The 124,946-nt window shown below is 40.6% G+C and overlaps 3 protein-coding genes across 3 annotated transcripts; 1 reads left to right on the top strand and 2 right to left on the bottom strand.

The window, feature by feature from the left end:
- Window positions 1-24,708: 24,708 nt before the first annotated feature.
- LOC125904009 (uncharacterized) lies at window positions 24,709-28,133 on the bottom strand. Its single transcript, XM_049601270.1, has 5 exons — window positions 27,990-28,133; window positions 27,633-27,863; window positions 27,171-27,314; window positions 26,833-27,059; window positions 24,709-26,688 (listed from the first exon to the last, which is right to left on the bottom strand). Exons 4-5 carry the CDS (start codon window positions 27,011-27,013, stop codon window positions 26,024-26,026), a joined length of 846 nt encoding a protein of 281 aa, XP_049457227.1. The 5' UTR covers window positions 27,014-27,059; window positions 27,171-27,314; window positions 27,633-27,863; window positions 27,990-28,133; the 3' UTR covers window positions 24,709-26,023.
- Window positions 28,134-64,409: 36,276 nt separating this feature from the next.
- Window positions 64,410-118,813, bottom strand: fbxo28 (F-box protein 28). The gene is made up of 5 exons (XM_049601240.1): window positions 118,588-118,813; window positions 112,687-112,796; window positions 107,765-107,903; window positions 92,938-93,133; window positions 64,410-65,691 (listed from the first exon to the last, which is right to left on the bottom strand). Exons 1-5 carry the CDS (start codon window positions 118,774-118,776, stop codon window positions 65,180-65,182), a joined length of 1,146 nt encoding a protein of 381 aa, XP_049457197.1. The 5' UTR covers window positions 118,777-118,813; the 3' UTR covers window positions 64,410-65,179.
- On the top strand, window positions 96,596-107,736 carry LOC125903964 (uncharacterized). Its single transcript, XM_049601195.1, has 2 exons — window positions 96,596-102,655; window positions 102,874-107,736. The coding sequence occupies exons 1-2, from the start codon at window positions 102,092-102,094 to the stop codon at window positions 104,341-104,343; spliced, it is 2,034 nt and encodes a 677-aa protein (XP_049457152.1). The 5' UTR covers window positions 96,596-102,091; the 3' UTR covers window positions 104,344-107,736.
- Window positions 118,814-124,946: the final 6,133 nt, after the last annotated feature.

Consider the following 124,946-nt stretch of genomic DNA (forward strand, 5'->3'; position numbering starts at 1 on the left):
TCGGCGTCTGACTTCCGGCAGACAGCGATACAGCCTCTGGGGGCAGACCATAGACATAAGCCGTTTCTCAATACTCAAGTTCGGCAGTACGGACTTGTGGACTTGGCAAGTTCAGACTTGGCAAGTCCACGTGAGAGTCCGGACTTCCCAAGAACAGGAGAACGGGAGGACGGGAGTATAGTCATTTCTGCTTTTAGAACAGCAGCGAACTTGATGATGTCACCACCTCTGTTGTACTGTGTTGTATACATGCATTTAGAATAAAACAATATAAACACAGCCCAGCCCTCCGTCTTTTCATAGACATTGTAAGAAATTAATATGTATATGTTTTTAACGTTTCAACATATATAACTGACACACAAAAACATATAAATAGCCAAAATAGTTTCATAAAATGTCTTTTAAAACCTTTTCCCTGCAGCTGGCTTCTGATTATAATCAAAAGTCAAGTGCGAGGGGAAAAAGTTTGTGGAGAGTTGGTGGTTATTGTGATCGTGAGCATTGGCGAGATGGAAATCAAAAATCAATAACGGATCGGAAAAGGCGTCTTGGTGCAGTTATTGCAGCAGGACTGCTGTACCTGCAGGCTGAGGAGGAGGCTGTCCAGCTGAGGAGGCAGATGTTTGATGATTTAAATGTTGTCATGGTAGAACTAATTTTAACACCTTTCACTGGTGTACTAGTCTAATCTATAACAACACACAGCAACTTGTAAATATGAAACAACAACATAGGCTATAAAACAAACTATCTGAAAAGTAACTATAGCTATCAAATAAATGTAGCTTAAGCAGAATGTATAGTATTTCCCTCTAAGTAAATGGAAATACCCAAAGTACATCAAATTTGTACTTAAGTACAGTAGCTACTTGAGTAAATATAGCCTACTTAGTTACTGTCCATCACTGCATTTGTCTCACCATTATGCTTTCTGTCTACATTTTTATGGAGACTTGACAGTTTACTTGGTACACCTAGAAAAAACAACAGCAGTTTAATATTGTATTAAGTCTGACATTTTATTGAAGTGTTGAGTTGTAGATTGTGGTGCTGTTGAACTGTACTGGATTATACTGACAGCAGTTTCTCATTTAATCTGTCCTCACCAATATAAATGGGATCAAACAGGTCAGATGTTCAGAGGAAAATTTTATTCAGCCACACTTCAGACATCAGGTATACAATTCATATCAGATAATCAATATTTAAAATGCTGTTGAATAAATACTACAATAAATACAATTAATCTTTAAATACAATAAATAAATTACAATAAATTCTTAAAATCATTATTGAATGGTAAAAACACATATATATGTACATATACATGTACATATAATAGGCCTAAATAAGCAAAAATATGCAAAGAACAATAACATGTTACAACATTTAATAATATGAGAATATATCTTATACTGAGACTGAATATTGCCCATTAGACATACCCCAAACGAATTACATTTCATATTTAACCACTACAGAGATATCAGCCACAAATTTCAAAAGGACTCCCCGAGAGAGGCTGCTCTCTGGGCAGCCTGAGCGCTCATATAGCTACACGTTTATTATCTATGAGCGCTGACACCGCTGTCATCTAGCGGACCTCAGTCACATTCAACTGGGCTCTATATTAAAACATCGACCAAGGGTCTGACGTTTAAACTACGCATGAAAACACTATGTTCTGTGACAAAACAACAGTGACATATCGGTAATTATGGCTTACAATTGTGCGTCTTCCCTCACTTGTCATTTTCCGATGATTGTTGCGAAATGCATGCCGGGATACCTGGCTGTCTGAAGTCCACACAAGTCTGCTCCGATCAAGACTGTATCAAAGAGCATGGATTGTATGGCTGCAGCCTGGAGCCTCCCGTCTCAAAGCTCTCGTATCATGACCTGCCTGGTGATAAAGAAGCCACACCCCCCGAGCTTCTAAATTTCAGAATAAAAGCTCGTGCCTGACACTATAGTTGTTTTAAACATGATATTGTATTTTGTAAAGCTCGCGCCTGACACTATAGTTGTTTTAAACATAATGTTGCATTTTGTAATGTATTTTAGGAATCCTGGTAGATTTTCCTGGTAGAAAAGTTGTTTTAAACATATGACTGCAGCCTGGAACCTCTAGTCTCATGACCTCTCCTGTGTTAAACATATGACTGCAGCCTGGAACCTCTCGTCTCATGACCTCTCCTGTGTTAAACATATGACTGCAGCCTGGAGCCTCTCGTCTCATGACCTCTCCTGTGTTAAACATATGACTGCAGCCTGGAACCTCTCGTCTCATGACCTCTCCTATTGTATTTTAGGAATCCAGGTTGAAAAGTTGTTTTAAACATATGACTGCAGCCTGGAACCTCTCATCTCATGACCTCTTCTATTGTATTTTAGGAATCCTGGTTGAAAAGTTGTTTTATACATAGTATTGAATCCTCTTCGATGTACTGTTGCTTTGTGTTGCTTTTACATGTTGTCCTTTCTTAAAATCATTTTATTTTTATGTAAAGCACTTTGAGTTGCATTTTGTCTGAAATGTCCTATACAAATAAACTTGCCTCGCCTTGCCTCAGTGTTATTGTGTGTCTCAGCTTGCAGGCTCTGTAGATATCTGCCTGGCACTGCTGCTTGTCCTGTTTATGTGTTAGTTGACACACACATATGCACACATACATGCACGCACATTCACACTACAGGACACACACTTGTCATAACAATTTCCCTGTGATGTGTGAAAGGAATATATAATACATATATATAAAATATACAAATAAAATGAGTCTTTTAAAGAATGCAGCTTTTTTTATTTGTTTAGTCAAAACATCCAGACTGCAGCTGGCAGAACTGGCTGCAAAATCCAGGGTGGGGATCCTCAGAATAAATCCCCGGAGCTCTCCTAACTTCCCACGTCCAACATAACCTGTGGATATAGCAATAACAATAGCATATTCATGTGCATGGTGTTAAGATTTCTTTTTTTGTTGCAGACACAAAGTCATTTTACTTAGTAACACTTGAACATTTGAATTCTGTTAAAAGCACAGTGTGAATTCCTGGCATGCAGCTCTTAAATGTGCAGTTGCACTGTGCGCAGTTTTGTACAGAGTACATGGTGTAGAAGTAGTATCATCTTACGTTTCAAATGCAACGTTACAAACTATCCGGATGGTTAAAATTGTAAAGTTAAGAGTTTAACCGTTTTATTTTTTTAAATGGATAGTAAAAAAACTGGCTTCTTTGGGAATTTACCTGTAACGCCGCTGCCATCTTCTTCTTGTCCTCTCGGTTTGATTTATTGGCGGCAAGAGTGTCAAGAAATTGCAAATTTGCTTTTTTTTTTTTTTTTGTCATTTAGGTTTTTATTTGAATTTTGGTTTCAACAAACGTAAACAAAACAATCATGTAAAATACAATTAAACAAAACTATACATCTCAGCACATAAATATAACAAGACAGCACATCATCCATCCTACATCATCATACAAAATACTAAATCCCATAAATCCTCAGCCATGAAGGGTGTTGAATAAAATATACATTTGTCTTTCTCCCTTCACCTGTTATAGGTCCTTATTCCCATCTTTTATATGATTCAAAAACTTGGCCCAGACCTGGAAAAAATTTCCTTTGTTATCATTTAACTTAGCTATCATCAGTTCATAGGAGGCATTATCGGTCATCATCTTAACTCAGTCAGTAAGTGCTGGTTAAGTCTGACTCTTCAAGTGGCAAAGAATAATTCTAGCTGCAGTGATGAAACCGAATTCTACTTTTAATATTCCTGGTGGTAACTCTGATTGAACCCCTAGGAGACAAAGTCGGGGGGATTCCGGCAAGGATTTTTGAAGCCATTCACTCAATTTTACAATGACTTTTTTCCAAAAGGGAAAAACCAAAGGGCATTCCCACAGTGAGTGTAAGAAGGTACCTGCCTCTGCCGTACACTTCCAACATAAGTTGTTCTGTAACAAAGCGAATTTGCATTTTTGACCCTGTAGACTTGCTGTTGTACATGCCCATGTCCAGGGGCATCTCTAGGATTTTGACACATCCGGGGCTTAGCCCAGAACAGTTAAGCAGATGCGCGCGCAGATGCACGCGCCGAAATTTTTAGACACAGAAACATTCTCCGCATACCCTACAGGTACCTGCTCTTTCATTGTCCTCCCTTTGGTCTGCTGCAGGATCCCTGAACACATCCCTATCTGCTATCATACCTGAAAATTAAATGTAAACATAACATTTTATAGTTTATTTATGAATGTACGAATAGTCAATATTGGTATCCCATTGTAATTAATATAAATAATTATGGGCAAAGTTGCCACTAACTTATGGCATTTTCACATGCCCAAACACTGGACCAGTTACGCCACTCTAGTGTAGCATAAAAAAGACATATCTGAAATATTTTATTTTCCTGCATAATCGCCCAACTTTTCCTCTATTTTGTCCATCTGTCCAGCTTCATTTTAACCCAACCAGCGTTGGGGAACAACATGTTAACCTGTCCTAATGCTACCACCTAGTGGTGGAGAGACACCTTGAATAATCACACAGTGATTTTAAGAAACAAGCTAACTACCTCTTCCAACATCCCTTGTGCTTGTCTGTCTGATGGCAGCAGCAGTACCAGCAGAAGCAGCAGCAGCAGTGCCATCTGAGAAAAAGTGTGTTAAATTATTTTAAGAACACACAATTCACACTACACTTGCATTCAGAGACGAATGCTTGGTTAAGTACAGGGGTGCACTGCAAACCTGTCATATCACTGGTGAAAAAGGTGAAAACGATGCAATCCCATAACCACAGATCATCAAATGAATGACCCATTTTGAATTTAGTTTGCACCCATGTACTGACATTAGCTAGCTAGGTAACAACACATTGTTTTTCCATTTAACACATTAGCAGTTACAGTAAAAGAGGCAGGCTGTGCAGGATCCCTGTCTGCTAGCTAGCTGCTATCATGCATGAAAAAGAAAATAAACAAGGTGGTTCGACGTTATAGCCTAACATTAACTTTAGCTACTTTCCCCTCTAGAAGAAGCCCAAGCTTAATTATTTTTAGGTACACAATTCTCACACACCACCAGGGGCGTTTCTTGGGACTGAGAACATTGGGGGCTGAGCCCAGAACCTTATAGGGAAGTCTAGGGGATCCTACCCGGGAAAAAAGCTCTATGCTTTCTTGAGCCTTATTGCGTCTTGTCTACAGCCAAATACTGCCAACATGTACTTCAAAATGTGTCAAAATAAAATTATATTATATTGATAGAAACAGGATGATGCACTTATAGATAACACAGGAATTAAAGCCAAAAAAATAAATATTTTGTAAATATTTTGCCTGAAGCCAAGTCATATTCCCCCTCAATTTTTAAAAAATGTTAGAGGTTACATGATTTGCGATTTTTAGTTTGCTTTTATTTTTTAACACCAGACCATGTGAAAAAGTTGAGTGATGATGCCTACAGACTATATCAGGAGCCATATTTTCCCCAAAAAATGCACATTACATGAGTCAGTTTAATTTTTGGTATTTTATTTTTCCTTTCTTGCTAAAGTGGCACTTACTGGGCTCAATTATATTGTTTTAATTATGAAATACAAGAGATGGTAGTAAAGAGTTTAAATGTTGCAACAATATATGAGTAGCCTAATCAATAACAACATTGACAAATATCTACATGAATAACTGTATACATGCAGGCAAAATGAGATAGAGGTGCTCGGCAGCGCTCGGCAGCCCTTCGGAAGTCCTCGGGAGTTTTATTGTGAAAGCTCAGCTTTCACAATAAAAAGAAAAAGGCCTTCAACCCACACAGCAACGTTAGAAGGACATAACAACAGTTACGTAGTTGTGTGCGGTATCTTTGGTAACTTATGTGAGAAAAATATCACTGAATTTATGTGTGGGAAAAGTCGCCAGCCGTACCGAGCCTTCAGGGATCTTCAGCCCGCCTAAGAGCATCTATCACCGGAGAGGACTGTCCCGCGCCCGGCACGCCCCTAACACTACACGTTTCACATAATTTTGAAGGAATAAACAGAATTTAAATTATTCATTTACCTGTTTCTGGTAACGGCTCCCCGGAGACGTGAGCATCAGCCGAGTCAGCCTCCTTGTTTTTGAAAAAACGTCTTATATCCATGATCTTTCGTGTTGTTGCTAAAACGTCTCCCTCCAGCGCGCCAACGGTTTAGATACGGGAAGAGCCTGGTGACGCGAGGCTATCAGCCAATAAAACACGGATGCTTCACGCAACCCCTCTCTCTGATTAACCAGTCTCGACGTCATCCTGTGTTGCATTCACTGAAAATGGAAAACTACAACTTCTTTAGTGGCTCGTTAATGTACAGTTATCATTATTTCTTCTGAAGTTGAATTATCCGGGGCTTAAGAAAAAACGTTCGGGGCTAAAGCCCCGAGTGCCCAGGCCAGGCGACGCCACTGCACACCACAATTGCATTTACAGACAGATGCTAATAATAATAGATCGGTGTTTTCCCATGTAATATCAACTAGCTGCTAGCTAGCTTACGTTAGCTACTTCCCTCTAGTAGTTCCAGCTGCAACACTCTTTTCGAAATTATACATTTTTACATAATTTCTATTCCCATTACCTCTTTGATTGCTGACCACCTTTGGGGGAAAAAACATGGAAATCTTTTTTTGTGACATCCCAAAGACAGCTGAACAGCTTGCTGTGCTGTCAAGCCTGCCTGTTGTCAAGTGCGCCTGCTGCCTGACGCTGCTGTTTTGGGTGAATGACGTCACGTGCGACCTGGAGGTGTTAACCGCTTGTGTGCCAAAGCCAAAGTAGTGGCTTTTTTTAAAAAAAATAATAATTAATTGTTACTCAAACCTGTCCAAAAACACTGTTTTATCGAAGCATCAACATAAGATAACCGTAGTTTGAGGATGTGATCTTAAATTTTTTTTTTTTTTTTTTTTTTTTTAAATTAATATTCGGGGCTAATTAAAAAACATCCGGGGCTTTAGCCCATGTCATGACCCATGTCATGACACGAGAGATCATGAGACGAGAGCCATGAGACGAGAGGCTCCAGTCTGCAGCCATACCCGTCTCGGGCATCCCGAAGAACGGCTATCCACGGCCTCCAGCCCCGGTGCAGCCGCTCCGTTTTCCACTAACTGATTAAACCACGCTGTAATGCGGCTATGCATTCATGCAGCTTTGGACCTCCGTGTTCTTATATTTGAAGTCCGTCTCCTGTCCCCATATTTACCAGTGTACGAATCGGTGTGACCTTCTGTTGTTAAGAGTAGTTTTGAGAGTAGGTTTGAGTGTATTCCCTGGGGTGCAATTCCACAGGTGGCGCTGTCGGTTCATTTCAATCAATCAATCAATCAATCAATCAATCAATTTTATTTATACAGCCCAATATCACAAATCACAATTTGCCTCACAGGGCTTTACAGCATACGACATCCCTCTGTCCTTATGACCCTCGCAGCGGATAAGGAAAAACTCCCCAAAAAAACCCCTTTAACGGGGAAAAAAAACGGTAGAAACCTCAGGAAGAGCAACTGAGGAGGGATCCCTCTTCCAGGACGGACAGACGTGCAATAGATGTCGTACAGAACAGATCAGCATAATAAATTAACAGTAATCCGTATGACATAATGAGACAGAGAGAGAGAGAGATGCAGGTAATGACAGTAGCTTACAACAACGTAATAATATTATAGTTCTGGCTACTGTGGTACAATATGTTGAAAGTATGTATTAATATCTGGCAGTATCCATGTGTGACAATAGTCGTGTATAATAACAGTAGAAGTATTACTAATGACTAATGATGGCAGCAGCAGGAGGCATCTGGCAGGACCACGGCAGCAGCACAACCACACACGTCACGCTGTCCAGGCACCGCTGCGATATGAGTTAATCTGAGAGACAGTGGAGCACAAAGGCTCTGGAGAAGAAGCCGAGTTAGTGACATCCAGAATGGCCGAGTTAGCAAGATGCAGTAATAGAGTACCAGAGAGAGAGAGAGAAGAAGAAGAAGAGAAGGTGCCCAGTGTATTATAGGGGGGTCCTCCAGCAGACTAGGCCTAAGTCAGCCTAACTAGGGGCTGGTACAGGGCAAGCCTGAGCCAGCCCTAACTATAAGCTTTATCAAAGAGGAAAGTCTTAAGTCTAGTCTTAAATTATTACTCCGAGGTTTCTTACGGTAGTGCTAGAGGCCAGAGCAATGCCATCAAGAGAAACTCATCAGATAAAGAGTCTCTGAGTTGTTTGGGGCCAAGAACAATAACTTCAGTTTTGTCTGAATTTAACATCAGGAAATTGGTGCTCATCCAAGTTTTTATGTCCTTAAGGCAATTATGGAGTTTAGTTAATTGATTACTTTCTTCTGGCTTCATCGATAAATACAACTGAGTATCATTCGCATAACAATGGAAATTTATAGAGTGATTTCTAATGATGTTACCTAAAGGAAGCATATATAGAGTAAATAGGATGGGTCCGAGCACAGAATCTTGCGGAACTCCAAAACAAACTTTGGTATGTAAGGACGATTCATTATGAACGTGAACAAACTGAAAACGATCAGATAAATAAGATTTAAACCAGCTCAGTGCACAACCTTTTAGGCCAATTAAGTGATCCAGTCTCTGCAGTAGAATTTGATGGTCAATTGTGTCAAACACCGCACTAAGATCTAATAAAACAAGTACAGAGACAAGTCCTTTGTCCGAAGCAATCAGAAGGTCATTTGTAATTTTAACTAGTGCTGTCTCAGTGCTATGATGCACTCTAAATCCTGACTGAAATTCCTCAAATAAATTATTATCATGGAGAAAATCACACAGCTGGTCTGCGACTACTCTCTCAAGGATCTTTGACATAAATGGAAGATTAGATATTGGTCTATAGTTGGCTAACACCTCTGGATCCAGGGTGGGCTTTTTTAGGAGAGGTTTAATTACAGCTACCTTAAAAGACTGTGGTACATAGCCTGTTAATAAGGATATATTGATCATATCTAATATATGAGTGTTAACTAAAGGAAAGACCTCCTTAAGTAGCCTAGTTGGGATGGGGTCTAAGAGACATGTTGATGATTTGGATGAAGAAATCACCACAGTCAATTCTTGAAGAGAAATTGGGGAGAAGCGGTCTAAATATATATTAGGTTTTACAGCTGTGTTTGAGGTTAGATAGGTACTATCTGAGGACAGGAGGTCATGAATTTTGCCTCTAATAGTTAGAATTTTGTCATTAAAAAAGCTCATAAAATCATCAATAGAGCTTTGACTCTCAGTCAGCCTGGCTACAGTGCTGAAAAGAAACCTGGGGTTGTTCTTACTGTCTTCTATTAATGCTGAGTAATAGTTTGCTTTGGCATTGCGGAGGCCCCTCTTATAAGTTTTGAGACTGTCTGTCCAGATTAAACGAGATTCTTCCAGTTTGGTTAATCGCCAATTCCTTTCAAACTTTCGCGATATTTGTTTTAACTTACGGGTTTGAGAGTTATACCAAGGAGCGAATTTTCTTTGCTTTTAACTTCTTTTAAGAGGAGCTACAGAGTCAAGTGTTGTTCGTGAGCGAGCACGGCGCTATCGACAGACTGATCAAAGTCGGTACAGGAAACCTCTGTTACTGAGGGACTTGGTATTGAATTTAACGACGGAGTAATCTTTTCCTTATATTTTGTGTCAGCTCTATCTGTTAAACATCTAGTATAGTAACTGTTGGTGAGTGGCGTGTGATTGAGTAAAAGAAATCAAAAGTAATCAGATAATGATCCGATAGCGAGGGATTCTGTGGAAAGACTTTTAGGTTATCAATTTCAATTCCATACGTCAGAACTAGATCGAGGGTATGGTTAAAACAATGAGTGGGTTCATGTACACCCTGACTGAAGCCAATGGAGTCTAATAATGAGATAAACGCTGTAGCCAGGAGTTATTATCAACGCCGACATGAATGTTAAAATCGCCTACAATAATAACTTTATCTGATTTAAGAACTAAACTGGATAAAAACTCTGAGAATTCAGATACAAATTCAGAATACGGGCCAGGAGCACGGTACACTATAACAAATAAAAGTGGCTGCGAGATTTTCCAGGTCGGATGTAAAAGACTAAGAACAAGGCTTTCAAATGAATTATAATCTAGTTTAGGTTTAGGGCTGATTAACAGACTAGAGTTAAAAATGGCTGCAACTCCCCCTCCTCGGCCGCTGCCTCGAGGAATGTGGGTATTACTATGACTGGGAGGAGTGGATTCATTTAGACTGACATATTCATCTTGACACAGCCAGGTTTCAGTGAGACTGAGTAAATCAATATGATTATCTGATATTAATTCGTTTACTAACACTGCTATAGAGACCTGATATTTAACAGTCCGCATTTAATTCTCCTGTTTTGTCTTTCTGTCACAGAAGAGGTTTTAATTTTTATGAGGTTGTTATGCACAACTCCTCTTTGTTTAATTTTAGATTTAAATAATTTAGGTGGTTGGGGGACAGACACCGTTTGTATAAAACTATGAAAACTATGGCTGGGTAACTGAACTAGAAGCTCAGAGAAGCGTGTAGGACTGTGTGTCCGAGTCCTGGTCTCAACTCTGGGTTGTCAGGGATTTAAATTACTAATAAAGTTTGCCAGGTTTCTAGAAATGAGAGCAGCTCCATCCAAAGTGGGATGAATGCTGTCTCTCCTCATAAGACCAGGTTTTCCCCAGAAAGTTTGCCAATTATTAACAAAACCCACATCGTTTGCTGGACACCACCTGGACAGCCAGCGATTAAATGATGACATGCGGCTAAACATGTCATCACTGGTCAGATTTGGGAGGGGTCCAGAGAAAACTACGGAGTCCGACATTGTTTTTGCATATTCACACACCGAAGCAATATTAATTTTAGTGACCTCCGATTGGCGTAACCGGGTGTCATTGCCGCCGACGTGAATAACAATCTTACTGAATCTACATTTAGCTTTAGCCAGCAGTTTTAAATTTGATTTAATGTCGCCTGCTCTGGCCCTAGGGATACAGTTGACTATGGTCGCTGGTGTTGCTAACTTCACGTTCCTCAGAATAGAGCTGCCAATAACCAGAGTTTTATCCTCAGTGGGTGTGTCGCTGAGTGGGGAAAAGCGGTTGGAAACGTGAACAGGCAGGTGGTGAGCCGTGGGCTTCGGCTTGGAGCTGTGCTTCTGGCGAACTGTAACCCAACCTCCCGGCTGAACGGGAGTTACCGGAGGACAGTTAGCAGAGGCTAAGGCTATGCTATGTGGCTCCGCACCGGCTACAGGGGGCTGGCTAACTACCGCAGCTACTGAATGGTTTTCCATGGTGCGGAGCCGCGCTTCTAATTCACTAAGCCTCGCCTCCAACGCAGCAAATAAGCTACACTTATTACAATTACCACTGTCGCTAAAGGAGGCAGAGGCATAACTGAACATTTGGCACACCGAGCCAGAGAGAGCAGAAGGAGAAGCCATCGCTAACTGTAAAGCTAATGTAGCTACCAAGGCTGGTAACGTGCAAACAACAGCTAAGAGATTAGCGAGAAAGTCGTAGAAAGGAGGAGAGCTATAACGTTAAGTGCTTAAACAGAACCAGTGTGGGTTAAGACTTGAAGTAGACGTTAAAGCAACGTTAAAGCAACTGAAGTGAGAAAGCAGGCTAGTAGAATCCACCAGAGCAGTACAGAGACGCTGTCACAGAAACACCGGAAATGACACAACTCGCTTACCGCAATACGTCAGCACGTACAGTTAAACACTGATTAATTCCCTCTCCTCTCCATGTGACCACACATGCATAACGTTAATGTATGCAAATCCGCTCCCAAATAAAGCAGCGCATCTATGCCAGTGAATCGACCATGGTGGATGAATGATTCAGTTGAATTCGACTCCCAAGACAATCCTCACCCAGCTGTCAATTCGACTGAGACTGGCCAATAGGAACATGGCCCCACCCATGACATTATTTTCACAGCGAAAAGAAAATCCTGACAGGAGAGCAAAGACATAGGTTTTGAGAGAGAGAAGAAAAATGTTTTGAGAGAAACATTTTTTTTTGAGAGAGAAAATGTTTTCACACTCATTTTTTAAATCTCAAATTATTATTTTTATATTCTATGACAAAAATACTTTATCTCAAAACTTTTTTTAGTTTCAAATATTATTATTTTTTGCTATCAGTGTGTAAACTTTTTCTCTCAAATATTTTTTTTTTCTCTCATATCATTTATTTTCTCGCATGTAATAAAGACACAAATCTAACTCCACAGTAAAAAACCTTCCAAGGTTAAACCCTTGCTTAACCCGTTTTTTCCAACACTGGAAGGGTGATCTGCTCCTCTGTTTAAAAGGGACAAAGGCGAAGAGAATTGTTTGGGGGAGATGATTTTTTGTTTGGGAAGATAGAAGGAGAAGTAGGGCTTTCTTAATAAACTGTTTTTCAGTATACATTTGTGTGGAGACAGTGGCTGCGTCTGAAAGGTAGTATGGATTGTAGTAGACCAAATTAGTATGTAGTATGTCCGAAATCGTAGTAGGGAGGAGCAGTATGCTACCACCCCTACGAAACACGCCTACATTGTAGCAAAGTGCATGGATACCAAGAGGCGAAGCTCCGTTGAATCCGTTGAAAAGAAAACAGTGTAGTGCAATTAACTGCAACAACTATCAGTTGAACACCCCGCACCTGGCCTTCCACTGTTTCCCGAAACATTTGAAGTGTTTTAATATCAATTTAATATGCCAGTTTTGGAGGGAAGGTAACACACACACACACACACACACACACACACACACACACACACACACATATTTATATACAAATAAATAAATAAATAAAGCAGAACTGATTACTGCTTTAGCATTAAAATATATCATATTAAAATAGCCTATATATTATTATTATTATCATTATTATTATTATTATTACTGTCCCCTTACTGTACAATCTGTAAATAAATCTTTATTCCTGTGACATTGTCATTAATGTGTTTCTAGTTAAAATATTGATTTTTTTTTTTTTAATTTTTTGGTAGATTGGCTTATGGGGTGATTTTGAAGGAGTAATTAAGTTAATCTTCTCATAAGTGGATGTAATATGTAGAGATGCCATCTCATCCGTTTTTCTTCATTTTGTTTTTTTTAAAAGTCTATATTTTGCTTTACAAAAACGTGAAAAAGCAGCTGTGACCAAGCTATCACGAGGTGAGTAGCGTTGTAAGCGTAATTAATAGCGATATACTTCAGTTTGTCTGTGTGTTTTTGTGTGCAAGCGGGTCTGCTGCGGTCTGCTAACAGTCCACAATGGCGGCGGTAGGACGAAACCATGGGCTTCTTCGTCTTCTTCATTGTAGACGTTGCATGGCATGTTACCGCCCTCATCAGTCTCCTATTTAAATGCAATGTGGTCGCTGCCCGGCAAGATTCAAAACATCATGGCGGAGCAACGGCAACTGGAGGCTGGAGCAGTGCATCAATACAGATGTAACTACGCGCACACTTTGTTACATTACTTAGATATATACAGTACAGGCCAAAAGTTTGGACACACCTTCTCATTCAATGTGTTTTCTTTATTTTCATGACTATTTACATTGTAGATTCTCACTGAAGGCATCAAAACTATGAATGAACACATGTGGAGTTATGTACTTAACAAAAAAAGGTGAAATAACTGAAAACATGTTTTATATTCTAGTTTCTTCAAAATAGCCACCCTTTGCTCTGATTACTGCTTTGCACACTCTTGGCATTCTCTCCATGAGCTTCAAGAGGTAGTCACCCGAAATGGTTTTCCAACAGTCTTGAAGGAGTTCCCAGAGGTGTTTAGCACTTGTTGGCCCCTTTGCCTTCACTCTGCGGTCCAGCTCACCCCAAACCATCTCGATTGGGTTCAGGTCCGCAGCACTCCATCACTCTCTTTCTTGGTCAAATAGCCCTTACACAGCCTGGAGGTGTGTTTGGGGTCATTGTCCTGTTGAAAAATAAATGATCGTCCAACTAAACGCAAACTGGATGGGATGGCATGTCGCTGCAGGATGCTGTGGTAGCCATGCTGGTTCAGTGTGCCTTCAATTTTGAATAAATCCCCAACAGTGTCACCAGCAAAACACCCCCACACCATCACACCTCCTCCTCCATGCTTCACAGTGGGAACCAGGCATGTGGAATCCATCCGTTCACCTTTTCTGCGTCTCACAAAGACACGGCGGTTGGAACCAAAGATCTCAAATTTGGACTCATCAGACCGAAGCACAGATTTCCACTGGTCTAATGTCCATTCCTTGTGTTTCTTGGCGCAAACAAATCTCTTCTGCTTGTTGTCTCTCCTTAGCAGTGGTTTCCTAGCAGCTATTTGACCATGAAGGCCTGATTCGCGCAGTCTCCTCTTAACAGTTGTTCTAGAGATGGGTCTGCTGCTAGAACTCTGTGTGGCATTCATCTGGTCTCTGATCTGAGCTGCTGTAAACTTGCGATTTCTGAGGCTGGTGACTCGGATGAACTTATCCTCAGAAGCAGAGGTGACTCTTGGTCTTCCTTTCCTGGGTCGGTCCTCATGTGTGGCAGTTTCGTTGTAGCGCTTGATGGTTTTTGCGACTCCACTTGGGGACACATTTAAAGTTTTTGCAATTTTCCGGACTGACTGACCTTCATTTCTTAAAGTAATGATGGCCACTCCTTTTTCTTTAGTTAGCTGATTGGTTCTTGCCATAATATGAATTTTAACAGTTGTCCAATAGGGCTGTCGGCTGTGTATTAACCTGACTTCTGCACAACACAACTGATGGTCCCAACCCTATTGATAAAGCAAGAAATTCCACTAATTAACCCTGATAAGGCACACCTGTGAAGTGGAAACCATTTCAGGTGACTACCTCTTGAAGCTCATGGAGAGAATGCCAAGAGTGTGCAAAGCAGTAATCAGAGCAAAGGGTGGCTATTTTGAAAAACTAGAATATAAAACATGTTTTCAGTTATTTCACCTTTTTTTGTTAAGTACATAACTCCACATGTGTTCATTCATAGCTTTGATGCCTTCAGTGAGAATCTACAATGTAAATAGTCATGAAAATAAAGGAAACACACTGAATGAGAAGGTGTGTCCAAACTTTTGGCCTGTACTGTATATATATATATATATATATATATATATATATATACATGTATATACATGAACCGCGGAACGCATCTGAACAGAGGGGGTGGGGGGGCATATGCATTGAAACAGACAATATTACTGATTTATTAAATAACATTGCGGAGCACTTTTTTTATTCCGACGCCACAAAGTCACATCTACAGTGCACGCATGAACACGTACACATGCTTGCTCAGATTAACCCCTCTGATCCCACTCTAACATTAACACACAACAGGCCAAGCCTATTTACACATAAACGCACAGATGAAACTATAGCAAACAACAAAGTACATCAAGTCCACAACCACAACCAAAACTCATCTTGCTGCCTTGAATCTAAATCAACATCATATTCATTATCATCACAAGTCAGCACTCATATCAGACTGATGTGCAGAGCCGCACACACACACACACACACGCACACACACACACACAAACAACAAAACAAGCGCAGCTGCGCAGTTGCTGAAAAGTAACCAGAACGCTGAATTTCTGACTATTACCACCCGCAACCGCAATGTGTATGTCCACTCCCTCCCGCTCCAGCAAAACTCGCTCCTATGTCGTTGTTTTCATTTAGTTTTTAATGAAATAAAGGCTGTTTCATATTCTATTCTCCTCCTCTGTATTTATTTATTTTTCTACCTTTTTTAATCACGCAGTGATTGAGGTTAAAGCAAGCCCGGCGCCAGGATGAAGTTGGGGGGGCGGTTAAAAATTATGAGGGGGCAAATCTTTATTATGCAACATAGGTTCACACAGTGAGTAGTGGTCGCGCGTAATGACAGCTCGTCGCCGGTCAAACACAATAAACTGCACGTTTTCTTTCATGTTTGTCTCATGACAGATGGAGCTGACAGACAGACAGATGGTGGTGGAGCAAGTGGCAAATTGGTATGAAAGCTGGTTCAGGGCATATTCGTCCATTTATGAATAAATATGGAATGGAAATGCTCATGCATGTGCACCAAGTTCCTGTGTTGACATCCTGTCGCTAGGCTACATCTTCTTCTTCTTCTTCTTCTTCTTTTTCTTCTTCTTCTACTGTTTAATAGGGACCCGGCGGGACCCAATCCCAATGCAGCCCTCTGTAGGCCCGTTTCCACCGCAGGAACTTCAGGGTAATTTTACGGGGCCAGGGCCGTTGGTGCGTGTCTCCACCACAGGAACCACCCCCGAAGGACAGAGTTCCGGAACTTTTACAGGGGCTAAACAAGTCCCTGCCTCGGAGTAGGTACTCAGAACGGCCCCGAGAAACTCCTGGCTGGGGCTTGAGGATTACTTGGTACTGATTGGATATACTCAAGGCGGGATGTGACGTTTTGTAAATAACGACATGGTTATCGTAGGTTAGCTAGGCTAACCGTTAGCTGTTAGTGGTGTCTGTAATAACTCAATAAACGGTCTGTGAAAAAAATATTTTGGCCAGCGGATATCTTAGTTACAACATGATTGAGCTAGCAAAGCAGTTTTGTGTTGCTATGTGTGGTATTTATTCAGTTTTGGGAAATCACGATGTCTAGATACAACATGAAACTACTCCAGTTAGCTCAATCATGTTGTAACTAAGACATCCGCTGGAAAAAATATTTTTTCACAGACCGTGACGGGAGTTATTACAGACACGGCTAATGGCGTCCCTACGTCGCCCCGGTCAAAATGGTTGCGCAACGATTACGTCACATACAGAGCCCGGTAACTTTACAGGAACCTTCCTCCTACTCCGCTCTCTCAGTGGAGACACGGCGGTTGAGAGGATCGAGCGAGAGGTCGTTCCTGTAGTAGTTCCTGCCCCCCCAAACAGTACCAGGAACTTCTTCAGGAGCTTCTTCAGTGGAAACGGGCCTTATGTCAGAGTACAAAAGTTACCCGGGCCATGGGTACAACATGAATTCCAAGCAGAGCATGATCGCCCCTTTTCAGAAACTGAGCGGCAATGCAGTTTTCCAACATGATAATGACCCAAAACACACCTAGAAGATGACAACTGCCTTGCTGAGGAAGCTGAAGGTTCACATCCATCTGCTCCATGATGACATCATGGAGCAGATGGATGTGAAGACACCTTGCACTACCCCACCTTCAGCTTGAGGATGCCCCACAGGTGCACATGTGAGTTTAGGGCTGGATACATACTTGGCCAGTATGTAGTATGTTGGCCTTGCTGAAGAAGCTGAAGGTGAAGGTGATGGACTGACCAAGTATATATCCAGGCCTAAACTCACCTGTGCACCTGTGGGGCATCCTCAAGCTGAAGGTGGAGGAGCGCAAGGTGTCTTCACATCCATCTGCTCCATGATGTCATCATAGAGGAGTGGGAGAGGATTCCTGAAGCAACCTGTGAGCTCTGGTGAATTCCATGCCCAAAAGGTTTAAGGCAGTGCTAGATAATAATGGTTGGCACACAAAATATTGACACTTTAGGCACAATTTGGACATGTTCACTGTGGGGTGTACTCACTGATGTTGCCAGCTGTTTAGATGTTGATGGCTGTGTTTTGAGTAATTTTCAGAGGAAGATAAATCTATATAAAATATCTGTATTTTTGTGTACAAAAACCACAGTAATAATGGTGACATAAAACAAATAATAATTAAATAAGTAATGATAATACTAGTACTGTTAAAACAAATGATGATAAAGTTTGGCATAATGAAAGTACATCATGGCAGAGCAGTTTTATTGGATGTCATTGTACTGTGTGAGATGACAGGTGTTCAAAGTGACTCAGCCTGCACACATGACAGAATGTGCTGGTGGAAATGCTGTATCTAGATATTGATATTCAATGAACTAATCACTTGATGGACACATGATGTTAGCGTTGTGACACTTGTGAGAAGTGATGATGGTTATCATCACCATAACAGGTTGGATTATTTCAAAAACAATATAAAGGATCTTCAAAGTGCAAAGTTTAAGTTTTTGAATGTGGCATGTCATGTCATTGCTTACCTGTGGCAGTGAATTAATTATTATGTGCAAAAGGAGGCGTCTGCGAGCTGTGGCTCGCCTACCGCTGAAGGCTCTGGCTCCTGATCTACTTTTGGAGACTTTAGGGACCACGAGTAACCCTGCATTCTCAGAGCGCAGTGTTCTGGTGGCATAATATGGCACTATGAGCTCTCTAAGATATGACGGAGCCTGACCATTTAGAGCTTTATAAGTTAACAGTAGGATTATAAATTCAATTCTGGATTTTACAGGAAGCCAGTGCAGAGAAGCTAAACAGGAGAAATATGATCTCGTTTCTTAGTTCCTGTTAGTACACGTGCCGCTGCATTCTGAATTAGCTGGAGAGTTTTTAAAGACTTACTGGAGCTACCTGATAATAAGGAGTTACAGTAATCCAGCCTTGAGGTAACAAAAGTGTGGACCAATTTTTCTGCATCTTTTTGGGTCAGGATATGCCTAATTTTCGCAATATTATGCAGATGAAAAAATGCAGATGTTTATGTGTGATATGCGAGCTGTGCATGCACACACATATGTGTATATATTTATACGTGCAGGTTTGTAGGTGTGTGTATACAGTTTACATATACTTTTACTTATTTTTATTTTTTTTTTACCTCCCCCTTCCTTGAATACTTGGATATCTAAGTTCAATGTAAGATGTCTTTGGTATTCACTATCGATCACTGTTGATCAGTGAATATTGTTTGCCCTGGTTGGGGCTAGTAGAGTTTGTATAGGACGTTTTGCTCTGTTACACTAAGAGTGTGGGATGCGATCTCGATGGGACTAGTAGATCAGCATGGGTTGTTAAGGCTCTTTTTCTTTTTGTTGTTGTTTGTTTTTGTTTGGGGCAGCAGGCAGGGTCTCTCGCTTTACTTTCAGCACGGGGCGCTGCAATCTTGATAAGAAAGGACATGAATGGAATGCCCTTTCTTGATGGCATTCCATTCATGTCACTGTCGACCTTATCAGATCCAAGGGGCAGGTACGTGATAGCGACGGGTACTCTGTACGGTACACGGTTGGCACTGGCTAATGTATACGGACCAAATTGGGATGACCCCCTCTTTTTCTCTAACTTCTTAGCAGCCCTTCCAGACCCTAACAATTACCAACTGATTTTGGGGGGAGATTTTAATTGTGTTCTCCATCCTTTGTTAGATCGATCCAACCAGCCCAATAGTAAAATATCAAAAGTAGGTGCTGTCATTTGGACATTTATGGAATCATACGCCCTCTCTGACCCCTGGAGGAGAAATAATCCAACTGTGAAGCAATATTCGTTCTTCTAGCTGGTACATCATTCTTATTCAAGAATTGATTTATTTGTTATCAATAGCAGAATCCTTCCTATGGCTAAAGGGAGTCAGTACAATAGTATTGTCATCTCTGACCATAGCCCTGTACAGTTAGATATAGCTTTTCCTGAATGTCATAGACCTCGGCGCACCTGGTGATTTGACCCCGTTGTTGTCCAGGGATTCTCTCTGAACAAATTGATATATTTATGGAAGTTAACCATACTCCAACTATGCAACTAACCAATGTCTGGGAAGCTCTCAAAGCCTATTTGAGAGGTCAAATAATTTCATATGCAGCATATGAGAGAAAGAAATATAAACAAAGACTGATAGATTTATCTGATAAGATAGCGGAAATGGATCGTTTATATGCTCTTTCCCCAACCCCGGAGCTCTATAAAGAGAAGATACTATTGAAGACAGAATACGATAATCTCTCTATTAAACAGATGGAGCAATTATTTTTCAAATCTAAACAGACATTCTATGAACATGGGGAAAAAGCTGGAAAACTCTTACAGTAGCTCATCAGATTAGGCAATCCGCGGCTGTCAACACCATTTCTGAAATTTGTCCAGTGGCAGGAGTTAATTCTACTCATCCAATTGATATAAATGACCATTTCAAACAATTTTACACTCCTCTTTATAGTTCAGAACCGCCTAATGATTTGACATGCATTTCTGACTTCTTGGATGGCCTGACAATACCGGAAATCACAGCAGAGGATAGAGCGCAAATAGACAGAGAAATATCAACAGAATAGGTGGTACAAGCAATTAAATCCATGCAGAGCAATAAAGCACCGGCCCGGACGGTTTTTCAGTTGAACTATATAAAGAATTTGCAACCAAATTGGCACCAATACTTAAATTAGTATATCAAGACATTTTCGACAAAGGGGAATTACCTCAAACTATGACGCAAGCAATTATTTCAGTGTTACTTAATAAAGATAAAGACCTGTTCCTCTGTTGTGCGGCTCATATCGTCCAGTGAGCTTGCTCAATTGTGCCTATATAATTGTGCCCATTCTTACAAAAATTCTGGCTGCCCGTATTGAAACCGTAATATCAGGTGTTGTTAACCAGGACAAGACCGGGTGTATACCGGGCGGACAGTCTTTCTGCAATATGCGCCGCCTTCTCAATATATTATATGTGCCACACTCCACAGAACAGGCAGAGGTAGTGATCTCCTTAGATGCTGAGAAGGCGTTTGATCGTGTTAAATGGAGGTATCTATTTGTTGTTCTCGAAAGATTTCATTTCGGCCCATCATTCATATCTTGGATTAAGATATTATATCAATCACCAACAGCTGCAGTGCGTACAAATAATGTAACCTCTGACTATTTCCGCTTTATAGGGGCTGCAGACAGGGCTGTAGCCTCTCCCCATATCTGTTTGACTTGGTGATTGAGCCGCTCGCGATAGCCCTTAGAGCAGATGAGGGTGTCAGGGGTATCTGGGTCCGTGTACTTCATGGCCATTCGTTTTTCATTTCGAAATAACAAATTGAAACACGGAAAACCAACCATTATCCCTTTATTGTTTTGAAATGACCAAACGAAAAAGGAAAAAAAAAACAGTAAGTTGCATTCATGTGGTGTCAGAATAATCAGAAAAATTACTTTCCGACTGGGAAAATACACACAAACGCTCGGTCATGTCAGAAAAACAACTCGGAGATAATTTTGGAACAGGAGTTGCTGACTTGACTGAAATTGACATCACTTTCACAGAAAACTGGCAGACGAAAAGGAACGTTTGGTCCGTGGTAATAAAACTTTTTATTATTTCACGTATTGCGTATCATTTTCTGCAGACATGTAATGTGTAATGGGAACTGTTCATTGGTCCGACAGCCCATTGGTCCGACATCCTATTTTTCCAACCATATTAAACCCATTGTTCCGAAGTCCCATTGTTCCGAAATCATCATGATGCCCTGTGGTTCAGGTCTGGTTAGGTTTAGGCACAAAAACCACTTGGTTAGGGTTAGGAAAAGATCATAGTGTGGGTTAACATGAAAAAGAAAGTGGCAAACACATAAGCTGTGAGCCTGCTTCGCCTCAAGCCTTTCCCAGCTGACCCAGAGCCGGTTGCGGTGCACCATCAAGGCAGAAATACGCTTGCCGGGAGCCGTTCAGCACTGCCGAGAGCTCCCCACACAAGCCCGACCCCAGAGTTAATAACAGGAGGTTATGGTGTTTCATTCTCTTCTCTCTATGGCACTTGTATCTCGACCAGTAGCCTACTTTTGTTGCGTTTGCTGATCCTCTATGGTACACAAATACAGTAATAATCACATATCGGAACAACGGGACGTCGGACTAATGGGATGTCGGACCAATGACATGGACCCATGTGTAATGTGGTATGCCGTTAGTTGCTGTCCATGTAGAGTGACCTAGATTAGTTAGAAAAGTTATTTATTAGCATAACATGTCAGAAAAAGCAATATTCTAGTAGTTATAGGAAATGTACATGCTCTGTATGTACATTTCATAGACCACATGAATGCAACTTACTGGTCACAGAGAAAAAACAAAAAGAGAGGGTTTTTTTTAAATTCCCAAATTAAATCGGATAAGGGATAATGGATAACGGATAACGATTGGTTTTCCGTTTTTCTTTTCTTTATTATCAAATAAAAAACGGGAGACGGATCGATTTTTCCTTTTTAGTTTGGTCATTTCAAAACAAAAAACGGGTAATGGTTGGTTTTCAGTGTTTCAATTTGTTATTTCGAAACGAAAAACGAATGGCCGTGAAGTACACGGACCTATCTGCCGGGGGGACAAGTGTCATAAGGTATCACTATATGCCGACGAACTGTTAATATCTGATCCAATGGACTCAATACCAAAACTGCTACGTGTCCTTGATAATTTTGGTCATTTATCAGGCTATAAGATAAACTATTTGAAGAGCCTGCTGTTTCCATTTAACAAAACTGATGGCGACTATTCCAGCTTCCTATTCAAACTGGAAAGAAATGCTTTTACATATTTGGGAATTAAAGTTACAAACTCAATGGGAAGGCTGTACGAATACAATTTTAAGCCGTTATTAGAGCGAACAAGGCAAGATTTAAGTTAAATGGCTGCCACTGCCAATTTCATTGGTGGGCCGTATTAACACAGTCAAGATGACGGTCCTACCCAGGTTTCTCTACCTCTTTCAAATGATCCCCATATTTATACCAAAATCCACTTTTCAATAGCTAGGTAGAATAATTACATAATTTATTGGGAATAACTCGAACCCAAGAATTAAGAGAATCTATTTGGAGGTCCCCAAGGAGGCGGGGGCTCTGGGTTTGCTGAACTTTATGTTTTACTATTGGGCTGCAAATATCACAAAATTTTTGCACTGGATGTTTGCACATGAGAATAAGCAGGGCGAAGACTGGGTGCTGATGGAACTTCGGTCCAATCCGCTGCCAATGCTCACCTCTCTGCTATACAGTCGGAATATACAAATAGTGAACCCTGTCATTAAGGCCTCGCTTAAGATTTGGTTACAGTTTAGAAGACATTTTGGTTTCAATCAGGCAAACAAGTTCCTCCCAGTATCTCACAATCCTTTCTTCCCAGCATCCACTCTGGACAGAGCAGGCTAAAAAACAAAAAACAAAGTTATTACTCACCTATGAGGCCTAATTTTAATCTACAGATTATCCCAACAAAAAGATTGCTGACACAGTTCTCACACACTGCCAGTGGTCCAGACGATCTAAATCCAGTTAAATATTTAGTCCAAACACATTATTACATCCATAGATATCCACAAACTGCTGTTGCATCATGTCAAATGTTCATATTTCTTCACATATTATCCATTATTTCTTCTGTTTTGTATGTAAACAGGGGGCTTGGATGTCAAAATGGAGGCTGAACTTATTCCTGAACTTGAGCTTTTCATTGACATCTCACTTGAGCCAATAGCAGCTTCGAGTGCTGTTGCTATGGCCTCAATAGCCAACAAAGGCCTGTGTTGAAACGGTGTGGATTCCTCATACTTCTGGTTCATAGCCAATCAAAAGCCGTTTTTAGATAGGAATTGTGCCAATTTGCAGGAAAGCCCAATCAGTTTCAGCATTGGCAGTATAAAAACAAAATCGGGGAGTGCGGCAAAATGCCGCCTGCCTACTTTTGTTTATAGAGAATGCGCGTTTTTCTAGGCAATGGGGGGCGTGACCAAGTAACAAAACATGTGGCTCAGCATGTGATGTAAACAGTAACGTGGGAGGGAAGTCGCAGCTAGTTAGGCGGCGATAGTCAGGCGTCAATTCTCTCATAAATTGGCCCGTTCTTCACCATCCCCGTCATCTGATGGTTAACGGCCTCTTTCTTTGCGAGGGCAAGGAGGGCGCGCAATGCCTTGTCTCCCCAGTTGCTCATCATTACAGTGTCTTTCAGGTTTGTGTTTCCCTCTTGCTACTAGCTGCCCGCTAATTCCTGCAATCAGCTGTTTCCTGTTTATCCACCGCCAGTGGCTCGCACATGCGGCGTCATCAACAGTTCCTCCCACAAGTCATCAACAGCCCCTCCTGTTGCAGAAGGCTGCCTCGGTCTGTTTAAACTAAAAGGGTTCCGCCAATATGACTATCCTACGAGGCGGAAAATTGGGCGCCTCGGATCAACTCACCAATCCGCCTCTGTGTGTCTAAATGCCGGCAGCTTGCCGCCAAAATGGTCCAACATTCACGGAAAATCTGGCAGTGTAAAAGGTGCTATTAGCCAGGGACTGGCATGATGGTTTATGGTTCTTGTAGTCAATGACGAAGGAGGTTTAAACTCCTTCCTTGCTCCATAGATTGTTAAAAATGTGCATAAATGATAAACAAATGGCTCCTCTGTTATTCTTGGGAAAAAAACAGTTTTCTTATCAGTTTACTTGGGACAAGGACAGAAGAAATACCTGAACACTGATAGTCACAACCAGCTCCTCCAACAGCTGATGCCAGCAGCTGGGGAGTTCCCCTCATCTCAGCTCTGTCTGCCTCGTGTAGATAGTCAACTGTTTACAACACCTTTCCAATAACAACGTTAGAAGTGAATAATAAGTTAGTTTTGTGTTTACAGCTGGTTGTGCCGCCACAAAGTGTCCCAAACAATCAGGTTTAAAAATGAAGATCATGTTATTGAGGAGTAATACTTGGAAGACTGACATTCGGTAAAAACATTTCAAGCAGGAGAGACTCGTTTTTATGGTAAAAGAATTTTTATTAACATGTGAATAAGCATGTGGAAAGTCTGGCGATTAGACCCCGTAGAGATGGTTTTATTTAAGGAGGGTGATGAATCCATAGTCGAATAGGGAACCCCCCAGGGTCTAGACGCTGGTGGTGGTAGAAGTGGTGAAGATGAGATGAGAGGAAGATGAAAAAGTGCCAATGATGGATGAGAGAAGGAATGAGTCTTTGAGAGCTTGTCCTGGACTCTGGATACGATGGCTGGAGATGAACGGGGTGGAGGAGGGTGCAAAGATTCTGCCTAAAATGATGGCTGCATCAGCAGAAGAGAGAGCAGATTTAAAATTTTGCAGTGGCATCCTGATTGGCTGAGAGATTGTGGCAAAGTGTGATTGGATAACTAGAGGAGTGAACACCCATAGTCAGCTGATTAGAGGGAGTAGTGAGAGTGGAATGGAGAGAAATGTGAAAGGCTGAGCATAGAGAAGGTCTTCCTGATTGAACTTATGCTGAGCTTCAGTTCAATCAGGAGAGACTTGTTTTTTTGGTAAAAGAATATTTATTAACATGTGAACGTATGATTAAGAATGTAGAAAGATTAGACCCTGTAGAGATGGTTTGATTTAAGGAGGGTGATGAATCCATAGTCGAATAGGGAATCCCCCCAAAAAAAGACTAAGGAGGGAGAGGGACGACCGACCATTTGACATGAGGTGATCTTTACCTTACCAGCAGGCAACAGGCTTCTAATAAATAAGTAAAGAGAAAATTAAGGGGAGATGCATAGCTAGAGAAATGCACATAAAGCAAATGTGAAAGACTATGGAATGGATATGTGCATAGTTACGTATATGACAGAAATAAGCCATGAATGAGATAGTACAACTTTGGTGAGAAACGTGTGGTAGGAATATGTCTGGAATGACAGCTAGCAGGGTATCTGCAGGTTTCAGTAAGTTAAATTCAAGACTTTTTAAGACCTTTTTAATGCCACCTTGAATGGAATTTAAGACAGAAAAAAATATAAATATAAGCGATGGTTGGGGGATCCCGCTGTACTATAACCGAAGCATAGCATGTGTGTCACTCAATGAGATTCATTCAAGTTTACTTTTTGTCTGTTTATTGAGCATAAAATGATACTCAATACAAAGTGCTGTGCTGTGTTATTTGGTCGTAAACATCCAACAAAAAACCCCATCTACTGAACACACTTATGGCATGAGCCTCAGATCTGTGTCCTTAATCTCCAGTTCTGCCTCTATACACAAGGATAACCAATACAAAACAAAATATACATTTTGTCAAACAGAAGTGTGGGCTCTGGTTCAATAGCTTCAAGTGCAATTATTTAGTCGTAAACATCTAACAAAAAAACCCATCTACTGAACACACACTCATGACATGAGCCTCAGTTCTGTGGCCTTGATCTCCAGTTCTGCCTCTATTTTTTTCAGCTCACTCATTTTTTCTTTATATCTTTTTCTGAGGACGTTTGACTTTGTGATGAGCTGAGCCATCAAGGTGCCGGACTTCCCCTCAGCTTGCTCAGCAAACCTGTCTGCATCCTTCTCCAGTGAGTCAGATACCTCCAGGAGAGTTTGCGTCTTCTTTTTAAGCTCAGTGATGTGGTCTTCTGCAGCTCTTCTCTTCTGCCCTTGTGCAGCGCTTTGCCTCTTCCTCTTCTCCAGGTCAAGGTGTTCTCTGTATTTTGACCTTGCTGATCTCACCGAGGTCAGCATCTCCTTGGTGAGAGGGACATTGGCAATGCCCCCACAAACTGCAACATAGTCACAAACTAGTCTCTGGGCAATGACAGTGTCCTCCTGAAGGTTAACAGTCTCCACCTCCTTGTTAATGGAGAAGCCTCTCTCGACCGTAGCCTGCCCATGGGATAAGAGTAGAAGCTTTTGACAGAAACTCCAGAGCTCAGGGTAGGGTTGGCTCAGGAAGCCATGCAGAAACACATCAAGCCTGGTTTCTATGGGCCGAAAGGACAGGAAGTGCTCGCTTTTGGCCTCAACAGACAGGAAGTTCCCAAACTGTTGGATAATCACATCACCTGTAACAAAACAGATGAAAGGAAATATGTGAAATATTATTTAGATGATTAATCATGATATTAGCAGACAGACTTATGTCCAATTGTCCACTGGCTAATAATCAGTAACAACATTTCCATAACTATTCTATTAACTATTCATACCAGCAGAGACACCTCCGGACAACTGCTTGTCTTGCAGAAACTTGTGCACTACATTTCTCATTTTTCCCTGGCACCAATCTGGGTCGGTGTACATGACTGTGGGGTCCAGACATGCCATCTGTCTCACGATGGGGTACTTCAGGGGGCTCTTGTCCTGGACTTTCTTTAGGATATTTGACATACCCTTAACGCAGTCCTTCCTAAACGCTGTTCTTTCTCTGGAGGTACTGACAGATGGGCAATGTGTTGTAAATACAGCTGAATGGCCTAACAGTATTCTCTCCTGTCTGGATATGGACCATCATTTGATAGAAAGTTAAGTAATACATCTAAATTACCTTGAGGGCTGCCTCAGCACCCAAGCCTATGTCAGCTTCCTTCAGGTTGACCCAGCTCTTCTGATCAGTGACATCCAGCCTGACAAGCTGAAGTGGAGTGATGTTGTGGAGATGCTCCCTCTTGACAAAACGCCTAAGCACACTCTGAAAGAGTAACAGGAAAATGCATGATTATTGTAAAGCAAGTACCTTGATAACCACATTAACTATGAATTTCTATATAGTTATTTAAAATAATCTCTTATCACTATAAGCAATATATCAATAGTAGTATGATGAGTGACATTTACTTAGCCAAAACATAATCTTTCAGTAATTTTAAGTAGTGATTAGGGACGAGTTTGATGAATCAAGCCACTCAATAGCCTCTCCCATTTCTGCATGCTCACACACACATGCACGCACACATACAGTATGTTCTCAACTTGTTTTGCTTTTCTTGTTGATTGTTAATTTGATTACCTTGAACAATTCAGCCAAGTCTTTGCAAAGGAATCACATGACTGGTGCGTCAGTCTGGTACTTTGTCAGGAAGGGAGTGAAGGTCCTTGAGATAGCCATGAAGAAGTGTAGCTTGGGCAAGATGAGCGGATCTGCCCGGGCTGCTTCTATGATGTCAAAGGAGGCTGTTCCAGGGTTTGGAACCTTCTTCATCCTCACTGCACCCACATACTTCACCAGTGATGGCCACACCTTTAATATTTCATCATGTATGTATGTATTATTTTATCATGCATGTCTATTTTATCATACATTGTGCAGCACCTTGTTACTATGTTTTGAAAGATACTATATAAAAAAAAGCTGTATCATTATTACCTCCATAGCCCTCTCCACAACTGGCAAGTTCTCAATCCACCTATGGCCACAGAATGGCAATGGGAAGACCGAGGATTTGGTGACAGCAATGAAGACATCCCTCCTCGCTGGTGTATTGTGGAAAAGAAAGTGCATTGCCCTCAACACCTTGGTGGGAGAGAGGAGAATGATGAATTAGCCGTCATCTCTGATGGGAAATGACTTTCACCCATCCATGCACAACACTGGTGGGCTCTTAAAGTGACTAACTCCTTCACTAAAGGAGCAATATTGCAGGCCCTTTTCAGACTGGACAACCAGTACTGATCCCCAGTAGACCACACACAGTGACACGTACCAGAACTAAACTGACAGAACGACTGAACTTTAATGTACATAATGTGTAAATAGTATGAAACATCTGTAATCATTTGAATCAAATTCATGCTCTCTTTTTAAATCCTGTTAAATTTCCACTTTCCCTTGTGGGACTAATGAAAGATTACTTATCTTAGTTATAATTATCTTACCTTCTCCACTTGCCACATGGAGAATCCACATTTGAATGCAGCGTGCTCTTGCTGTAGAAGCTCAAAGAACTTCCAGTTTACATTTGGTCCATCCATGGAGATGGACATCATGTTCCTCAGGAACATGCTTCTCCACATACTCCTGAGAATGACATGAATATGATGATAATCAAAATTATTAACAATTTTTTAAGGGAGCAACATCTTTAATGTAAGTAGCCAGTTAAGCTTTTCAAAATGTGCAGGATCAAGATGTGAACGTGGATGAAGCTTTAATATAACCCTCAGCAATTTATTTTGAGCCTTTTGTAGTTTTTGTTTTTTAGATGTTGCGATAATCTAGCTAACACAGCATCATTCCCTATGTATACTGAATAGGCCTACATCATAACATTGCCAGTATCTGCGAAAATTAACGTTACGCTAACAATTAGCCATTGACAAAATGCGTATTGCTTACTTTGAAGTGGTGCATTAAATCTTGAGCTGTTGCGTGCCCCATGAATTGTGAGCCCAGGTAACGTGAATGCACTTGATCCCCGACCCAATATCGCACGTGCACGTCGAGTTGCTTCTTCTTTGTTGCATGGTTTAGACTCTCGTCAAACATTAAAACAAAAAAATGACTCGTTGACATTGGAGATAAGCTGATTTCTGATGTAAGGTACTACTCCGAAATGTGTTACGTAGGCCGTCTTGTCCTTTCCACAAGCAAAGCAAGAGTATTAGTAGTAGTAATAGTAGAGGGAAAAAAAAAGAAAAGAAAGAAAGTCAGATTAAATATTCCTGCCGCAACAATTTTAAGGCCTTTGAGTAATGAATTTAAGACCAATTTAAGACGTTTCTAATGAATTTAAGACATTTTTAGGCCTTAATTTTAGATACATGAATTTAAGACTTTTTAAGACTTTTCAAGGATCCGCGGATACCCTGAGGTAGGGAGCCGCAAAATAATGGATGGTGATAGATGATAGATTGAAAAGGAAAGCTGAGAGCAAACGTGTTGAGGTCTAACCACCAATAAAAAAGCCAGAGATTAAGTAAGCTGTGACATCAGAAATAATGGTGATATGCCAGAAAGGAAGGCTGAAAAGTGCATGGTTCTGCAGACCATGGGTATCTATATGCTGAACATAAAAAAGGTCAATGAGGACCAACTGAAATTAAAGGTCGTAAGACCAAACAGAAATTAAGGTCAGAAGACCAACTTAAATAACCAAACATAGATTAAAGTCAGCAATTTTCAGCATGGTTTTATTTGGTAGAACTGACATTGTTAATGTTGCTGTTGGCCCTGGTATTACAGCCCTTGGCATCAATGACCACAGCGTTGAGTTCAACTGGTAGATTTTATTCTTCAATTAGTACCGTGAAACTAAAAACACAGAAAAATATCCATATCAAACTCTTATACAATAGCATTTAAATACACACAAGTTTATAAATAGTCACAAGTTCAGTTCATCACATTTCTTAAAAACACACACAACATAACAAGGCTTAATTTCATTAACTAAATATAGCGCATGCACAAAATCCTGTAATAAAAATAATAATACGCCACCAACATTTTAATGCCACGTACCTCTCTTCGCCTACCAAGGGTGCAAACTGGATGCGAGTAAACTTTTGGTGAGAGGCCACATGTACTCAACCTCGGATCGAGCTGCACTCCGTAACAAACAAAACAAACACATCCGCATAAATATTGAGCCTTATTGTCAACCATAAACAACAGATCGATTCTAGTTCAGCTAACATTTGTTTAAACAACACTTACTTTAGTTAGTTATCCGTTCATCTGACAACAGCCTGCCCGGTGCATGTCTCTGTCTGTGTGACAAACTGGCGTGTGGCAAAACGGCGTGTGACGTCACTATTTACCCTTTTTGTGTGTGTGTGTGTGTGTGTTTTGTTTTTTTTTTTAAAACTGAAACTTTACGAGGTGCGCTGACACAGAAACAAACCACCCGGCTCAGCTGGCCACTTACACCTGGCTTAATGTGAGTAGGGGAGAGTCTGCTAGCTGCTAGGCTACTTTATGCAATTTAAAGTGCCATAGACTTGTGCTAAAACATTGGCATGATGTATTTGTGGGGAAAATGTGTCCAGTAAAAGACAAGCCTATGTCTGTCAATGCTGCGAGTTATAGTGAAGCCGATTGTGTATTTGTGTTTGAAATCGTTGCCACTTAGCTTTGTCCAATGCATCTTTCAGGTGTGCCTTGAACCAGCTACATTTCACAGCACAGTGTATTTGAGGAGTAACATTGTGCAGCTGCATGTTTTAATAAGATCCCTGATAAGATCCCTGTCTTTGCATTTATTTTGATCAGGTTTTATTTGTTTGTTTTTTTGCTTATGACATCTCAAATGTGGCTCGTCTTGCAACTCAAGATACCGAGATAATTATGGTGTATCGCCAGTCAGCCTGAAATAAAGAGATATGAATTTATTTATTTATTTTATATATATATATCAACATTTGGTATATATATATATACCATAAAACTTGGTGTATAAGTTTTTTTTCATCTAAAAAGTTGGGTGCGGGTTATAGACCGGTGCGACCTATAGACCAAGGTAAATGCTGACATAGGTAATTTGACCCACAAGATGGCGCTACGTTAGGCTGACGTTTGCCCGGACATATCCACTTTTCACGTCCCGTCCGGGGGTCTTTTATAAACTGATGATAATGTCTGGTTTTCCGTGTGTTTTGTGTGTGTGTGTGTTAGAGTGCAGCATGGGCAGCATATTTCTGTCCAAACCTGAACCGAGCTCGACATTATTTAATGACCAAAGCACTGAGTTTGTGTCACACAGTGGTTACAGGCTATTTAACAGGCCGGGCGTGCGCCGTGGGTGCTCAGCTGCAGAGAGGGAGACCTCTGTGTTTGAGACGGGAGCGGAAGGTCCGACGCTTCTAGCGAGAGGAGAGGGAGAAATAAAACAAAATAAGATAAAATAGGAAAAACCTGTCTCCCTCTTTTATTTTATTTTCAGCGTTTAATCAAGGCGGAGGCGGGCAGCTAGAGGTCTGAGACTTCCAGCGAGGAGAGAGGTAGAAACAAGCAGCCAGTGTGTGTCTGTGTGTGTTATGTTTAGGTGTTGTCACGTACATAACAGTGCCCAAGCAATAAACAGGACAGACAATAGGATTTTATTTATTTTTACACTACATTTTCACTGAAAGCTGACCGATGTTGTTATACTGTAATTTTATTTCCTGAAGAGGTTGTTTGGAAAATTGCAATCTGAAAAGTAACCAAAGCTGCTTAAGAGGTTATTGTGTTTTGAATGTGTTTCAAATTAAAAATAAAGGGAAACAGTGTAGGAATAACTTGTATAACGTTTTTATTAACAAATAGTAATATAAAACCTTGTTTTCCCTGTTTGAGACCTTAAAAAATAGACTGCGACTTATATGCCAGTGCGACTTATATTCTGAGTTTTACGGTACATATATATATATATATATATACATATATATATATATATATATATATATATACACACACACACACACACACACACACACACTCACATTTTAAATGTATTTATTTATTATTTTATTTCATTTATTTATTTTTAAAATTTTTTTTCCCATATTGCTCAGCCTGAATAGATACTACCAACACTTGATTGGGAAATTCAATGCTAAATGCATCTATCTCTATCTGGACGAGCGTCACTAAAAGGATTACAGATTGCATGAGCATCTTCGAGAGTATACTGACTGGCTGTATTTCCCCTGTAGGCAGTAGATGAATGATGCTCTGGATCGCTGCTGAATATGAACCGAGCATCTATGGCACAATGATGCCATATGCATATGAGAGGGCGACTAAGCGGCCATCTTGCTGAGCTCAAAATGAGTTACCAACTACTATGTACGCCCTTAATGTGCGAGATCAGGAAAAGGTCAGGCTGATTAGAGGCTGCCCTACTTTCTGCTCTACGTGACACGGACTGAGGCCCTTTCCGGGCACCGATTCATCAATGACATCATAGAATTAGTGAATCTGAGATGGATATAATTGTGAAAGACAGCTTGAATTACATCAAACTATTTATGACTGGGAACTGTGATTACCAGAACAGAGCAGTGTGGCACACCACTGAACTGCAGACAGTCTGAAAACATGACAATTATAAAATAGCACAAGGGTTGAGAATACGGCCCAGAGCGCCACCAGGACACAGCTGCCATCACGAGGACCTCTTTAGTCAGGGTGTAGAATAGAGCAAACAGGATGACTGAGCCCCAACCGTCATGACCACGAAGTGCCTGCATCTGGTCCCACACCACTAAGGACAGCTTCATCTACAGGACATGGACTGTCGAATTCTTGAGTTTATTGCTTGACACCGACCAAAATATTCTGTCTTTAACTATTTCTTACTGTATTTACACGCTGTTTGTGCCTTCTTAAATATATTAATGGTATTGTGTGCATTTTCTATGTTCCTGTACAGCTTGGTCTTTGACAGGGGTTAACTGATTTGAAGTACAGGGTTTCCCCTATATGCAACTAGCAGCGCCGCTGCTGATTTTTTTTTTTTTTTTCGTCTTAGCTCCTTAGAAACTACCGTTATATTATTTGGCACTACGGACGCTTCATATCCAGGTCAATTCACACACTTGTGAGGAAAGCATATAAGAGGAGAGGAGAGGGCTCCGTCTCGATGCTCACGCAGACACATGCGCACAAGCACAGGTGAGCACGCTAGAGCGCAGCTCGGGCTGCATTTTCCTGACCAAACCCGATCCAAGTCCACACAGTTTGTTACTTGACATAGTTATTGTTAAGGACAGTGTGTAAATAACCATCAAAAGACTGCTATAACGCACAGACAAACAACCCGAAGTGCTTACGAATTAGTCAGACAAGTTCATTGTAGCCAAATCACAGAGCAATCCAGGAGGGGCTGAACAATTAGTAAAATTCAATTAGAAGTTGATCTATGAATACCAATATCACAATCTCAATTACCTTAGAGGGCTTCCAGCACACAGCATCCTCCTGTCCTTGATTTACTTGAATGTGAACACTGTTCATTCTGCTTTAACTACACGTCAGCCTATTATTAATTATTGCCCACATTGTATTATTTATCTAGGCTTTATATTTGTCTTTAATTCTTATTTTAATTTCAATTTTCTAATGTATTTATCAATTTGAAACATTCATTTTATTACTTATTCATAGAGGCTAGCTGAACACTGTAACTCAGCGAAAGAAAGATATCAAATATTAGCAGATTTAAAGAACTGCCACCTGATGAACAGCTGATGTGAAAACACGTGCATAGACACACATGCAAACTGCACTGTATTTCCTGAAAGTAAAGGAATGTGAGTAAATACGAATACTATACTGAATGCGTTTTTAACTGATTGTGCTAGATAATAGTAGCTATATTCTATGTCGGTCACATATAAAACCCACACCGGATAAATCACTGAGGGGCTTTTGATTTGAAATGATACAGGAAGTGTGGTAAGATAACTGCATGATATGCACGTGAATTATTTATTTTTATGAATGAAGACGAAGAGGAAAACTTGCATTTCTTGAAATGAGCCAATATCAATGTAAAGTAGAGGGCATAATGTGCCTGCTTAATATGCTTAATTGGATGAAACCCAATGAACCGAAAATCGAGACCCGCCACTATTACAGTATTATGGTAATTGTTTTCCCATTGAAAGGAGGGGCGACAGTAGAATGAAATACTCACTTCATATTAAAGGGACATTGTGTAACGTTTTCAGTCACACAATCGATGTGTTCATAAATATGTCATCATTGGTGTATTATTACCTCCACCAAAAATCTGACTTATTCTGATAAAAGGAGAATTTCGGATTTGTTTGTACATTGTGCAGGCAAGTTGTCTGGGGGATTCCATAACGTTTTGCCATCTTGAGAATACATCCACCAGCAAGGGACATACAGCCCCACTTTCGGCATTTTCGTTGAGAGCCAGGCCAGTGCTGCATGACTGAGAAGCCTAAGGAGAGGAGCAAGAGGCGCTTTGCTACTACCCCGGCACTACTGCAGCATAACAAAGTCCCACTCTTTGAGCATAATGCGGGATCATGCATATGCAGCATCAAGGGAGATGGAATCCTTGTTGCCAAGAAAGCACAAAGGGGAATCAAAAAGGCAACGTGACTGGCGAATTCAAAAAACGAGGGCCAACTTGGGGGTAGCCTTTCCCAGGTGGAGAGAGCTGCTGAAGGACAAAGGTAATGCAATCACAGACCAGCGCCACTGTTAGCAGCTAACAGTGACTAACAGCTAACAGCGGCACTGGCCGCAAACAGTGGCTAACAGCTGGCTACTAACAGCGGCTAACAGCTGACAGCGGGGCTGGCCACTAACAGCGGCTAACAGCGGCTAACACCTAACAGCGACAAGTGACTCAACCTCACACACCTCACCTGTCTCCTCGCATCACTGCACCGCTGTTAGCTGTTAGACGCTGAATGAATACTCCATGAAGTATCGGATGACATGGTTTCATCACTGTTATCATAGCTTTTTGGTACACAGCGGCTACTTCACTTCATTTCATTTCATTTCATTTCATTTATTCCTTTTGACCCCTCCCTGGGGTATAAAGGGCAGACAACAAAAAATAACATTAACAAATCAGAACAGGCAGCAGCCAATGCACAGCAAAATAAATAAAACAGAATTTGTGTACATACATACAAGTCAAAGCAAATCAAAAGAAACTATTCAAGATTTTCTTTAAAAGTTTCAACAATTTTGACAAGAGCTTTACTTTTCGAGATGACATTAACTTTTGAAACTTATAAATATTTGGATTTGCTCTGTAGAACTGTCCAACCAACTCTCTTTATCAAAAAAAGAACACACAAGTACATAATGATATTCGTCTCCTTGACTGCCAGTCAAACAAAGAGTACATTTCCGGGGGACATTTTCACGATCATACCTGCGCTCAGAGATAGGTAACTTATGATTTCCACACCGAAACTTAGACAAACTCTTTTGGCAGGTCTTAACATAATCAGATAAGGTTCAAAAGTGAAATCAGTTTTAAACAATTTATAACTATCACATAAAGGGTTACTTTGTAATTTCTCATGCCATCTCTGTAGTTCCATATCAGATAATCTAAGTTCAATCATTAATTTTTAAATATTTAGGGTTCATCCGTCCAGTGTCATGCCATAAGTACGATAAACCACAATCATCAAGAATATTTTTAACTTTGGAAATCCATTTACACTGAAAAATATTGTCATCATACAAAATCTTGAAAACAATAAACACAGTCAAAGAGACTTTTGCTGTATTATGACTAATTAAATGTACCCAAAAGTTAATCATTCTCATGTTTACCTTTAAATCTAAACTATTTCGACCAAACTCTCCATATATTCAGCAAAGGTTTCTATAGATACATTTCCTAATCTTCCAGATGGTTTACCTGCATTTAGAATAGACCAATATTCATTACTATTAGATTTCTTAAGTGTACGAAGATTCCTATGTAAAGAATCATAGAACTGCCTTGAACATTTCCTTATGATGGATTTATACTTTCTAGCTATACATTTTATTTCAACTTTACATTGAGCAGAGCGGTTAAATTTAAATGTATTCATGGATTTAAAATATTTTCTACGGGCCTCAACACATTCAGCATTAAACCAGGGTTTTCTCTTTTGTGGATTTTTTGACGTTCTACCAAATTTGTACAGATCCTGACCATATGCCTTACATAAACCCAAACTTTTAGCAGGATCTACCATAATGTCACATATACCTTTACTAATGTTATTTATTTCAACCAGATTTGTATTGGAAATATTAATTGCATCAATCATTGAATCATACATTTTTATAACTTCTAAATTAAAGGATTCTTGGTATGTGGCTTTTAGCTCAGATTTCCATCGGTGTTTAAACATTAAATGGGCCATGTGTCTATTCTCTTTTTCAGATCATAATAAATAGTATCTGTAAGAGTTTCACACTTATGAGTATCCAAGTTATTAGCTCTTATAGTTAAACTAATAGGGCAATGGATATCTGACAAACATTTGTCCAAGGGATCAACACAAAAATAGATAATCTGTGCTAACAAACAAGCTGACACTATGGCATAGTCAATAACGCTGTTACCATTATAGTTAAAACAGGTGTAACGCCCAATGCCTTTATCAGACCCAAATCTTCCATTTACAATCTTCAACTCTGAACTTTGACATAAGTCAATTAGGCTGTGACCGTTATTATTAGTCATTAAATCCTCACTGACCCTCTGTAGATACATCAAAGAAAAATCATTTATGTCACTGTTTAAAAGCATTTCGCCATCAAAAGACATTTCACCCATTTCTAATATTCGTTCCTACGTCACCTACATTTAAAGAGTCACTCAGTGAGTGAGTCAGTGAGTACCAGTTCTTGAATTGAAATCACCCAACATTACTATTGGTAAACTGTATTTACTGTTCATAAATGAAATATCTTGGGAAACATTTCCAAAATAGTCCTTGTTGAAAAAAAATAGATCCTTCATGTGGCACATAAACTGTTCCCAAGATGAATTCAAACCCAAAAGCTGCTTTGTCCACTTTAGTCCACAGGATGGCATCAGAAGTAGTGTCTTTTATCTCCTGAACATAATTTGCAAACTCATTTTTAACTAATTGACATACCCCATGTATACCACCATGTTTATAACTTGATTTCTTCTTTTCTAGCATGAAAGGAGTAAATCCATCACAGTCTGATTTACAGATATTATCTGTTTTGGTCTCTGTTAAACAAATAAAGTCATAGTCTTTAATGTATTCTGTAAGAATCCCAAATTGAAATTTAGCACGTAATCCACACACATTTAGTCCCAGGAATCTGATATCTGTCTCCTGTTTAGTCTTAAATCGACCAGAAGAATTTTTACAAGTTACATCCTTGATACAAGCTGCATGTAGTGAGGGGTCAGTGCTGGCCTAGGGGAAGTCTACATAAATCCCGACACTTTGGGCTTTTTCTGCAGACCATCCCAGTTTGGACATCAGCTCATCACCGGAGTAGATGATTGTTGTCCTTAATGATGCAACAGATGTTACCGTCCATTGTCCATGCACTTTTAATCTCTGGATCCATCCTCACTTGTCTCAGGATCTTTCCTCTCAAAGGCGTAAGGTCTTCCTCAATAAAGACTCTGTTTTTCCCATCAATACTCCTTAGACGTTTTTTGTTTCTCGTGATTTGAAGTTTGGTTTCATACCTGACAAACTTGACAAAAATGTTTCTGCTGCAGTGTTGATCTTCAGCCTCGTGCACTCTTCCATGTTTCCCTGGCAGACGGTAGCTTATGCTGATGTCCTGCTCTTTCATCTCCACTCCCATCTCGGCTGCCAGATCAACTACTACTTTCTTTGTGTTCTCACCGTTTGTTAACGGGATTCCTCTAATGATAATGTCTGTCTTGTGAGTAGTTTGCTCAACTTTTCACACTCAAACTTCAATTTACTTATCTCCATCGCAGCTTTGGTCGCTGCTTTCACAGCTGACTCTTGTCCTCTTCTGATCATGTCCATGTGTTTTCCCCACTCTTGGAGCAAGAGTTTAGTAGATTCATTTACAGCCGCCGTCACTACGGAACTTATTAACGGAGTCAGCGCATCTATAACTTTCGGGACGATTTCTTTAATTAAGTCGCCCACGCTCAGGTCCTTGCCAGCACCCTCCTTTGATGCTGACTGCCTTGTGTTGTGAGCGCCGCACGTAGTCGGCTTCTTCTTACTCAATCCGTCAGCCAAATCACTCGTTCCGTCAGCAACTGCCTTGGTAACTGCATCAGCTATCGATTCTTGAATACTTTCATTGATATCGTCCGTATTTTCTTCGGTTTCTCCAAATTCTCTCAGAGCAGTGAACCTGCCGTCTTTCGGTGCTGCCATCTTGTTTTTGATGACTTGTGGATGTGCCAGTCTGTTGGATGTGCCAGTACTGTTGTTGCAATATGCGTTTGAAACAGTGAGGCGCTAGAGTGCAGCTCAGCGCTCAGTGAATAACCTAAGCCCTATGATAAGCTATTATGGCAAGGCTTAACTATACAGACCAGTGAGCAGTGATAACTAACACATCTTTGGGGTCATCAGGTGGGAACCTCCTTTCACCAGTGTTTTGTCTAGTTGGTCCCACAACACCTCCAGGAGGCTAGACAGTGATCTCTGGCATCCCAGAGACACTCCCCTAATGCCAGCTCTCACTGCTCCCCGCACCGACCCAACAACCTCTTTTGCCTTACATTACACATGGCTGATCTCCAAAAGTAGATCATCAGGAGCCAGAGCCTTCAGCTATCAGGCTCCTCTCCTGTGGAATCATCTTCCTGTTACGGTCTGGGAGGCAGACACCGTCTCCACATTTAAGACTAGACGTAAGACTTTCCTCTTTGATAAAGCTTATAGTTAGGGCTGGCTCAGGCTTGCCTTGTACCAGCCCCTAGTTAGGCTGACTTAGGCCTAGTCTGCCGGAGGACCCCCTATAATACACTGAGCACCTTCTCTCCTTCTCTCTCTCTCTCTCATGTCCTATTACTGCATCTTGCTAACACGGCCATTCTGCATTTCACTAACTTGGCTTCTTCTCCGGAGCCTTTGTGCTCCACTGTCTCTCAGGTTAACTCGTATTGCAGCGGTGCCTGGATAGTGTGACGTGTGTGGTTGTGCTGCTGCCGTGGTCCTGCCAGATGCCTAGTCATACTTCTACTGTTATTATACACATATGATTATTGTCACATATGTATACTATCAGATATTAGGGATGTCCTGATCCAGCTTTTTCCACTTCCGATCCGATACCGATATTACAGCCTTGAGTTCTGGCCGATACCGATACCGATCCGATCCAAGCACGTATTATACATATTCACTTATTCTGTTGTCAGTCATGTTAGAAAAGGTTTGATCAAGCGATATTACTCTAACAAGAAGGACTACTTAATCGGGTTAGTTAGAATGATCCACAACAGTTGGTATGAGAAACTGACCTGTTTATTGTTAACAGGGTTAAATAAACAAACTTTAAACTTGAACATTAACATTAAATAAAAAATACAGCTGGTTTGCTTTGGCTGCTTTGTCCCCTTAATAAATAGAAAATAAATCAACACAAGAAATCTTTAAAATGTCTAGCATTGAAATTAAAATAGCAGCAAGACTCCACACACTTGTACTTTGGCCCCCTAATAAATAAAAAAAATAGATTAACACCACAAGACATTGTTGACATTTAACAAACAATGCAGCCTTTCCTTTTCAGTTATTTTAGTAGTGTCAGTGCCAGCCTGGTGCTGCTGTTTCCTGGGACCAACAGAGGGGACAAAAAAACACACACAATATTGTACAACTGTTTAAACGAGCAATAGTCCATCCATGGCTCCAGTTTCACTAATTGTGCCCAAAACAATGCCATCAGTGCTCTTTACTGAAACAGTAAGACTGTAAACCAAATAAAAATATCACTCTCAAAAAACCAGAGCAGAAAACAAATAGTCAGTTAACTAAACTGACCGCTACTCTTCCTACCCTCCGTGTGTATCTGCCGGCATTTTTCCATGCAGTCCGATCCGATGCCGATGCACGTTTTTTGCTAATATCGGCGGCTGATCCCGATCTGAATATCGGATTGGGACATCCCTATCAGATATTAATATATACTTTCAACATATTGCACTACAGTAGCCAGAACTATAATTATAATATTATTACTTTCATTAACGTTGTTGTAAGCTACTGTCATTACCATCTGTCCTGCATCTCTCTCTGTCTCTCTCTCTCTTTCTGTGTCATTGTGTCATACGGATTACTGCTAATTTATTTGTGAGGCAAATTGTGATTTGTGATATTGGGCTTTATAAATAAAATTGAAATTGATTGATTGAGAAGTATGACTAGATGCCAGATGCCTCCTGTTGTTGCTGTTATCATTAGTCAGAAACAGAGTTTCGGAACTTTTACAGGGGCTAAACAAGTCCCTGCCTCGGAATAGGTACTCAGAACGGCCCCGAGAGACTCCTGGCTGGGACTTGGGGATTACTTGGTGCTGACTGGATGAGGAGGCGGGATGTGAGGTTTTATAATTACTATGGTTTTCGTAGATTAGCTGGGCTAACCATTAGCTGTTAGCCATTAGCGGTGTCTGTATTAACTTATTAACTCAATATACGGTCTGTGAAAATTTTTTTTTTCCAGCGGATATCTTAGTTACAACATGATTGAGCTAGCAAAGCAGTTTTGTGTTGCTATGTGTGGTATTTATTCAGTTTTGGGAAATTACGATGTCTAAGAAGCATCAGTAGTGGCTGCAGCTGACAGGGACAGCTAACAGCAGCAGCAAAGCTAATATCAGGACGTCATCTGTTAAAAGCCTCCCGTTGTCAGATATGACATGAAACTACTCCAGTTAGCTCAATCATGTTGTAACTAAGACATCCGCTGGAAAAAATATTTTTTTCATGGACCGTTTATTGAGTTATTGAGTTAATACAGACACCGCTAACGGCTAACAGCTAACTACGTCCCTATGTCGCCCCGGTCAAAATGGTCGCGCAACAATTACGTCACATCCAGAGCCCGGTAACTTTACAGGAACCTTCATCCTACTCCGCTCTCTCAGTGGAGACGCGGCGGTTGAGAGGGCCAAGTGAGAGGACGTTCCTGTAGTAGTTCTTGCCCCCCCAAATTGTACCAGGAACTTCTTCAGTGGAAACGGGCCTATTGTTGTGGTCACTAGTGTCATGTCATCCATGTAAGCCCTAACTGGTGGAAGAAACACCCAGTTCTGCCGTCTCTCCCAACCTACTACCCACTTGGAAGCCCTGATGATTACTTCCATCGCCATAGTAAATGCTAATGGAGAAATTGTACACCATAATACCTGTTTCTAGCCTCTGCCAACCTGTTGTGAAACCTGCCGTACTTAGACACAACCTAATATCCTGAAAATATGCTTGCACTAATTTAACAACTACCTGTGGCACTTTGAAGTATTCAAATGCACTCCAAATGAAGCTATGTGGTACTGAACCAAACGCATTGCAAGATCTAAAAATATTACATGCAGGTCCCTTTTTTAAATCTTCAGTGCCTGAATCTGGTGCCAGATCAAGCTAGTATGCTCTAAACACCCTGCAAAACCTGGTATTCCTGCCTTCTGCACCATAGTATCTATTAAGCTATTCTTTTCCAAGTAGCTAGCTAATCTCTGCGCTACTACACTAAAGAAAATCTTTCCCTCTATATTCAAGAGAGCAATCATCCGAAATTGGCTAAGGTCCACGGACTCCTTCTCCTTAGGAATGAGGACACCCCCTGCCCTACGCCATGCTCTTGGGATAATTTGTTTCTCCCAAACTATTCTTAGCTGTTTCCACAAAAATGTAAGGATATCAGGTGCACTTTTATAAACCCGGTAGGGGACTCCATTAGGCCCTGGGGCTGAAGAAGCCTTTGCATGCCTGACAACCTCCGAAACTTCCTTCCGCCTAGGTGGCCTGACATCCACCTCATGCTCTATACCTTCTAATGGAGGGATAACCAGTGGAAAACCCACTATCCTATTCTTAGCTGTCCTTGCATATTCCTTCTTCCTCCTCTTTTTCCTGAGATGCTCTGCCCTTCTAAGAGCTGCTAGGCTGGTTCTCAACTTCTCTTGCAACACATTAATTCCCTCCCTTTCTTCTTCTGTAGCCTTTTTCCACTGCTTTCTTAACTGTCTCCTTTCCTTAACCAACTTCTCTATTTCTCTTTGCCACCTAGACTTACCTGACTGTACCCTCTCACTCCTCTTTCTCTCATGCACCCCAAACCTCTCTGCACCATGAGTAAATTATATCTCCCATCTTTTCTAACTTTTCTATTGCATTTCCTCTTAGCCTGCTTAAGATTACTGACAAATCTCTGTTAACTATCTCCCATTCTTTACTGTCATTTGCCCTAGGCCATCTAACTCTAACCTTTTGCTCCATGGTTCTCTCTCTGACTGGCCTGCTAACCTTGGTGTCACCTGCATCCCCTCTTACTACCTCCTCCTCCTCCTCCTCCTTTTATTGAAGTTACTTTCTGCCAGCCGCAAGGTCAAATAAACACAAAAAATTTGTGCTCTAGATAAAGGATGAAGACGGCTGATGATCGGATGGCTTGAACCACCGGCTCTCTTGCTGTGAGGGATCCGGGTGCACCGGAGCTGGAGAGGCTGGAGGCAGAATGAAGTGCTGGTTCGGGGTGGACGCCAGCTGCATGTGGAGGCCTGCGGTGATGAGGACGTTGACGAGGCGGAGACTGAAGCATATCCAGGGACTGAAGCAAGGTGCACGTGGAAAGCTTGGCTGGAGTAGCCGGGGACTGCGCGTGGCAATCCGGGTGTGCGTATGCAAAGTGTCCCGAAGAAACAGATCATATTACGTGTAGTTTGGGCCCGTATCTTGAATCCGTACACGACACTGAGCTCGAGACTGGAGATAGACACAAAGGCTGAAGTTGTGCGTTGACAATACTGACTTAAAAGAGGTGCAATTTCCTGAACTGGAGGACGTGATTCCACTGCTGCTGAGGAATCGCACAAGGCTGTTACTATCAACAAGGGACTGCATAGTAAAAAGGTAAGGTGAGCGATTGCCAGAGTGAAGATTCTGCCTAAAATGATGGCTGGTATCAGCAGAAGAGAGAGCAGATTTAAAATTTTGCAGTGGCATTCTGACTGGCTGAGAGATCGTTGCAAAGCGTGATTGGATAACTAGAGGAGTGAACACCCATATTCAGCTGATTAGAGGGAGTAGTGAGAGTGGGATGGAGAGAAATGTGAAAGAGTGAGCACAGAGGTCTTCCTAATTGAACTTACGCTGAGCTTCATTTGTTTAATGTCTTCTCTTGAGGAGCTTTAGCAAGTCTGACAAAATAACCTGTAAATTTTATCAAATGAGGTTTGAGACTTCACTTTTTTACAGAATGCCTGTTACAGACTGAGTTTATGGAGTTCTTGGATGCTGACCATGGTCCAATGCTTCATCCACATCATGTGGAAAAGGTAGAAATGGTCAAATTTACCAGGATTATAACATGTGAGCATTCATGTCACAGGACAACTAATAAAAAAATTGTACGATTGCAGAGCTGATCCTGAAAGGGTTAAAAATACTGTACATTGACAATAAAACACTATGTCCATGAAATTAGAATGAAGTTGCCTTGAGCAATGTTTTCCACTCATAATTATAACTTGGATATTGATATGAAAGGTGCTGTATTTCCAAGCTGGACGTTTCCATCCACACAGACACACTGGCAGTATGGCAAACATTTTAGTCTGCAGCTTTGGTCCAGACTGCTTCAACAACTACTGAATGGATTACCAACCATACACTTTGATACGAAACACTGATGCTTTCCTCAGGATGAAACCAGAGCATTAGTTTGTCAAGTCCTTTGTTTTGTGGCCATATACCTGCATAAGTAATAGCATTCCCTTCAGCCTCAGCTGTAATTTGCTTACTGAACACAAAGATGTAGACCATGGTACTGTACATATGGTGCATTCCATTTGCCTCAGAAGTCGGAGGTCGGAGCACCCGGGTTGATCGCGTTCCAGTACAAGTTGAAAAACCAGGATGGAAAACCAGGATGTTGTTAGCAATACCAGTCCAAGCCAGGTTAGCCATTGTTAGTAGTACCAGTTGATAACAAAGCATTAGGCTGTATTTTGCACAAACACTACAGCAACATCACACACAACAGCAGCAGACAACTGCAAGAAGGTGGCTGACGTGCCGACGTATTGCGGTAAGCGAGTTGTGTCATTTCCGGTGTTTCTGTGACAGCGTCTCTGTACTGCTCTGGTGAATTCTACTAGCCTGCTTTCTCACTTCAGTTGCTTTAACGTTGCTTTAACGTCTACTCCAAGTCTTAACCCACACTGGTTCTGTTTGAGCACATATAGCTCTCCTCCTTTCTACGACTTTCCCGCTAATCTCTTAGCTGTTGTTTGCACGTTACTAGCCTTGGTAGCTACATTAGCTTAGCGGTGGCTTCTCCCTCTGCTCTTTCTTGCTCGGTGTGCCAAATGTTCAGTTATGCCTCTGCCTCCTTTAGCGACAGTGGTAATTGTAACAAGTGTGGCTTATTTGCTGCGTTGGAGGCGAGGCTTAGTGAATTAGAAGCACGGCTCCACACCATGGAAAACCATTCAGTAGCTGCGGTAGTTAGCCAGCCCCCAGTAGCTGGTGCAGAGCCACATAGCATAGCCTTAGCCTCTGCTAGCTGTCCTCCGGTAACTCCTGTTCAGCCGGGAGGTTGGGTTACGATTCGCCAGAGGCACAGCTCCAAGCCGAAGCCCACGGCTCACCACCAGCCTGTTCACTCAGAGTCGCAGCCTGATACTCCTCTCTGAGCTTCTAGTTCAGTTACCCAGCCATAGTTTTCATAGTTTTATACAAACGGTGTCTGTCCCCCGACCACCTAAATTATTTAAATCTAAAATTAAACAAAGAGGAGTTGTGCATAACAACCTCATAAAAATTAAAACCTCTTCTGTGACAGAAAGACAAAACAGGAGAATTAAATGCGGACTGTTAAATATCAGGTCTCTATCGTCTAAAGTTGTGTTAGTAAACACAGTTGAGGAGCTGCAGCCATTTTTAACTCTAGTCTGTTAAAGGGCCAGTGTGTAAAATGGGTTGAAAACAGTGACATCAATGGTCAAATTCTAGATTGCAGGGCTCACTCGCTCACCCCTCCCATCGGGTAAATGATGGTGGCCTCGTAGGGACAAAAAGCCTTGTGCACGAGTTTTTCAGGAGTAGGTCTATCTAGCGACGAGGTAAATGTTTATTTAGAAATCTAAACCATGTTATGATATTGTAATGAATCCCTCATGAGCAGGAGACCAGAGGAGCGTTCGGGAAAAAGGCCAGTTTATTTGAGCACTCCAAAAACTCCGGTAACACTCCAGGGGATAAAAGACTCCGTCCCAAACTCTGACTCTTCTAGCGTAACAGACACACTTCATACACACATAGTCGTTTACCATACTTAGTGGGGACCCCCTCCCCCCTCTGCTCCACCAATCTCCAGCTCGCACACTGACTGACAGCGTAGCCGGTAAACAGAGCTCAGCCACGCTTTTGTTACCTCAAGGTTAGATTACTGTAACTCTCTATTATCAGGTAGCTCTAGTAAGTCCTTAAAAACTCTCCAGCTAATTCAGAATGCAGCAGAACGTGTACTAACAGGAACTAAGAAACGAGATCATATTTCTCCTGTTTTAGCGTCTCTGCACTGGCTCCCTGTAAAATCCAGAATTGAATTTAAAATCCTACTGTTAACTTATAAAGCTCTAAATGGTCAAGCTCCGTCATATCTTAGAGAGCTCATAGTGCCTTATTATCCCACCAGAACTCTGCGCTCTGAGAACGCAGGGTTACTCGTGGTCCCTAAAGTCTCCAAAAGTAGATCAGGAGCCAGAGCCCTCAGCTATCAGGCTCCTCTCCTGTGGAATCATCTTCCTGTTACGGTCTGGGAGGCAGACACCGTCTCCATATTTAAGACTAGACTTAAGACTTTCCTCTTTGATAAAGCTTATAGTTAGGGCTGGCGCAGGCTTGCCCTGTACCAGCCCCTAGTTAGGCTGACTTAGGCCTAGTCTGCCGGAGGACCCCCCTATAATACACCGGGCACCTTCTCTCCTTCTCTCTCTCTCTCTCATATTCTATTACTGCATCTTGCTAACTCGGCCATTCTGGATGTCACTAACTCGGCTTCTTCTCCGGAGCCTTTGTGCTCCACTGTCTCTCAGATTAACTCATATCGCAGCGGTGCCTGGACAGCGTGACGTGTGTGGTTGTGCTGCTGCCGTGGTCCTGCCAGATGCCTCCTGCTGCTGCTGCCATCATTAGTCATTAGTCATACTTCTACTGTTATTACACACATATGACTATTGTCACACTTGTATACTGCCAGATATTAATACATACTTTCAACATATTGTACCGCAGTAGCCAGAACTATAACTATAATATTATTACTTTCAATAATGTTGTTGTAAGCTACTGTCATTACCTGCATCTCTCTCTCTCTCTCTCTCTCTCTCTTTCTCTGTCTCATTGTGTCATGTGGATTACTGTTAATTTGTTATGCTGATCTGTTCTGTACGACATCTATTGCACGTCTGTCCGTCCTGGAAGAGGGATCCCTCCTCAGTTGCTCTTCCTGAGGTTTCTACCATTTTTTTTCCCCGTTAAAGGGTTTTTTTTGGTGAGTTTTTCCTTATCCGCTGTGAGGGTCATAAGGACAGAGGGATGTCATATGCTGTAAAGCCCTGTGAGGCAAATTGTGATTTGTGATATTGGGCTTTATAAATAAAATTGAATTGAATTGAAATTGATAACCTAACAGTCTTTCCACAGAATCCCTTGCTATCGGATCATTATCTGATTACTTCTGATTTCTTTTTACTCGATTACATGCCACTCAACAACAGTTACTATACTAGATGTTTATCAGATAGTGCTGTCGCAAAATTTAAGGAAAAGATTACTCCATTGTTAAATTCAATACCAAGTCCTTCAGTAACAGAGGTTTCCCGTAAGGCAAGGCAAGGTAAGGCAATTTTATTTATATAGCACCATTCATACACAAGGCAATTCAATGTGCTTTACAAGAGAAATACATTAAAATAGAACATTAAAGGAACAATAGATCATTAATAGGGATGGGTCACAATTTTCGAATTTTCGAATAGTCGTTTTAATTTGAAAAATCGATTTTTCAATGCGACTACTACTATTCGCCGTCTTATTTCCCCCCTTTGTTTGACATGCAATTCAGCTCCTAACCGCACGAGGGCAGTATAGGATTGCTACAGCGGTGTGAGATGGGCTACCAGCTAGTTTGATGCTCTTCTACAAACAGGAGAAACATGCAGAGACTACTACAGTCATCAAAAAGTTCCGTGTGGAACAACTTCGACAAAATAAACGAAAATGAGGTGCAGTGCAAACTCTGTGAGGCAAAGCTTGCGTATCACAAGTCTACAACAAGTATGCACAGTCATTTGAGAGCGAGGCACGCAGGTGGCGGCGAGGGACCGTACCGGCCGGGCTCCACCGCAACACGTCTGCAGCGCGAGTCCCGTAGCAGCTCGCCCCCCTGTTAATCAATTACAGCAGCTCCACCGGCAATGGGAGCGGTGCGACAACTCTCTATTTTACGCGGCTCTTCTATTTTTGTCGCGCTACTCTCCCTTACGCAACCCTCCAGCAGATCAAAACTACATGAAATAGTGTGCTAAATGAGCACAATGTGTTTTTAAATGAATAAACTATTATCAGAGGTGATATGTGATGATTCTTTTTCATGCATTTACCCATGTTTATCCGTGACATTGTGTAAATGTCTGTGGTGGACATTTGAAAGCGAGTAGATGACAAACAGTACAGTAAACTTGTAGATAACTCAAATATATGTAATAACTTAGGTGGAAAATGCTTTAACATTTCATGCAGCCTACATGCAGCCTCTCGGCTCAGCAAACGGTAAACAACCCCGCTGGCTTCTCTACATGTCGCTTCCATACGCAGTCAGTGGAGCCCAAATGAATACGCCGTGACGCTACGCTGACGTGACGCTTTGCAGCCGGTGGAGTCCGGCCGTAATGATGAATGGATCTCTGTGTGCGTGGCTCCGTGGGGGGTGGGGGAGGGGATGGGGGATTATTCGAAAATTCGTCAAAGAGTTGCCATGATTTTCGAATAGTGTTTTTGCTTGTGCTGCCCATCCCTAATCATTAAAAACACAAGCTAAAAGCAAGACAATAAATAGTTAAAAACAGTGCAGAAAATGCACTTAAATGCATTTAAAAAGCAAACATAAAGCAAAAGCAACAGCAGACAAATATAAAAACAATAGCTACAGATTATCCTAACAATAAGTTACATATCTAGTTCACTGGTAAGCTGCAGTAAATAGTAATGTTTTAAGCCCTGATTTAAGTGAGCTGACAGTTTCAGCCTACCTCAGATATTCTGGAAGTTTGTTCCACAGGCGGTGAGCATAGAAACTAAAGGCTGCTTCACCTTGTTTGGTTTTGATCCTGGGAACACTGAGTAAACCTGTTCCAGATGATCTGAGGGGTCTGGATGCTTCATAACGTACAAGTATATCAGAGATGTATTTAGGCCTGAGACCATTTAGTGCTTTATAGACAAGTAACAAGATTTTTAAGTCTATCCTTTGACACACAGTAAGCAAGTGCAGTGACTTAAGCACTGGTGTAATGTGCTCCACTCTCTTGGTGTTGGTGAGGACTCTGGGAGCAGCGTTCTGGACGAGCTGCAGTTGTCTGATTGATTTTTTACTCAGGCCTGTGAAGACTCTGTTACAATAGTCCAGCCTGCTGAAAATGAAAGCATGAACAAGTTTTTCTGTATCTTGTTTAGACAGAAATTCTTTTATTCTTGCTGTGTTTTTAAGGTGGTAGTAGGCTGATTTAGTAATTGTCTTAATGTGACTATTGAAATTTAGGTCTGAGTCCAAAACTACACCAAGATTTCTGGCTTGATTTGTAGGTTTTAGTGTCATGGCGTCAAGGTGAGCACTGACTATTGATCTTTGTTCTTTGGGGCCAAAAACAACTATCTCAATTTTGTCTGTGTTTAGTTGTAGAAAATTCTGGCACATCCACGTATTGATTTCGTCAGTGCACTTATTTAGCAGATGTAGGGGACTGTAGTCATCTGGTGACACTGTTATGTAAAGTTGTGTGTCATCTGCATAAGTATGGTAGGAGATGTTATGATATTCCATAATCTGAGTGTGATGGCTGCACTTGCAGCCACACAGCTGCATTAAGGTCTATCCCCCGGTGGCACTCACACTTTGGTTTCTTTTACATTTGTAGTTAATTTTTTCCTCATTTAGCTTATCTTAATTACATCTCACATTACAAACAAATAAATGACAACACATTGGATTTTGTTTCATACATCATACTCATTTTATTTTACAGTTTTGACAGTACGTTAGTTTCTATTCGTAGTGTGCACATTTGGTTAACTTTTGTACAGTCACTAGTTTCTTTAAATTGTTCTAATTTTCATTTCTTGAGTTACCAGTGTGGAGGTGCTGCTCCTGAAGGACATCTGGCCATGCTCGAGCAAAGGATGTGCCCCAGGAACTGAAACTGTTAAATACAGGAAGTGGCCAATTGGGCCATACCAATTCCTGCCACCTCATAGGGAGAAACTGTTATTTTTCCGTTTAGTTATATTGTTTGTTTCTCTTTATTAAAAATTTAGTTTTGGTATTTTTGGTTTGGTTAATTTAGTTGAGTTAACCTTTTTTGGGGAATTATTCTGTTTTGTTATTTATTGCTTAGTTGGTAGTGTTTGTCTGTCTGTCATCCCTCTTGTGTCTTAATGGTCTGATCAGCCAGTATATATGTTCCCCATTGTGTCCACTTTGTAAGGTCTGTTGGTGGTGTTAAGGTCACTTCAGTTGAGTTCTGTTTATCTGACCTCTTTTATGGGCCCAGAACTTTAGTTATATATTTTGTCATTTGTACCTTTTTTTGTAGTATTTGGGTAAAATAAATATAATAATAATAATAATATATTTTTTTTTTAAACCACCTGAGTCTCCTCTTGACTGCCAGCTCGGTCCCTTACACTGAGCAAGAGGAAGCATAAAGACGTTGAACAGAAGAGGCCCAAGAATGGACCCCTGAGGAACTCCACATGTAATTTTTGTTCGCACAGATTCATAATTGCCAAGTGACACAAAGAAATCCCTGTCTTGTAAATAATATTTAAACCAATTTAGCACAGTGCCAGAAAGTCCCACAAACTTTTCTAGTCTGTCGAGCAGTATCTTATGGTCAACTGTGTCGAATGCAGCACAGAGGTCCAGTAATACCAGAACCGAAATCTTTGATGCATCACTGCTCAGATGAATGTCATTTAAAACTTTTACAAGTGCAGTCTCAGTGCTGTGATGTGCTCGAAATCCAGACTGAAAGGCATCAAAGGAATTGTTTTGCTCCAAGAAGGTGCTAAGTTGCTGAAAAACAACCTTTTCAATGATCTTTCCTAAAAATGGTAGGTTTGATATGGGCCTGTAGTTATTTATTACTGAGGCATCCAGATTAGGCTTTTTTAAAAGAGGTTTAATGACTGCAGTCTTCAGGGCCGTTGGAAAAAGGCCTGACTGAAGAGAACAGTTGACTATCTGTAGTATATCTGATGCTATGCAGTTAAAAACATCTTTAAAAAAGCTTGTAGGCAGACTGTCAAGGCAGCAGGTAGTGGACCTAAGGTTTCTAACTATGTCTGTCAAAGTAGCATAATTTAATGGGTGAAAAAGTGCCAAATTAACTGGAGTAATCTTATGAGGCACAGATGAAATAGCCACTGTGTTGGAGTTACAGACTGTCTGTCTTATCTTTAAAATCTTGTCTGTGAAAAAAGAAGCAAAGTCATTGCATGCCTTGGTGGATAGCAGTTCAGGAGGGACTGACGCTGATGGGTTTGTCAGTCTGTCAACAACAGTAAATAAAGTCCGTGCATTGTTGTTATTTTTGTTGATAATCTCAGAGAAAAAGGACTGCCGTGCCCTTTATAGAAGTTATAGATGTGCAGACTTTCCTCATAAATGTCATAATGACCCTGGAGTTTGGTTTTTCGCCACCTGCGTTCTGCTTTTCTACATTCTCTTTTTTGAGCTTTTACCCGTGTGGCGTTCCTCCATGGTGGTTTTTTCTTACCAGAGACAACTTTGACCTTCATGGGGACAATATTATCCATAATATTCATATAATAGTTAGGGCTGGCTCAGGCTTACCCTGTACCAGCCCCTAGTTAGGCTGACTTAGGCCTAGTCTGCTGGAGGACCCCCCTGTCATACACCGGGCACCTTCTCTCCTTCTCATATTCTATTACTGCTCGCTAACTGGGCCATTCTGGATGTCACTAACTTGGCTTCTTCTCCGGAGCCTTTGTGCTCCACTGCCTCTCAGATTAACTCATATCGCAGCGGTGCCTGGACAGCGTGACGTGTGTGGTTGTGCTGCTGCCGTGTTCCTGCCAGATGCCTCCTGTTGCTGCTACTGCTGCCATCATTAGTCATTAGTCATACTTCTACTGTTATTATACACATATGATTATTGTCACACTTGTATACTGCCAGATACTAATATATACTTTCAACACATTGTACCACAGTAGCCAGAACTATATTATTACTTTCAATAATGTTGTTGTAAGCTACTGTCATTACCTGCATCTCTCTCTCTCTCTCTCTCTCTTTCTGTCTCATTGTGTCATACGGATTATTGTTAATTTATTATGCTGATCTGTTCTGTACGACATCTATTGCACGTCTGTCCATCCTGGAAGAGGGATCCCTCCTCAGTTGCTCTTCCTGAGGTTTCTACCGTTTTTTTCCCCGTTAAAGGGTTTTTTTGGGGGGAGTTTTTCCTTATCTGCTGGGAGGGTCCAAAGGACAGAGGGATGTCGTATGCTGTAAAGCCCTGTGAGGCAAATTGTGATTTGTGATATTGGGCTTTATAAATAAAATTGGTTGATTGAACATGTCCACAAATTGAAGTTGGACAGGACTATGTGCATGACAGTTTTATGGAGACACAAATAAGACACAAGTGCTAATAAACTCTTTCACTCGTGGTGATGAGTGGGGCAGCCATATTGGACTTTGAGGTCAGGGTTGGTGAGGTTCCTCTGACTTAAGGAGTCGTTCCATTTGACATTTCAAACTGGAAACTCAAAGATTTCAACTTCCCAGTACAAATGGAACGCACCAATATTATACCTGTTTTGTGTGAGTGTTAGCATTTAGCTTAAAGCACCGCCAGTTCATTGCCCTTAACAGTGAGATCAATTAGTCAGAGTTTACAGTGAACCTGGGTACAAATCCTAATTGTCTCAGATTAGTTATTTGTGGTGTCAAAGTAAATAAAAATAGAGAGAGATGTTGAGCTTTTCAAATGATGATCAGTAAGTGTGTAAAATGAGTAAGTGCGTAAATCACCCCTTAAACCTGTCAAAAACTGCTGGAGAATTTTAAGTGTGTAGAAATGACTTGTAGTTGTAGAAAAAAAATTGTCTGAAGGAAATTTTTATACAACCTGTCACCTTCATTCTAATTTCAGAGTTAGCCTCACTGGATTGGTTTAAAGATTAAAAAACATATAGAAAATATATATATGAATATTTACTAAAAGTTGACTAAAATGTTTTAAATTTGTATTGACTAAAACTATAAAGGATTAAAATGACTAAAATGTGACTAAAACTAATAAGAATTTTCATCTCAAGACTAAGACTAAATCTAAAATATCATGCTGTTAATTATGTCATTGCTGTCGCACAATTAAAACATTATTTTGGTAGATAGTATAGATTTTGTTTTGATAAATCTGTATGCACCCAACTCGGATGATCCACTTTTTTTTTGAAAACATTATTAATACATTACAAGAAAAAGAGCTACACGATAAGAGGCTGATAATGGTTGGTGACTATAATACTGTTTTAGATGTGGATTTAGATCGAAAAGGCGCACAAAATAGGAACTACCATGCCAAATCATTTAATGCTATTTCCGATATTATGTCCTCATTGGATTTAATAGATATATGGAGGCTGCAGAATCCTAAACAAATAAGATATACATGGAGACGAGGAAATCAGGCAAGCAGAATAGATTATTTTTTAATCTCTTTTTCTTTGGTACCATTAATTAAGAAAGTTGAAATTAAAGAGAGATTTAAGTCTGATCACCATTTTATATCCTTGACTGTCTGTACAACAACATTTCACAGAGGACCCGGATATTGGAAGCTGAATCAGCAGTTGCTGAAAGATAAGGATTTTATAGAAAAACGGATTTATAAATGATTTTTTTCAAATAAATAATGGCACTGCTGACCCTTTGGTTATATGGGATGCTTTTAAATGCGCGCTAAGGGGTCACTGTATACAGTTCAGTTCTAGAAAAGCCAAAAATCAATTGGAGAAGGAAAAAGCATTGATAGCTGAAACAGAAGCATTAACACAACAAATTGATAATAATACAAATGAGTTAGAAGTAGGCCAACTAAAGGTGAATCTGGAGCACAAGACAAAGGAGCTAGAACGATTATATACAGAGAAAGCTAATATAACTTACCTGGGTAATAGAATAGAATGGGTTGAAAAAGAGAGAGATCAACAAAGTATTTTTTAAATATGCAGCATAAAAACGCGGTCAAGAAAAATATAATGAAGCTCATAATAGGAAATAAAGTAATTGAGGAACCAAAAGAGATTTTGATGGAACAACACAAATACTTCTCTAAACTTTTTTCATTCCAAAGCCCCCCAATGGAGGTAATACTTCAGCACATAGGTCCTACGGAAAATAATGTCAAGTTAACTTTAGAGGTGAAGGAATCTTGTGAGGGTCTCATTATGCAACAAGAGTTACAGAAAGCCATAAGCTCCTTTGAAAAGGGAAAAAGTCCAAGAGCTGATGGCATTCCTGTAGATTTTTATCAAACTTTTTATGATTCCATTAAAACACCTCTGCTTAATACTTTCAACTGGTCATACAGCATGAAAAAGCTGTCAGAAACTCAACAGCAAGGGTTAATTTCCTTGCTGTTAAAACAGGATCCAAATGGACAGTACAAGGATCCAACTATATTACAGAATTGGAGGCCAACAACTTTGCAATGTAATGATGCAAAAATATTGGCCAAATGCCTTGCAAATAGATTAAAAAGAGTATTACCAAATATCATACACCCAGATCAATGTGGATTCCTGCAAGGTGGATCTATTACCGATAATATTAGACAAGTAATTGAAGTAATTGTATATTATGACCAGAAAAACATTCCTGCCTTGATTTTTTCTGTCGATTTTGAGAAAGCTTTTGATAAAGTACGTTTGGATTTCATTTATAAATGTTTAGAATATTTTAATTTTGGACCCTCTTTGATTAACTGGATTAAAGTATTTTATAGTAATTCTAACTGTAAAGTCCTAAATAACAGATTTTTTTCAGAAACAATTAAGTTACACAGAGGACTGAAACAGGGTTGTCCGATTTCGGCGTACTTATTTATTCTAGCCATAGAAATTTTAGCCCAAAATGTGAGAGCAAATAGTAAAATTGAAGGTTTGAGAATATTTACTTTAGAATCAAAAGTTTCAATGTATGCGGATGATGTAAATTTTCAAATACAACCAAATATAACAACTTTTACTGCACTAGTTGATGAGTTAAATGATTCTTCTAGTATTTCTGGTTTGAAGCCTAATTATGAAAAATGTACAGTACTGCGTATAGGGTCCTTAAGAGGCTCCAACTTTGAGTTTTGTTGTGACCTGCCAGTTAAATGGTCTGATGGTCCTATAGATGTCCTAGGTATACATGTGCCTAGAAATATGGAACATACAGTACAGGCCAAAAGTTTGGACACACCTTCTCATTCAATGCGTTTTCTTTATTTTCATGACTATTTACATTGTAGATTCTCACTGAAGGCATCAAAACTATGAATGAACACATGTGGAGTTATGTACTTAACAAAAAAAGGTGAAATAACTGAAAACATGTTTTATATTCTAGTTTCTTCAAAATAGCCACCCTTTGCTCTGATTACTGCTTTGCACACTCTTGGCATTCTCTCCATGAGCTTCAAGAGGTAGTCACCTGAAATGGTTTTCCAACAGTCTTGAAGGAGTTCCCAGAGGTGTTTAGCACTTGTTGGCCCCTTTGCCTTCACTCTGCGGTCCAGCTCACCCCAAACCATCTCCATTGGGTTCAGGTCCGGTGACTGTGGAGGCCAGGTCATCTGCCGCAGCACTCCATCACTCTCCTTCTTGGTCAAATAGCCCTTACACAGCCTGGAGGTGTGTTTGGGGTCATTGTCCTGTTGAAAAATAAATGATCATCCAACTAAACGCAAACCGGATGGGATGGCATGTCGCTGCAGGATGCTGTGGTAGCCATGCTGGTTCAGTGTGCCTTCAATTTTGAATAAATCCCCAACAGTGTCACCAGCAAAACACCCCCACACCATCACACCTCCTCCTCCATGCTTCACAGTGGGAACCAGGCATGTGGAATCCATCCGTTCACCTTTTCTGCGTCTCACAAAGACACGGTGGTTGGAACCAAAGATCTCAAATTTGGACTCATCAGACCAAAGCACAGATTTCCACTGGTCTAATGTCCATTCCTTGTGTTTCTTGGCGCAAACAAATCTCTTCTGCTTGTTGCCTCTCCTTAGCAGGAGAGTGATGGAGTGCTGCGGCAGATGACCTGGCCTCCACAGTCACCGGACCTGAACCCAATCGAGATGGTTTGGGGTGAGCTGGACCGCAGAGTGAAGGCAAAGGGGCCAACAAGTGCTAAACACCTCTGGGAACTCCTTCAAGACTGTTGGAAAACCATTTCAGGTGACTACCTCTTGAAGCTCATGGAGAGAATGCCAAGAGTGTGCAAAGCAGTAATCAGAGCAAAGGGTGGCTATTTTGAAGAAACTAGAATATAAAACATGTTTTCAGTTATTTCACCTTTTTTTTAAGTACATAACTCCACATGTGTTCATTCATAGTTTTGATGCCTTCAGTGAGAATCTACAATGTAAATAGTCATGAAAATAAAGAAAACGCATTGAATGAGAAGGTGTGTCCAAACTTTTGGCCTGTACTGTATAACAAAAGAAAACTTTGAAAGAAAGCTTCTTAAAAGTGACAGATTATTAAAAGCCTGGAGAATGGCTAGTCTGACTGTTTATGGGAAAATAATAGTGTTAAATTCTTTAGTGATCCCTCAGTTTGTTTATATCCTTATGGCATTACCATCACCAAAGGAGGATCTTTTTAAAAAATATGAAAGAATGGTTTTTGGTTTTTTATGGAGCGGCAAGCCAGACAAAATAAAGCGTGGTTACTTATATAACGATTACAGCTATGGTGGGCTTAATCTATTGAGCCTCAGAGCACTTAACTTTGCATTGAAGGCATCCCTTGTGCCCAAATTTAACTCAAATCCCCAATGGTTTTCAGCAAAGCTATTAACAACCTTTCATCCTATTTTCATAAACAACTTTATCCTTACTTTCAGTTAACTGCCTCTCAATTTGCTCTGTTGAAGAGAAAAGCTTTTCCTTATTTATCAGGTTTCTTGGAAGAAGTTATAGTCAGTCGGCTTCAATACCAATACCATCAACCAGAATTATCTCATGAAATTCGAAGTCAATTGTTATGGTTTAACAGTAATATTATGATGAACAATATGTCCTTTTTTATTGAATCAATGTTTACAGTGGGTTTATTATTTGTAATTGACCTTTCAAATAGTAAAGGTGAAATTATGTCTTACAATGAATTGACAGCTATATACGGTAATGTTTGTGACTCCTTGACATATAATCAATTTTGGGCGGCTATCCCACAGGCCTGGAAGAGGAAATTATCATTAAGCTCAAAACAACTAGTATGTTGCCCTGCTATCAAGGATAGAACATGGGTCAATAAGAGGAAGATAAATAAAAAAATATATAATTTCTGTATGTACAAAAGAAAAATTGCAGTGGCACCTGTTGCTATATGTTCAAAATGGGAGGATCTCTTTGATTTATGTATTCCATGGAAAAAAGTTTTTACAAACATTTATACAACCACTTTTGATATCTCTATTAGAATTATACAGTTAAAAATAATTTATTGTTATTTGCCCACCAAAAAAAGACTCAAAAAATGGGGCATCCAACAATGTGACTTATGTAGATTTTGTGAAGAGGAAGAGGAGTCAGATCTTCATTTATTTTGGTATTGTAAGGAAGTTGCACTTTTTTGGATTAGAGTAGGTCAATGGATTTCTGTTTATAGCCCAAGCTTCTACAGCTGCCCTCTAACTATTATGTTTGGTGATTTAAGGGATGAAATAGAAGGAAAAGACTTGAATAATTTTATTACTATGATGGGAAAAGCCTTTATATTTAAAGCCACAAAAAAAAACAGTTAAAAATTAAGCGTTTCAAAATGTTTTTGAAATTTCAGTGGACTATAGAAAAAGATATTAATAGAAACAAAGAACAGTGTGTAATTTTTGAACGAGGGTGGGAAATTTTGAGTTCGAGTGAAGGCTGGTCTTAATAACAGAAATTGTGGTGACGGAAGGCCTTTTATTTTTGTTTATTTTTGTCTGTTTATCTTTTTTGCTATTTATTTATTTATTACTACTATTATTATTACTATTATTATTATTATCATTCTTCTTCTTCTTCTTATTATTATTATTATTATTTTCCTTCCTGAAATCTAATCTCCTTAAAAACTACAACGGAAGCCAATTTATCTTTGTTCTCTTTTTGATGACTAAGTCTTTAGGCTGCTGTTTGTCCTGTTGATGGTGGTTTCTGTTTTTTTTGTGTGTTTTTGTGAAGATGTATGTTTTGTTGTTTTAATGCCTTGGTTTTGTAAACTGTGTGCTATATGTTGTATATCTTTAGATTTCTTTGTGTCTTGTCCCTGAAAACATTAAACATTATTAGCCCTGCTCTGTATAGTAACTGTTAAGCACTGGAGAAGATCAATTGCTTATTTATTTTAAAGCAACACAATGTAGGATTGCTCGTTTTATCTCATGGGGTCCCCCTACAGACAAAAACGGTATTGTCTGTTACAACTGTCGCAAATATCTTTCTGCGCGTGCATTTGTTGACAAGCCAACAATACCGCTGAACTTCCTGAAGCTGGCTGTGTAATGCGCGATCATGTCTTCAGAACAGGTAAAGTAGCCTTATAGCATTTTGTACATACATGATTAGGCCGAAACTCAGAAATGAGTTGCTCTCTGCATGTCAGGGCTGACCTCCTCCTCGTCCTCCTCCTCCTCACAGCGCGCGCAGGCGCACACACAGACACACAAACTCCGAGTGAAGTCAGAAAACAGCAGAGAGGCCGCGGTGCAGATGAGGGGAACATAACTTCAAGATTACTCTAGTTGACGACAGCTACACTTGTTACTGTAAGTAAGTGCAATAAAACCTTTGCCAGCCAAGCCAATACTTTATCAATACACGTGATCAGCGTGTAGAAAGCCATATTTCAATCTACTCTGTCCGCAGTCTCTCATTCACCGCTATTATGATTTAGGATCGCAGTCGACACAAATACATCGCGCTCGCAGTGCTAACAGCAAACTGTTAAACTAAAATGAAAGCTGTCTGTATGTAGGCTAACACTTTATCTTAAAATGTACCTGAGTCAGCCGACCTGCAGACAGTGAGTCTCCTAAGTAGAGGGGATAACAGCAGTAGCGGCGCCAGGTCACCATCGGTCGGGCAGCCCTCCTCCTCTTTCAGCTCTTGCCAGCATGTGAATGCCAGGCCAATATTAATCCTTGTTCGAGCTCGTTTTATCACTCTCCCATTTTCTTTTCTTTGTCTCCTCGGACAACACCTTCACCTTCTTCCTTTTCTTTGTCGCTTCAGCCATGACGACCATGTCTAACTTCGTTCACCTCGGTTCGGCTACGCGACTCTAAAGAGAGGAGAGGGATATGACGAGGAGGGGGATATGACGTATGCCGTAAAGCAGCCACATTTTGTAGTCTTTTTTGTGTCTGGGTTCCTACCCAAACCCCGAATCTGCATAGTGCCAGTGCAAGTGAAACAAACGCTCTCAAGCAATGAAGGAGGTGTCATCCAACCTATTGTGAGTTCATGTACCATCACAAGGATCTTGGATATATATTTTGAGGGCTCAAAAACTCCATTGTGTTGCTTTAAGCTTCGGGGACCGACGTCTTCACATTAAACTGACAGTTATTACATGGCAAAGAAACAAACTTCAATTTTTCATTTTAAATTAAACATGTACAGCAGGTAGTTGAGTTGCTCTCTCTTCTTTCTGTCCCATATAGTCTTTCTGTTCCTTTGGTGCAATGCATGATGGGACATATTGCTTGGTGAGTGACCATCGGTTGTGCACTACTTTTTGCGGTGCATTGTATAAGGAATAATAATTCCCACTATACATTCAGACAGCTCTACAAAATGGCAAACTCACTATATAGTGGACTACATAGCGAGAAGTGAGTGACTTTGGAGACAGCCTTGATTTAATGTGTCTCTCACAAGTCCTCAGACTTTACAAAAGCGTAAGACAAAATAGTGAGTACCTCTTTAAAACCTAAAATGTTCAAAATGCATATTTTCTACTACAGTTAAACAGAGTGAGGATGCAGAAGACGGCCTGTACAAACACAGCTTAAATGGGTGTAAATGGAGAAATGTGGATAAATTGAGTTTTTAATAGGTTTGATTTGTACATTTGTAACAGCAATGTGTGCAACAAAACCGAACAGTTAGTCTAAGGTTGGCCAACTCAAAAGATAGTTTTCTTGGTATACATACATGAAATAATTCACAATCTACACTTTAGAGTACATGAAGATTACAGTACATTTTCTAAACTGAGACGCAGTCTCAAATTAAGCCACTACATTACATCTTCTTGTGTATTTCTGCCCAGTGTCATACTAGTGTTCACCAAGACGTGAACTGCACCTCCAAAGTTTCTTAACAAAAAGTTCATGCCATGAGTGGTTCAGGTCACCCAAAAAACAGAAGAGCTTCAAACAAAGAAAACAAAGTGCAGCCACAATATGGGCTCAGAGCTAACCTAGCCTCACAAGGCAGGAGACGAGTTTGTAGAGGAAAAATACCGCTGCACAGGGGAGCTTTTTTTTTTTAACAGCTGGGGGAGAACTTATCTTACTCTGAGCCATTCTGTTGCGCACAAATGCAAATATGTCTAGCACCCCTCTAACGTCACTGCACACCAGTCACAAGGTCTGGTAGTTCCCTTACACTAATTGCAATGGGTGATGTTAAACTTCAGTTTAAAGTTGGTGTTACAACTTTTTTTTTTTTTTTTTTTTTAAAGTGACATCACTTAAAGGGTCAAAAATATATCTTCTGACTTCCATTTGGTGGTATCTACCCATGCACTTGGGCTGAATCCCATTCATATCCCTTGTTTTGGGTGGAGGCAGAAGTCCCAGAGACAGAGATCTCTGAACATGGACAAGAAAAACCAAAACAATCTGCATGGCAATAGACAGGAAGTAAGAAAAATGTAATTTGGGTGAACAGACCCTTTAAATGCCAATACATACACAGTATACGTTTAAAAAATTACATAAATTCTGCTTTGACCTTTCAGGACCGTAGAAGTGTTTTTTTCCTCCCTGTTTCTACCTATTTACTACAAACAATTAGCATGGGAAACGTTAAAGGAGCAATAAGCGAAATTCATCATTTCTAGATTGAAGGAATTAAAAAATTGCTATGTGAAGAACTAGAGGTGTAATTTCATCTGGAGTATAGCATCACACATCCTCTCTCTGTGTTGATCTCCAGCCCATTGTTTACAAGCCGGTCCGGCTGCGCGTTCATGTACGTTCGTGTGAATCTCGGTCGGTCCCAGCAATGGGTCAGGCGTTTCGGTTGTGTTAGGTGAGTAGCCCGGCAGCCCAGCTAACATTTGCAATTAGCATTGTAAAATGTAGCCCGGCGGGCAGCCTGGCGGCTGTGTTTAGCTATTCCCCTGCCTACTTCAATGATGATGGTACCTGTAATAAATGTAATATATTTGCTGAAATGGAGGCGAGGCTCAGTGACTAGAAGAGCTGGTAGAAGCGCTCCATAGCTGCAAGCTACTCCAGTAGCCATAGTAGCTCTGGTGCTAACTCTGGGAGCTAACGCTAACATTCCTCTCTTCTCCGTGAGCCCACCAGGCTCCACGCTAGAGCTCGCCGGAGCCGAGAAGCAGCCTGGCGGAGAAGCGTGGGGACGTTAGCACTAATGGGCTGCCATGCTAACGTTCCAACTTTTCTCTGTGAGACCATGAGCCCGGCTCAGTTGGAGTTGGAGCGTTAGCATGGTAGCCGTGTAGTGTTAATGCTAACAGGAAAGCAAACAGGGAAATAGCTAAACACAGCAGAGACCGAGAGTGAGTGAAAGACATTGCTAACTGATAAACTAAGCTGGCTGTTTAGGTTTTATTTCCTCGCACCTGTGGCGAGTGAATCTGCCTGCAGTGAAAGCAGGGGCTAACCGGTGCTTCCTCCTCATGCTCCACTTCACTCAGCTGCTAACACAGCCACCACTAGCTTCCCAGCTAGCGGCTCTCCGTTTGGATCCAACCGGAGCACCAGCTTTGTAAAGCTGAGTAAAGCTGAGTGAAACGGAGCCTGCGGAAGAAACACCGGGACCGTCTGGATGTGATAGTCCGTGCTGCGGTACTCGTCTCGCCAGCACAGACGAGGCGAGTGAGGGTAGTGGCTCATGACACACTTTGTTTTGCTCTACAGGCAGTGCACAACAGCGAAACTAGGGGTGAAACGATTTCGCTTATTGCCCCTTTAAGTGAATGTTTGATTCCAGGAGGTACGTGCTGGAGAAATCTGAAACTTGGTCATGGAAATACTTGGTGATCTGACTCGCAGTCTCTAAAAACTGACAAAGAAGTTTGATGAAAAAATAAAAATCAATGTCCACATAATAGCTTATTTTCCCGGAGCTTTTAACCACATCCAACATCCTTCAAACTACTAATTCCAATGTGACAAAATACTCTTGACTCAAGGTCCACATACAAGCTTTACCAAAAGCTTTCAACAACAATCACAAGATCCTCATTAGCAGATGACGTTGCTCAGTTGTCATGTCATAATGCTTATGAAGACTGTGGGATGTGACTGAAAGTTTTGGAAAGCTAGCAGGTAACTGTGTTTAAGTTATTTGTCAGACTTAAGAACAAGGATTTCAAATAGGAATTGTAATTATAAAAAGAAGCATGACTGTGCAGCTGCATGGTCTATTTCTCTGATTTTGATAAAACTGCTTTAGGCAGAGAGAGGAGGAGAATTTCATACGTGTTCCCAGGAACAGCTGCCATGTCTTTTCATAGTTTGAAAATCAAGGAAAGTCATGACATGCAAGTTCTGGCAGTGAATTAAAGGCAAATGAAAGGCAATAATAAATGTCTGTTCAGGAAGTAGAAACAACACATTTAAAATACTGTAACACTCAGTGTACTTTGTTAAAGCAGCTGTGCGGAACTTTTTACCATTTATAAAACTGTCCCTAGTTTGTATCACCCCCCCTTGATGATCTGCATATTTATTTGAACCCAACAGCGACAAAAAAGCCTTTCTCTATATGGCTATTTAGCGTAGCCTCGGTCGGGTCGGACACAGCGGAAGTCAGCAAACCAGAATACGGCACCCAGAGGCAGAAGTAAGTCTGCACGCCCGCAGCCATTAAACCATAGAAGAAGGAGCCGTGTTTACGAGTAGGAACAGGCTAAATGACATGTAGTAGGGAGTAGTGAATGATTTCGGACACATTGCACACTCTTGTACAGTAGGTGGTGGTATGCACCTGGAAGTTGTTTGCAATCCGCCAATAAATTGAGAGAAGAAGAAGAGCCGTATTTACAGAGAGTGTTCTTCGAGTATGCGGTACGCAATGGGCATTGCTGAACACAACAGTTTTACCAGATGTATCTATAAGGACTTGGTTGTACTTTCATTGTCATGGCGGATAAAGAAGGAGCACCATCTAAAAGAAAAAGAACAGAAGAACAGAAGAAGGCTAAACGGGACAGTGATAGGGCTCGAGCCCAACGCGTGTAAACCTCGGGCATTCACCAAGTGGAGAGAGCTGAGAGATCTGAAAGGTTTTAAAACTGATCCCCAGTTGGCCCTTTTCCTAATCGACAGGTATGTAATTTTTGTTTTTATTTAGAGAATATACCGCAACTTGTTACACGTTGTTTCACTTCATCATATAATGATAAGGAAGTTATAAGCAAGCTAAATGTAACGTTAGCTGATGTGAACCGCTTTTGTCTAGTAACGTTACAACAAACGCCACAAAATTATCTGTGACTGTGACCATGAACACAAATATACAGCAGGCAGTTGTCCTCAGTTTATAAGAAATTCAGAGCTACACCAGAACATTTATGATTTTCCTCTCGCTCTCCAAAACAAATGCATGCGGTAATTGCCGGTTGCAGTCGAGATTTTATGAATGAAGCCGAAGGCACCAGGCTGTGGGTGTCATATTGCTTCGACCAAAAGGGGCGCTATAATCAACAAAAACGGAAAGTTCCGCACAGCTGCTTTAAGTGTTAAGCTGTACTGAGCTTATTTGTATTAAATAGGCTGAAATATGTAAAAACACTGCTATGACCATATGACAGATGTAAATCACTGTTTTACTGTTGGAAAGCTTCACAGAGTCAGCAGGTGCAACCGGAACACTGCCTTTATCCTTCTTCGGGAAATTTCGGTTTATTTTAACCTGTCTCCTATCATCCTAAATTTGTTTCAAGTGACTAGTGACATAAAAATAATAGTTAGCATGTTAACCGTTAGCCTAGATACAGCCGGGGTGCATAGTAGCGTCAGACCTGTTAAAACCTAAGTGAACGGGCAATCTTTCATAAAATAAACGAATGAACTTTTCAGGCTACTGTCCGGTTCTGCCTTCCAGCTGTCGCTGCTTGTTCTCGCGATATTTCGGCTGCGCTTTGGAAAGCAGAGCTAAATGGTAAACAAACATGGCACCACACCGGTAAGGTAAGACAACACGTTTACATGTCGTTTTCTATATGTTCTCTGACATTTATCCTAACGATATGAGGCGGTCTTTGTGGGAAAAAAGCTTGTTTAAACTTTGCACTTGAAGGTTGCCCGTTCACTTAGGTTTTAACAGGTCTGACGCTACTATGCACCCCGGCTGTATCTAGGCTAACGGCTAACATGCTAACTATTATTTTTATGTCACTAGTCACTTGAAACAAATTTAGGACGATAGGAGACAGGTTGAAATAAACCGAAATTTCCCTTTAAGACCCCATCCTTACCCTTTTTGTTGATTCAAAAACTGGTCAGATCAAACTGAGCTGATCTGAAGGTTCATTTTGGACCAACCATGATACTGACAAGGAATATGAATTACTTCTTACTTTTTAGATTCTTCTTTTTTTTAATGCGCTTAGCCAAAGTAAGAAGAAGCAACTGTGATTGAAATGAAGGGAAATGAGGTCACTGATGACTCTTAACATGTCATTTCAGTTAGGTTTATTGTATAGGTTAGGGTTACTTTAACTGATGTTTAAAGGACTGTCCTGACTGAATTTTCACTGTGATATCCCTTTTAATTCTGTACATTTCCAAAATAAAATCTCTTGGTAAATTTGATTTCAGAAACATGAACTACATTAATAACATGAACCATGTGACTTTTGTTGACCAAATTTTCCGACCATCTGAATTTCTGTTTTGCCATACCAATTTTTTCCGAAACATTTAGGCCTCTTAGAAAAGTATCTACATTAAAAAGATATGCAGTCATTTTAATGTAACCTTCAAGAAATGGTCTGAGCAGCTGGCTATGTTAAGATGTGGGGCATGGGTGGGGTAAAGATGAGGAGTCTTGGTGGGGTGGGTGGTGCTGTGGGGCATTGGGGAGAAGGTGTGATCAGTCAGACCTTGAAACCAAAAACAAAACTTCAACTACATGACACACAGTCTCTCTTATTTCTTGCTGCGGAGCCGTTTGGACTGTCGTGGAAGGTCTGAGCTCTTTTTGGTGCGTTTGAGTGATGACCCTCCCTCACCCTCTGGCTCTCTGGTAAGAGAGGCTACGGCCAAGCTGCCACTTGCCAACACAGTACCAGACGTGCTAGCTACAGTGGAAGACACAGCAGCGCTGCTAGATGTAGAGGGGACAGCTGTGCCGGGCCTGGGTCCTCCCATGGCAGCAGCACTACTGTCCATTAGTTCACGGAGCTTGTGTTCAAGCTCAGCAAGGCGGGCATTCTGCTCACCGATCACTTGGGTCTGTTCCAGCAGCTTCTGTTCCTGATCCTGCAGCTGCTTCTGCTGCTCCAACTGCTTGACACGAATTTCCTGCATCTCCCTTCGCAGTACTGTCATTGACGCCCCGTTCACCTTCACCTGCTGCTGCACCTTGGTCATCTCAGAGCGGGATGGTGTGTTCTTGGCCAGGAGGGACATGGTGGTCAGGGAGGTAGATGGACCTGCCACTGAGGAAACAGGAAAGAGATTCAGAGGTCAGGGACTTACTCCTACGCAAATAAGAAGAGATTCTGCAGAGCCAAGTAAAAATGCAGCAGGACAAGACCTTTTATTTTGGCTTAAACTGAACGTGAGAATCTTTGTTTGTAAGGGGTGGTGACCACAGCTTTATGGGAACCCAAACCATACCAAGAACATGCCTACAACTTTAAACAAATTATTTTATTACTGATTAGTCTGTCAATTATTTTATTTATTTATTTTAATGTTTATTTAACAGGGATGATACATACAATATTGCCACAAAAAATGGGAAAATGTGATGCATATAAGACCTCTAGCTTCAGCTAATTTGCAGTCTTTGTCCCTGGTCAGGCTTTAGAATACAATAAAATATACTGAATACAATAAAAAATGCAATGATACAAATACAGTGAATAATACAGTGGTGGAAAAAAGTTTTCGGACACCCCATGCATTTGTGAAATATTGCATTAAGAATCACTCTTAGGTCTTCAAGTGCAATTTCTTTTAGTACAGTCACAGCCAAAATACTAAATAAATCCTAAAAAAGCCATTAAAAACTTAAAATTGATTGGTTCCATAAAAATACAGAAGAAATTTTGAGTATTGGGTCATTTTGGTACCAGTGATGAAGGTCGTTCTTTTTATTAAAAGACACAATTTTTGTTGCCAAGCTTCGTGTCTACATAAAGCCAGCACATTTGAAAGTTCTTCAGACACAAAAATGGCTAAAACACGGAACCTAACGCAGGAAACACGCCTGAAGGTAAAGATTCTCAGCCAGGAAGGGTACAGCTGCCGCCAGATAGCCAGGAAGTGCAGATGCAGTCCTTCAGCAGTTGGATACACTCTGCAGAAATACAGACGACCCAACAGCTTGAAAGACAAACCAAGATCTGGGCATCCAAGGGTTTCTTCAGCAAGAAATGACCGCATCCTGATCCGCATGTGCAGGCAAAACCGCCGAATGACATCACAGCTTCAGCAGCAGTGGTCAAACCAAACTGGTGTCCAGTGTTCCACCTGCACTGTACGTGGCAGACTTTTAGATCATGGCTTCAGGTCCTACAAGGCTATCAAGAAGCCCCTGATCAATGAGAGACAGAGGTTAGCCTGGCATCGTTGGGCTCAGGCACACAAGAACTGGACAGCCAGGAATTGGAAGAAGATTTTGTGGTCAGATGAGTCCAGTTTCCAGCTTTATCTTCCTCCTACTAATGTGAGGGGACGCAGAAGGCCAGGCGAAGCATTATCTCCAGCATGTACAGTACCTACTGTCAAGCATGGTGGAGGCAGTATCATGGTTTGGGGATGCATGAGTGCTGCTGGTGTTGGTCATCTCACTGTCTGTGATGGCACATTGAACTTTACCAAGTATTGTACCATTCTCGAAACCCGCATGCTCCTTCTGCGCGTGCACTGTTCCGTCGAGGTAAAAACTGGATGTTTCAACAAGATAATGCTCCTTGCCACACATCCAAGGCCAGTAGAACTTGGCTGCAGGAGCACAGTATCCAGGTCTTAGAGTGGCCAGCTCAATCCCCGGACATGAGCCCCATTGAAAATCTGTGGTGGATTATCAAAAGGTCTGTTTCAAAGCATAAAGCAAAGAATTTAGAAGAATTAAAAGCAGTAATTCAAGAAGAATGGGACAAGATTACCCCTCAACAGTGTGAAAGGCTCGTGGGGAACATGCCAGCCAGGATTAGAGCTCTACTACGTGCCAATGGCAGGACTACTAAATATTAATTTGATGATGGTTTATTTATTTTTTGTTCAGTTTTGAACACATTCTCTGTTATTTGTTGACTTTGATACCGACAATGTTGACAACTGACATATTGAAACTGTCAAGAACTTAGTTATGTTAGTTTTTCTTGTAAACAATAAACAAAAAAAATATAGTTTGTATTTGTTTGTATCTGTCTAATGCAGCCACACCTTTTGAAACACAAAAAAGATTTTTCCACAAATATTTCATGATAATATTTGAGATTGTGTAAAATTTTAAGGGTGTCCAAAAACTTTTTTCCACCACTGTACAATGAATACAATGAATAAACAAACACAGTTGCAGTTGTAAATTACAGATTAAAACACAAGTTAAATTTAACATTAAACATTGGTATTGGTACATTATGTTGACAATGACTTGTGAGATATATATTACATATTTGTTTCCAATTAATGAATTCCATAATAAATAAAATGCCTTGTTTTGTCAGTTCATTTTCATTGCAGTAACATGTATCAAGTGGACTGAAAAAGCAACTGATTTTATTATTCTAGTATTCTACCAAAGTTGAATTTGTGACAAGCACAGGAGGGGAATCCATTTATTGACCTAAGTATGTCTGACTCCGCTACATTAGGTGGTGATATGCCCGCTTTTAGCTTGTTAGTATTGGACCTTCTTCCAGTTGATATTACATCACAGACCAAACGAATGACACACAAGTTAGTTACATTTACCTAGCAGCAAACTCGTACCATGGTGGACAACTTTACAGCTCTGTACATTTCATACATGCTGTATGCTTTATAGGGATGTCCCAGTCACATTTTTTTGCATCCGATCCGATACGAGTTCTTTATTTTTGAAACAGAGTCCAATACCGAGTCCGATCCGATACTTTGCAAAGCATTAAGAAAGACAAAAAAAAGAATGTATCCAAGTTGTCCCATAAGGTTTGTTTTTAATTAAATAGTATCCCAAAAGTTTATCGGTGGTTCAGCAGCACAAAATGTAAACAAATTCAATATCTTCTTGTCTTCAACAAACAAAATAGGCCTATATCTTTTGTAGCGGTTTGACACATGAAACAAAAAATTTTCTTTTACTCAGTCAAACCCCACAAAGAAACCATAAAATCCATAAAACATGTCCCTCAACACCAAAATTAAATTGTTTTTACCTGGTTTCTGTAGAACAAAAGAGTTATACTATACTAAAAATACAAATACAACTGTAATCAGTTTCAAGAAAGTATATATTCTTTCCACCAAAGAAAAGAAATGCTCCATTCCGTTCAGTCAGTTCAATCCAATTCAAACCAAAAACTCCACTCCGGGATTTCCAAATAACATATCACAGTTCAATTCAGTTCAATCCACACAGTTCGCTAAGCAAAAGAAAACTCCACCCCAGGTTTTCCCGTAAACAAGGAGGTAAAGAAAATCCACTGTTTGCTCTGACTCAGTTCAGTTTCAAAACAAAAAAATCAACCCGGCATGAAGGTTCCAAATTAGGAATAATGAAATAGAAAGTAACCCCCGGCTTTTGCCAACTCACGGGATCGTGTGTGAATGCCATAACGCTCCAGTGTTGTTTCGGGCGTGGAGGCTCCGTAGATCCCTTGATATCCGTGGTGTAATCTCTGAGGTGAGGCCAGTGGCCGGATGGATGATATTCCACAGGGAAGCGCAGCTATTTCGCGGACTTTGAGGGTGTAAAATGCCGTGGTAGGCCCAGTACGCAGAGGACTTCTAGCTCATTTCTCACTCGCCAGCGACTCTCGCCATACTGCCAGGAGTGGCATAATGTAGGGGTCGGCCTACCTGGACTCAGCTGATCGAGCTATCCCACTCGCCGATAGCACCGGTGGGTGTGTCTGGAGGTACCTCAGTGTCTGGAGGTGAGCAAGCCATCAGCTGACTGTCTTATAAAAAAAATATATTTATAAAATATACAGGATCGCCACACTTTATATATTCGAAAGCAGAGGCATCAGTGAACAGCATAGATAAAAAACCTGGCCATTGTTGTTGTTTTGATTCCTCTTTTATTACCAATACCAATTTTGTAAAAATAATGTGATTGGCGCCGACATCCCTAATGCTTTACTTTTTCTTTATCTTCTCTTCTTCTGTTATGCAACTAATGCTATTCGACTTCCGGGTCAAAGCCCAGGGCAGAAACTGTGGAGCATGCGCAGAGCACCTCGGCCAGTCTGGGTCCAGGAGTAATTCGACTCCCAATCACATTATCTGGGTGTGTTAGTCGAATTGTTGTCTGGTCCTGCTGCTCTCTTGGTGTTCACACACTTGAAAGCCCTTCTGACATCATGCTCAGAAAGGGAGACAGGTGTCAGTGATGCACATTGTAGGCTGTTGCTTTAGAATTGTCCATGTCTCCAGACTGTAGTCCTAATTTGTAAACTGCAGTGTGTTTGTTTATGGCATCCTGGATGGTTCTACTAATCCATGGTTTCTGATTGTGGAATGGCTTAATTGTGGTTTTTGGTACAGGCTGCTTTTGTAGTTTCACAGATTAAATCCACCACAGACTCAGTGAGTTCATTGTTGTTATCAGTGATGTTGGCAGTGGTGTCCTAGAACTTGCTCCAGACTGCATCATGTAGTGCGGACTGGAGGGCAACCTCTGACTGGCCTGACCGTTTCCTGACCTCTTACTTCACTGGGGGGGATGTACCGTATTTTGTTTACATACTTTGATCTCAACAGGATGGCCACATGGTCACTCATACCAAATGGAGGTAGCAATTCTGCTCTGTAGCTGCCTCTTAACGGCATACAGCAGTGATCCAGAGTCCTTGTTCCCCTTGTGCCACAGTCAATATATTGATGGAGGTCAGGCATAACTTTCTTAAGGTTATGCCTGGTTAAAGACTCTGGCAACAATGAGCACAGCATCGGGATTATCGGTCTGTGATCAGTTCAGGTTCAGAAATCTGACAGGGAAGCCTCAATATTCACTTGATGTGTTAATGACCGATGTGAATTCTCTTGGTAAAAGTGAGGTCTGCATTTAACTGAATAACTTCAGGTGTACAGGAACAGGATAGCATTTTAATATTCTGACTGTCACACCAGTTCTTATTCACTATAAAGCCCAAGGCTACCCCCCATTTCTGTTCTGTCTCATTGGTATATGGAAAAAGAGTCACCTGTTTGAATGGTGCTTTTAAGTATTTCAGGATTTAGCCAACTTTCAGTGAAACAAAGCACACTGAAGTTGTTGATATCCTGCTGAAAACTTACACAGGCGCCAGGATCGTCCAGTCTATTATCCAACACAGGGCTGTCAAACTAATGGGTCACAATCAGAGCAAATTTAATGTCAAGGGGGCCAGACTAGTAACATCATGCACAATAACCTATAACCTGCTCCTGTGTTGTTGCTGTCTGTCACAGACACACACAAGTGCGTGCATCGAAATGGTGCCGCGTAACTCACTGTCTCGGGCACTACGAGTTTGCAGCACTGTATAGGACATTGACTGATCCAATAAAATAATACTTGCCGCCAGTTTGCTAGCATTGTGCCCATACTTATGCCTGTAATAAAATAACATGGAGGCCCCACAGTTTAACCAAGACGGTAAACTTTCTTGCCTCCCAAACTGTCAACAGCAGCGCATTAGCTTCACTTTTTCTGTTCTTCCCTTTCACGATAAAAGCCCTAGACATATACACTGCATCACTGCTTACCAGATGGAACTTATTCACATACTGAGGCTGTGGTGTTGCTCAATATATTATAATCATTTTACTTCAGATTTTGCTCTGACTTATTCTTAAGGTTTGTAGTAAACATAATACAATATTATTTCAATGAAATGGACCGAAAGTATTGTATATGTGACATAAAAAGGCAACTTATTATTTTGGGTGGTAAAAAAAACATGCTTGGCTGGTGGTTTTTTCATCCACCAGTCAACTTGGCCGGTAAGTCAAAAAGTTCATTTCGGACTCTGGAGAGACAGTAGCCGTTTCTCAATATGCGTTCTTGTGCGGACTTGTGTTCTTGTGGACTTGTGATACGTCATCAGTCACAGCCCAAGTACTGTTCCAATTCAAAGTTCACATCTAGCCAAGTTCAGTACAAATGCCCAGATGTGTTCTCGCCACACCCCTTTTACCGCGGATGCATCGGAGCAGACTTGTGTGGACTTCAGACAGCCAGGTATCCCAGCAAGCATTTCACAACAATCTTCAGAAATGGCAAGTGAGGGAAAGGCGCACAACTGTAAGCCATAATTACCGATATGTTACTGTTGTGTTGTCACGGAACGTAGTGTTTCCATGCGTAGTTTAAACTTCAAACCCGTGGTCGATGTATTAATACAGAGCCCACTTGAATGTGAGGTCCACTAGATGACAGCGGTGTCAGCGCTCATAGATAATAAACATATGTGTATGAGCGCTCAGGCTGCCCCACCGACAGCAGCCTCTCTCGGGTAGTCCTTTGAAGTTTGTCACTGATATCTCTGTAGTGGTTAAATATGAAATGTAGTTCGTTTGGGGAATGTCTAATGGGCAATATTCAGTCTCAGTATATAAGATATATTATTATATTATTAGATGTTGTAACATTGTTAATGTAATTGTTCTTTGTATGTATTCTTTTGCTTATTTATGTGTTTTTACCATTCAATAATGATTTTAATTTAAGAATTTATTGTAATTAATTTATTGTATTTAGAGATTAATTGTATTTATTGTAGTATTTATTCAACAGTATTTTAAATATTGATTATCTGATATGAATTGTATACCTGATGTCTGAAGTGTGGCTGAATAAAATTTTCCTCTTAACATCTGACCTGTTTAATCCCATTTATATTGGTGACGATAGACTAAATGAGAAACTGCTGTCAGTATAATCCAGTACAGTTCAACAGCACCACAATCTACAACTCAACACTTTAATAAAATGTTAGACTTAATACAATATTAAACTGCTTTTGTTTTTTCTAGGTGTACCAAGTAAACTGTCAAGGCTCCATAAAAATGTAGATAGAAAGCATAATGATGAGACAAATGCAGTGATGGACAGTAACTAAGAATGTATATGATGATAACAACACTTGAAATTGGGTCACTCTGCATAATGAGTACTTTAAACAAACTTTCCAGTTCCAAATGCCAACCAAAGCTCGTCTTCTGGCTGGAGACCCTGAGCAACTGCCACAGCCAGCACCACAACATCAGTATCAACAGTTTGTATCATTATTTTCTGATGGCCATTTCTTGCTGCATGGGCCACATGTAATAACATGCAACTATCAGCTTCCTCGTGTGTACATGGAGCCAGGTGCGCCGGATTCATTTCAGAAGTTTTTTACATATTTTTATATAGGCCTAGCTGTTTTTTCGTTATCTTTTGAATTTAATATGAATTATGGAACCATTTTTGTCAACGTTTGTTTCCCCCGTTTTGTACAATTAATTATTGTTTAAAGTTTCAACAAGTTTCTGGAGTGCGTGACACAAATGTCTTTTGAAAACAACCGCGGACTGTCACCTGCTCAACGCATCATTACCTTCGGATGCCGTGACAGTAACAGCCTAATGACTGTAATAATAACAATAATGTCAAACTATCATTTACAGACCGATTTAACAGACGATCACTGCCGCCCGACCTGCAGGTCCATTTGCTGGTCCCGCGGGTTACGGGTCGACCTGCGCATCACTACCAGGGGCATCTCTAGGATTTTGACACATCCGGGGCTTAGCCCAGAAGAGTTAAGCAGATGCGTGCGCGCCGAAATTTTTAGACATAGAAACATTCTCCGCATACCCTACAGGTACCTGCTCTTTCATTGTCCTCCCTTTGGTCTGCTGCAGGATCCCTGAACACATCCCTATCTGCTATCATACCTGAAAATTAAATGTAAACATAACATTTTATAGCTTATTTATGAATGTATGAATAGTCAATATTGGTATCCCATTGCAATTAATACAAATAATTATGGGCAAAGTTGCCACTAACTTATGGCATTTTCACATGCCCAAACACTGGACCAGTTACGCCACTCTAGTGTAGCATAAAAAAGACATATCTGAAATATTTTATTTTCCTGCATAATCGCCCAACTTTTCCTCTATTTTGCCCATCTGTCCAGCTTCATTTAAACCCAACCAGCGTTGGGGAACAACACGTTAACCTGTCCTAATGCTACCACCTAGTGGTGGAGAGACACCTTGAATAATCACACAGTGATTTTAAGAAACAAGCTAACCACCTCTTCCAACATCCCTTGTGCTTGTCTGTCTGATGGCAGCAGCAGTACCAGCAGAAGCAGCAGCAGCAGCAGTGCCATCTTGATTATCATCATCTGAGGAAAAAGTGTGTTAAATTATTTTAAGAACACACAATTCACACTACACTTGCATTCAGAGACGAATGCTTGGTTAAGTACAGGGGTGCACTGCAAACCTGTCATATCACCGGTGAAAAAGGTGAAAACGATGCAATCCCATAACCACAGATCATCAAATGAATGACCCATTTTGAATTTAGTTTGCACCCATGTACTGACATTAGCTAGCTAGGTAACAACACATTGTTTTTCCATTTAACACATTAGCAGCTACAGTAAAAGAGGCAGGCTGTGCAGGATCCCTGTCTGCTAGCTAGCTGCTATCATGCATGAAAAAGAAAATAAACAAGGTGGTTCGACGTTATAGCCTAACATTAACTTTAGCTACTTTCCCCTCTAGAAGAAGCCCAAACTTAATTATTTTTAGGTACACAATTCTCACACACTACAATTGCATTTACAGACAGATGCTAATAATAACAGATCGTTTTTTTCCCATGTAATATCAACTAGCTGCTAGCTAGCTAACGTTAGCTACTTCCCTCTAGTAGTTCCAGCTGCAACACTCTTTTCGAAATTATACATTTTTACATAATTTCTATTCCCATTACCTCTTTGATTGCTGACCACCTTTGGGGGGAAAAACATAGAAATCTTTTTTTGTGACATCCCAAAGACAGCTGAACAGCTTGCTGTTGTCAAGCCTGCCTGTTGTCAAGTGTGCCTGCTGCCTGACGCTGCTGTTTTGGGTGAATGATGTCACGTGCGACCTGGAGGTGTTAACCACTTATGTGCCAAAGCGAGGCCAAGATGGCGGCGGTGTAGGTGAGTGTGTGTCTTTCGCTCTGCTGGGTGCTTCGGAGGTTTTGCGGTTACACAACCGAAAGAAACTTTGCAATTTTGCACAAAGGCAGCACACATGTTTTAACCTAACCGACTGTGACATTTTTGAACCGAATGGGGAAAAGGAAAGACAAGAAAAGCTCGTCCACTACAAGCACCATGATGGAGGAAGCCGACGAAACTACCTCCAACTCTCCTTCCTGGGGAAGCTCTGATGACATGACTACCGGTGAGGTAAACGGAGCACAATCTAGCAAAAATTCAACCAAAGAGGTATGGTTTGATTCCGACCCAAATCTTCAATGCGAAGAGTTCGAGTCCTTGGCGGTCCCTCTCCCGGACACTCCACTGAAACCTCCGACTAAAAAGGTTAAGCACGCCGATGCCGGCAGCAGAGAAAGCAGGGAAATTCTCATTGCAATCCGGGAGCTGTCAGAGAAGCATGACGATACGTTTCGCAGCATTTCAGACATTAAAAAAGCAACTGAATCTACCTCAAAGCAGCTGGAGAAGCTCACTTCTACTGTTCAACAGCTTACCTTAGACGTCAACCAGCAAAAACAAGGGCTGGTTAATATGGAAAAGGTGGTTAAAAAACTTCAAGAAGAAAATAAAGCTCTGAAAGTGGAGGTCGCTGACTGCCAACGCTACAACAGAAGATGGTCTCTAAAAATACACGGAGTGAAGGAGGACGAGGGAGAAGACATCAGGCGCAAGATTGTGGATATCCTGGGCAAAACTGCCCCAAAGATCCGTCAGAGCCTGGAGGATGGGGTCGACATTGTTCATCGCGTTGGACGGAGGCGCCAGGATGGCTCGAATAGGTCAACCATCGTCCTATTTGCCATGAGACGCCTTCGAGATGCTGTTTGGAGGGAAGCCAAGGGCTCCAAATTCCTGCTGGAAAACCGACTGAGAATCACTGAAGCACTGTCACCGGGGGACAAAGCTGCACGGGAGAAGCTGTGGCCCATCGTCCAAAAAGCTCGTGAAGAAGGAAAGAAAGCATCTTTCCGTGGGCCCTTCATCTTCATTGACAGGAAAAAAATTGACTCCTCAGAGGTAACTTTAATGTCTGATCTGAAACTGTGCCCTTTTGGACTGTCTTATCACTCAGGAGAGTCATGATAAATGGAAATTAAGCCAGTACAGAACTTATTTTGTTCATTTTTTTCTACCCCAGTTTTTTGCTTTCTTTTTCCCTTAATATTGGGGAGAATGTGGGGAGAAAAAAAAAGAGTTAAAAGAAAAAAGAAAAAGAAAATATGTTTATTTGTTGTAGTATATGTACCCTCTGGCTTACTTTTTGTTTTTTGTTTTTTTCCTAGACTTGTCTTATCACTCAAGAAGTCATGGTTATGGGCAGTTAAGCCAGTGTAGAAAATTGTTCGTTCTATTGCTTGATCAATAATTTATTATGTGATTTATTTTTTTTTTCCCCCTCTACCCTTGTTTTTGCTCCTTTTTCTTATCACTGAACTGGGGGATGAGTAAGAAGGGGGAGGGAGGAAAGGAAAAAAAAAATTTAAAGGATTAAATTGGTCATCTGATGTCATGTATATTTCCACTGGCTCACTATTTTGTTATTGTTTTTCCTAGTCCTAAAAGTTGACTACAGAATACAGCAGATTTGCATCTAGGTTGTCTTGTGACAAACCATTTGAACCGGTTGTTAACCGCCACCTCATTTTCGGTGGACTTTTCTTCAGCACGTTCCAAGTCGTAAGTTCGTTTGTTCTCAGGTATACCTTGTCTATTTTTTTTTTATTATTATTTTTTATTTTTTTTTGTTACATGGAGTTTATGTTCAACTCTTTCAGTGTTATGTCCTTAAATGTCAGAGGTATTAGGGATAATACTAAGAGAAAAGCTGTTTTTTTTGTCATGTAAGAGGTCTGAAGCAGATTTAATCTTATTACAAGAAACTCACTCTAGCGATTCTGATACTAAATTTTGGAAATCACAATGGGGTAATGCCGGTCACTTCAGCCATGGCACAAACCATTCGGCTGGGGTATTGATTTTTCAACATAAATTTAAAGGGGATGTTCTTGAGTTCATGTCTTCCGATTCTGGCAGATGGATTGCACTTGTAGTAAAGCAAGATAATGCTACATTCATTGTGTGTAATATATATGGTTTTAACTCTCAAGCCTCCAATAAGGTTTTATTTAACGAAGTAATCTCTAAACTGAAAGGACTGCAAAACAAATATTTAGACTCATACACAATTCTTTGTGGAGATTTTAATGAATGCCCTGATGAAACGATAGACAGATATCCGCCCAAATTTAGTCCAACATCACAAAGTACTAATCTTATCTCACTATTTTGCTCCAGCCTCTCCCTAACTGACGCTTAGAGATTTTTCAATCCCAACACAAAAGACTTTACATGGTGTAACAATAGACTGTCCTTAAGATCAAGGATTGATTTATTTTTAATTTCTTCTTCAATCCTGCAACTCGAAAAAGACATTAATCACCTTTATGCCCCCTTATCTGACCACAAACAAATAACTTTGAAACTTTCGGCTTCTCAGGAAACTGTTGGCATGAGACGTTACTGGAAACTTAATAATTCTCTCCTAACAGACAATCAATTCAACGATACAATTAAGAATTTGGTAAGCGATATTCTCAATGATGGCGTAAATGATAATTACAGCAAAAAATGGGAATTCTTTAAATACAAAGTAAGATGCTCTGCAATTAGAAGAAGCAAGGAACTTAGACAAGGACAATATCACTCAAGAAGAAAAAACTGAATTAAAAAATATTCAGATGCAGCTAGACCAATTTTACTTGAATTTGGCAAAGGGTGCTTTTATCAGATCAAGAGCCAAATGGCTAGAAGAAGGTGAAAAAAACACAAATTACTTCTTTGCACTTGAAAAAAGAAATATTAAACGTAAATCCTTAAATGCTATTAATATTAACGGTAATCTCTAAAAAGACCCGAAGTTAATTTCTGACTTTGTCACTGATTTTTACGGAAACCTTTACAAATCTAACTTTAACTCTAAAGACTGTGTAAATTTCTTAGAAAACATTCAAGAAAATATTCCTTTAATTACTCAAGAATTTAAATCCACTTGTGAATCTGACCTTTCAGCTGTTGAACTTAAAAATGCCCTGTTTTCAATGAAGAAAGTTGATGGTTTATCCGTTGAATTTTACACCCATTTCTGGGATCTCATTCAAGTCCCTTTATTAGGCATGTATAAGGAATGCATCACTCAAGGCAAAATGACTGCATCTATGAAACAAGGCATAATTTCCCTTATACCCAAACCTGAAAAGGATTCCACAATCATAGAAAATTGGCGACCAATTACGCTCTTAACAACTGACTACAAAATTCTTGCTTTAGCGTATGCTAACAGATTAAAAAAAAGTTTAGACACCATTATTAGTGAAACTCAAACTGGGTTTATGAAAAATAGACATATTAGCTGCAATATTAGACTTATATTAGACCTTTTGGATTATTCGGACGCAGTAGACTCTGAAGCACTCATTTTATTCCTAGACTTTTATAAAGCCTTCGACACTATTGAACACAACTTTCTCTTGCATTCCCTTAAAACTTTTGGCTTTGGTAATAGGTTCATTGATATTGTCTCCATGTTCTATAACGACATTAACAGCTCAGTGATTGTTAACTTAAATACTTCTAAGAGATTTCAGATTAACAGAGGTGTTCGGCAAGGCTGCCCCATCTCGCCCTTCTTATTTATTTTAGTCACCGAGTTATTGTCAATCCACATTAAAAATGATATAAACTTTAAAGGAATTTCGATTTTTGACAAGGAATTAAAACTTTCCCAATTGGCGGACGATACTACTATTTTCTTAAGAGATAAGGACCAAATATCTATTTCTATTAATTTGATCAAACAGTTCTCCAGTGCCTCGGGCCTTAGATTAAAGATGTCGAAATGTGAAATTTTATCTATCCATGACTGTGAATACTCTTCAATTGAAAACATTCCTGTCAAAGATTCGGTCAAATATCTGGGCATTTATATAATGAAAAATTATATAACCAGACAGCACCTCAACTTTACCAATAGAATTAAAAAAACAACCTCAATTTTTAATCTATGGTTGCAAAGGGACCTTTCGATGCACGGAAGAGTTCTACTATCTAAAGCAGAAGGTCTATCACGCCTTGTATATCCCTCCCTATCCTTATTTGTAAACAATTTGACAGCCACACAAATTAATAAAATATTCTTAAACATTATTTGGAAAAATAAATCACACAAAATTAAAAAAGAAGTTCTTTCAAATGACAGAAGTGAAGGAGGCCTTGAAGTGTTGAACTTCGTTGATGTTGTTAATACCTTTAAAATCAATTGGCTAAGGAGATGTTTGTCAGATCGAGACTCGATCTGGTACTTTATTCCGAACCATATCTTTAACCGAATTGGGGGCCTATCCTTTCTTTTAAAGTGCAACTATCTACCCAATAAATTACCAATCATTCTGTCTAAATTCCATCAACAAGCCCTCTTAGCCTGGAAGTTATCCTATGTCCACAATTTTTCACCACATAAAACCTTCCTTTGGAACAACTGTAATATACTTAGAAGGAATAAATCTTTGTTTTTATTTAAATGGTACCAAAGAGATATTCTTTTTGTGTTTAATCTGTTTGACGAGAATGGCAATATGTTTACATATGAACGCTTTATGACTGTATATAATTTTCCTGTTCCTTTCAAAGAATTTAATGCTGTAATCCAGGCTATTCCAAAGGAGTTGTCTCATGCTGTGAAAAATCATCTAATTTTCAATGGACACAGAACTGCTCAACCTTTGTTGATGTTGAATGGACTGGAACTGAAAGACAAAAAGTGTAATAATAAGCATATTCGTCAAATTTTTCAAAGAAAGAACAATTCTGTACCTAGAGGGAAGTTCTTTTGGAGTTCTCAGATTGTGGACATTGGATGGCGAAGGACCTGGCTTTTACCCCACAAATACTGCATTTCTAACAAAATTAAAGAAACTCACTTTAAAATTTTACATAAAATTTACCCTGTTAATTATTTTATTGCCAAATTTACCGAAATAGATAATTTATGTTCTTTTTGTAACCAGTGTGTTGAAACTATTTCACATTTATTTTTTGATTGTGGAATCACAAAAGCTTTCTGGTCAGCTCTTAATCTCCATTTTTTTTTAACTCTGCCAATATCAAATACTCCTTTACATTAAGAGATATCATATGCTACTACACTAACAAAAATAACAAAGATTTTGAATTTTTACTAAATTTTGTAATCCTTCATGCTAAATTTTACATTCACAAACAAAAATTTGCCAAGTCTTGCCCCATTTTCAAAACCTTCCTCTTAGAATTTTATAACACTATGAAATCCTTACGTTTAATTGAAAACAGTAAAAGCATCAAACTTATTGCTCATTATGAAACGTTTTTCCCATCCCCTGACTAAACTCTGCTGCTTCTTTTTATTATCCTGTTATACTGTCTTCTTGTCTGTACCAACACTTTCTAGAATCTTGAATATATATTTTTTTGTACTGTCTCATTTGTGGTGTACCTGCCTGTTAACACTTTATTGTTCAATAAAAAAAACAAACAAAAAAAAACAAAACAAAAAAAAAAAACACTTGTGTGCCAAAGCCAAAGTAGTGGCTTTTTAAAAAAAAAAAAAAAAAATAAAAAATTAATTGTTACTCAAACCTGTCCAAAAACACTGTTTTATCGAAGCATCAACATAAGAATAAGATAACCGTAGTTTGAGGATGTGATCTTAAAAAAAAAAAAAAAAAAAAAAGTTTACTGTACACAACAGTAAGGCTATAGACATTATATTCTATTCAGGCCGGCAGAACCAGCAGCGCATCGGCTCTACAGTGCACGGCACTGCTGATTAACCATTTTATTGCAGCACAGACTGTCTGCCAGCAACCAATTACTTGCAGAGGGTTCCTACAACTTGTTTCAACGGTTCCGATTTAATCAGAAGACAAATTAAACAGGATGACTAGCCAATGTGAAAATCAAAAGAAAGCATAGAATAATGTACTGAAGGAGACTGTTGTGCCATACATTTTTTTGTGGCTTCAGAGCAAAGATCCGGCTACTCCTGTGCAAAACTCCGCAATACAATTCTCAAACTTGTTTGAAAATCAATTTCGGAGTGGGGCTGGTTCAGAACGGCGGTGTTTCGGAATGGAGGGCTGTCCCCTGTTGGAACATTGTGCGCGCACAGCCCTTCACCACCTGGATCCTAAAATAAACACCTGTTTTATTACATAATCATGCTTCCGTGTTGCGCCATTCATTAAGATCCTATATTTCTGTCATTCAAATAACAAGAATTGTGGTTGGTTTAATACTCTTAATTATAACAGCCAACTTATTGAAAAATGACGGGTTTAAATTATAATTAAAATCCCGTCCCGGACATAATGTGCACGGGCTCGGGCCGGATCGGGCTGGATTTTCTGGGCCCGATCTAAGCTCTATTAGCCGCCCTCGTTCCCCCTGAGCCGCCTCAAGAAGTGCCTGCTCTCACCCTGCAGCTACGCGGAGTCCCTCCTGATCAAAACGCCGCTCCACCTCTGAGCGCAGCAGGTCCAGGGCCTCTGTAGCCTATGTTGTCAGGCAGGCTGCATATCACATCAAAAGCACAGATCTATGCATTCATGATATGAAAGAGATATGTGTAAGTCAGACAAATTGAGTTTAAATTCAGATTTTATTTTTTATGTCTGTGTACTACGGAGCCCCAGAGGGGCCATTGAGAAAAAAATAAAACACACCAGCGCTAGAAATGTTTGATTGCGAACCAGATAGGCCTACAATTTGGCTCGCTTTTTGATTTATTTCTATTTTTTTATAACTGGGGAGTTCTTACAATACGGTGCCAGGGTTAGTGGGGATTACTGCTAGGTGCTGTTGGATAGAGCCAGACGGCTGAGAGTCTACCCGGAGCCTGCCGAGGATGCTTGAGGCTTTACCGGGCTGGTGAGGCAGTAACAGGTGCACACAATTGAGTGCCTGCAGGAGGCTGTATCTTTCTCTCTATGGCCCCTCTCTGTATTTTACCTACCGTATGAGTGGAAGTGAAGAGTGAAAGTCTTTTTTACTGTAAGTAATGTAATATAGGGACCTTTGATTCGGCTTAAAAATAATGTGGCAGGAGGGTAAAAGTGGGGGGGGGGGGCAATGGGCCCCAGGCCCCCCCACTTCCGGCGCCGTTGCATGGAGCAGTTGAGGACAGATCTTGAAGTGGTGGCTTGCTGAGGACTTCTACACCATTTGTGACAACAAGCTGTTTATTGTCCTGCACAAACTACACAAGCAGAGCATCTGAGAGTAAGGTGAACAATTCAGTCTTATTGCTGTCAACTCTGAGAAAGCTTTGCCACTTCCTGGGAATGGGTGCAGAGCCTACCACACATCTCTGCACGCCTTCCCCACGCTTCCGCACGCTCTTGTGGCAGCTTTCAAGGACTCAGACAAGTAGCGGTCCCACACCAGATCAAGCCTGGTCACATGTCCAAATTTTCTGTTGAGATATGGAATGAAAATCTCTTGGGCGTACTCATCGAAGGTCTTTATAGGTGTTGGTTTGAGCATCTGGATGATGGCTGCCCCATCTACAATAGTGCAGATAACCTTGGGGCCATCAGAATATGCACTATGAACATCTTCCAGGCATGAAAGAAGATCACTCTTCATTCTGAAGCGAAGGCCTCCCCCTTCAGATAGCGCTGGGGGACATGGCTGGTTCTCATCCCATTTTGAATGGCCACCATATTGAAAATTCATGATGGCTCCACATCTAATTTTTTTCTACATGTCTTTGGCTATAACTGTACCAAATGTGATGCTTCTATCACATAATATCTATCGTTAATATGAAGTTTGATCTAAAAACAGTTGTCAATGGCGGCCGTGTTGAAAATTCATGATGTCTCCACATCTATTTTTTTTCTACATGTCTCTGGCTATAACTGTACCAAATTTGATGATTATATCACATAATATTCATAGTTAATATGAAATTTGATCTAAAAACAGTTGTGGCTGGCATCCATTTTGGAAAATGGCTGCCATGGCCGCCATATTGAAAATTCAGGGTGGCTCCACATCTAATTCTTTTCTAGATGTCTTTGGCTATACGTGTACCAAATTTGATGCTTTTATCACAAAATGCACAATTGTTATGGAATGTCTAGTTAAGCTGCACCACTATCATTTATTTCATTTGGCTCATCACGTCTCATCTTCATTCTCCGCTGTCTTTCTCGGATCTGCCTCCTCAGCTGGGCAGCCTCCTCCTCAGCCTGCAAGTACAGCAATCCTGCTGCAATAACATGCACCAAGACGCCTTCTCCGTTCCATGTCCGTTATTGATTTTTGATTTCCATCTCGCCAGTGCTCATGATCACAGTAACCACCAACTCTCCACAAACTTTCCCCCCGCACCTGACTTTTGATTATTATTTATTATTAATTGGATAGGCTATAGATTAAATATGATCAAGCTGCGGGGAAAAGGTTTTATAAGACATTTTATGAAACTATTTTGGCTATTTATATGTTTTTATGTGTCAGTTATATATGTTGAAACGTTAAAAACATATACACATTAATTTCGTACAATGTCTTTGAAAAGACGCAGGGCTGGGCTGTGCTTATATTGTTTTATTCTAAATGCATGTATACAAGACAGTACAACAGCCTAGGCGAGTGGAGGTGGTGACATCATCAAGTTCGCTGCTGTTCCAAAAGCAGAAAAGACTGTACTCCCGTTCTCCCGTTCTTGGGAAGTCTGGACTCTCGCGCGGACTTGCCGAGTCCGAACTTGCCAAGTCCACAAGTCCAAACTGCTGAACTTGTGTATTGAGATACGGCTAGTGTGTCTGTACATGGGACAGGAAGGTGAGCTAAATGTCAGGTTAGCAATAAACAATGAACGTAAAAGTAGATGTTTAGTGTGAGCTACAGTTTGTCAGAAATACCAACCCTTTGGTGGGCCGGTTGTTCCACAGGCCGTATGTTTGACACCCCTGATCCAACACCTGTACATTGGCTAGCAGGATGCTTGGCAGGGATCATCTTTGTGACTGGAATCTTAGCTGGTGTTTGATCTCTCCACCTATGCCTGTGTGCCTTCTCTGAGACAGATGCAGAGATGGTCTTACTTGTCCATGGAGTTGAGATTGTAGCTGGAGCTCATCTTTTCCACTTCTTCCCTGATGTTTTCTCTGATGTTTAAATTTGAAAACCTCCATGGGCCAGTTAGCAGAGTCAGCAGGAGGAGAGTTCACATAGCAGTGAGTTGATTTTCTTATCCTGACGAGTGTCTTGAAGTCTTGTTATCCGATATTAATCACAAAAAGTACAGCTGATATTTGCAAATAAACTCAAGTATCACCAGTTAGCATAAATGGTGCAGAGCTGACAGAGAGGCAACAACTGTAAATATACATGACATGACAAAATTACATATACCACAGCAACCATAGCTATGGTCACTGGGCATTACAGTATTTAGAGCCAGCCATTTCAAACTAACAGAAAATACATGGGTTTTCATAAACAAAGTTGAAAAAACTTCAAACTCGAGTTCAGAATGTAAACCTGCAGTATGGTTAAATGATTTATGAGACTCCTGTGTTTCTATGTTGAGAAACATTGAAGAAATGATTAAAAGACTTTGTAATGGCTTCTGTAAATTAGTTATTTCCATTCTTCAATACAATTTTTAATACATTTGCAACACATTCTAAAAACATGTTTTCACTTTTTGTATTTTGGCTTAATATACAGTACAGGCCAAAAGTTTGGACACACCTTCTCATTCAATGCGTTTTCTTTATTTTCATGACTATTTACATTGTAGATTCTCACTGAAAGCATCAAAACTATGAATGAACACATGTGGAGTTATGTACTTAACAAAAAAAGGTGAAATAACTGAAAACATGTTTTATATTCTAGTTTCTTCAAAATAGCCACCCTTTGCTCTGATTACTGCTTTGCACACTCTTGGCATTCTCTCCATGAGCTTCAAGAGGTAGTCACCTGAAATGGTTTTCCAACAGTCTTGAAGGAGTTCCCAGAGGTGTTTAGCACTTGTTGGCCCCTTTGCCTTCACTCTGCGGTCCAGCTCACCCCAAACCATCTCGATTGGGTTCAGGTCCGGTGACTGTGGAGGCCAGGTCATCTGCCGCAGCACTCCATCACTCTCCTTCTTGGTCAAATAGCCCTTACACAGCCTGGAGGTGTGTTTGGGGTCATTGTCCTGTTGAAAAATAAATGATCATCCAACTAAACGCAAACCGGATGGGATGGCATGTCGCTGCAGGATGCTGTGGTAGCCATGCTGGTTCAGTGTGCCTTCAATTTTGAATAAATCCCCAACAGCGTCACCAGCAAAACACCCCCACACCATCATACCTCCTCCTCCATGCTTCACAGTGGGAACCAGGCATGTGGAATCCATCCGTTCACCTTTTCTGCGTCTCACAAAGACACGGTTGGAACCAAAGATCTCAAATTTGGACTCATCAGACCAAAGCACAGATTTCCACTGGTCTAATGTCCATTCCTTGTGTTTCTTGGCCCAAACAAATCTCTTCTGCTTGTTGCCTCTCCTTAGCAGTGGTTTCCTAGCAGCTATTTGACCATGAAGGCCTGATTCGCGCAGTCTCCTCTTAACAGTTGTTCTAGAGATGGGTCTGCTGCTAGAACTCTGTGTGGCATTCATCTGGTCTCTGATCTGAGCTGCTGTTAACTTGCGATTTCTGAGGCTGGTATTTCGGATGAACTTATCCTCAGAAGCAGAGGTGACTCTTGGTCTTCCTTTCCTGGGTCGGTCCTCATGTGTGCCAGTTTCGTTGTAGCGCTTGATGGTTTTTGCGACTCCACTTGGGGACACATTTAAAGTTTTTGCAATTTTCCGGACTGACTGACCTTCATTTCTTAAAGTAATGATGGCCACTCATTTTTCTTCAATTAGCTGATTGGTTCTTGCCATAATATGAATTTTAACAGTTGTCCAATAGGGCTGTCGGCTGTGTATTAACCTGACTTCTGCACAACACAACTGATGGTCCCAACCCCATTGATAAAGCAAGAAATTCCACTAATTAACCCTGATAAGGCACACCTGTGAAGTGGAAACCATTTCAGGTGACTACCTCTTGAAGCTCATCGAGAGAATGCCAAGAGTGTGCAAAGCAGTAATCAGAGCAAAGGGAGGTTATTTTGAAGAAAGTAGAATATAAAACATGTTTTCAGTTATTTCACCTTTTTTTGTTAAGTACATAACTCCACATGTGTTCATTCATAGTTTTGATGCCTTCAGTGAGAATCTACAATGTAAATAGTCATGAAAATAAAGAAAACGCATTGAATGAGAAGGTGTGTCCAAACTTTTGGCCTGTACTGTATGCATATTGGTGGGCAAAACTGCAATTTTATCTATTTGAAATTAAACCTACAACACAATAAAGTGTGCAAAAAATGAAGGGATCTGAAAACTGTCTAAAGCTACTGTCCCTACTTTAGTTATTTGTAGGGCTGTACCCGTCTCCGAATTATGTCACTCAAATCAGATTCAGCCGTTAAATACAATTTACAACATTTTTTTGTTTCACAATATAAAGTTTCAAAGTTTGAGTGGGTTCCGTGGGAAATTCAGTGTGACAGCAACATTTGAGTAATATCGTAAACAAGCTAATGATGTTAACAACAGGTTGGAAATGTGCAACAATATTTTTTTCCGACACAAGATATCAAACAAAAGCCAGAGTCTGCGTTGTATTAAGGCAAGGCAAGGCAAGGCAAGTTTATTTGTACAGCAAAATTCAACACAAGGTAATTTAAAGTGCTTTACAGAGACATTAAAAGCAACAAGACACAATTTAAAACAATAAAAACAGTCGATTAAAAAGGGAAATAGAAATTGAGAATGATAGTGATAATAATAAAATACAGTAATATAAAATAAAAAACAGGCTCAATACATTGAACAGTCAGGATAAGAAAAGAAGTAGAATAATAAAAGGCATAAATCAGCAGTGTGTAGTTATAAAGTACGGGCAGTAGAATACAGCAGGCAAGTATTTAATCTAAATCGCTAATCGCTAATTAGCTAATCGCTAATAAAAGAAGTAGAATAATAAAAGGCATAAATCAGCAGTGTGTAGTTATAAAATACGGGCAGTAGAATACAGCAGGCAAGTATTTAATCTAAATCGCTAATCGCTTCAGTAAACAATAGTGTTTTTAGCCCTGACTTTGCCTCACCTTGCTTGGTTCTTGTTCTTGGAACACACAACAAACCTGTTCCAGATGACCTAAGGGATCTGGATGCTTCATAGGGAACCAGTAGATCAAGCATGTATTTTGGTCCGAGACTATTTAGGGCTTTGTAGACCAGCAGTAAAATTTTAAAATCTATTCTTTAACTCACAGGAAGCCAGTCTAGCGATTTAATGACTGGTGTAATATGGTCCAGTTTGCTGGTGTTTGTAAGGACTCTGGCGGCAGCGCTCTGAATCAGCTGCAGCTGTCTGATTGATTTTTTATTAAGGCCTGTAAATAAGCCATGGTTACCAATTGACACAAAAAAGTCCCTATCTTGTAAGTAAGATTTGAACCATTGTAGCACAGTGCCGGTGAGTCCCACCCATTTTTCCAATCTGCTAAGTAGTATATTATGATCAACTGTACCAAATGCAGCACTGAGATCTAGTATACCAGGACAGAGGATTTGCATGCATCATTATTCTGATGAATATCATTTAAGACTTTGATAAGTACAGTCTCAGTGCTGTGATGTGGCCGAAATCCAGACTGAAATGTGTTAAAAAGATTGTTTTGCATCATAAAAGTATGGATTTGCTGAAAGACAACCCTTTCAATGATTTTCCCTAAAAATGGCAGATTTGATATTGGCCTATAGTTACTAATTGTTGTGGCGTCCAGATTTATTTTTTTTAGGAGAGGTTTTATTACTGCAGTTTTCAAGGCCTGGGGAAACTGGCCTGCTTTAAGAGAAGTATTTATTATCTGCAGTACATCTGGAGCTATGCAGTTAAAAATGGTTTTAAAAAAGTTTGAAGGCAGAATATCAAGGCAGCATGTTGTGGGCTTTAATTTTGAAACCGTTTCTGTTAGAGCTGTGTAATCTAGGAGGCTAAAATGTCCTAGATTAACCGGAGGACAGGAAGGCACAAGTGTTATCATTCCTGTGCTGGAGCAAGGGTATGAAATTAACAAAATATTTTGGGGGCAATTCTGGCCCCCACGGTCTAAAAAATGGGGGCATTTTCAAAATGTTTGGGGGCCATCAAAAAATTGTAATTATGTTCTAACAATAAGCGCATGAAAAGCAAAATCAACTAAGATAGTGTCTTCACTCTTCAGTAGAAACCACTATAAATTAAACAAATAATGGGTTACATAAAGTTATGGTTGCAAAATATCACTCAGATTTCCTATAATTCAACCAGTTTAAATGTGATGATTTAACCATTAATCTACTGATAGCAGTACTAATGTTTCACCACATTACAGTTACTTTTACTGTTAAAAAGGCCAAATTACTATAAATTCCTTAGATGCAATCCTGGAAGTAAGTTAATTTAAAATTTAACATTCATTCTACCTTAATTTTTCATTAATTTGTCATTGTGTAGACACAGATCACCCAAGAAATGGTTAATTTATACTTATGGTACAGCAAAGCCCCCTCCCCTTCTCTGTCAGATTACTCTCACGTAATCAGTGCAATCTCGTTGATTATGTCTGGAAAATGAGTTGTAGATGTGACGGTAAATTAATTTAATGATAATAAAATTATACTTTAATGTCAGATTGTAATACCGTTAAAAATATAAATACATATAGTTGTTTCGAAAACTTGGGGGCAATTCTGGCCCCCGGAACAAGGCTTTTGGGGGCATTCTTGGATAAATTGCAGGCCAAATGGCCCGTGGCCCTTGCTAATTTCTGACACTGACTGGAGCTGCACACTGCCTGTCTTATCTGTAATATTTTGTTTGTGAAGAAGGCTGCAAAGTCATTACATGACTTGTTAGACAGTAGTTCAGGAGGGAGTGATGCTGTGGGGTTGGTCAGTCTGTCCACTACAGAAAAAGTGTGCAGGCATTATTACTGTTTCTATTGATAATCTCTGAAAAATATGATTGCCTTGCATTCTTCAGTTCCTGGTTATAGTTGTGAAGACTCTCTTTATAAATGTCGTAATATACCTGGAGTTTGTTTTTATCGCCACCTGCGTTCAGCTTGTCTACATACTCTTTTGTATTCTTTAACCAGTGTGGCGTTTCTCCAGGGTCCCTTTTTCCTACCTGACATAACTTTGGTCTTAATTGGGGAGATAGAATCAATAACAGTCATAACATTGGAACTAAAACTGCTTACAAGGTCATCAACTAGAGCTGAGGGCAGGGTTTGTGATGGTGTAAAACCCTGGGTGAATAATGCACAGGTGTTATCATTTATATAACGCTTTCTGATGACCTCTGCTTCACTTTTCATAGGATTAGCAAGGATGGTCATTTTGAATGAAACACAGTAATGGTCAGATAAAGCGACATCGTTCACCACAACCTCAGAGATATTAAGACCTTTGGAAATAATTAGATCTAATATGTGTCCTCTGTTATGTGTTAGTTCTGTGACATGCTGAGAAAGCCCAAAGCCCAGAATATTTAACAGTTCCTTAGCACACCCATCTGTAAGATTATCATGAATGTTAAAATCTCCCACTAAAACAACACAGTCAAAATCCTTGCACACAATAGACAGCAATTTGGCAAACTCATCAAAAAACCTTGCATTATATTTGGGGGGTCTGTAGATGGTCACTAAAATTGCTCGACAGGAGGATTTTAACTGAGTGGCAACATATTCAAAGGAGTCAAACTGACCATAAAACATTTGCTTACACTGGAAGCTGTCCTTGAACAGAGTGGCAACTCCGCCTCCTCTCTTATGTATTCTTGCTTCACTAAAACTAAAATTTGGAGGGGCTGTCTCAATTAAAACTGCTGCACTATTTTCCTGACCTAGCCAAGTTTCAGTTAAAAACATAAAATCAAGTTTGTGCTTGTTAATAAAATCATTGATTAAGAAGGATTTGCCAGCCAGAAACCTGATATTTAGAAGTGCTATTTGTGAAACGTTATCTGGCATAAGTTTAGAGACAGACTGTGTTTGACATGAGATACATATCAGATTTGATGGGTTGACTGTCCTTGATTTTCTGCAGTTGTTTTTATTTTCGCCATGCCGCCGGCTGAATGAAATTGCCGGCATAAGGGGAAAAGCAGCATGGTGACTGTCCTATCTCTTCTTTTCTTGACATTCTTGCTGGGACAGAGACAATCTCTGCAGGTTTCTTGTAATGTGGAGGACAGAGTCACAGACCGTGACGTCATCATCATGGGAGGCGGTTGTTGTTTTTGGAGCAGTAATTGTCTGTCTGTCTGCTCCCTGTGTGCTGACCTTCCTGCTTATCAGTGCATATATGTTCTGATAAGATGACTCGATGGTGTGACGTATGTTGCAGCCAAGATATCTGGAGCCAAGGTTGTTTGGGTGAATCCCATCTGACATGAAGCGGCTTTTTATGTTCCAAAAAATATTAAAATTGTCAATAAATCCAACCTGTTGCTCGAGGCAGGCTGATGACAGCCAGGTGCTTAAGCCAAGGAGTCTGCTGAAGAACTCGCAACCTCTGCCGAGTGTTGGGATAGGTCCAGAGATGAAAGACACTTCTGAGTGAAGTTTTTTAAGTGTTTCCAATAAAAACAAAAAGTCTTTCTTTAGGGTCTCAGATCCAGATTTATTTGTGACGATGTCAAATGAGCCAGCATGAATAACAATCTTAATATGTGGCCGTGTAGACATAATGTCTGGTAGCATAGCTGCCACCTCTCTGACTGATGTGTTATTCACAGTGAGATTTTCAGTCCTGGCCATTTCCACCTGCCTCGTTATAAAATCCCCAATCAGAATAGTGTCTATCCTCTTAGCTTTGTTTTTGGCAGAATGCTCTCTGGCTCTTGGCCTGGCACTGGCTAGTGACCCGTTAACTTTGTTATTGCTCAGTTTCATAGTCTCACCTTTATGAGTTAAGCAACTCTGTTTCTTCTGTTGCCGCTCTGTTTCCGTGGTGTGTGCGAGGGGGGACACAGAGCTGTCCGCGCGGGGAGGCTGCCAGCTGTTAGCCGGGAGGAGAGCTGCCGGGAGGGGAGCTGCTGGCAGAGGATGACTCCCGGACTGGGGAGACGTGGGACGGGCTGCATCATCCTTGAGCTCATCAGAGTCCGGCACTTCGACCCGCGATGACAGAGGCTCAAATCTGTTGGAAAGGCTGAGGTGGGATGAGAGACCGACGCCGAGCGAGGTCCTTTTTTGCTCCGTAACACCACCTCCGACCATTGCGGCTTACGATGGAACGTTGAACTGCTGGGCTGCGGAGGAGAGGAGGTAGGATCCCAGGCTACTGTGTCCTGAAGAGCAGCTTTTAACGAGGCGATCTGTAGAGACTGCTCGTGAGCCACGTCCAGGGTGTTTGTCAGCAGCTCAGATTGGGACTTGAGTTTCGCTGACAGCCTTCGGATGTCTTCCTTGAGGTTGGCAATGATCCTGTCTTTCTTAACAAGTTGCTGGTTTTCATCGGGAGGGCTGGATGTAGCCATTGGCTTAGCAAACCAAGCTAAGTTGCTACAGGTTGCTTCACAAGTCGGCTCCACTCAGGCTTGCACTGTGCCTCAGCCCTGCTCACACAGTACTAAAGTTGTGAAAGTGGTGAAAATATGGCAGTAGTCCTCTGTATCTCTCACAAATTAAGGTACCAATGCTTTATAAGTATCCAGGATCTACTTTCTGTAGCTTTTACCAGGAAAAAACAAGTATATCCACAAAAGAATGTAAGCAAAGCGGAGCGCAAGCAGCAGAGCGTCTGCACTGTAAGAAAGCCGGAAGAGAAGGGTGGAATTAAGTATCTGTGAGCTGTAAATTTACTTTCAAGCAGAAGAAAGAAGATAATGTTATCTCAGAGCCCTACAGTGGAAAGTTTCTTTTATGTGCCACTGCTATCTTTACCAAGAATAGTGTGAAAGTCAAGAGGGCTCACTCCGCAGCAAAATCTGGGGACCAAAACATCCCAAGAAGTACACTGCACAGCACGCTGACAAGCAAAAAACTAGAACTACTGCCCCATGGCTGTATGCCTCCACCCATCAGTCAAGTTTCTCTTACAGTTTCTATCTATGTCTGTGTGAAAACATGCATGCTTCACAAACTTTGTCCCCCCAGCAGCACAGAAGATCCATACAATCAGCACAGTTTCAAGGTGGGCACCCAAAATGAGTATCACCAATTCAGTATCTGACCAAATGTCTCCCCTCTGTAGTGTTTTCTGCAGAGCATTAAAACTGACCTTTGAGTTTTGGGATATAAAATGTCATCACTTCATTATCTTATCTCACTAGACATTTGTGTGAAATTTTGTCATAATTAGCATTAGAGTTATGGCCAAAAACATATTTGGGGGCTCATGCTAAATTTGACCTTTGACCACAAAATTCTAATCAATTTATTCTTCAGTCCAAGTGGACGTTTGTGTCAAATTTAAAGAAATTCCCTGAAGGTGTACTTGAGATATCTTGTTCACAAGAATAAGACAGATGCAAGGTCATAATGACCTTGACCTTTGACCACCAAAATCTTATCAATTCATCCTTGAATCCAAGTGGACATTTGTGCCAAATTTGAAGATATTCTTTTGAGGCTTTCTTCAGATATCATGGGCTACGTACATATGTAGAGACAGATGGACAACCCGAAAACATACTGCCTTTGGCCTCAGCTATTGCCGGTGCGGAGGCATAAGAAAGACTACTCAACTTGAAGCAGTCTCAGTTGACTGGGGGGTCTCCGACCGACAATTCGAATTTCCAGCTTTCAAGAGGCCACCCTAGTTATTTATATTGGAACCAATGTCAAATGTATAAATAAGCATCAAGTGCTGAATAGGCATTTAATATCCAATCATCAGTGTCAAAACTTTGATTTCACGATCAAGCTTTGGACCATTCATGTTCATCTACGTTCTGTCACAATTATTTTTTCCTATTTAAATCTTGATTCAAAGCGCAATATCTGCCATTTTTTATTACATAATGTGATTGTTTCATAGAGAACAGAAGTGATGAGAGCTGCTCTGGTAAATTTTTATTTGAACTCTAACTTTATGAGCCAGGAGAGACACATGTCCATTACCTGGTGTAGAGCCAATGAGGCGGCCGGACAGGTCGGCTCCCGGGAGCTTCTTCTTCAGGATGGGTACAATCTTCTCATCAAAGTACTCCATGGCCATGGAGGAGATATCCCTCAACTCCTGCAGCACCTCATGAGCTCGCTGGGGGGCTCTAGTGGAGTTCACATAGCGTAGCACGCGGTAAATCTCATCTATCACCTGACAAAACACAACAGCATGTGACATTGCAAACAAGACAGGAAACCAGAAAAAACACAACTCAAACAACTGAAACAATACTAAAAAGACCAGTGTCTGAAATTAACATTAGCCCCTTTTTCACCGCAGGAACTTTTATCATTTACCGAAGATTTTGAAAAGCCTCGCCGCGTTTACACCGAAATTGCCTGAGGGAAATTTTTTTTCTCTCAATCCCAAACTTTCCCTGAAGAAAGTATCTGGTAGGGGGGTAGGACTTTTCATATTACCTGGAATTCTTGAGGGGCAGGGCTGTTTGCTGAAGAACGCTGATTGGTGGAACACACACTTGCAATAAGTTCAAATGACAGCTGTCTGTATGTAGACTAACTTAGTTTGACATTTACCTTAAAATACTTTTAAACTTAGCTGCTGGCTGAGACAAATAGCCCCAACTCTCTACACCAGCACTATGTTACCAGCCAATAAGCTGGCGGAGCCAAATACAGGGCTCACGCCGAATCATCTACGTCATGAGCCTGATTTAAATAAATTTTCCGGAACTTTGTGAGGTGCAATGGAAACGCAAACAACACAGATTACCAGGAATTCTTTTAACCAGGTAAATAAATTCCTGATAATAAAAGTTCCTGGAAAAGGGGCTTTTGTGACACTTCAGCCAAATGGACTGGTCGACAAAAAAACACTGGTCAAGCATATTTTTTAGCAGCTAAAATAATAAATTGCCTTTTTGTGTTTACATACATTTGTTTTAGTAACTTTCATTGAGATAATGAGTTACTATATTGACTACAAACTGAAAGAAGAGGGCAGAGAGATATTTAAAGCAAATTATTTACATATTGATCAGTAGTTGATCAATTCAAGCCCGAGTACAACACAATAAGTCTTGATCTCAAAATTCTACCAAAGTATTTTGTAAACCTATCAGATGCTTCATAATTTTAATCAACTTAAAACACCACATCAGACTCCTCACTCTGTTCCACAGCCCCCCTTTCCTATTTTGCACAGTCCATTAAGTCTGACCTCCTGCTGCTGCTATCATTAGTCATACTTCTGTTATTATACACATATGATTATTGTCACACATGTATACTATCAAATATATTATTACTTATAATATTATTACTTTCATTAATGTTGTTGTAAGCTACTGTCATTACCGTCTGTCCTGCATCTCTCTCTGTCTCTCTCTCTCTCATTGTGTCATATGGTTTACTGTTAATTTATTATGTTGATCTGTTCTGTACAACATCTATTGCTCATCTGTCCATCCTGGAAGAGGGATCCCTCCTCAGTTGCTCTTCCTGTGGTTTCTACACACACACACACAAACACATCTGATAGTGTTGTGTGTGTGTGTGTGTGTGTGTGTGTGTGTGTATGTGTGCACGCGTTTGTGTGTGTGTGTGTGTGTGTGGAAAAACTCCAACACAGACCCCAAACAGTGGTGAAGAAGACACTTGGCAGTTTTTTTTGTTGTTTTGTTTTTTACAAACACTTACCCAGGGGTTTCTGTTATCAGGTAATAAAGGATTTTTGTCCGGGAAAATCTGTTGAAGTCCGACATATTTAAATATGTCAGACTTCAACAGATTTTCCTGATGTCAGTGGTCAAATTCTAGATTGCAGGGCTCACTCGCGCTCACTCGCTTCACCCCCTCACCCTTCCCGTCGGGTAAGTGACAGTGGCCTCGTAGGACAGAAAGCCTTGCGCAGACAGATGGCATCATCCACAAGTTTTTCAGGTTTTTCAGGAGTAGGCCTATCTAGGTGAATATTTATTTAGGAATCTAAACCATGTTACGACATTGTAGCGACCCTGCAGTAAATGTTCTGTTATAATGTCAATGTTCTGTGAGTTAATGGCATGTTTGAGATTGAATGAGTATAGGCAGGGGGGCGGGGGGCGAGTGTGACGGGGATGAGAGCTGTGTGAGTGCGGGTGCTGGTGTGTGTATGAGCGAGCTGGAGGAGAGAGCAGGAGTGCACAGTTGGAGTTACAGCTAAGTTCTTGTTTGTTGGTCATTTTGGCGTAGTTACGGCCAACAGTAACCTGTACTGTTCAGTAATAAACGGTGGTTTGCCGAATAACTGCGTCATCCTTTCCTGGCGGGCGCTACGATATGTTATAGCTTACCAGTGAGATATAGGTTATCTGTGAGATATAATGTTATGTTAGGAGTGTTTTATTTCTAATTGTTTTGGCAAACATTAGCACAGTAATGGTAAAATAACACGTTTTATGTGATAGTCACGGCACAGTGCGGCAAATATAGGTTGGTACAATTATAATATATGTGTTCCCCACAGTGTTCTTCCACAGGAGTTTTTTCCACCTGGAATAAGAAACGCCGATATTCACTCGCATTTTGTCCTGTCCTCGCTTATCTGATCTTTTTCTTTTATTTGGTGGCATGGTTTCCCTCTTACGGGGCAAAACATATGTGTGGTCCTCCATTTAAAGTGTGACAGAATCATAAAAGTACAAAGCAGGTTCACGCAGAAGCACCCCGGATTGAGCTTCACTGTCTCTGTCTCCAGTGACGGCAAGTTCTAGGTAAACGCGAAAAGCGAAGAGCGTATATCCCTTTCAGCCACTGTATTCTAATATGGCGACGCAAGAAGGCAGCCTCCAGCATACCGCGCCCTGCCTGTGTATATATAGAGAAATCATTCTAAGCCTATGAGAAAGCTTCCCTTTTTATGTGAATTACATTACACTTTAGCAAATATATATTTATGAAAGCAATAGTTTATATTTGCTAATAAACAACCACGTAAATTACACATTGTAACTTGTAACTCTCCAGTCATAATGTTTGGTGAAAATAATTCTCTCTCATTTCACTTATATTAAAATGGGCTAAAATTCAATTTCCCTATTTAAACTAGTATTACTGCCCCGTGGTCGTATGCCTACATGCACCAGTCAAGTTTTTCTTACAGTTTACATCCATGTCTGTGAAAACATGGATACTTCACACACACTGTTCCCCACATCACAGAAGATTTATACAATCAGCACAGTTTCAAGGTGGACACCCAAGATTAGTGTCACCATCAAGCATCTGACCAAATGTCTCCTCCCCTGTTCCTGAGATATGACACTGAGTAATAGCCAGAAAAGTGTTTTTGCAGAACATTATGATGTCACAGTGAAGCTGACCTTTGACCTTTTGGATACAAAATGCCATCACTTTAACATTCAATCCTATTAGACATTTGTGTGAAATTTTGTCAGAATTACTGTATGGATTCTTGAGTTCTGTCCAAACATTTTTTGTAAGGTCACAGTGACCTTGACCTTTGACCTTCAACCATCAGTGAACATTTGTGCCAAAATTTGAAGGGAAAAAAATGAATAATTGTGAGCTGTTCTTGATGACACAAACAAGATGACAGTGACCTTTGACCCCTAAAATCTAACCAGATTTTGGAGTTAAGTCTAAGGCCCAATCCCAATTCCTATCTTAACCCTCAATCTTAACCCTCATTCTCAAAAATCCGCGCTCCCGCGAAGTGCTAGTGCTGTCCCGATTCTCAGAGTGTTGAGTTGAGGGTCAAGAATAAGGGCTGTATGGCCCTCACTTTTAAGATTTTCCAGGACCACCCTTGGCAATAAGTGCTATCCCAGAATCCTTTGCGTATCATCCGCCGAGCTCAGCCGAACCCGGCCGAGTACAGACGATTCAGTCAATGCAAGATGGCGGCGACAAGCGTAAGGAAGCAGAGTTATCAATGTGAGTATTTTCCTCGTTAATTGTTGTTTTAAAATTATGATAACCATTGCATTATCTTAGCTTAACATCATTTTATGGACTATAGACCTCTTTGTAGCATAACACACGTATTTTTGGTCACGGGCGATGGCTTGCCTGCCCCACCGCACGTAACCTCGATTCTCTGATAACCGAGTATGCTGTCATTCAGTTACAAAATTTTTCTCAGTGATAATATAGTTGTTAAGTTGTTTTAATATACGTGAAATGTTTGCATCGACATTTTTGTAAGATGACCGGACGGTGTCATCTCCTGTAGCCGTAGAGTCTGCAGCTGGTATCGTTACAGCTGCAGGTTAACGTTAGTGATCGTATTATCTGGTGACTTTCCGCTGAATAAGTTACGTCGGTTGTTGTGGTACAGGTTATTTGGCTGAATATCAACTTATAACCCAAAGAGTGAAACGTTAACGTGGATGAAAGTCACCAGATAACACTTGTGTGACCGTGTAAACATCCTCACCAGTTCTGCTGGATGTTGACTACAGTATTCATTGTGATAATACTTGCAATACTACATGAAACTAAACTAATAACTTAACGAATATCTGACAGGTAGCCCAAAAAAATAAAAGAAAGTAATGTTGTTATCTCTGTTCCATTTCAGGGCCACCAGACAAAACACAAGCCCTGATTCATTTCAGGGCCACCAATGAAGACAAGTTTACAAAAAGCAAGCAGGCTCCAAAAAACTATGGGAGTGAGTAATTTGTAACTTGTGAACTGTTCATATTCATAACATAACTCTCGGTCACAACGGCAACTGTTCCCCTAGTGATCAAGCATTCTGTTTCAATATGAAGTCAGCACAGCTGCAGACGGCATTGTCGAAGATTATTGTTTGGTAACTGTACATTTGTTTTGCTGCCCCTATACTGTCACTTTTTGGAAAGATTTTGTCGAGTATATTCCAGGGTTCTTGCACCATTTTAAAAGTAAAATTTAATGCTTTTTAAGACCTTTTTAAGACCTCAAAGAACATAATTTAAGACCCAAAAATAATATATAAATATCAATTTATTGACTTTATGCGGATAGTAACAGTACTGCTTATGTGCTCTATTCAAGTCAGTCTATGGTCACTGTGGTCTTTCTGTGTGCGTGGCCTATAAATTTTATGGTAAATTTTGCAAACTAATGATTTTCTATAGGTTTACTAACTGGTAAAATCATGTATTTTGTGCTAAAATACAACATATCTAATGTGTATTTACAACATAGCTTGATTCTATATCTCTATTTACAGCTCATTAACCCTTACGTGAATGTTTACTGTTGCTGTGGCAACAAGTGACAGACTACATTAGCTGCTAGATTTGCCCAACCGTCAACAACAATAACCCATAAAACCACAATTCGGCATATTTACACATAATAAACCACATCTACCAACAGTTACACCCCTTAAACTCTGAACTAATGTGTTGTTACCTGTTAGATTGTCAAAGTGACCATAGACCTGTGACCTAAATATAGTACATAACCAGTCCTCTGCCGACTCTGTCCGGAGTGCACTGAGCACCAGGGAAGTGTTGGTGTTTACACCGCTAGTATAAGAGCTTTGGATTGCATTAACGTTGCTCAATTTTACACCATACTTAAGGGTCATTCTCACTGCCGCGATACGGAAATGCGAAACGGAATATTTGCGCAAAGCTTTTCCGTGCTCAAACCATACACACAGGCGCGGTACGGACGCGGTGCGAAACTTCACGTTGTTGTGTTCCAAGTCCGCGCTGCGTGAACGGGTGTGGGTGAACATGGACGAGAGTAGCAGCAGCAGCATCGAGTTAGCAAGCTAACATTTAACAAGTGTCAACATCAACTTTCTTTAGCACTTACCACTCTCACCGCAGCCACCAAGCTGGACAAAGGACTGCCAGACGTCCTTTAATTCATTGTTCATAAAATCATCCCATCTTTTATCAAAAAGGACGGGGTGCTGTGTTTATCAACCCTTCTCCCATACTGTCCTGCCTGACTGCATTTCGGACTCTCCCGGGTCTACGCGACTATAAACAAACCATTGGCCCAGAGTGTAGTTCCGCCAGCGAATTCCACGGGGGATCAAAGTCTGGGCGGAAACTTTTTTCACCACATGAAAGTTCCGCCCCGGTGTGCAAACTTCCATAAGAACCCATAAAATCAACGTTTATATTTTTCCGCGAGAATAATCCACACGAATATTCGCCCTCAGTGAGAATGGACTTTTAGTATGAATAATATATGTGATTTCAAACACAATCATAAGGTTACTTACACTGAAATGACCCAAGATGTCCTCGGCTCTGGAGTGACCCATGAACTCCGACCCTTAGTAACGGAGATGACATGATGTGTGCCAGTCACATCAGTAGTCCAGAACCGCAAATGAAGGTCCATTTGTTTGCTCTTTGTCGTTTCATTCATGCTTTTGTCAACCATGACAACTTATGGCTTCCAGGGTTCAACGCTAAGGTTTTTTTTTTCCTCTAGCCCGGTCGGGCAAGTTGGTCAGAGATCTACTTGCCCGAAGTCAGTTTTTACTTGCCCTATAAAAATTGTTTAATTTAAGCGGCTATCAAATAACAAAGACTGCAGTTATTTTTATGTTATGTAATCTTTATTCACACTGTATTTATTAATTAAAACAACATACGTCATGCATTGTAGCTTAATTCCTACACAAAAATGACAGTGTCAGGGCTTAAAGTGAAAAATTTGTCCATCGTTCTCCGTCTATAATTTTGCGCCCTACTTGAGCCATGCCCACCTCTATTTATTTTTCACCCCTCTCTCCAGTTCTGCTGTATTAACACCAGGTTTAATATACTTTGCTTCCATCTCTCTGCACTGCTCTACTGTACTTCAACGCTACTTAGCTCTCTCTCTACTCTACCAGTAGACTACCACATCCACCTGTTGCACAAAACGCACACAGCAGTGTTTCCCCTAGGAAGGAGTTGTAGCAGCGGAGGTGAAGCACACGCATGAAAAATAATTTTCACGTGTGAAACTTTTTTGTATGCTTGCAAAGCACAGCCTGCTGGGATGCTTCTATGTATCTACTGGCACCAGAAGGGCTCTTTAGGACTAAGTACATACAGTACATGTGTGCACAGTAATGAGCAGGTGAAATGTCTGTCTAGCTTACATATGAGGTGTCTCAAGATTTAGGAACATACAATTTTATTTAATGTAATAAATAGTGCTGCATGATTTGATAAAAATGTGAGATTGCGATTATGGTGGACACTATTGCGATTGCGATTACAATATAATTACAATAAAATGTAATAAATAAATGGTATCATGAGTCTTTTTTGCTTGATTCAATGTTTCCCCTACATTATATTAGGGGGGCACTGACCTGACATAGTTATTGTTATGGACAGACAGTGTGTCAATGCCCATCAACAGACTGAGCACAGTCAAACACGCTGCTCACACAGGGGTGCAGCACATCTGCAGATGAAAATTAGCCTGTATGGCAGCAGCATGTCATGTGGGCCGAAACAGAGCAAAATTGCTCAATTTTTCATTTGTTAAGGAGTCCGTGATTTCCCTGTGACACTTACAAATGTTTGCTTAACTGTGCTTGGATGTTGTTTTATGAGGCTCTGACGACTTTCAGTTGTCTCTTTGTCTTGAACGTTACACGGCTCGGCTTTCTCTTGCATGCACTATTCCTACTTTTCCGTGTGCTGTCTCAAGTGTTGATATAGATTGGTCGTGTTGCCCCGGGACGTGGCGACTTTAACTTTTACACTTAAACAACACGTCTTTCTGTTCAACGTCGCCGTACCTAAATCCAAAGTACCGCCATGTAACAGGCGTTTTTTTCGCCACCAACTCAGCCTGTTCATGGTCGAGCTCATGCTCCTCTTCAGCGTCTGTGTTGGTCACTGCTGCACGCCGGCTGCACGCACCAGGATAGCTTGTGGGCGTGATGTCAACAAACTCCACACACTACAGGAGAGGCAGTCACGTTCACAGGCACACACGTTAACATTTATTTAGCCTACATTAAATCGCAAATCGCAGCCTTTTATGCGGTTATGTAATCGCACAGCCTGACATCGCGACTACGATTAGATTAATCGTGCAGCACTAATAATAAAGTAAAAAGTCACTTGACATGCTGCTGTTTTGTGCTGTTATTTACGTGACAACGCCTAAACGCAACACAAGCTCTGCATGAGTGCCGTACTGAGCTGCTGTGCGAGCAGCGTGTTTGTCTGTGCATAACAGCAGTCTGTTGATGGTTATTTACACAGTGTCCATTTCAATAACTTTGTCAGCTGACAAACTGCACCGGGCTCAGGGTCAGGTTTGGTCAGGAAAATGCGGCCCGAGCCGCTCTACCGTGCTCAGCTGTGTGTGTGGCGGAACTCCGCCGTGCGCCTGCATCAGAGCAGAAGAGCAGAAGAGCACGTTTTAAAATACATTTATTTTATCAATTAGTCATTAACTTTTACTATTTTTAGCAACTTGTCCGATCGGGCAAGTGAGGTTGTTAGTTTACATGCCCGACCGCGAGTTTTACTTGCCCCGGGCAATCCTTATTGTTGAGCCCTGGCTCTCACTCACGCTGCGCGCGATAGCTCCTTTTTGATGAATGAAGCGATACCATATTTGGCGACATATGCAGTTTTATTTTCACCACAGGTGAATGATTTGGCAAGCTGGGAATCAGGGAACATGGCGGCAAAGATGTCTCATATGTCCTCGTTAGATCTTAACAAATTGTGCCTTGCCACAGTATGCAGAACCCACAGTAGCTCTGCCTTTTGGGTGTCTGGCGGTGAAATGAATCTCGTCATAGCCAACTGAAAGGTGGCGTCTGAACTTGTAACGTCCTTCGGTCGCGCTGCAAACAATGCAGGGATTAGCCTGGCCCTGCTATTGCTAACTGCTGCCATGTGCCGCTGGTGCTTTACTCCTTTTATGTGAGACTCGACGGCTTTGAGCCCCATGGTCCGTAAAGAAAAAGTCTTCTTACAAAATGTGCACATTGCCTCGTTGTTGTTTGCCGGTGCCAACCACCTCTTAAACCAGTGTTGAGGGTAACGCGTTACAAAAGTAATGCAATTACAGTGATTATTACTATTTGCTGTAACGCAGTAATACAACGCATTACTAATAAATTTTCGGTAATATTTTACCCATTACAATTTAAGTAACGCGCGTTACAATGCATTATAACCCGACTAGCTGTTGTTTTTTAAAGAATTCTCCAACACAGCGACTCGCGAGACATTCCGACAACGGAAAAAAAGCCGCAAGTAAGAGTTATTTCCTGTTGCTGAAATTCGCTGAGGCTGAGATGACAACAGACACGACGCTGGACTCTACATTTGCGCGATGGACATTCACCCATTATTTTCAGTTCCTCAGAGAGAAGGAGAAAAACATAATTGTAAAATGCAATCTGTGTGTGACACCGAGGGAACTCTTGACGTCAAAAAATAGCACGAGTAACTTAAAGAAACACCTGGACCGGTGCCACGCTAACACTAAACTGAGAGAGAGAGATGCACCTGCGGAGAAGAGAAAGAAAAAAGAGGACGAGCATACGGGACAGACAAAGCAACAAAAGTTAAGTTTCTCTCGGTCTGCCATGGTTCTTGAAGCCAGAGAAGTGAGGAGACTGGTGGCAGAATATATTGTGGAAGACATGCACTCCCTATCAACGGTAGACTCGCCAGCGTTCAGAAAGCTTGTCAGCAAAATCCCTGTGAACACCAGCAATGACAAGGTAAGCTAACATTGTCATAGAGAGTGGGCCATGCGGCCATCTACCTTGTTATTATTTTAAATAACAACCTAAATAGCGAGTCCATGCTGTTGAGGTGAAGTGAACCTGTGCACCTCATGTTCATTTTTTTTATTTTTTTTTAACGGGTATCCGAATATAGTCTGACCAATTTAAACACAGCATGAGTTTAACATCTAGCTATCTTCTTAATTTTTGAGCATGTACTGCCTGACAGAATAACATTCGCCAAAGATTTGGACAAGGCATATGCTGTCATGGAGAAGGAGCTGAAGAAAACACTCGAAGCCCAGCAGTATGTGTCAACAACAGCAGACATATGGAGTGCCAACAACAAAAGTTTCATGGGGGTCACTGTGCACTGGATTGATGCAGATACCTTGGCACGAAAGAAGGCTGCAATAGCTTGTAAAAGATTTAGGGGTCGACACACATATGATGCAATTGCAACAGAGCTAGAAGACATTTTCTCTCAATATGGACTGACCTACAATAAAGTGACTGCATGTGTGACGGACAATGGGAGCAACTTTGTAAAGGCGTTCAAGGAGCATCAGCAGCATCAAGTGGAGTTGGAGGAGGAGGAGGAGGAGGAGGAGGAGGAGGGCGATGGTGAGGTGGAGTTTACAGACCTTCATAGTGTGCTGCTTACTGCCAATGATGCGCAGCACGGACAATGTGTACTGCCTCCCCACCATAGATGTGCAGCTCATACACTTAATCTCACTGCAAACAATGAGGTTGTTAATTGGCTGGTATCTAATCCAGAATCAAGGGCTGTGTATCGTAGTGCTACAGCTAAATGCTCAGCACTGTGGACAAGGGCCAGCCGCTCCACCATCGCATCAGAGTGCCTGGAAGAGGTCAGTGAAAGAAAGGCAACACGGTGGATCTCATTCTATAACGCCTATGCCCGTGTCATAGAAATGCCCCTCACTGAAATCAATAGCCTATGCACACAGCTTCAGATTAAATGTATGAATGACAGGGAATACCAATTTCTCAAGGAATATTGTTACATTACGAAGCCTTTCACAGTTGCATTGGACATCCTACAGGGTGAGGACACTTGCTTTTTTGGAACAGTTCAACCAACACTCGAAGTATCGCAAATGACCACTGGGCTGCCTGAAGTTATTGTGGGAACAATCAAAACTCGATTTGCTGCGATGATTGATTCTAAGGATGCACTTCTGGCTGCTGTCTCGCTGCCAAAGTTCAAGCTGCGCTGGGTAAAAGAAGAAGCCAGAAGAGACCCCATCAAGTTCCTCCTCACAACGGAGTGCCGCTCCCTAACAGAAGAGTCTACAGCCCTGATGCCCGATCCCCCTCAACCTGCTGCTGTTGCCTCCAGCGAGGATGACTTTTTTTCTTTTGATGTACAGCCCAGTGCCACAGCTGATGCACCCATGTCAGTGGAAACAGAGGTAATGTCTTATCTCAGTTCTGCCCCTGTGATGGAAAGCCTGCACATGTTTCCAAGGATTAAAAAAATTGCACTCTGCTATAACACCACAACACCATCCAGTGCACCAGTAGAAAGACTTTTCAGTCTTGGGAATCTTGTGCTCACCCCAAAACGCAACCGTCTTGGTGATGGACGTTTTCAGTGCCTTCTCCTGATGCGCTTCAACAGATATTTCAGTCAAGTGGGTGGTGGAATAGGCTAGTCCCCCCACCGCACCCTAGAACCACAAGTAGGCTATGTCCAGGCCATAACTGCCTTTATAGTTCTGTTTACTTTACAAGCCTTCTAGGCTGCATGCTAACTCTGTCGTATAGGCCATTTGGCAGCAACAGGTTTCCTGTTAAGCATTCATTTTTTATTTTCAATTTTATGTACATTTATTTATCCAATCTTACATTTTTTTGTGAAGTTGGGAGTGAAATGACTGAGCTGTATTTCCTATTTGTCTAATAGGCCCATGCACTTTTATTTTATTTTCAGTATTGAAATATGTGCTTTAGCTAAAGTTCTAGCTATAAGTGATTGCAGTTTTACCAGCCTTTCTGTGGTAGCCTACATTTTAGCCATTTTTTTTGGCAAATTGCCTGGTTTCTCTGGCCTGTGTTTTATTGATTAGCAGTTGTAGGTTATGTTTAAATTACATGTTAATTTTTGTTGAACTGAAATGACTGAGCCATGTTCCTTGAGGTCTAGTCCTCCAAAAGCACTTTTTGATTTTTCATAAAGCAGAAGTTATGTCCATTCAGTGCATAGCATCTTTGTGCTGTTTGAATTAAAAGAGAATAAAACAATAGAAACTAAAAGAAAAAGAGATTGTGTGTTTGTCATATCATAAGGCTATAGGTTATGTTATAGTAGGCTCTAGCTCTATTTCGTTTCATATGAATAGGCCAAGACTTTAAATATTTGCAGCATCTCTATCATAACTTACAGACTTTGATCCTTTGTCTGCTTGTATGATTCTAACAGTCATTGTTACTTATTGTATTGCGTCATGAGCCTTTACTGTGCCTATTATATTAAATTGTTAGTAGCTTTAGGGGCCTTCACAGTCATTATGTTACATCACCCTCCACTGTGTAAATAATCAGCTACATCAATCTGCATTTTAGCATTTTAAATGCTTAGTCATATATTTCTGCGGCTATTTTGTTGAAAGTAACTCAAAAGTAATGCAAAAGGAGTGTAACACATTACAATTCAGAGATAGTAATATTGTAATGTAACTAATTACTTTCAAATGGCAGTAACTAATAATATATAATGTATTATACAACAGTTAGTTCCAGCCCTGCAATCTGATTGGTTGAGAGACAGTAAAACCGTGATGATATTGGAGTACAATATCACGGTTATTTCACTCTGTATGTATCACTCCACTTCACAGCTGATTGCAATCAACAATCAAATCAAAACTGGCGGTTAGTGTCAGTTAGGTCAGCAGTTGCGTTGTAGTTTAATTAATTCATCCACTGTCAAACAGCCAAAAATATGGATTTATTTCCTAAAATAAGTTTTGAATTGAACTATGAATGGTCATCAGAGGAAGATGAGGGAGAGGAGAAGCTGAATCCATCTGAACACACATCCAGGTTTGTCAGTGTTTAATCAGCGGAGCTCAATGACTTGGAGAAAAGCAACATACTGTCAGGTCAGAAGGCAGAGTCGGCTGTGCCTGTGAAGCGACAGTCCACCATGCAGTCACCAGAGACTTATTTCACCGGCTGCACAATTAATGGAAATGTGCAGATAAATGTGTATGAAGAGTAAGTGCCTGGCGCACCATGTTTGCGTTACATAGCAACGGTGACAGCGGAGTCCTGAGGGAACTATTTTTGTTGGCGGAAGACAAATAAAATGCTTAAATTATCTATTTTGTCCTCATTTTCAACATTTCTTAATCAGCCTTGCTTATTTAACTGTTGAACTGTTGTATAAAAGCAATATCACACTGCGCCTGCGGCCTCGTGCCTATGACCAAATCACAGCCGTGACGATATCACAGTACAACATCACGAGCTCGAGTGTGATATTGCTTAATTATATTTTGGATGTAACTTGCCCAACACTGTTCTAAATACGTCCTCCTCCATCCACTTCTCGTTAAATTTACATTTCCCCATCTCTGCATCTTCAACCGCTCACCTCGATATCCACGAAATGCGTGTGCCCGACGTCAGCGTCTGTAGCAGACGTACCGTAAAACAGCTATTAATCATGGAGACTCATTTAAGACACCGTACCATATAGGCACTATACTAAATTAATCACACAAATACACACTATTATATGTTTTACGGTGGGCCACTGTGCTTTCCCATCGGCATTTAACGCACCGGCTGAAAATTTAATACCTACAGCAAATTTACGGTAAATTTAAGACATTAATTACCCGAATTTTAATTTAAGACATTTTAAAGGACCCGCGGGAACCCTGTATTCGTTGCAACATTTATGTTCTATTTTCACTACTGTACAAAGATCTGCTGTTTGGATTTTATGATGTCAGCATTTCAAAACAAAAACAATTCTATATCATTAATCTATTTATTATCTTAGCAAAATTCCATATTCATAAGAGTAAATTTTGTAACAGAAAATCCTTGTTCAATATTTTTCTGAATGAAATGCAGCAATACTTAGAAACCATTCAGCACTCCACAAACTCCGAAGCTATAAAGACTCTGAAAATATGTAAACAATTTAATTGTTTGAGCTGCTGAACTTTTTTTATTTATTTATTTGTTTATTTTATTTCTTTCTCTTTCCTCTTAACCCTGGCATATTTGTTCTGTTCATGTCTGTCACTGCTTGTTTTGTACAAGAATTGAAATAAAGTGTTGGGGGGGGGAAAAAAACTCATCACATCTTTTTATCGACAACTACTGATGACATATATTTCTTCTTCTTTGAACTGACAGACTGGATGGAGTTTTGGCATATTGCTGCCCCCGACAGTCTTAAGACGTATTTGCCTTTGAGGGGTGTCCCATTTTAAAGTCACAAGATAGCCCTTAACACTTGGTTTTGAGGGCTACTGAGATTGAGGGTTGAGCTTGAAAATTAAGATTGAGGGTTAAGATAGGAATTGGGATTGGGCCTAAATTGAGGTTTGAGCCAAATTTGAAAAAAATCCCTCAAAGCATTCCTGAGATATTGCATTCACGAGAACTGGACGGACTGACAGACAAACAGGGTTAGGGTTAGGGTTAGGGATGAATGGACACACAACTCAAAAACACATTGTTTCTGGCCACAGCTATCACCAGTACAGAGCATTATAATGATATAGCATTGTTGTGTGTTCAACATTTCTGTTTGTAACAAATATAACAACTGTAGAATTGAGTACCGTACATTAGTAGGAAATGGTCATGGTGAGAGGATATAAACACAAACATTCCTTAGATCAAAATTTAGATCAGAACTTCTTCACAGGATAGAGACAGAATTATTATCTTTAACACAGGACTAAAACTCAGGGTGGAATGTCTGTGAGTATAACTGAGACATCACATCGTGGCATGGCATAAAATGAAAGCTTCCTTCTGTACTGAAAGGAAGTCTTTCAATGAAGCACTGCCAGTGCTGCTGCTTTGTGTTTCAAAGGCAGCTGAGCTAACCTTTCCAGGGATGAAGCAGCAGAGGTTGGAGTCCACGTATTTCATGAAGGTCATGTTGAGCAGAGAAAGGCGTGTCTCTACAGCAGCCAGGATGTCAGCGTGACGGGCCAGTGAATGGTTTCTCCTCTCTGACTCTCGCCTGGAGACAAATTGTGATGAACATACAGGTGAAGACCTAGGTCCCTAACTGAGAACTTTTATGACAAGTTATGTTTCCCATCATTTATACCTGGGCATCACAACTTACTTGTAGCCTTGGTTCTGGGCAATTTAAATTTTCTTCTGGAGCTTTATCACAGTGAAGGGCATGTTCATGTTCTACTAATGAAAAGAGGGTCACAACCCTTGCTTCTTATCAGCTTTAACTAGGTGGGTAAACTAATTTGAGGAATTGTGATTCTCTCTTTAATGAGTAGATGTGAGAATTAAGAGGGTATCTGAAACATTCTCATCTGGTTAAGTAGTTGACTCTTCAATTTTGTTTTACTGGTTCCATTTACATTCTGCTGTAAAGTCTAACAAGTTTTTTGATCAGATGCGGTCAAAAACTGAGATGCATGTATGTATTGCCAGCCTGACTAAAGGCAGCCTGACTTTACAAACTTTCTGTGAGAGCTGAAGCAATCCAATCATTTCAGTGCAATCTGGATTTGTTAAGACAGACTTTAAAAGCAGTTAAGTGCAGTTTTTGGGATAGTAAATAAGCAGCTGAAATCAAATATCTCATTTATATATAATTCAATCATGCAGAATTAAAATAGTCATAAAGGTTTCTGTAGAGCCTCAAATCAAGCTAAGAGTTCAAAGCCATTGTAGGGTAATCAGAAAGCTCACAGATTGGAGCTAAGGTGAGGCTGACTATGACATCAGCTGAGGCAGCGGTCAGTCAGACAAACTTGCTCTATACCACTGGTTCTGAACCTGTATCACATATTGGACCCCTTTGTGATAAGCCTTGAAAGACACATTCAACCCACATAGCTTGTTGAATGCATCTGAAATAGTGCTGGGCGGTACACCTGTTCATTCACAATACCAGTACTGATTTTCCACATGATATGTATTTTTCATATACTATCATACCACTGCATAGCTGAGACAGTTGCCAGAGTGGTCAGTAAATGGGAAAAAGTGCTTTGGTAATAAAAAGCTATTGTCAAATCAGAGAAAGGAACCCTATCAACTGCATATCCTTCTTACTAATGGTTAGAACTTAAGAACAAAACAATAATAACCCACACAAAAGCCCTTTTTAAATAGGAATTGTGCGAATTTGCAGGTAAGCCCAATCAGTCTTTTTTCAGCATTGGCAGTATAAAAACAAAATCGGGAAGTGCAGCGAAATGCCGCCTGCCTACTTTTGTTCATACAGAATGTGCCTTTTTCAGGGCAGTGGGGGGCGTGAGCAAGTAACAAAATGTGTAGCTCAGCGTTGGACATACTCCGAGGGAAGCTGCAGCTGGTCAGTCCTTCGGCGATTCTCTCTTAAGTTGGCCCGTCCTTCACCGTTCCTGTCATTTGACAGTTAATGGCCTCTTCTTTTGCGAGGGCAAGAAGGGCGCGCAATTCCTTGTCTCCCCAGTTGCTCATCTTTACAGTGTCTTTCAGGTTTGCGTTCTCTTCTTGCTACTAGCTGCTCATACCTGCTATCAGCTGTTTCCTGTTAGTCCACCACCAGTGGCTCGCACGTGCGGCATCATCAACAGCTCCTCCCAGGCTCTGTGTGTCTAAACGCTCGCAGCTTGCCTGCAAAACGGCCCAACATTCGACAAAAATCTGGCAGTGTAAAAGGGGCTTAACTCTCTATAACAGGGAAAACTGTTACATGTGACACATAAACTTTTTGGACCGTTAATATTTGTACAGTTACAGAATTACACTGTGGAACGGCATGTTGGCTACAGCTTGCCAGTGAGCCAGTTAGCATAACAGTCTGTGAACAGCTGGAAGAGGCTCTGTTGCTATAGAACATTTAGAAGATCAGATAAGAGAGGTGGAAGATGAAGAAAGAGAGACCAGAGATGCACCAGAAGAACGTGTGCACAAGAGAGGAGCTGTGTCTGATTTTTGGAAGTTTTAAGGCTTTACAAATAAAACAGACGTAGCGTTAGTTTGCCGGGCCGCTGTTATTGACATAACGTTAGTTTGCCGCGATTACAGTGGTCAGATGCGATGCCGTCAGTGGAGCCAGTGGAAAAGCACACACACACACACACACACACACACACACACACTATATATGTGTGTGTGTGTGTGTGTGTGTGTGTGTGTGTCTGCATATATATATATATATATATATATATATATATATATATGTATACAGTACAGGCCAAAAGTTTGGACACACCTTCTCATTCAATGCGTTTTCTTTATTTTCATGACTATTTACATTGTAGATTCTCACTGAAAGCATCAAAACTATGAATGAACACATGTGGAGTTATGTACTTAACAAAAAATGGTGAAATAACTGAAAACATGTTTTATATTCTAGTTTCTTCAAAATAGCCACCCTTTGCTCTGATTATTGCTTTGCACACTCTTGGCATTCTCTCGATGAGCTTCAAGAGGTAGTCACCTGAAATGGTTTTCCAACAGTCTTGAAGGAGTTCCCAGAGGTGTTTAGCACTTGTTGGCCCCTTTGCCTTCACTCTGCGGTCCAGCTCACCCCAAACCATCTCAATTGGGTTCAGGTCCGGTGACTGTGGAGGCCAGGTCATCTGCCGCAGCACTCCATCACTCTCCTTCTTGGTCAAATAGCCCTTACACAGCCTGGAGGTGTGTTTGGGGTCATTGTCCTGTTGAAAAATAAATGATCATCCAACTAAACGCAAACCGGATGGGATGGCATGTCGCTGCAGGATGCTGTGGTAGCCATGCTGGTTCAGTGTGCCTTCAATTTTGAATAAATCCCCAACAGTGTCACCAGCAAAACACCCCCACACCATCACACCTCCTCCTCCATGCTTCACAGTGGGAACCAGGCATGTGGAATCCATCCGTTCACCTTTTCTGCGTCTCACAAAGACACGGCGGTTGGAACCAAAGATCTCAAATTTGGACTCATCAGACCAAAGCACAGATTTCCACTGGTCTAATGTCCATTCCTTGTGTTTCTTGGCGCAAACAAATCTCTTCTGCTTGTTGCCTCTCCTTAGCAGTGGTTTCCTAGCAGCTATTTGACCATGAAGGCCTGATTCGCGCAGTCTCCTCTTAACAGTTGTTCTAGAGATGGGTCTGCTGCTAGAACTCTGTGTGGCATTCATCTGGTCTCTGATCTGAGCTGCTGTTAACTTGCGATTTCTGAGGCTGGTGACTCGGATGAACTTATCCTCAGAAGCAGAGGTGACTCTTGGTCTTCCTTTCCTGGGTCGGTCCTCATGTGTGCCAGTTTCGTTGTAGCGCTTGATGGTTTTGCGACTCCACTTGGGGACACATTTAAAGTTTTTGCAATTTTCCGGACTGACTGACCTTCATTTCTTAAAGTAATGATGGCCACTCGTTTTTCTTTAGTTAGCTGATTGGTTCTTGCCATAATATGAATTTTAACAGTTGTCCAATAGGGCTGTCGGCTGTGTATTAACCTGACTTCTGCACAACACAACTGACGGTCCCAACCCCATTGATAAAGCAAGAAATTCCACTAATTAACCCTGATAAGGCACACCTGTGAAGTGGAAACCATTTCAGGTGACTACCTCCTGAAGCTCATCGAGAGAATGCCAAGAGTGTGCAAAGCAGTAATCGGAGCAAAGGGTGGCTATTTTGAAGAAAGTAGAATATAAAACATGTTTTCAGTTATTTCACCTTTTTTTGTTAAGTACATAACTCCACGTGTTCATTCATAGTTTTGATGCCTTCAGTGAGAATCTACAATGTAAATAGTCATGAAAATAAAGAAAACACATTGAATGAGAAGGTGTGTCCAAACTTTTGGCCTGTACTGTATATATATATGTGTGTGTGTGTGTGTGTATGATAGCATTAAAATGTTTTTACAGGTATTGTATGTAGTCCTGACAGTAGAAGATGCCCCTGTGAACCTATATAAAAGTCCAGTCATACAAAAAAGAAAAATTAAAAAAAAAAAAAAAAAAACTTTTGGTCATACCGCCCAGCACTAAACTGAATTATAAACTCAGCAGTCAGCCAGTTAACGTTCTTCACTTCTGTTGGAAGAGGATGAAGAGTTTTAAGAGGAGACTCAGCTGGGTTTTTTTTTTTAGTCATCTGTCTCATGTATATCAAACTGAACAGGTATTTAGTCTTAATCAGCACAGCTGTGTATGCTGGCCACACATCAGCTTTAATTTTCCATTTATATCTGCGACCCAAAGCATTCTTTCAAGCTTCACAACTGTTTATTTTCACTATTGTACTAGGCTGTACGCTACAGTACAGCCTATGTTGTAAATGCACAGCAGTGCTGTGGCAGAACACATCCAGTGTAGAGAGGACTGAAGCTGCTATTGTTTTGCTGCTTTCTCAACACAGCCAATACAGACAAGCTGTAAGCTCAGCACAAAACTTGTTTAACTGTCGTCAACCTGAGTTTTGAGAAACTGGTGCTGGTCACACATTGAGGAAGTCTATATACACTCATTTATTTCAAAAATCTTCCACTTACCCCGCAGTAATACCATCACTGACCACAGGGGGTCAACAGACCCACAGCTGACTGCAGACCTTGGTGTGATGTCAGCCTTACCTCTGACTTCCAAGGTAAATGGAAGACAGCGTTAGAAGGGTTTACAATTATATCTGCTTATGATATGACAAAAGATTGTTTCTATCTGCATATGACCGGGAAAATACAGGCTGGGGAAATACCACAATTATTTTCTTTTTATTCCAATAAATTCTCATGGAAATTTTCCACCTTGAATATTCATAGAATTTTGAAACCTAGCTGTGATACTGACCTGGGCAGCTGGGCTTTGACTTGCCTCTGGCACAGACTGTGGTAACGTTCCACCTTCAGGAAGCCCTGATTTAAGACACGCTGGCAGATCATGTCCATGCGCTTACACACCTGGAGAAGATGGACAACACAGGCAAACAGTAGGTACTCTGCTTCATGAGTATTTACATCAGGGGTCTGCAACCTTTGCCATTAAAAGAGCCATTTTTGACCAAAAATAATTGGAAAAAATCTGTGTGGAGCTGCAAAACATGTTTGAGCCTTATAATCAAGGTAACATAGCCTATTATGTCTAAATTAGCTTATACTTATGGTCTAAATAAGTATTTGTTAATATGTTTTACCACAAGGTGGCCACTGTGCAGGGCACAATCTATGATTACTTGTTACTTAAATTTTGCAGAGCTGGCAGTGAGAGCAAACAAATCTGTCCACGCACTACTACGTTCTCTATTTTATTCAATTTACTTTTTTGGATTTGGCATCCATAGCTAACCAGGCACTGTTATCGAGGTTCAGCAACATTTGGATTCATAGAATCAGTTTCCATAGAATTCTTTTCTCAAAGTCTCAAGGAGCCACTGGACAGGGGCTAAAGAGCCACATGTGGCTCCGGAGCCACAGGTTGCCTACCCCTGATTTACAGTACAGGCCAAAAGTTTGGACACACCTTCTCATTCAATGCGTTTTCTTTATTTTCATGACTATTTACATTGTAGATTCTCATTGAAGGCATCAAAACTATGAATGAACACATGTGGAGTTATGTACTTAACAAAAAATGGTGAAATAACTGAAAACATGTTTTATATTCTAGTTTCTTCAAAATAGCCACCCTTTGCTCTGATTATTGCTTTGCACACTCTTGGCATTCTCTCGATGAGCTTCAAGAGGTAGTCACCTGAAATGGTTTTCCAACAGTCTTGAAGGAGTTCCCAGAGGTGTTTAGCACTTGTTGGCCCCTTTGCCTTCACTCTGCGGTCCAGCTCACCCCAAACCATCTCAATTGGGTTCAGGTCTGGTGACTGTGGAGGCCAGGTCATCTGCCGCAGCACTCCATCACTCTCCTTCTTGGTCAAATAGCCCTTACACAGCCTGGAGGTGTGTTTGGGGTCATTGTCCTGTTGAAAAATAAATGATCATCCAACTAAACGCAAACCGGATGGGATGGCATGTCGCTGCAGGATGCTGTGGTAGCCATGCTGGTTCAGTGTGCCTTCAATTTTGAATAAATCCCCAACAGTGTCACCAGCAAAACACCCCCACACCATCACACCTCCTCCTCCATGCTTCACAGTGGGAACCAGGCATGTGGAATCCATCCGTTCACCTTTTCTGCGTCTCACAAAGACACGGCGGTTGGAACCAAAGATCTCAAATTTGGACTCATCAGACCAAAGCACAGATTTCCACTGGTCTAATGTCCATTCCTTGTGTTTCGTGGCGCAAACAAATCTCTTCTGCTTGTTGCCTCTCCTTAGCAGTGGTTTCCTAGCAGCTATTTGACAATGAAGGCCTGATTCGCGCAGTCTCCTCTTAACAGTTGTTCTAGAGATGGGTCTGCTGCTGTTTTTGCGACTCCACTTGGGGACACATTTAAAGTTTTTGCAATTTTCCGGACTGACTGACCTTCATTTCTTAAAGTAATGATGGCCACTCGTTTTTCTTTAGTTAGCTGATTGGTTCTTGCCATAATATGAATTTTAACAGTTGTCCAATAGGGCTGTCGGCTGTGTATTAACCTGACTTCTGCACAACACAACTGATGGTCCCAACCCCATTGATAAAGCAAGAAATTCCACTAATTAACCCTGATAAGGCACACCTGTGAAGTGGAAACCATTTCAGGTGACTACCTCTTGAAGCTCATCGAGAGAATGCCAAGAGTGTGCAAAGCAATAATCAGAGCAAAGGGTGGCTATTTTGAAGAAACTAGAATATAAAACATGTTTTCAGTTATTTCACCATTTTTTAAGTACATAACTCCACATGTGTTCATTCATAGTTTTGATGCCTTCAGTGAGAATCTACAATGTAAATAGTCATGAAAATAAAGAAAACGCATTGAATGAGAAGGTGTGTCCAAACTTTTGGCCTGTACTGTACATGGTGAAACACAAGTACTACAGCTTCCAGCAGCAGAGCTCCTGTGGAGCTGGTGGAGTTCTTTTTTTTTTTTTACCCAGTTGTTTGGATAGAGGACAGTACCTCCAGTCTTTAGTATCACCATTTTAACAGTTGAGACCTTTACATTTTTTTAATGACACTTGGGAGGCTGCTGTTTTAACAAAGTTTTCTGTGGTCCTAAAGACATCTCCCACAGCAGAACTCTTTCCACCAGTGTACAGTGAACATGACGTTTAACCCATTTCCATCCACAAAGTTTGTCTGGATCAAATATCAGAGTACTGGCTGAAAGTCTAATATAGTGTACACCACTTGTTGGATAAAAGAGGAGACCTGTTGAAGATTATGCACGTCTCCCTCTCATTGCTATGACTCAAAAATCAATGCAACAGTCTCTCAAGCAAAATCCCAGGCATACCAGGCACTGAGCCAGGGACCCCTGAGCGACAGTCTCTGTTTGAAGGGACTTTATAGTCTCAGGATTCAGAAGTAGGGGTGTCCCTATCACTTTTTAACCTCATCCTTTGAAATTAAACTCTCATCTGAGATTGTCTGATGTACCACTGATTCATATTACTTTTGTCAGTTTTCCATAATTCAACTGCACACTAAGTCTACAGTGAAACTAGGGCTGGGCGATATGGCTTAAAAATATTGTTGTGATATTTTTAGGCTTTAACACAATGCATGACATATATCATGATATTTTGAAATCTCCCCCATAGTACTGCAGACTACTAAAATATAAAATTATTAAATGAACTAGTTACAATAAAGTTAAATAAAGTAGCTACTGTCATAATTAAGTTAAATAAAACACTGTTATAATAAAGTACTGTTGTAATAAAGTTGAATAAAATACTGTTAAATATGTTGTATGTATGTTAAATAAAATATTGTTATAATTTAATAAATCAAAGCGGAACCACTGCACCCAGCTCGCCTCGGGCTGGAAGTGTTGAAGTTTTTGCCGTGAGCTTGATACTTCCAGTCAACACTCAGATGTTAGCAGTTAGCATAAAGTTAAGTTGTTAGCACTGCACCTTTTAACGTGGTGGTTTATTCACTGTAAGCTGGAAACAAACTAACAGCTCTTCAGCTCATATATTAATAATATTATCAAGTGGCAGTGGTGCTCCATGGTCGCAAAATGACTAAAGAGTAGTAGTCTGGAACCCTGCAAACGAGAAACACAACTCGCCTGCTACTGCTCAGGAGGAGTGTTTCATGTGCAGAGTTGGGTATAACGTGTTACTTTGTAACATGTTAGAGTACTTTTGATTACTTTTTGCAATAACGAGTAACCTAACGCCTTAGTTTGCTGTTTGAGTAATCAAATACTTAAGTACATTTTCAAACAAGACATCAGTTACTTCCGTTACTTTAAGAACGCTGGTCCTTCAGCTCCGAAACGGCAACGGCTGTCGTTTGGTTCTAATAATGGAGATAACGTTAAACCTATCAGTCTGAAAGAAGCCACGGAGCTTGTGGCTCGCTACGTGGTCGGAGAAATGCTGCCGTTGTCTACGGTGGAATCTAAATAGATGGAGTAGGACTCGCTGACAGACATATTTCAGACTCAGGACTTGCATTATGCCTGGTACACGCTACACGCTGGTACTCACCAATTATTCCAAGTCGTCTTTCACGGCGTGTGTGATGTCATCGCGTTATTCTTGTCCTGTTTTTATTACTTTGACTATTATTTGATTCACTGCCAGAAATGTGTGTGTTCATGTGCCAGCCGACATGTTGTTGTAGTCACCTAAAAGTGTCAGCAGATGGCAGGAGCTACATTTGAAGCGCCATATGTAAACTATCAAGCTACTGTATCTTCAACAGGAAGTTCTGACAAAAGTTTCAGAATAAAAGTCTATTTAGAAAATGGAGGAATTCTCTCAGCCGAGGTTATAAGGGGCTTTTAATTTGAAACAAGTGTTGAGTTTGAAATGACGGTGCGATATGTTAACTTTACAAAGACAACAGAGCGGATAAAAAGTAAATATATAAACACACAGAGGGATTAATAAATAATGGACTGTCTATAATGTAGTTTGTTTCAAATGAAGCTGGGAGCCTCTGTAGTTGTGGTGAGTAAAAGCCCCGCCGCTATTTGTTAATGTTATTACTTTATGTCCGACCGTGAGGATGTACCATTGTTTGCTAGCTTGATGCTAATGACAGTAACGTTAACTCAGTGGGTTGACAAAGTGCCTCTGCTGTTTCACACCATCATTTCCCCCTTTTACTCTGTGTGGTAACATCCCTAGAGGAAATATTAAAAACGCTGGGTTGTTGTCATACAGTTGTCTAAGGCAGCAGATCGTTCTGTGTTTCTACTGGTCAAAGTGACGGCTGTGATGGGAGAACTGGATCTCAGTGAAGGGCAAGTGGTCCATAACTTTAATTTTGGAGACAAAAAAATGTAGGCTTAGCGCCCTGGTCCATTGCCCAATAGGAAATGTAGAATACTCAAAAGTACTTTAAAAGTGCTTGAGTTACTTTTCTCAGGGAGTAACGTTGGAAGTACTTTTAAAGTAACTGAGTTACTTTACTCAGGGAGTAACGCAGTGAAGTAACTGGTTACTTTTTTAAAAAGTAACGCAGTAATGTACTTTGATTACTTTTAAAGTAACCCTTACCCAACACTGTTCATGTGTATCATGTTTATGAGTCTTGCTTTGTGTGTCTGTGAGAGGGAGAGAGTTGCAGGAGAGAGCTAGAGAACCGAAATGCCAAAGCAAGTCTGATGCCAGTGGCTTAAAAAACCAACATGATCATTTATATTTCATGTTTGTGATATCATCATTTTATACATTACACGTGGAATAAGCCACAATACATCGAGAATATTCAATATATTGCCCACCCCTAATTGAAACTAGTAAAACACTTAAAACATGTTTGAGAGAAACATAGTGCTGAGCGAAGAAAATAAGACTGCATCAGAGCTTTCTTTTAATATTTTGTATCAAATGCTATGGAGTTGTTTTTATATTTTCTGTAGTGAGGAGCGTCAGTGTGGATCTACTGTAGCAGGACAGGATAAAGTCTAACAGCACATCCTCATCACCAGCTGGGACTAAAGCAACATGGGGCCCATTACCTGTCTGTTTCCAGGGCTCCATTTGCTTTTAAGCTGCCCATGCAACATAAGGATAACATGTGAGGCACAAACTAAGGCTGAAAATTTTGCATGGCAAAAAAATATAAAAGGGAATCCAAAAGCGCCAACAAAAGTCACGTGACCGTGTATGAAGCGTTGACACAACCTCTTAACTCTGCCTGTAACGTTACTAGGATAAAGACGGTGCACTGTTAGAGGAGCGGAAGTGAAAGGCACAGCGACTGTGTAAACCGGCCACTGAATGATTTCAGGATAATCTCAGTACAGTAACGTTACATATCTAATAGAGACAATCAATGTGTGAACTGTATCTAACAGGAGTAAAACCCATCCAGAGTTTAACAGCTCGGTTAATCCTTTCTCTAATAAACACTGATCTCTTCCTGTGTTTGCGATGTATCGTATAACGTTACTCTACGGTCTGCTTAGCAGGGATGTCCTGCTCATTAACGTTAGCTAACAACAGCGCAATGAGCACTGCGGGCCATGGCTGCAATTAGACGGCTGGACACACTTTCAACAGGGCCTTTAAATACTGTCCACAATTGTTTCTACCGAGATTTTACATTTATAGTGTCCAAAGATAACAAGTGCATGTTACTAGCATTAGCTTTGTTCACCTTCTACTTGGCTTGTTTTTGTTCTTACCGAGCGCAGCAGGCTGATTTCATCGTAAGACAGAAAATTGAGAATAGTCTCAATGGCCACAATGGGCAGTCCTAACAGCGGGTTGTTCTGGTGCGGCTGGTCCGGAGGAGGGCTGGGCTGTCTCGGTGACACCATGTCAGAGTCCAAGGACCCAACACATCCATCAACTCTTTCTACGACGGCCGCCATCTTGCTTTGCTTGGGAGGACACGGAAGTGACGCCTCAAAGAGAAGCTATCATGCTAAATGATTAAAAAAAAAAATGTTATCTGTGCACTCAGAGGGCAGAAGGCGGGACTGAGTCATTGGATTTTGAGGATATGATCAACACCTTTCAGATTAAATGTTTGGAATGTGGTTAGAATCTCCTGAGTCTTTATTGGATTTTTTCCCCCACATTATATCTTTAAGAAATTTTCAAGTTCTTATTGTCATGCGCTTACAACATCACCAAACTACCTCAAATTATCCAAATTCTATCAGCAGGCACTCATTGTATGGAAAATATATTTTGTACATGACTTTTCAAAGCATAAAACAGCATCAAATACAGACAGACATTAGACGACATCAACATATTACCTTGCAATCATCACTAAAAATCTGTATATGACAAATACCAAGTAAAATGAGAAATTATTCATTAGGGTTTTTTTTAAATAGTTTATTTATAGTTTTTAAAGTTTCTGTAAAATGAACATATAATTTTGTTATAGATTGCTACTGACTATTTCACAAAAGAAAAAAAAGAAACATTGATGATGGGTTTGCCTTCTTGGGGGCATATATAGCAAATGACAGCATTTGTAGTTTAACATGAGTTCTTCTTTGAACACAGGCGTATTTCTGAGGTGGCAAACTGAGTCACTTGCAAGGGCCCATTCTCTGCTCTAGAGAGACCGAGGCCTCCAACCAGTTTCTTGTACGGGTCACCCCATGGGCCTCTCAGTGAAACAGCACTGCCTGCACTGTCTATATCAACGCCCATGTCTGGAACATCACAAATATGTGACACTGAATGGCAGAAAGCTTTGCCCCTTCAAATTCTGTATTTCAAAGAGATTAGAGACATTCATTTTAAAATTTGGCATAGTTTCTATCCGTCTAATGCAATGGTGTCAAGATTTGCTGACTCTGATTAAAAAAAAATGTATTTTGCAATGATGAACCTTAAACATTGGTACATTTGTTTTATAGTTGTTCACATTCTATTCTGTTTTGGACAGATTTGGGTATATATAGGCTATTTTAAGGAATACTGGTTATTCTGTAAAGTCTCAAAGATGTTTTTTTCCATCTGAAAGCAATGTTAATTCACTGAATTTTATGGCAAACCTCATGATCCTGCCAGGGAAATTACATATACACAAATCTACATTTGCAAAATTATCCCCATTTAAAAGGTTTTCTTTTTTGTTTTTTCCTTTTTTCTTGTTAAAATTTTTAAAGTTAATGAAGTCTCTCGAACGTATGAACAACAAGGAATGTATATCGACCACACATCATAAGTTTAATGTTGCAAATCAGTATTTCTCCGACGCTGTTTAGCATGAGAAGTATGACAAACCTCTCAATAATGCTCATTGCATCATCTGGGATCTCCTTTGGTCCACTTGCCAGCATCAGTAGTGTATCTGTCAGTTCTGGCAGCGACTTCCACGTTGACCATGCTGCCTTCTTTCCATGTCCAGCAAAGCTGGATACGGTGTCACAGCCTGTCAAAGCATGGAAGATCAGGGTACCTTCAGGCAGTTCGTTTTTTCGTTTTAAACCAAAAACGAAAAAACGGAAATACCATCGTTTTCTCGTTTTTTCCAAACGAAAAAACGAGAAAACGGAGCCGTTTTTCCGTTTTTCTTGTCAGAATCAAAAAAACGAAAAACGACAAAACCAAATTCAAATAACAGCCCGATTTTGGTTTTTTGCAGATTCATTTTTCATTTATTGTTTTGGACAAAAAGTAGAACTGCGGTGACATCAGAGGCGGAAGTAACTTCAAAATAAAAGACAGGAAGATAAGATTGCCAATAAAACTTATAAATATCCTAGAAAACTTTCCCGTGTATCTTTTATTTCCACTTACACCCGATGTTTTGCGCATTTTGAAAAGCTGCCTACCATTGCTGTGAGGATCTTTTTATTCATAAAAATAGAAATAAAATGTTATGATAGCAAATTTTATGGCTACAGTAAAACTTGTTGTTCAACCATAACGTTGCTGTTCAGAGACTAATGAGGGAAATCGTCATGCATATTGTTCCCATGAAGGACGTATAGGGATTCCCTCAAAGGTTGTGTTTTAATATTCATTCGTCGAATTGTTTGCAATAAAGTAATCGATGATATAATAAATTATTGTGTGCCGCGTTGTTACTGTTAACACGGGGTTTCTCCATAACGCATCGTTGCGTCAGTGAAGTCTCAAGCTGATGTTTGTCCTTTTTACCAGCAGATGGCAGTAGGCCAATTCAAATCTTGTGCAGCATACATTTACTTGTATTATTTTATGCTGTTGTATCACATAGGCCTATGCACTGTTGGCAGAGATGGGCAGCATTTTAATGACATGTATTTAAAATGTTTTATCACCTACTATGATAATAAAAATGTCATACAAAAATACATCCTGTGCCTTTTTTCAAAATCTGATTAATCGAATAAAAAAAATAATTAATAATCAATTATTTTTTTAAAATATATGTTAGTGGCAGCCCTAACTGTATGCAACACATCTGATTCATATTATTTTAACCTGTTAGTGTTTCTTGCAATGTCCCTCACAAATAAACTAATAAATACATGAATACAAACACCTTAGCTACTACTGAACATTTGAATGTGATGAGGAACCTTTAATGATCATATGAAGGCAAGTGAAGGAGCTGCTATGTTACGTTCTAATAACCTTTCCTATTTTAATTTGAACTTTTTTATGTCACCCCCCCCCCCCCCCCCCCATTGCTGCCCAGTGCATTGAGGCCCTCTAGACTGGACAGCTATGGACGGAGTGTAGGGTGGTCCTCCTTACTGCTGGACCTGACCTGTTCTGGGATAACATAGCCTTGCAACAGTGAGCCTTGACAAATATCCACTTCATGAAAATTGGGATTAAAAAGTACAACTATGTTTTCATTTATGACTTGGATGTGATTGCAAGTTCATAAAACTAAGCAACTGTGTTGATGTCTGTGTTGTATTTGTTTAAATAGTCCTATAGAATGATGCTAGCAGCAATGTCACCCTTACGCTCCTCAGTTTGTTTGACTGAATAACATTGAAGTGGCACAGTAATGACAGGTTCAAAATGTAGTGTGTACCAGTTAAAGGTACCAGTATCAAGGCCAGGCTTGTGTTGACCACAACTTGCATAAAGTGGGGACCACAAGCAGTTTGATAACAAATCTTTAACATATCTTTACTTTTCAATGAACACAAGAAAAAAAAAAAACTCCCGTTTTGTCCTGGCTGGAATTAAATATGAGACGGTCAGGAGACTCTCGCTGTGCTCAGCGTTGCCGGGGACGTGTCCGCCGGGAGGTTTGGACCGGTGATTCTCAGGAGCAGCACATACTGCGTGGAGGCCTCATCTTCATCCTGCCTGAGCCTTGATGACTCTTTGGGTACCTCACGATTCCATTCGATTTCGATTCTTGGGGTCACGATTCGATCCAAAATGGATTCTTGATTCAAAATGATTCCCAGTTCACAAATTGATTGTTGATTCAGTACATAGGGGTGTTTAATTTCTACTCCAGTCTGCTGTGCATGAAGAGAGACAGTGTGGAAAAATACGGCATGAAAGCAGAGTAAGGTATCAATTTCAATTTCAATTTTATTTATAAAGCCCAATATCACAAATCACAATTTGCCTCACAGGGCTTTACAGCATACGACATCCCTCTGTCCTTAAGACCCTCACAGCGGATAAGGAAAAACTCCCCAAAAAAAACCCTTTAACGGGGGAAAAAAAACGGTAGAAACCTCAGGAAGAGCAACTGAGGAGGGATCCCTCTTCCAGGACGGACAGACGTGCAATAGATGTCGTACAGAACAGATCAACATGATAAATTAACAGTAATCCATATGACACAGGGAGAGAGAGAGAGAGAGAGAGAGAGAGAGAGAGAGGGAGAGAGAGCGAGAGAGCGAGAGAGAGAGATGCAGGTAATGACAATATCTTACAACAACATTAATGGAAGTAATAATATTATAGTTATAGTTCTGGTTACTGCGGTACAATATGTTGAAAGTATGTATTAATACCTGGCAGTATACATGTGTGACAATAATCATATGTGTATAATAACAGAAGAAGTATGACTAATGACTAATGATGGCAGCAGCAGCGGGAGGCATCTGGCGGGACCACGGCAGCAGCACAACCACACACGTCACGCTGTCCAGGCACCGCTGTGATATGAGTTAATCTCAGAGACAGTGGAGCACAAAGGCTCCGGAGAAGAAGCCGAGTTAGTGACATCCAGAATGGCCGGGTTAGTTAGATGCAGTAATAGGATACGAGAGAGAGAGAGAGAGAGAGAGAAGGAGAGAAGGGGCCCGGTGTATTATAGAGGGGTCCTCCGGCAGACTAGGCCTAAGTCAGCCTAACTAAGGGCTGGTACAGGACAAGCCTGAGCCAGCCCTAACTATAAGCTTTATCAAAGAGGAAAGTCTTAAGACTAGTCTTAAATGTGGAGACGGTGTCTGCCTCCCGGACCGTAACAGGAAGATGATTCCACAGGAGAGGAGCCTGATAGCTAAAGGCTCTGGCTCCTGATCTACTTTTGGAGACTTTAGGGACCACGAGTAACCCTGCGTTCTCAGAGCGCAGTGTTCTGGTGGGATAATATGGCACTATAAGCTCTCTAAGATATGACGGAGCTTGACCATTTAGAGCTTTATAAGTTAACAGTAGGATTTTAAATTCAATTCTGGATTTTACAGGGAGCCAGTGCAGAGAAGCTAAAACAGGAGAGATATGATTGCGTTTCTTAGTTCCTGTTAGTACACGTGCTGCTGCATTCTGAATTAGCTGGAGAGTTTTTAAGGACTTACTAGAGCTACCTGATAATAGAGAGTTACAATAATCCAGCCTTGAGGTAACAAAAGTGTGGACCAATTTTTCTGCATCTTTTCGGGTCAGGATAGGCCTAATTTTCGCAATATTACGCAGATGAAAAAATGCAGTCTGTGAGGTTTGCTTTAAATGAGAATTAAAAGACAAATCTTGATCAAATGTTACTCCGAGGTTTCTTACGGTAGTGGCAGGGGCCAGAGCAATGCCATCTAGAGAAACTATGTCATCAGATAAAGAGTCTCTGAGTTGTTTGGGGCCAAGAACAATAACTTCAGTTTTGTCTGAATTTAACATCAGGAAATTGGTGCTCATCCAAGTTTTTATGTCTTTAAGGCAATTATGGAGTTTAGTTAATTGATTGCTTTCTTCTGGCTTCATTGATAAATACAACTGAGTATCATCCGCATAACAATGGAAATTTATAGAGTGATTTCTAATGATGTTACCTAAAGGAAGCATATATAGAGTAAACAGGATTGGTCCGAGCACAGAACTCATGGAACTCCAAAACAAACTTTAGTACGTAAGGATGGTTCATTGCTAACGTCAACAAATTGAAAACGATCAGATAAATAAGATTTAAACCAGCTTAGTGCTGAACCTTTTAAGCCAATTAAGTGATCCAGTCTCTGCAGCAGAATTTGATGGTCAATTGTGTCAAACGCCGCACTAAGATCTAATAAAACAAGTACAGAGACGAGTCCTTTGTCTGAAGCAATCAGAAGGTCATTTGTAATTTTAACTAGAGCTGTCTCAGTGCTATGATGCACTCTAAATCCTGACTGAAATTCCTCAAATAAATTATTATCCTGGAGAAAATCACACAGCTGGTCTGCGACTACTTTCTCAAGGATCTTTGACATAAAGGGAAGATTAGATATTGGTCTATAGTTGGCTAACACCTCTGGATCCAGGGAGGGCTTTTTTAGTAGAGGTTTAATTACAGCTATCTTAAAAGACTGTGGTACATAGCCTGTTAATATGATATATTGATCATATCTAATATATGAGTGTTAACTAAAGGAAAGACCTCCTTAAGTAGCCTAGTTGGGATGGGGTCTAAGAGACACGTTGATGATTTGGATGAAGAAATCACTGCAGTCAATTCTGAAGAGAAATTGGGGAGAAGCAATCTAAATATATATTAGATTTACAGCTGTGTTTGAGGTTAGATAGGTACTATCTGAGGGCAGGAGGTCATGAATTTTGCCTCTAATAGTTAGAATTTTGTCATTAAAAAGCCCATAAAATCATTACTGCTAAGGCTATGGAACAAGGCTCA

Source organism: Epinephelus fuscoguttatus, linkage group LG16 (assembly GCF_011397635.1).
Source record: "Epinephelus fuscoguttatus linkage group LG16, E.fuscoguttatus.final_Chr_v1".
NCBI classification, from domain to species: domain Eukaryota; kingdom Metazoa; phylum Chordata; class Actinopteri; order Perciformes; family Serranidae; genus Epinephelus; species Epinephelus fuscoguttatus.

Bases quoted from the DNA above. Each gene is read 5' to 3' on its own strand.
- LOC125904009 (XM_049601270.1), bottom strand. From the start codon at position 27,013: ATGTCAAATATCCTAAAGAAAGTCCAGGACAAGAGCCCCCTGAAGTAC. The intron at 26,689-26,832 runs GTATGAATAGTT...GTTTTGTTACAG, and splicing joins GTCCGGAGGTGTCTCTGCTG to GTGATGTGATTATCCAACAG.
- LOC125903964 (XM_049601195.1), top strand. From the start codon at position 102,092: ATGCATTATAACCCGACTAGCTGTTGTTTTTTAAAGAATTCTCCAACA. The intron at 102,656-102,873 runs GTAAGCTAACAT...TTAATTTTTGAG, and splicing joins TGAACACCAGCAATGACAAG to CATGTACTGCCTGACAGAAT.
- fbxo28 (XM_049601240.1), bottom strand. From the start codon at position 118,776: ATGGCGGCCGTCGTAGAAAGAGTTGATGGATGTGTTGGGTCCTTGGAC. The intron at 107,904-112,686 runs GTCAGTATCACA...ATTTGTCTCCAG, and splicing joins GTCAAAGCCCAGCTGCCCAG to GCGAGAGTCAGAGAGGAGAA. The intron at 93,134-107,764 runs GTTAGCTCAGCT...GTGTTTTGTCAG, and splicing joins GCTGCTTCATCCCTGGAAAG to GTGATAGATGAGATTTACCG.